Genomic DNA, 144,179 nt, shown 5'->3' on the forward strand with positions numbered 1-144,179 from the left:
GGCCGGGATGTTTCTTACAGCTCTGAATACAACGGTTCTGGTCACACGACTATATCACTGACTGCAACCCACCACCAAACGTCCATGGCACTCTCATGAGCCCCCCCTCACCCTCAACCCCGCACCCTCAACCCCGCACCCTCAACCCCGCACCCTCAACCCCTCACCCTCACCCTCAACCCCTCACCCTCAACCCCTCACCCTCAACCCCGCACCCTCAACCCCGCACCCTCAACCCCGCACCCTCAACCCCGCACCCTCAACCCCTCACCCTCAACCCCTCACCCTCAACCTCTCACCCTCAACCCCTCACCCTCAACCCCTCACCCTCAACCCCGCACCCTCAACCCCGCACCCTCAACCCCGCACCCTCAACCACGCACCCTCAACCCCTCACCCTCAACCACTCACCCTCACCCACCCTCAACCCCTCACCCTCAACCCCTCACCCTCACTCACCCTCAACCCCTCACCCTCACTCACCCTCAACCCCTCACCCTCACTCACCCTCAACCCCTCACCCTCACTCACCCTCAACCCCTCACCCTCACTCACCCTCACAACACATATTGTGTTACAATAGGTGTCACATTTGCGAAAGATAAAACTATTGGCATTGTAAATAACAAAGCTATTAATTTCGCTATTTTCAAAACAAGCACATAAATAAAAAATGTGTCCTTTACAATACCAATAGCTCAAACTTTCCTAATGCGAGACCGATTGCATTGCTGTGCTTCTCTCCCCTGCTGCACTCTCCTGCTCTCTAGAGATGTGGCCTAACGACCAGAGCTGCCATCTAAGTCACGTAAATACAAAACATGTTGCATTCCAAATGCTATAGGTGTCACATTCGCGAAAGTTATAACTATTGCCATTGTAAATGACAAAGCGATCAATTTAGCAATTTTAAAAACCAACAAATAAATAAAATATGTCATTTACAAGACCAATAACTCCAACTTTTCTAATGCAAGACCTATTGCATTTCCAATGCTTGTTTTACAAAGTGCTCTCGCTGAATTCCCCACACCTCCCTCGGATCTGAAGCCCGGGATGTTTCTCTACTTTTTGTGAGTGCTTGCTGTCTTCCGCTGTCTGTGTGCCCGTTCCAGCACCCCCCCCTCCGCTGTCCGTGTACCCTGTTTTCGTGCCTCTGTTGCCTGCTTGTGACTCTGTTGCCTGCTTGTGACCCTGTTTTCGTGCCTCTGTTGGGGGCTTTGTGTGGCTGCGTTTGTGGGGGGCTCTGTGTGGGTGTGTGTGTGAGGGGCTCTGTGTGGGTGTGTGTGTGGGGGGAGCTCTGTGTGTGTGGGGGGGCTCTCTGTGGGTGTTTGTGTGTGTCATTTGCGAGAGACAAAGCTAGTGGCATTGTAAATGACAATACCATTTATTTATGTTAAAAAAAAAACATAAAAAAAATTATGTCAAGAGCAATGCCAATAGCTCTAACTTTAACAAAGGCAAAACCATTGCATTGTAAATGCTTGTTTTGGTTAACTGATCGCAAAGCAGATTTCACAGCACTTTTAAATGGGCAGGACACGCTTCCACACGCCATGTTATTGCCTTACACGCATATTCTAGCCCCGGTTTTTAATTCACTTAAGTCTGAAATTCCTTTAATTCCTTTAAATTTTGGGTAAGGTGACACGGCAGCCATGGGGTTGTAGATTTGGAGGGAACGTTTGTGTGTGTTACCCATAGGTAGGGACCAGATCCTCGGTTGGAGGAGACCATGCATCATCAGGCGGAAGCGGAACGAATGGACCTCATGGTGCCAGCAGCGAGAGAGACAGAGTGGCCTACAGGCGTGCGGCCGGTGGTGTGGTTGCCTGGGTGGGGTCATGCTCACCGATGGGCCCCTAGTGAGTGAGTGAACAAAAGCCTCAGGTACGTGCCAGGGGCTGCGGTGTAGGAGTGGCCCAAGGCAGTATACGAACAGGAAAAAAGGGGCAGGGCACCACACGGCGTCCTGCTCTTAAGTTCAAAGGTGGGAAGGGCGGGGTCGCACTGGGCAGGCAACGGGATGAGGGGGAGTAGCTGGGGGAGCCTCGCGAGAGGGAGAGATTGAGGGGAGCTTAAACCTGTGTTGCTCGGGAAGGAGAGGGCTAAGATGCCTCACGGGGGTGGGGCTGAGAAGGGTGGTGATATCAGTGGACAAGGTAGCAGGTGCCCCAGCGGTATGGCAGCGTTGGGAGCAGTCTTGGGTTGAGGGGCAGGGATGCTCCCTAGTGTAGAAAGAGGACCAGGTGAGGGAGGTTTTGTTCTCGGTGGAGGGTCATCAGCAGGCATCGGGAAGGAGGGCCTAGGGTGGGGAGGGAAGCAAGATAAAGGGGGTAGACAGGTTGACCCAAGGTGGGATGCCCCAGCTTAACTGAAGCTGGGGGGGGGGGTTGGACAGGGCACCTTGGGGGCTCAGGTCACGTTGGTCAGAGAAAGGGGGTGGTAACAGGAGGTGCAGCGGAGGCAAAAGAGGTGCCAGTTATAAGAGAAGTGGAGAGAGTGGGGACTAGGTGAAGGGTCTGGACAGGGTCCAGCATGTGCCAGAGTGGTGGCAATGCTGGAATGGAGTGTAGGGGAGAGACAGGAGGGGTAGTATGGGGGATAGGCAAAGGGCAGTAAGTGTGCCAACAGCCATGGTATACACGCGCCGGGGGTCAGGGCAATGCGGGGGCCCAATGCGGAGGGGGGCCCACGGCGGGGGTAGGAATGACAGGGATGGTGCGGCCTGGGTTGGAAGGAGGTGAAGGTGGCGTATGGGGAGCGTGGGTACCCCAGGGGAGGTGCAGGGTAGAGGGGGATATTGGCAGTGGTGCCTAGTCCCAGTACAGGCAGGAGCAGGCAGGGACACTAACCCCTATTTGCTGGATCTTACTTTTTCCTTACAGGATCAGCGAGTACAGGATGAGGCAGTCTCGGGTGACTCACATGCGGCTTGGCAATACTGAGGTGAAGAGATGGAGTGAGTCAAGGGTTGGTAGGAACACTGCTGCACCAAGGTCAGAGGTGGTCTCGGCAGTGCACATGGCTGGAGCTGAAGGGCATCAAGCGGTCCAGCAGCACCCGGTTATTGATTGAGAGAAGCTCATTCGCATTAGGTGTCGGAGTGCGGAGGCATGTATGGGAGATCAGACAGGTCGGAGAGAGTAAGAGATGGGTGTCACAAAATTGGATTACGACAAGAATAGCATAGAGGAGGGGAAGATCATTGAGGATGAAACAGGGGGGCACAGAAGGGATGGGGGTCCCAGTAATAATGTGCCTAGTATGTTACAGATACAAGAGAAAGGAGATACTCGGCCCAGGTCAACACCATTCGACCCCTGCATGACTGGTTAGGCAGCAGGATCATGTGCAGACACCGACTTTAACACCAGGTAAGGTCGATGGGGGTATGGTCATCATGTTCCTCCAAAGCACAGGGAGTTAATAGGGATTGACAAAGGTGGAGAGGAGGTGGATGGGAAAGTCAGTCTCCACAAAGGGCTGCATATGAGAGATACTGGTGTAGGCAAGGCTGCACAGAAGACGGAGGGGGAGGCATTTAAAGCAGGGGCAACAGAAGTCAACGCAAGAACATACAGGGGACAGCATTAGGCACGAATGCCACAGGTGGGGGAGGATACAACAGTAATAAATCACATGTAGAGGGTGCCAAGGAAAGTCATGAGATTAAGCTGTAGAAACCGCCAAACATGGGTGTGACGAAGCCACTGGGGGCCCAACTCATGCTGATCACAAAAGAAAAAATATGGAAGGGAGAGTATGTAGAAATGCTCGTGTTACTACACACGGAATTGAGGTCAAAAGAGGGATCGAAGGAGAAGGAGCATGAGTTGTCAAAGAGGCCTAAGGTGACCATGATAATAGAAAACTGGACAGTGGCTTTCCTGATATTTGCGAGCAATTTTTGTGAAAATTACCCGGAGAGGTGCCTGTCCTTCTTTAAATACATGGACGTGATTAGGAAGGCACAGGTGTCTTACGGGGGATATGCGTGGTCACACTATGATGAAGAGTTCAGAGCCAGGCTTGCATGGGACCCAGAGGCAAAATGAGGTGAGATTGATACGGATCTGTATCAACAAATTGTGGGGTCAGTGAAGTATGGGAAGACCACATACACGGCCAGTGGGCTCCCTTTAGTCTACCGCCCATTTCAGAATCGTCACACCAAAGGGGGTGGGGTACACACCAAGGACTTCAGAGGGCCTTTTGGGACTTTAGTAAGGAGCCTGCACCAGAGAATATTGAAGATTTAGGCATGAGTGTGCAACATGAGCAGAGCAACACCCATTGGTGCAATGTTTTGGAGCAGGATACAACGATCAAGGGCACCAGGCTGGCCAGGGTTTCCAATGAAAGAGTGTGTATAACGGGCAGCAAAGACAGCAGGTGGATGGGGGCAGGGGAGGGAGGGGTGCACAGGGTTACATGGAAAAAGGCTCATACACCCATTAGACAAGAGTGTCTGGATGTTTGGCTGACATACTATTTATGCAGGGAGGATACATTGCTATTGAATCTTGGATTCAAAGAAAGGTTCAGGCTAGGTTATGAGGGGCCTCGGTCCTCCAGATGGGCTGAACATTTGAGGTCAGTGGATTCATATAAAGCGATTGTGTGGGAAAAATTGTTCTAAGAGATTAACAAGGGGCGCATGGAGAGCCGATCAAGAACTTGATAATCTCCCCTATTGGGGTGGTGCCGAAGAAAGAACCAGGCCAGTATAGATTGATACAGCACCTGTCCTGGCTGGAGGGAGTTTCAGTGAATAATTTTATATCAGAAGAACTGACATCCATTCCCTATTCTTCAGTGGGGGCGTAGCCAGGGACTCATGGAAAAGGTGGGCATGGATGCAGAGATGGCAAAATGCGACATAAAGTCAGCCTTTTGGCTACTGTCGGTGCACCCTGATGATTTTCAGCTGTTAAGTAATATAGTTTGACGGGCAAATCTTTGTGGACGAGCCATTGCCCATGGGATGTTCTATCTTATGCACTTTCTTGGAGGGTTTTAGTTCCTTCCTGAAATGAGTCTTCTTATGGCAAACCGGTAAAGAGACAGTGACACACTACCTTGATGACTTCTTCCTGGTAAACCAGCCCAGTTTAGCAGCTGACAAGGTTTCAGGAGCTCATGGGGGTTCTGGGGATGACACTGGTGCCAGAGAAGACACAAGGTCCAAGCACGGTGGTGTCATTTCTTGGTATTGAGTTGGGCTCGGTCGATCCTCCAAGAAGATCGATGGCACTTGCACTTTAGGTCTGTTTATGAAAAAGAGACTATGGCGCTAGAAGGTATGACTGCTTTCCCTCAATCCCCTTATACCTCAATCGTGAATGAGGAGGAGGTGGCAGTGGCCATCGGTATGATGACCAGCAATAAAGCTCCCGGACCAGATGGCGTTCCCTCTGATCTTTTTAAAGTCGATATTTTATTTTGGTCCAAAGTTTTAGCTAATGTTTTTAACAGAGTTTCTAAGACAGGCATTCCTGAGTCATGGACACAGTCGGTCATTGTACCCATTTACAAAAAAGGGGACCGGGGGGATCCTGGCAATTACCGACCCATATCCCTCATTGACTCTGCAGTCAAGGTTTTAGGGAGAGTGGTTTTCGGTAAATTGACTAACTGGTTAGAGGAGACTAATACACTTTCCCCTCTACAGTATGGTTTTCGAAAGGGGCGCCATACTATTGACCAAAGTCTAAACCTACAATTGCTTATCGGGAAGTACACCTTAGCTAAGCAAGGGTCATTGTTTATTGCTTTTATGGATCTGTCCTCGGCATTCGACCGAGTAAACAGATCCAAATTGTGGGGCCAGCTCCTTAACATCGGAATAGACCCTAACATAGTGTATTTCCTAGCAGATCTCCATAGGGACCTTACAGCAACGGTCCGTTATGATAGAAAGGGGAACTGCACGGAAAAAATTAGCATCATTAATGGCGTGAGGCAGGGTTGCATTCTTGCTCCCCTGCTCTTTACACTATATATTAATGACCTAGGTAAAGTTTTGGGCGCTGCTTGCAAGGATATCCCGAAGGCAGGGAAATATTTACTGCCAGCCCTACTGTGCGCGGATGACGCTGCCCTCCTAGCTAGAACTGCAGTAGGACTCCAATCCCTGTTGAACTCTTTTTATGTTTTTATGAATAATCTTGATTTAAGTGTTAATTTTGGCAAATCTCATGTTATGGTAGAGGGCCACAAAGCGAAGACTAAAAAAAATGTGATGTCATTATTTTGTAATAGACACAAGCTATCACGAATTCCCAGATTTCCCTACTTGGGGGTTGTCTTTGATGAAGGCTCCACGTGGTTTCCTCAAATGGTAGAGAAAAAAACAGCTTTGGCACGCTCGATCTCGGCGGTGCTGAGCTTCTCCCGTAAATTAGGGGTGAAGCCCATCGAGGCAGTATTAAAAGTATATGCTGCCAAATGTACCGCCATTGCCATGTATGGGGCCGATTTGTGGGGCTTTAGGCCAGTTACCTCGCTTCAGGTCACAGAGGACAATTTTTTAAAAACACTTCTTTCCCTCCCAAGATCCACTGCAAGCTTCATAGTTCATCAGGAATGCGGCGTGGGTTATTTGGAGGATAAAATTGCCATGGCCCCCCTACTAAAATGGTTGGCAGTCTGGTTAAACCCAGAGCTTGAAGTGAACCATGACATTTTAAAAGATTGTTTATTGCTAGATCACTGGGAAAAGATTCCCTGGTTGAAATATGTGCAACAAATGTGCGAAAAGCTGGGCCGGCCCGAATTGTTCAATAAACCCTCTAGCTTGGTGAAAGGAGACTTGAAATGGGCAAAAAACACCTATTTGCTGAATAGAGGAATGGACAGAGAGGGCAGGGAGCTGTTAAAGCCCTCTGTCAGGACCCATCAGCTGATCGTTTCCTCTGGCTCTGAACCGGAACTGTACCTTAAAGTTGTAAATGATGCCAACCATAGGTACTTGCTAACGAGGTTCCGATTGAATAAAATTCACCTTCTAATTTCTGGCCGCCCTGTCTGGACCAGGAGCACGGACCTAGATTTATGCAAATGCGACGGTTGTTCAATTATGGACACTGCTCACTTTTTGTTTTTCTGTGATCACTTCAAGGGTATTAGATCAAAATTTATTATACCATTGTTAAAAGGAAAAGGTTTTAGGCAAGTGAAGCCAGCTTTGTTGTACCTTCAACTTTTGACAGAAATATGGGAAATCTTTAACGTGGCAAAATTTTTAACCATAGCAGTGAGACTTGGCAAAAAGATCGCTTGGTCCTAGTTGAGCTTCCATAAATGTTAACCACTGTATGAATTTTTCAAATAGGTGATCAATGTTTATGTTGTTGTTTTTAAACTTTTGCCACCATGTACTGCATATTTTATTGGGCATTCCCTGTTTTTTATATATGTTGTATTTTATCATATATTATGCAGCCTGGTGACCTATGGACCTTTTTAATGCTTGTACACTTTTATGGTTTTTGTGATTTAAACCGAATAAAGTATCTTTTGACTTGAGTTGGGCTCGGTGGCTATGGAGGCACGCCTACTGACGGATAAAAAGCTGCATATGCGAATGTTGATAGATGACATGTTGGCCAGACAGAAAGTGACTGAGGGATGTGCAAGTTCTACTACGGCATCTGAATTTCGCATGCCTGATGGTCAGGGCAGGAAGAACATTTTGTTGGAGACTGAGCAGGTCATTAGCAGGGCTTACATTGCCGCCTCATCACATGCACTTGTCCACAGGGACAAAAGAAGAATTATGCGTGTGATGAAGGTTTTTGAAAGATTTCAATGGCATCCCCATGACAGCACCTAAGGAATGGGAATGGAATGTCCAAATATATTCAGATGCAGATGGTGCTGGTGGATTTGGGCTGTACTGACAGGGAAGGTAGTGTGCCAAGGAGTGGCCAAGACATTGGAAGAATGGGGACAGGAGTATCGCCTTTTAGAACTCTTTCTCCTAGTGGTACCTGTTACAGTGTGGGGACAGAGTTTAGATGGCAAGAGGATCATCTTCAGAGTGGGCAACATGGCTGTGGTACATGTTGTCAATAAGCAGTCTGCTAGGGACGAGCAGCTCTTTAAGTTGCTGAGAGTCTTCATCCTTAGTTGTTCGAAGCATGATATGCTGTTTCAAGCCAGACACGTGCCAGAGGTGGACAATGACATTGAGGATGCTTTGTCTCTTTCACAAAGGGAGAGGTTCCATGGGCTGGCCACGGAAGCGGATATTTGCAAGACACCGGTGCCTGCAAGAATGTGGTCCATAGGAGACAAAGAATGCTGCAATTGGTGGTAGGGTCCTTGGCCATTCCCACTAGGCGTGCGTAAAGTCAATCATGTCAGGAGATTTTAGAGGGAGGGGGTGCAGAAGAGGGTAGAAGCATGGACAAGAAAGGATGATGTTCAGTTTATTTTGTTTTTGATTGAAAGAGGGCTGTCTAAGGCCATAAGTTGCAGGCGAGCTGGCAGGGATTGCATTTATGGGTAAGCTGTGGTGAGGTTATGCCCCTTCTGCAGGAGAGTTTGGCAGACGTATTCTTGAGGAATGGGCCCGAGAGATGGGTCTCGGGCCCAGGGTTAGGAGGTCAGTGTCAAGGGAACATTTGGCTAGGCTCTGAAAGGTTATACCAAAGATCTGCAAGAATGCTGAAGAACCATTATTTTCCACATTTATATCATGGATGTATTTTGGAGCATTAAGACTTTCTGAGTTATTGGGGAGGAAAGGGGTTGCAGGGCTCCATTGGAAGGAGGTAGGAGTTGGTGGTGCATAGGTGTGGCAACGATCATGCTCGAACACTCTAAGATGTACCAAAGGGAAGTAGAAAAAGTGGTAGTAATGGGGGCCAGTGATGAGACATTTGTATGCCCTGTACATTTGTGGGCATGCATTGAAGGGGCTGACTTCCGGTGGGCCTGGGTAAGCTTTTTGCCTGGTGTCTGGGCAGGTGGTAACTGCTGCGCAGCTATTGTGGGTGATGCAGAGATCCTTGCTACAGCTGGGGGAGGCACCAGAAGATTTTGACACTCACTCATTCAGGATCGCAGTAGCCACTGATGCAACGAGGCAGGACTGGGATAGGGACAGAATAATGCATTTGGGGTGCTAGACTTCAGATATGTTTTAAGAGATCTGTCAAGCTAGTGGAGCCTGGAGATTCCAACATGTAGTTTTCTATGTACTCACACATGTGTCTTTTCAGGTGCAGTAGCTGGGCCGGAGTCGATGGTGCTGTCCATTTGGATAGTCAGCCGTTCCTTTGTGCAATGAGTGGGACAGCATGAACTTCAGAAGGAGAAATGTTTGAACGTTGGGTTGGATTCTTCGTGTTTAAGATATTTTGGCACGGAAAAGGTGGTATTAGATAGCACAAACTCATGCCCTGCTTGAATAATTCAATACAATACCACATTTGCCCGGACATTTTAATTGGACATCTAGGGAAGAATGATCTAGTGGTATGCAAAAGAGTAGCTTTACTGAAGCAGATGAAAAGTAACTTGTTGGAGATCAGACGGCAATGGTCAGGGTGCTTCGTCATTTGGATGGAATTTATCCTTAGAAGACAAATACAGGAGGGGTGGGGGGGCGAAAGACCCGCCACTATTGATAAGGCAGGGAGAAATATAAATAGAGACATGAGAGTATTTTGTAGGGATGAAGGTTTCGGTAGAATAGAGCATCCTGAATTGAAGTCTGCAGTGGTATAGTTTTTCAGGGGGGATGGAGTGCACTTGTTTCGCTTCTGGATAGAGCTCTACCTGATCCAGATAAAAGGATGTTTTAGACAAGGTCTTAGATATTCAAAGGTATCCTAGAGCTTCTTAGGTTGGGGGTCAGAACAGTCGTAAGGACTTTTCTGAGTGGCGTTTGGTAGCTACTTTTTACATGTTTACAGCTTAACTTTATGGTTGGTAGCAAGTTACTCCGGAAGGAGGCACTGTGGTTAAGATAGGAGATACTTAGTTAGGTAGATATAGAAAGAAGTAGAGAAGAGGTTACAGGGTTAAAGTTCAAGAGTTAATGACTGAGTAGGGGGTTTTAATAAGTTGCAAAGAACGGAAAAGGGTGGGGAAACCTTAGGAGTGGGGAGGAGGCTATATAGGTGAATTAATGTATAGTGAGGTGTAGTTTTGTGTGGCAAAGGCCAAGGTTAATGTTGTGAGGTGTACCTGTTTTCATTAAAGCAGCCTTTTCCCACATATTAGAGCGTGATGGTGGTCTGTGCTGCACCCTTTTGGCCCAATATGTAAAGACATTAACTCAAATGCACTGAGTAAACTGCGCATGAGAAAATTTGAAGCAACCATCTATAATGTATTGGGGGAGTAGAGGAAGAAACAGCATATGGCAAGAGAAAGATAAACGGCATAGAGAAGAAAAAAAAATCAGATCATCTGATCCACTCAGAGCACAAGAGAGAAACCTCGAGATCTGTCAAGACAGCTCAAAGAGCATGTGTGCACTGTTGCCAGCAGCGCTGACAACTCAAGCCCTGCTTTCGATGTTATGTAAGCTCAGGTAAAGTGGCCACTTTCAGCACACAGGAGAGGAAGGCTGACCCAGGGAGCATCTACTTTGCAATGTCCACAGGCACAGGCCTTCTCTGCAAACCTTCTTTGTTTCCATTAGACAGTGAACAGCGACTGCTGTACCCAGCGGCGATTTTTGCCTTAGGACATTGGGGCGTTGCCCCACTTATATTTCGCCGTCTCTGGCCCCTTAATAACGTTAGGTTTTTTGTGTGCAGAAAAAAACGGAAGCTTTCCATTTTATTAAAAACCAGACCGCAAGTCTGACTCTGAGTAATCTTTCAGACGGCTGCTGCTCTGAAGGGGGTAGGCGGGGCTTACATTTGTTGATTGATGCTGGCCTGTTATAGTGACTAGTGTAGGGCATCTGAGCCACAAAGTGCCCATGTCGAGTTGGCCGGCAAATTTCCTCGGCAAGCCCGACATGCGCACTACATTCTTCTCTCTACTGCCCATTAGTGAGTGGGGATTGCTCAAAACCACAGACCCCCAGTCACTTAATGAGCAGTGAGTTTGCCCACTCAAACCAATCCTAGCGCTGCTCTCTGTAAATGAGCAGCATCTGGATTGGCTGAGTGTCTCGTTTGCCTGGCCTAGTATAGGCCTGGTGCTGACAGTTTTGCACATTGGCACCTCGGGTGGGAGGATTGTCCCCCTGAGGAGATTGGCCAGTCACTGTAATGGCTTTGTGAAGCCATGAAGTGATTGACCATTTCTGCCGTAGCTGGGCTAATGGCAAGTCTGTCTGTAGTGTCTCTCCCTCCTGGGTGAGTGAGAGGAAATCAGCCCACACCCCTGACCTCACCTCATGCTTCTGCTGTGGTCAGGCAGACTCGGGTCAGAAAGATCCGGATTTGAGGAACAACAGACACTACTTTAGTCATGACAGACTAAGCCAGAGCCAGACACTTCTGAGCTAAAAAAGTAGATCACCATGGCAAAATAATGATTGGTGATTTCTGAATTTTATGAATAATGTTACTGATCGGAACTGGGTAAAGGAAGGCCCCAGGGTCAGTTTAGTGGGCCTGGGGTTATAGCAAAAGACTGCCCCCGAAGGGGGCTGCAAGGGCCGCCGCCTTAACGGCCGCCTGAGCCCAAAAGGAACAAATCCAGTTTGCGCAGGTTAGAACCACCAGAAATTCCCGCGAGGCGAAAAGCGCCGGGGCCCTCCCCCTCCCCAAGAACAAAGGGAATATGGTAGGGAAGGGGGATATAAGGCAACGCTCCCCCCGGGCAGCTCACCCTTTTTCATCAGGGAGCTTTGGGAGCGGCACCAACAATTTTGAGTCCCACCCACCCACACCTACATCAGCAGCGTCGCAGTGCTGACGGACAAAAAGAACTAGGGGTGCACGATTGGTGATGGAGACACACCGGGCAGTGTGTGGAAGCAAGGCCCCTCACTTTTGGATGCCTCACGGCTGAGTGAAGCAGTCTAGCGAGAAGGGGTAGAAAATGAAGACGGCACTCGCAGCCCAGCCCCCGCCGGACGGCAGGGCACAAAAGAGTCCAACATGGTAGCGAGCTGAGGCCTAAATCCAGGAAGAGGCTACCCTCATGCGATGAGACCGCAAATCTAACCAAAAAAGGTCGAAACAAAAGGTGTATTAGTTTGGTTATAGAAACACACCAACAGGGCGGTGCGTAAAAGGAGGGCGACTCACTCTCAGATGCCTCACGGCTGGGTGAGTACGTCTGATGAAAAATCGGGGAAGCAAACGGAGACGGCACTCGCAGCCCAGCCCCCACTAGAGGGCAGGGCGCAGGAGAGACTAGCAAGGTAGCGAGTTGGACCTGGCTCCGGGAAAAGGCTACCCCCCACACCCAAAGGGGCGTGGAAAACAACAAAGAACAATCCACAAGCTGTCAGGGTGATTTACGACCCTAGGATATGCAAATTAGCAAAAGACAAACCAGTGATTTATGGTCAGCCGATGATTTATGGCTGATGATTTATGATGTCCATACAGAATGATTTGTGATAACAAAATGATGACAGATTTGTGACCAAATGATTTATGACAGCCCGATGATTTATGCTAGCAGAATCCTGCGCGATCACGCCACTCTGGATGAAATACGTTCCGGCTACAGAGATAGAGAAGTGTCTATTCTATTTTCTTACCTGAAAGGAGAACTAGATCCTTCAACCCAAAGCCTATGTGACTTTGAAAATACCAGGCATTTTATCGTGAAGATTGTGGCAGAAACTCAAATATTAAATACTTCAGTTCAAGAATTTGAGAAGAACTGTGCAGGGGGTCTCGCCTTTATTTTTAAGATTGGTTGTCCTGAAGATGGTCTTAAGGAGTCAACAAACATAAGACTGAAACGTCGACTTTACTGTCCATATGTTTTCTGTTCTGATTTAATTTGAACAGCGACATCTCTTTTTGTTTGATCATTGGAGTCGCTGCCGCATATCTGTAATAGATTGGACTTCAATACAGATGGATTAATGGAGTGATTCATTTAATTCCTGTTCATTTGTATGGCTTTGTATAATTGTTTTTATGCTGAACAGTATCCTAATTTCAACAATATAAAAATAATTATCTTTCTATGAAACAAATATTCTGTGTAGTTTTTTGTACTTATTGTGATTAATCTCTTAGTATTAAATATTGAGACACAAGGATTTATAAACAGATGCCAATTAAGTTGGATAGACCACGATCCATAACAACTAATTATAGGTCTATAATCTGTGATTGGTTTCTAACAAACAAATCCCCTTGCAGGCGCATTTGTCTTTATCACATGGATGGGGGAATAGATGCTGGTGACCTCTAGTTTTTTTTGCGAGTGGTTACTTAACTTTTAAGCCAAAGGATGTTTTTGGGCCTAGTTTCTGGACGCAAAATCGGCGCGAATTGAGGCCTCCTGGCCTTGTTGCCTCGTGAAGTATTGCATGTTTTGTTTTTGCGATCAAAATTAGGGGTTTTTCCCCTGGCTGGTTGGAGTGAGTTCTAGGGGTCAGGAACTATGATGGAAATGTCTGAATAATTTAATGAAAGTGGAGTTTGGACTCTGGGTGGAGGAAAAGGTGGCATTATCATTTGGTCCTGTTTTGAGAATGCACTTTTTAGTGAGGCTAACATGAGGCCGAATGCGGTCATGGGCCACGTGGTGCCGTGGAACTTGTGGCTGCCTGTTGCCACACATTTAAGTCACTTTCGAAATTGAAACTACTTGTGGGTGTACTGGGTGCAGCGATTATAAAATGCAGTCTGGCGGCAGTAAACATTGGTTACTGCTGCCAGTCTGCATTTTATAATCGCTGCTACCCCCACCCCCACAAATAGTTTCAATTTCGAAAGTGACTCCATTGTGGTCATCGCAAATGCACTCTAATCCGGAATCAGGGTTGGATTGGGGTTAAAAATCATCCCGGGCACGCTTAAAAAAGTGGCTCTCATTTGCATATTGCCTTTCCGCAAAACACTGCTTCGGTGAAATTTTATTAAAACAAGGAGGGGGGTAAAAAAAATACATGGATTAGTTTACACTGGTTAAACACACCTGAAAACAAGTGAGGCCACTTTTGCTCAGGCCCCCTACCCCTGCTCAATATGCATATATTAACGGGCTGGCCGAGCGAGAGAAAGGGAGTGACACCTCTGCCCCTTGAAAGGGAGGTAATGGGTGCCCATCTGCCTCCCGAAAGGCCACTCAGGCACCCACTGGGGCGCTGGCGGCATCCAAAAAACAAAAACACAGACACCCCCCAAATCAGCCCCCCAGACTGCCCAAAAAAGCAGCTCACAGCTGGAGTTCGGATACCGGTCTCTCGGGCATTGCCAAAGTGCCCGCGTTACCAATCCGTCCCTGTCAGGAATCCCACAAAGCGGCAGGATGGACTTGGCCGCAGCGTGTATGTTGTTTGTTGCAGCTTTTGTTGGACTGGAGACTGACTTGCAAAGGATGTTTCTGTTGTTTATGCTGCAAAACGAGTCTCAATTCATTAGTGGTAGAGCACAGAATGTTTTGCCCGTGACTGTGCCAATATGTCATTTGGCTACAAATTGCATGATGGATTTATTACAGCAAAGAAGGCCAGTATCCATTTTTCCAGGTGATGTTGATGTTGAAATTAGAATATTAATTAGATTGCCCATTGTCACTACTAGTGGCAATGCACAATCGAATAAATATTTTGCAGCACTTTCACTGAATGTGATAAGTAGGAATGCAGCCTGCATTGGCAGAATCATCCTAAAGAATCTTTTGTTTATACCATCAAACACTGTTGCCCTCCAGTAATGCTCACTTCTGGGGGATCCTTGTTAAGAAAACAAACACCAGCAAAGAAAACAAACACCGCACGTTCACCCAGACAGGCTGTTGGTCAGTGCCTCTCTGAAGGCGCCTTTCAGAACCGTCACCTCTTACACAAAAACATTGTCTGCTTTGTTGCTCTCAATGAGCCTTGTAGGGTGCCCTACTATCTTTAAATGTTTATTCCTTGTTGTCTCACAGTTTGCAGTCCAACAAATCACAATAGCTTGTATTTCATCAGTAGATGTCATTTCTGTTGGCATATCAATATAATAAATAAAGAAATCTGTGAGGTACTCAGCATTGTTATCTCCAACTTTGCAATGAAGTTCTGTGGTTATACTGAATAAGCAGCTATCTACGTTATTATCATATGAAATCTCTTTATTGATGTCATAACTACACTTTCATAATTGCTTTATTAACTTCCTTCCTTTCTCAAACTTTTTTGGAAATACACCATTTGCCAACTCTTTTTTCAAAATTTTCTCGGGGAGACCCCATTCTCCCCTCCCCCCAAGCCGCCCTTAAGCCGATTGGGCTCGCCACGGTCCACCCAGCCACAACTTTTATGCTTCACGCTTTCAAATTTCTCCAGCCGCCACTGGCTGTACCCCTTAGGCTACAGCCAGTATAGAAACTTCAGTAAGGCCTTTGCTGAGACCGCAAGTGCTCAGACCCAGCAGTAGTTAAAAACCTGATATCCAGTTGACCCTACTTTTAAGTGTAAAACAATGACTGATTTCCCAACAGGGAGTGTAGAAGCCTTTTCCATGTCAGTGATGCCTTAATGTAATCCTTCCTTGCTTACGCGTATTTGTTTTCTCCAATGGTTGTGCATCCCTAGTTTTTTAGGTCTCGGCCTGACGTAAGCAGCGCATGCACTGTCTTGTCATACAAGGCTTCTTGGAATCAATACGATTCTAGTAGCCTCGTCCCAGCTCCGCCTTAAGTTTCGATTCGTGCGCGTTGTTTTGCGTCACAAATTATGCCAAAGGCAGTGCAATCATAGCACTGAAGGCATGTCACTCCCTCATTGTTGCCACTCTGTCTCCTTTTATCTACGCCCTACAGATTGAAGAAGTGTGGCTCACTGGTTAGTGGAGAAGTGTGGCTCACTGGTTAGAAACGGCAGACCCTGAAGCAGAGGTTGGCCCGGGACCAGGGTTCAATTCCCGACGCAGCAGGGTCTTGGGTCAATGTCCGCGGACTCGATAATTCTCGCTTAGGTGCCTACGCTAACCATGGGTCCCACTCTGCAACTCTGGGCAATAGCTTGCTTAATCTCCACAATGGCCCTAGCAGCGCCGGGGATGCCTGGCTTCACCTTGGGGGTGCCCTCTCACAGGGAAAGCCAGGACGGGTTCCCCAGTGGTATACAGCGCCAGGACGCCACGTAACGAGGTAACAGTGCGCTTTACAAGTATACATACATTACATTACATACATTACATTCCAAGGGCCTTGACGTGCACCTGTTAGACCTGTCAGCCCTTTGGGTGGTCCCTCCTTATTTTTCTCCCCTTTTTGCTTCTATTTTTGTGTCCACCGTAATTTTGGGTGTTGACCATAGGTCCCTGGGTGCCTCATTATTGCCAATTAACAATGTGGCGCAGGTACTCCTCTAAAATGGAGCGAGAGTAGGTGAAACACAGAATGGTGGCCTGTCCAGATCACCTCATAGCCTGGGGCCATAGGGTTGCACCGAGGGGTACCAGAACCTTCTGGTCCACTCTGGGCTCTCCTGGCCCAGGCTATAAAAGGTGGAATGTTGGGCGGCCATTTTGTGGGGGCATTGTGTGAGGAGTAAGGTCAGTCAGGAGCTGAGGCTTTGGGAAGGAAGAGGCTGGCGCATTAAGGAGGGAATTGACTGTCTTCTGGCCTGCTACCCTTTTCTAATGACGTTCCCTCCTGTCTGATGACCTAGCCCTGCCTTTATCCTTGACCCCGAGGAAAAGTTCTCCCTTTTGGTACCCCCCCTGGGAAGAGAACCCTGGTTCAGACCAGTGAGCCGAGTTGGAGGGTGGAGGCATCTACCACAAACAAGGGTACCCAAGTCCGTTGACCTAATTCTCCTCACCTTGGTTGCTGTCCTAAAATCTCAAAGGAACTGCCCCTTTTAGGCTATTCCCCCCAAGCCCGCTGCGGAATTGATTTCACAAGAGGTTCGTTATACAAGAAAACGGACCCTGGGCAGCATAGCACTTTTCACGCTTTCCTTCACTCACCGCTTCTGACCTGAAGTCCGCTGCGGAGAGGGAGTGTGCAGCCTGAGTTTCCCCGCGCTCTGAAGCAGCCGGGTTCTGCGTGAGGTAGAAGAGCTGCTTCTTCGTGAGTTGCCCAGCAACAGAGGCCCAGCGGAGCCCCGCCCGGCGAGTAAACAGGAGGCGAGGTGCCAGAAGGTGAGGGGCGGGCTGGGAAGAGGCCGGGCCAGAACAGATCTCTTCCCCGTGTGGAAGGCGGTGAATGCGAGGGTCCTGGGAGCAAGCAAAACGCCAGAATCGACCCCCCCCTCTTCTTTCTCCCCTTTCTTCCGGAAGGACTGCGGTGTGAGAGCAGTCACCGGAGTTCTACAAACAGCGGAGAGGTTCGTTCAAGTAAACTACAAGATCCGGGTTATTCAACAGACTTGCCATTGATAAAGTAAGCCGGGACCTTCTTAGGTGGAGGGAGGAGACTCAGCTATCGAAACCTTTGCTGGGAGGTATCCTCGAACAGAATAGCTTCAAGGGGGACATGGTAACAGTGGGGGCTTGCTGATTAAAGAAACCCAGCCCAGTTCTGACACGTTTTCCGCACCAATAGGAGTGCATAATTGTAAAAGTTAATAACAAGGAGTGTACTGATTATTTACAGCCATCTTACACAGAGTTAAGCCAGTAACTGATGGGGAATGAGTACTGCTTCAAGGGGAAATGAATACATCCAATGTAAAGCCGGTTGACTCTAGAGAATGATCCTGACTTCTTGAGATGTTTGTAGAACACATTCAATGCTTCTATGATAATTTTGCTTGACTCACCTTTGACATTCTAGGCAAACGACTGTATGATTCTGCTTAGAAGTGTAAGTACTGCAGAGCTGCTTCTAGACGTGTATTTCACTCGTAAATTCAATATGTCCATAATGGTAATGTAACTCCTTCACCTTTTTGCTCAAGATTATTGCCGATAGGCAAAGTCTGCAAATGAAATTAGTTTCTATGCTATACTTTGGGAATTTACAGAAACATGCGAATAAATAGTGATGTTTAAAGTGCAGATTTAACCAATTGTGTGGTAACTAAAAGAAATAGTTACAAGGAAAGATAAAGCTTTTCTATCTTTTTCTAAATATGGTGTGGTGTCATTTTTGAGTGGAGGTACGCTGGGGTGCTGAAAGAGTGTGACGCAAGTACAGCACAAAAGCCTTGGAGTTCAGTCTTTCCCTCTTGTGCCAAGCTACCCTAGTCGGACCGGTGTTCCCGGGTCCAACAGCACCCACACCCACGGCGGGGCCACCTGACTTTACACACGTCCGTCAATATTCACTCTTCATGTTCATTTTTTTTAACTCTGGCTGAAATTAATAAGTAAGTGGCCTGTTCTATCTACAGCCCCATCCCGCGTCTCTGTTGACTGTATTGACACGTCCAAAGTGTGCAGATTTTAATTATTTTGAAATGCAGACTTATACTTTCCGCATTGTACTGTAGCTGAATTAATAAAGTGCGTCATGTCCCTGGCAAGCTACGAAGCGCTTTAGGTAAAGGGTATTAATAAAACAGTGTCGGTTTATTGTATGGCTTATGAGGGACGTGTTCCAGTGTTGACTAAAGTCTTTTAGTGGTTAACACACAAAACCGTACTCATAAACCCCTCTTGCTACCCTGCTTGAACTTTCACTCCCGCCCTTCTTCACCTGTTTTTTTCAGCAGGTTTCTTCGCACCAGGCCCCTCTGATTCTCTTTCATCCTGACCTTTATCTGTGGTCCTTGGGTGTCTCTGAACACGTCCTGTTCTCTGCCTGTATCTTTCACTTTCAGCGCAACACTGCCCCAGGTCTGTCAAAACAAGTTCCTCCAGTTTAGAAAAACTTCACTTCAGCGCTTCTCTCTTCTTCTTGCATATCAACACGGTGGTGTGAGGGTGTCTGCTGGTGGGGTGGGGGTTAGGCGGGGGGAGGGGAGAGGAGAGGTGTGCTTGTGACAACTACCATAGCTATCCACTAATGCCAAACAGCAACCGCCCCTCCACCCCCCAAGGTTGCATAGCAGTTAAAAAAAAAAAGATACGTTGGAAAATGCACTTTGACGCCCGGTGGATCACTAAAAGCTGGAATTCTTTTTGCCACTGTGAGTTTCCCACACTGCCCGCCAGTAGGATACAAATCATTTTTGAATGGCGAGAACGTGTGCAGAAACAATTCCATTAGGCTAACTGCACTATACCAGACACTGGTAAGCACAGTGCAATTGCCACTTCGAAAACAGTGTAGAAGAAAATTTTGAGTCCAGTTGTGATTTGTTTGGTGTGACATGTTTGCAATATCATTTGAAATACAAAAAAATTGTAGAAAGTTCAGACACAATGGTGAATGTTTTGTCAGAAGGGAGATAAAGGCATCTAAAAACAAGCATTAATAATGCAATAGGGTTCGCCTTTCATTAAGTTAAAGCCATTTGCTTTGCTTTACAATACCATTAGCAAAGCAAATTGCTTTAACTTAATCACCTTGAGACACGCCCACCGCCTGACCAGCTGAAAAGGCGCGTGTCTGCACTAGCCGTTGGGACCCACCTGGACATTGTCAAGGGGTTGCTGTTGGCCCTGCGCTTGGAGTCGGACCTGTTGCCGGGTTGTGCCTGCGCTGCTTGTTCTGCCGCTACCCCTCGCCGCACCCGCTCCGCGGGTGCCGCTTCGCGGCTTGGAGGCTTGGAGGAGGGAGAGGTGAAGGCGGCACGCTATACTGGGAGGCGCCTGGAAGGAACAAACTCGCCGGCGCTAGCAGGGACTCAGAAGACCAGGAGTCCCTGCTTCCCCAGCCCTGAGAGCGGACGCGCCCACCTTGAGACACGCCCACCGCCTGACCAGCTGAAAAGGCGCGTGTCTGCACTAGCCGTTGGGACCCACCTGGACATTGTCAAGGGGTTGCTGTTGGCCCTGCGCTTGGAGTCGGACCTGTTGCCGGGTTGTGCCTGCGCTGCTTGTTCTGCCGCTACCCCTCGCCGCACCCGCTCCGCGGGTGCCGCTTCGCGGCTTGGAGGCTTGGAGGAGGGAGAGGTGAAGGCGGCACGCTATACTGGGAGGCGCCTGGAAGGAACAAACTCGCCGGCGCTAGCAGGGACTCAGAAGACCAGGAGTCCCTGCTTCCCCAGCCCTGAGAGCGGACGCGCCCACCTTGAGACACGCCCACCGCCTGACCAGCTGAAAAGGCGCGTGTCTGCACTAGCCGTTGGGACCCACCTGGACATTGTCAAGGGGTTGCTGTTGGCCCTGCGCTTGGAGTCGGACCTGTTGCCGGGTTGTGCCTGCGCTGCTTGTTCTGCCGCTACCCCTCGCCGCACCCGCTCCGCGGGTGCCGCTTCGCGGCTTGGAGGCTTGGAGGAGGTAGAGGTGAAGGCGGCACGCTATACTGGGAGGCGCCTGGAAGGAACAAACTCGCCGGCGCTAGCAGGGACTCAGAAGACCAGGAGTCCCTGCTTCCCCAGCCCTGAGAGCGGACGCGCCCACCTTGAGACACGCCCACCGCCTGCAACGCCCATTATAAACAAACTGCCGGTCGCTCAGCGGGACGCGAGCGGGACGCCGAGCGAAGCCCGGGCAAAGGGCGGGCCGTCTGTGGCCGTCCGGGGCAGGAGGAGGCAGGGCGGTGCCACCCCCCTTACATCCACTGTATAGGTCTCAGTTCGTGGTGCTTCACTATTGGCCCGGATTCCAGCATGTCAACTCGTTCCGGTAAGGCCCTGAGGGGTGGCGGTGAAAGTGCCCCTGGGGGCACTATGTTCGGCTCTATGGACAAATTCCTCACTAGGGTGGCGGCTGTCATCGACAATGAACTCGCCATATCCGAACGGCGTCTTTCTTTTGATTTTCCTCCTTCCAAAAGCCCATCTCCAGCAATAGTGTTGTCCTCACCAAACTCCATTTCCCCTGCACTCTTGCCTGGGGACCTACCTGGGGATTCTTACATTGTACCATTAGAGGTTGGTATAGATGGGGCAGAAAGCTCGCCGACTGGTAATCACTCCATCAGCCCTTGTCCCGTGCTTATAGAGTCCTGCCCCGACTCTTCCATAGCATGTCCTCCTGGCACCCAGTCCTATCATTGCTCTGATGCTCCTGCTCTTGACCCACAACCTCCGCCTAAGATTCGATCTACCCAGGGGCTTATGAAAAGGAAAGGGAAAAGGGCAATTAACATTCGAAAGGGCTGTCCATCCACGCTTACTAAGCACGCCAGGTACCCGTCCCAGAGGGGTCCTACCCCCCGGGTGCCGGAGGACCTGTATCTTCAGGGATTCCTATTACCGCTCCAATTGTAGCTGACACAGTACTACCTTCCCTGCTGGTCCCATCAGCGCCTGACCTAGCTAATGTGGGTCCCTCTCTGGAGTCGATCGAGAAGCTGGTCAGGTCTCTTTTGGCACCACTTACTGACCAAGTCAAGAGGTTGGGGGATAGGCTTGACTGCTTTGAACAGGTAACCAGGGACAATTTTTTTTCCCTGAAAACCCTGTTCAAACTTCAGCCAAAGCTCAGTGAGGATAAGACAGACAGGATAGACAAGAACACTGGGATAGAGGTTTCAGCGAGACCCCCTTCAGGAGAACAGTTGACGCAGCCGCCCAAGCGACCAGTCTCTGGGAATACTACCTTGGTTGCCCCCCAGGATGGCCCTAGGCAGACAAGGTCGAATGTCTCCACCCATGCTGCCCAAGTGCATGCTATCCCTCCCCCAGTAGTAACAACCTCTGTGCCTATTCAAGGCCAAAGGAAACATCAGAAGGGAGGGATGGGTCCAGCTTCGCAACCTGGGGCCGCTTCACACGTTACAACTGGCGGCATAGCATCAACTCCCAAGGCTATACCCACTCCTGTCCCGCCCACAAACCCTCCTCCTTCAGGTTTTCCTCAGAAAATCACACGAAAGTGTCCCCCAGTTAACCTCCCCCCTGAGTGCCACCCGTTTGTTGTCATTCTCACCAAAGTCCCCCCTATCAGGAGTACCCAGCAGGAAAACCATCAGGCACTTAAGAATAAGGTCATCCACTGGCTGAAAGCCAACAGGCCCTTGCCTCCGGGAGTGGATGGTATAATTCTTGGTGTACGCAGGGTGGGATGGATTGGAAACGGGAAAAAATCTCTTGAAGGGGATTGCGTGGTGGTAAATTTCCAAGACGCTAGGGTTGCCCATTTGATATGCTCCCAAGGACAACCCACGGTTGGAACGGGTATCGACGTAGTCGATTTAACATTCTTTTACCCCCGGTCCATTACGACCACTTCCACCTTTCACCTTGGACAACCCACCTACATTAGCAGTCCTGGGGGCCAATTTCCTGTGGAGAATACCGTCCATGGCCACTCTTCCCCGGGAGTTTTCCCACAGCGGCTATTCCTAGCTCCAGTGATACCGAACTGGGGATCCTGGGGTTGCTGACTCTGTGATGTTCCCGGGGAGGTCCCTGTGGCTTTGAGTCCTGCTGTTGAGCCAACACCTTACCTTAAAACCTATAGCTCCTCGACCTCATCGCAAATTCAGGCTACTGCCGAGCTTGTAAAAGAGCAAGGGGAGACCAGGGCATCTTTTGACCTTCTGGCTAGCCTCCCTGGTGTGGGTGTTATGGACTTACCGCTCCCTGTCGAGGATTGTAGCATTACGGCTGTGACGGACCCCCCGATTAGGGTTTTCAGCTGGAATGTGGCGGGCCTCGAGAGGAAGCTAGCGCTGCCGGACTGGAACGCGCTCGTGGAGCAATACTCCATATGCCTGTTCCAGGAAACCTGGAGTCGGGTGCCCCTACATAAGGCAGGATATTCCACCCACTTTTTGCCGGCAGTACAGAGTGCAACTGGTAGGGGCCGCCCTTCGGGTGGCCTATTAATCTGGGTGGCCTCAGAACTCAACTGCAGGGTGGTGGAGCGGGATACCAATTGCCCGGATCTCCTTAATATATTGCTGAGAAATTCCCAGGGCCGAGTCATCGTAAACATTTTTAACATCTACGCCCGAGGCACAAAGGGGGGTAGAGAATCCCCAGTAATAGCCTGTCTGGAAGCCCAGCTCCGCTCGTCTCCTCATAGGTCTTGTATCTTGTTGGCGGGCGACCTGAACTGTACTTTTGAGCCCCTGGACCTTGAAATCCTAACAGACCAAGAGGAATATGATAGTAGGTGGGGGATTCCGCCCCTCGAGCTTAGTCCTATCAAAAAGTGGACAGAAGTGGCCCTCCAGATCAACTCACTAGCTATGGAGTTTGGTCTTAGGGCCGCCAACGGCAGGACTAGGTCCGACAAAGTAGGGGCCCACACCTACAACAGGCCAGGGCATATGTCACGGATTGACTATTTTCTCCTTGACATACACCTGTGGAGCATGGTGGAGGACATGGTGATTGTACCATCGGTTGAGAGTGATCACAATCTCCTGTCCCTCACCTTGTCCTACAGGTGGCTTACTAGCACCGCGGGTAGATTTTCTCGTAACCCCGCCCCGGACCTGTCAGTAGTTACAAACTGTGGACGGCGGCTAAAGTGGGCGAAGTTGGCACTTTCAGAGGAGAAAACTTCTGCCATTAGGCAGCTCCTTGCCTCAGCCCTAGTCAATCTTGACCCCCAAGAGGAAGGGCTGATGGAGGTGGCTCCCAGGTTCTGTGTTATAACCCAGGCTATTAGTGACCTCTTTGTAGTTCCAGCTAATTCGAGCAGAAGGAAACCAAGCTCACGATCAGGACAGGGCTGGTACAATCAGAAGTGTAGGGAGGCAAAGTCACTTCTCATTGAGGCAGTCAAGTCCAAATTACCGTCCAGGACTAGGGAGGCCAGGAGTCACTATGCACTCTGCCAAAAAAATGCTAGGATGGAGTGGGAGGATAATTTCTGGCAGGACCTCCTGGCTGCCAGTCGTGGGAAAGACGCCAAAGGTTTTTGGGACATGGTGGGCAAAAGGAACCGTCCTGATGACACCCGGAGGACCTGTACCATCAATGCCCAGACTTGGTTCTCCCACTTCCAAAAACTTTATTCTGCCGCTGAAGGCCCACTTAACGACTCTTTTATCCTCCCGCCCTTTACCCTAGTTCATGACCTGGAACTTTTTTCTGTTTTGGATGTAACAAAGCAGATTAAAACCTTGGTTCCATTGAAAGCAGCTGGTCCGTATGGCCTACCAGGCGACATCCTCCGCGCTTATCCGGAAGAATGGGGGGTACTAATCTCTGCACTCCTCAACGCAATTATTGGGGGAGGCCCCGTGCCAGACTCCTGGAGAGGTGCGGAGGTGGTCCCCATCTACAAAAAGGGCAGTCGGGATTTACCCGGGAATTACAGGCCTATAAGCCTAATAGACTCGAGCCAGAAATTGGCGGGGAAAGCCATTTTGGGGAGGATCTCCCAATGGGTGGACGATAATCACATCCTGTCCGATATGCAAGCTGGGTTCCGTTCAGGTACAGGAACTATCGAACAGGTCTTCAGGCTCTTGTTATTATACTGGAAGGTGGTGGTACTGGGCAAAGGCAGTCTTTATTTGGCCTTCATTGACCTTAAGACTGCCTTTGACCTGGTAGCTAGGGAGGAACTCTGGAGGGTGCTTCACGGTTTAGGGATGCCCCCGTATATACTAAATCTCCTTATCAACCTGCACACCAACACCTATGCTCGGGTTAGATGGGGGCTGAACGGGGAAAAGACCGATAAGATCAGGGTCGAGAGGGGAGTAAGGCAGGGCTGCGTCCTGGCCCCTACCCTATTCTCCCTCTATATTAACGGGGTGGTAGACCACCTACTGGGCGAACCAGCAGACGCTCCCACCCTGGGAGGAGAAAAAATTCCAACTTTGTTGTTCGCCGACGACACCCTCCTCATCTCTAAAACCCCCCAAGGTCTCCAGACACTGCTGAACCGCTTTCAGGACTTCTGTACCACTAAGGGCCTTGTCATCAACGTGGATAAGACTAAGTACCTAGTTATGCATCCACCTCGCAAACTTGGCCGCCCTCCCATTCTGAACTCCATACCTCTAGAAAGAGTGGCAGAATTTGATTACCTGGGAATTCGACTGAACGACGTGATGAGCTGGACTGCCCACATCAACAAAATGACAATGGCCCACAAAAGGGTGGGGGGGCACTTCTCAAGGAGTTTAACAACTCATCAAAACATTGTGTTGCCCCTCTACTTGAGATATACAAAGCACGTGCGGTCCCTGCATCACTTTATGGAGCCGAACTGTGGGGCTTGGGCAAAGTTGACTCACTGAGCAAGGCCGAAAATAAATTCATCAAAGATCTCCTTGCCATTCCATCGAGTAGCCCGACCATCCCAGTGCTCATGGACACTGGCTGCAAAGCCATAAGGGACCAGGCTCGGCTTCGACCCCTTTTGCTCTGGGCACGTTTGTGGAGGGTCCCGGAGCTAAAATCCTATGCCAATGGTCTAGCAGAGGTGATGCACTCTGACGGTTGGCATAGCATCAAATGGCTGAAGGACATTAAACACCTTTTAGGGGACCTAGGCCTGGACTCTTGCTGGCATAGCCACTCCGCTCCTTCGAAGGAGACCTTAAAAAAACTTTTTTGGGAGTGGGTTTGTGTGAAGCGCTTGAGAAGCCAGCAGCACTGCAAAACCACCGCAGCTTTTCTGCTGTTAAAAGACGTTGTCATCTACGAGCCGTACATGGACATAATATCAGTTGCTATGGATAGGTCCTTGTACATCAAATTTCGGTTAGGAACCCTACCGTTGGCTGACTTTTGCTCGAGGTGGAATAAATCCCAGCCTATATCATGCTTCTGTGCTCTTTGTCGTGATAAGCCAGAGACGGTGCCACATTTTCTTTTTGAATGCCCGGACTATGGTCGCCCCAGATCACGCTGGCTTGGTCCCATCTGCAGAGAACTGGGTACTCGTCAGCACTCCGTTGCACTCCGGATTCTTTTAACTAACACAGCCCCTCCCATTGTTTGTGCTGTTGCTAAGTTTTTGAAATGGGCTTGGTTGATTAGACTTAGAAGACTGTCCATATCAATTTAATTCTTCTTTTATCTAATTTATGCTGACCTAACGTGTTTTATTCTTATACTAAATGTACAGTCTTACTTTTTTTCGACATGCTGTTTTTATCTTTTGTATTGCTTTTATGATATGTGCATATCGAAATAAAGCATCAATCAATCAAAGGTGAGACCTATTGCATTTTCAATGCTTGTTCTTTCATGCAACATATGAGGCTTGTGAAGCACATACTGTGAATTGAGTCACCTCCATTTGATTTTGTGAGTTCAGGGTGAGTATGACTGTCCATGAATGGGCACGATTGAGAGCCTTGGAGTTGAGGCAGAAGACAGTGCAATTTATTGACAATGCCTTTCTGAGGTTCTAAAAGTTGTTCAGATTTAATGCCCATGCAATCTTTGGCCTCTCTGCAGAGCACATAGACTGATAGTCACATATGTGCTTATTGTAACTGCCATTTTATGTGCAAGTATGTGAGTAGGGGGTATACACAGTTGTAAATACTCATAGCTCCAATGGAAAAGAAAATTCTGTGTTTATAGGTAAAGAACAAGAGAAAGAGCGGGCATGGTGAATGCCGGGTGAAACTAGAAATTATATGCAGAAGGACAGACTGAAAAGGCAGCAATGAAGAGGAAAGAGATGTGAGAGATATGGAGATGGTAGTTTTCAGAAAGACGGTGAGAAGAAAAGGACGTAAAAGTTTACCTCAGTGAACAATTGCACAGGAAAGCAGTGCTAAGGGGACAAGAAGAGTGACTGAGACACTCCAGAGACCACTACCTCATCCGCAGACCTTAGTAGTTACTCATGGAATAGTCATTGTTGCACATGTTTAGGTCTCGCCTGACCCAGCGCAGCGCCCCTTTGATGTTTTCATTCAAAGAACATCAAACATCAAACATGAAAGAACATGTTGTTGTGTTAATGCTTTGCTGCGACTGTTTGACTTACAATGTGCTTTCTCTTTCCACAAACTCGAGGTTTGTGTTCCTTTATTTTGAGATGCTTTTAGTATTAGTGTCACACACACAACCAAACAAAACCACACAAACAACCATACGCACAACTACACACACAACCACACACACAACCACAGACACACAACCACACACACACACACAACCACACAAATACACACAACCAAACACACAGACACAGCCACACACAATAACCACACAACACACACACAACCACACACACAACCACAACCACACACCCACAACCACATACACAACCAGACCCACAACCACACACACACAACCACACCCACAACCACACACACACACACAACCACACACACACAACCAAACACACACAACCACACACACAACCACACACTACCAAACACACAACCACATACATAACCCCACACAACCACAACCACACACACATAACCACAAACAACCACACACACAACCACACACATACAACCACAACCAGCCACACACAACCACACATACAACCACACACACACACAGCCACACACACACAGCCACACACACACACACACACACAACAACCACACAACCCCACACACAACCACACACACAACCCCACACACAACTACACACACAACCACACACACAATCACACACACACAACCACACACACAACCACACACACAACCCCACCCACAACCACAGACACAACCACATCCACAACCACACACAGACATAGCCACACCCAACCACACAACCACACACACAACCACAACCACACACAACCACACACACACAACCACAACCACAACCACACACACATAAACACACACAACCACACACACCTAACCACACCCATACACACAACCACACACACAACCACACACACACACAACCACACACACAACCACACACACAACCACACACAACCACACACAAAACCACACGCAACCACACACACAACCACACACAACCACACAGACAGAACCACAAGCACACACGACCACACTAACAACCACAAACACACCACACACAACCACACACAACCACACACTCAACCACACACACAACCACAAACATAACCACACACACAACCACACACACACAACCACACACACAACCACACACACAACCACACACACACAGAATCACACACATACAACCACACACACCCAAACACACCCAAACACACACACACAACCACACACACATCCACACATACAACCACACACACAACCACACACACAACACCACACACACAACCACACACGAACAACCACACACAAACATATACACAGCCACACACAAACACAACCACACCCACAACCACACACACAACCACACCCACACACACACAATCACACATACACACAACCACAAACACAAACCACACACAACCACACACCAACCACACACACAACCACACATACAGCCACACACACACAACCACACACACAGAACCACCCACAACCACACAAAAACAAAATCACACACACAACCACACACACAACCACAACCACACACACAACCACATACACAACCACACACACAACCATACACAACCACAACCACACATATAACCACACACACAACCACACACACACACACAATCACACGCACAACCACAAGCACAACCACACAACCACACACAATCACATACACAACCACACACACACTCAACCACACAACCACACACACAGAAGCACACACAACCACACACGCAACCACACATACCTAACCACACCCATACACACCACCACACACACAACTACACACAACCACACACAACCATACACACACAACCACACACACAACCACACACACAACCACACACACAACACACACACAATCACAGACACAACGAAATATACAACCACACACACAACCACACACAACCACACACACACAACCAAACACACCTAACCACACCCATACACACAACCACACACACACAACCACCCACACACACAACCACACATACAACCACACACACAACCACACACAACCACACACACAACCACACACACAGAACTACAAGCACACACAACTACACAAACAACCACAAACACAAACATACCACACACAACCATACACACAACCACACACACACAACTACACACACAACCACACACACAACTACAAACATAACCACACACACACAACCACACACACACACAACCACACACACAACCACACACACAACCACAACTACACACACAACCACACATACAACCACACACACACAGAACCACACACATACAACCACGCACACCCAAACACACCCAAACACACACACACACAACCACACATACAACCACACACATAACCACACATACAACACACACAACCACACACAAACAACCACATACAAACATATACACAACCACACACACAACCACACACAAACACACCCACAACCACACACACAACCACACCCACATACACAATCACAAATACACACAACCACACACACAAACACACACAACCATACACACAACCACACTGTTGGACCAGGCCTCGTGGCGTGGTCCCCCTCCTCCCACATGGCGGGCCCTGGACGACATCGACCCCTGTCCTCCCCCCTGAAGCTACTCTCTCCAGCCTTCAACGAGAGCTGCCACTCCTGGCGACCCCCGGCTCTCCCCCTCAGGAACACAGCGACTCCTACTCACCCACTCTGCTGGTCCGGCCCTACCCCTGGCCGCCATCTCAGGCCCCGACTCCATCTTGGGCCCTACATGTCCGGACCACGTGGCATCGGCCCAACCTCGGCCGCGGCCCCAGCGAAGCCCCGACATCGAGGCACCAAGATCCGACCAGGTGGTAAAGCGGCCACTTGACGGATCAAGGAGGAGGGGAGTTTCGATGGCCCTCCAGCCGTCCCCGGACGCCTGGTTTTGATCGCCCTCCGGCCTCCCTGGGCACGGGCTCCACCCCCCTGGCTGGGTGTCTGGACGCTCTCATCCCGGCCCCTCCGACCCCCAGGCGTGAGGGTCCGGGCATCAAAGGACTCCAGACCTATATCTGGGGCATCTCTGGAATGGGTCAGGAGTTGTATCCTGGAGTCGATAGCCCTGCTGATCGAATCGCGGCTGACCCTGAGAAGACCTTGTCACTTTGAACCCTGAAACCATCTTCGGAGCCCTGCTGGTGCTGCCGCGGCCCGACCTCGCTGAAACCATCTTTGGAGCCCTGCTGGCGCTGCCGCGGCCCGACCTTGCTGAAACCATCTTCGAAGCCCTGCTGACGACGTCGTGGCTCGACCTTGCGGAATCCCCCGGCTCGAGGATTGAGAGCTGCGCGTAGGGTATTCCGGTGCCAGGCTGGTACTAAGGCTGTCCCGCTACCCTATTCCCCTAATTACCGAGACATTAAGGATCCCTCGATCGGTTTTTATATATAGTATATATAGTGCTGAGAGAACCTGCCTTGATTGCTGATAAAGTCTTTAAGTGTCCATCCTCTGGTATGGTGTCCATTTGTAGTGGTGGGATTGCTCGGCTGTACGATTCTAGGAGAGGAGCCTCATCCAGGAGGCCTCTCGACGGCGCTCGGCCAACTCCAGAAGGAGAGGTGGGTCTCGGGGTGGTCAGTCAAACATCTTCTGCCTCCCCTGGGATCGCCTTTCTAACATTGGTGGCAGGCGGTGCGATCCGAGCCGACGCAAATCGTACAGAGAGTAACTCACCCACTACTGACAGAAACACACCACAACCATGAGTATCGAAGAAACCAGACCGCCCGCAGAGTTCCAGAAGGAACGGTTGGAAGAATATACCCACAAAGAATTGAAACAATTCTGCAAGGACCTGGGCATCGCTACCACTGGACTAAGCACCAAGGACGATTTCAAGCAGGCCCTACAAACCTGGGAGGAGGCAGGAGCGACACCACCCTAGACCGGAGATGACACGGTCTCAGACATACACCTGGAAAACCTCGCAACCTCAGCGGAGGAAAGACATACCAACGTAAACACGGGCCTCTCCCATGAAGACGCCCGAGAGCGAGAAAGGAGCCGACTCCAAGAATTGGAGCTCGCCCGACTCCGTCTAGACAGAGAACTACAGCTGGCCGAGAAAAGAATAGCCCTCGAGCAACTACGGCTGCAAGGAGACCTGGAAGAGAAACGGAGACAGAGGGATTTAGAGGAGAAGAAGCTCACGTTCGAGCACGAGCGGGGCTTAAAAGAGCTTGAGATCAAGACCAAAAATGGTGAGACCAGCACCTCCGAGAACCGGAGCCCCCCTCCTCCTGCGGACACGAAGGTCCACATCCCCAAGTATGTCGTCAAAGAATACTATAAAAACAACGACATCCAACAATGGTTTAAGGCCTACGAAGTAGCTATGGCCTCTCATCGAGTACCCCAAAAAGACTGGGGTGCCGGCTTATGGGGGAAGTTCGTCAGCGAAGGGAGAGACGCCCTGCTAGAGCTCCCAGATGCCGAGATGACCTCTTACGAACATATGAAAGCCGCCCTCCTTACTTGTTATGGGCTCACCCCCGAGATGTACCGGCAGCGATTCCGAGACTGTAAAAAAATCCCCGGTACTACATGGGTGGAGTACGTGAACTTCTATAGTAGAGCCCTAGAGGGGTGGATCAAAGGCAGCCAGGTCACCACCTACGAGCAGCCGTTCAACCTCATCGTATGGGAGCACCTCGCCAACAACTGTTTTGTCGAACTCAGACAGCATCTCCTCGACAGCAAGCTGACCGAGCCCCGTAAGCTCGCCGTCGAGGCCGATCGATGGGTGAGCACCTGGGTCCCCCGGAACTCGATGGGTGACTACGGCCGAGCTCCCCAGGGGTCCCACCACCCACGAGGCGGCGGAGGGGGCCAGAACAGGAACCGAGACTTCCCCATGGTGCCGCCCCGGAGTCCGCCCCGGGGGCCGCCCCCGACCCACACTTCGCCATTCCTGGCCAGAAGAGGGGGCCCCCCAGCACGGCCGGGGCCCCGCGCGAACGTTACCTGCCACAGATGCCAGTGGCCCGGTCACTATGCAGGTGACCCCCACTGCCCGATGAACCAACGACCCGGCACCACCGTTCCTCCAAACTGCTAGATCGCTGCCGCCGCCCTGGGAGAAGAGAGGGGCGAAGAAGAGAACTATGACGAAGACCAGGCCGAGTGGGAGCCCGCCGCCATGTCCCTGGTATGTCTAGGCGAAAGAGACATGGTCCCCCGGGCCCCGATTCCCGGCAACACTCAGAAATACCGCCAGTGGGTCACCATTAATGGGCGCCGGGCCGAAGCCCTCCGCGACACCGGAGCCAGCGTGACGGCTGTCCGTTGCCACTTGGTGACCCCGGCCCAGATCCTGCCCAATGTGCTGTGCTCAGTATGGTCAGCGGACAATTCAGAGAGCCTATGCCAGATGGCCCGAATCCCCTTCGAATGGGGGGGAGTGTCGGGCATGCTGAAAGTGACCGTCCGGGACGATGCCCCCGTGGACTGCCTCCTCGGGAACGTCCTAGAAAGTTCCCCCATGGCCGACGTCGAGCGGAGAGAGCATCTGGGGATGCTAGGCCTCCCTGAGTGGGTCTGTGCGACCACCTGATCCATGACCACCCGGGCCACCATCCCGACTGAATCCACCCCGACCGAAGAACCGGAGTGGCCCGCGCCACCACCGCCCTCCGACCCCGAAGACGCCGACCCCGAGCCCGGTCCACTGAGGCCCAATGGTGAAGCAATTGCCGAGCTTGGCGACCTCCCGGAACTAGCCCAATGGTGCCAAGAAGGTGGCCCCACACGAGAACAGTTCCGTCAAGAACAGAAAGCGTGTCCCTTCCTCGAGGGGACCCAACAGCAAGCCGCCGCTCAGGCCGCCGGAGACCCATCGGGGTCCCACTGGGTCTATTGGGACAACGATCTCCTCTACAGCGAACAGAAGATTGCCGAACTGGGGGCCAGCCGGGTGCTGGTAGTCCCCCTCCGGTTCAAAGACTTCCTCCTGAACCTGGCACACGATGTGCCCCTTGCCGGGCACCTGGGGCAGGACAAAACCTACAGCCGCCTGGTGACCCATTTCTACTGGCCAAAAATGAAGAATGATGTGAACAATCACTGCCGGACTTGCCCAACCTGCCAAGCCAGCGGGAAGAGCGGAGGGAAGCACAAGGCCCCCCTTCAACCCTTTCCAGTCGTCAACACCCCATTCGAGCGGGTGAGGATCGACATTGTGGGGCCTCTGGAGCCCCGAACATCTCAAGGGCACCGTTTTATTCTCGTCCTGGTGGACCATGCCACCCGCTATCCCGAAGCCATCCCTCTCCGGACCGTGACGGCCCCTGTGGTGGTCCGGGCGCTGATGGGGATCTTCTCCCGGGTGGGCTTCCCCCGAGAGGTCGTCAGTGACCGGGGTACGAACTTCATTTCCAGATACATGAAGTCCCTGTGGCAACAGTGCGGGGTCACGTACAAGTTTACGACCCCTTACCACCCCCAAGGGAATGGACTGGTGGAACGTTTCACCCGAACCCTCAAGGGGATGATCATGGGCCTGGAAGAGCCATTGCGACGCCAGTGGGACGTGTTGCTGCCCTGCCTACTCTTCGCCTATCGGGAGGTCCCTCAGAAGTCTCTGGGGTTCAGCCCCTTCGAACTATTGTACGGGCACCCCGTCCGGGGTCCCCTCAGCCTGGTCAAAGAAGGCTGGGAGGCCGGCGGCCGCAGTCAAAGATGCTCCCCCCGACGTCTACCGGTACCTCCTGATCCTCCGAAACCAGACTCGGCGGTTCCGGGAACTTGCCAAAGACAACTTCGAGGCCAGCCAAGAGGAGATGAAACGCTGGTATGACCAAAACACCTCGTCCCTTGAGTTCGAGCCGGGCCAACAGGTCTGGGTCATGTCCCCGGTCGAACCATGTGCCCTCCAGGACAAGTGGACTAGGCCCTTCAAAGTGGTGGAGCGCAAGAGCCCTGTCACCTACCTGGTGGACATGGAGTCCCCCAGAAACCCCCTCCGGGTCCTCCACACAAACAGGCTCAAGCCTCACTTTGTCCGAACAGAACTTAGCCTGCTGATGGCTACTGATGGCAGGGCCGAAGACGACTCCAAGCCCCTCCCGGACCTCCTGAGCACCTCCGAGAAAGACGGCTCCGTAGAGGGGGTCACCCTCTCCTCCGCCCTGACCCCAGAACAGCACCAGGACTGCCAAAAGCTGTTGGGTCAATTCACAGACTTGTTCTCTCTCACCCCCGGAGTCACCCAGTGGTGCGTCCACGATGTCGACACCGGGGGCAGCCCGCCTGTGCGACACCGGGCCTACCGAGTTCCCGACCGAGTTCGGACCTGCATTCAATCGGAGGTCTCCAAGATGCTGGCCCTGGGGGTAATCGAACCCTCTGACAGTCCTTGGGCCAGTCCCGTCGTCCTGGTCCCAAAAGCCGCCGCCGCCACTCCCGAACTGCGATTTTGTGTAGACTACCGGGGGCTGAACGCCATCACCCGGAACGATGCCCACCCCATTCCCCGGGCCGATGAACTGATCGACCGCCTGGGGGCGGCCCGCTACCTAAGTACATTCGACCTAACCTCCGGCTACTGGCAGATCGGACTCACCCCGGGCGCCCAGGAGCGCTCCGCCTTCTCAACCCCGATGGCCATTACCACTTCAGAGTGATGCCCTTCGGGATGAAAAACGCCCCCGCAACCTTCCAGAGGCTGGTGAATAAGGTGCTGGCAGGGCTAGAAGAGTTCAGCGCCGCATATCTGGACGATATTGCGGTGTACAGCCTCCACTGGGCCGAGCACCTCAAGCACCTCTGGGAGGTCCTGACGGCCCTCCGACGGGCCGGACTGACCATCAAAGCAAGCAAATGCCAGATAGGCCAAGGTTCCGTGACCTATCTGGGACACCTTCAACCCAAGATCGACGCCATCCTGGCATGGGAGCCCCCGGTCACCCAGACAGCCGTCAGAGCCTTTCTGGGGCTCACTGGGTATTACCGGCGCTTCGTGAAGAATTATGGGAGCATTGTGGGCCCCCTCACCGAACTCACTTCCAAGAAGCAACCACAGAAGGTGCTCTGGACCCCCGAGTGTCAGGCCGCCTTCGAGACTCTGAAGACAGCGATGTGTACCGCCCCCGTGCTCCAAGCTCCCGACTACAGCCGGGAATTCGTAGTCCAAACAGACGCCTCAGAGCACGGGGTCGGGCGGTCCTTTCCCAAAACAACCCCGAAGGAGTTGATCAACCGGTGGCCTTCATCAACCGACGTCTGCTGGCCCGAGAGCAACGCTGGAGCACCATTGAATGAGAGGCCTTCGCAGTGGTGTGGGCCCTCAAGAAACTCTGACCCTATCTCTTCGGCAACCACTTCAGGGTGCAGACTGACCACCGGCCCTTGTGGTGGCTGATGCAGATGCGGGGAGAGAATCCAAAATTGCTGAGATGGTCCATCTCTCTACAAGGGATGGATTTCACTGTGGAACATCGCCCCGGCAACGACCACGCCAACGCCGACGGCCTGTCCCGCTTCTTCCGCCTCGGCGAGGAGAACCCCCAAGAGGATGGGTGACTCTCCCTGCCTTCAGCTGGGGGGGACGTGTGTTGGACCCGGTCTCGTGGCGTGGTCCCCTTCCTCCCTTCATGGCGGGCCCTGGACGACATCGACCCCTGTCCTCCCCCCTGAAGCTACCTTCTCCAGCATTCAACGAGAGCCGCCACTCCTGGCGACCCCCGGCTCTCCCCCTCAGGAACACGGCGACTCCTACTCGCCCACTCTGCTGGTCCGGCCCTACCCCGGGCCGCCATCTCAGGCCCGACTCCATCTTGGGCCCTCCACGTCCGGACCATGTGGCATCGGCCCGACCTAGGCCACGGCCCCAGCGAAGCCCCGACATCGAGGCACCAAGATCCGACCAGGTGGTAAAGCGGCCACTTGACGGATCAAGGAGTAGGGGAGTTTCTATGGCCCTCCAGCCGTCCCCGGACGCCTGGTTTCGATCGCCTTCCGGCCTCCCTGGGCGTGGGCTCCACCCCCCTGCTGGGTGTCTGGACACTCTCATCCCGGCCCCTCAGACCCCCAGGCGCGAGGGTCCGGGCATCAAAGGACTCCAGACCTATATCTGGGGCAGCTCTGGAATGGGTCAGGAGTTGTATCCTGGAGTCTAGAGCCCTGCTGATCGAATCGCGGCTGACCCTGAGAAGACCTCGTGACTCTGAACCCTGAAACCATCTTCTGAGCCCTGCTGGCGCTGCCGCGGCCCGACCTCGCTGAAACCATCTTCGGAGCCCTGCTGGCGCTGCCGCGGCCCGACCTCGCTGAAACCATCTTCGAAGCCCTGCTGACGACGTCGCGGCTCGACCTTGCGGAACCCCCCAGCTCGAGGATTGAGAGCTGCGCGTAGGGTATTCCGGTGCCAGGCTGGTACTAAGGCTGTCCCGCTACCCTATTCCCCTAATTACCGAGACATTAAGGATCCCTCGATCCGTTTGTATATATAGTGCTGAGAGAACCTGCCTTGATTGCTGATAAAGTCTTTAAGTGTCCATCCTCTGGTGTGGTGTCCATTTGTAGTGGTGGGATTGCTCGGCTGTACGATTCTAGGAGAGGAGCCTCACCCAGGAGGCCTCTCGACGGTGCTCGGCCAACTCCAGAAGGAGAGGTGGGTCTCGGGGTGGTCAGTCAGACATCTTCTGCCTCCCCTGGGATCGCCTTTCTAACACACACATACAGCCACACACACACAACCACACACACACAGAACCACCCACAACCACACAAACACAACACCACAATCACACACACAACCACACACACAACCACACACACAACCACACACAACCACAACCACACATATAACCACTCACACACACAACCACACACACAATCACACGCACAACCACAAGCATAACCACACAACCACACACAACCACATACACAACCACACACACAACCACACACACACAACCACACACACACTCAACCACACACACACAACCACATACAACCACACACACAACCACACACACCTAACGAAGCCCATACCCACAACCACACACACAACTACACACACAACCACACACAACCACGCACACAACCTAACACACAACCACACACACAGCCACACACACAACCACTCACACACAACCACACACACACACAACCATACACACAATCACAGACACAACCAAATATACAACCACACACACAACCACACACACACAACCAAACACACACACACAGAACCACACACACAAACCACATACCTAACCACACCCATACACCAAACCACACACACAACCACACACACAAACACACAACCACACACACACAACTATATACACAACTTCACACACACTTAGTCACACAACCACACACACAGACCCACAAGCAAACACAACCACACACAAAACACACACAACCACACCACACACACAACCACAAACACAACCACACACACAAAACTACACACAACCACATGCACACAACCACACACACACAGCCACACACACAACTACACACACAACCACAACTACACACACAACCACACATACAACCACACACACACAGAACCACACACACACACAACCACACACATCCACATGCACACAACCACACATACAACCACACACACAACCACACATAAAACCGCACACACAACCACACACACAACCACACACACAACCACACACAACCACAACTAAACAACCACACACACACACAACCACACACACAACCACACACAACCACACACACACAACCACACACACAACCACATACACAACCATACACACAACCACACACACACACACCCACAACCACACCCATACCCACAACCGCACCCACACACAACCACACACAACCACACTCTCACAACTACACACAACCACACACACACACACACACACACACACACACACACACAACCACACACACACAACCAAACCCACACAACCACACATACAACCACACACACAACCACTCTAAGCATTGGCATAGCCAATAGGTCTTGCCTTTGGGACCTTGTAAGTGTTTAGCCACACAACAGTTGATGTGGTTGCACCAAGGATATTGTGCTGCATAACTAAATACTTAGAAGGTCCCAAAAGCTATACCTATTGGCTATGCCAATGCTTGTTTGATACTGCTAACAAGGATTGGAAAAGCCAATAGGATTAACTCGTTTTAGGCAGATGATTTTTGTTGTGCGATATATCTGTATACAGAGCTGGAATTAAGGGGTATCCAGACGAATCTCACATCTTGAGGTTATTATTGACCTCTATTTGTGGCGACTCAGGTGAAATATGCTGAATTTGTTCCGGTGTAACTTACCCACACTGGGACAAATTTAGCAGCGTCTGCAAGTTATCTGCTTTCAGTTTAGAGCAGCAACAGGCGAAGGACTGAAGAGGAGTTCTTATTTCTATTTCAATCTGGGCCCAATACAAGGGCCTCACTTAAACCACCAACAAACCCCAGTTGTTGGAGTCTCATCCAAGGCAAAGAAGACAATAAAATGGAATGAAACATAGGAAACTTTATCACTTCACAAGTGTTTAAGAGAAACAATGATTTGGAAGGAGGTTTTTACTTTGTTCAACTTCTGTATATGAAATATGCATACACTGTAAGGATGTCAGATGTATCTGTCGAAGTAATAACACTAATAATAATTTAAATAGCACTTACTAATTGAATGTTTATATTTCACTTCTTTTGGTGTGCTGTGCATCCCAATTTAGGATGTCAGGACACTTAACACCACAAATATATAGAGACAATGAATCACACAAATGCGTAAATCAATTAATAGGAAATTTGCATAAGACAATGAGGGTTACAAGGTGCACAAGTCACATACTCATACTGGTAGGTGTTATATGTTAAGAGTACTTAATACAGTAGAAAAGAAAGTAAGGATTTAAAATGTAATGCAGTGTTCCTAGGTGTTGTCTATATACTTTACTATAGCTCAAAGAATCCCTTTTTAGCAACCTTAGAGTTTCGTAAGATTCTAAACCTGTGCCTTACTTTTTGTATGCAGCTTCTTGATGCCGTTTACTAGCTCACTGTGCTATATTAGAAGGATTGTAATTTATGAACTGCAAGTGACAAAATGATATGTTACATAAGTAGTACCTAGTGAGCTACCTCCATAAAATACAATTGTGTGATGCTTATGTTTGTTTTGCTGTGCAGCAGACACTTTAAACATCTATGCTATAACTGGGATTAGACAAAACACAAATGCCTCTATCAAGTGAATTAACCACCAGAGTTATCTTATCATGTTATCCCCTCAAATCTGCTGGGGAAACAAAGATCTCTGTAGCAGTTTATTTTATTTATTTTATTCACTGTCTGGATGCAATCGTGGAGTGCATGCCACTAAGTTTGATTTCACCACAATATATAGTAATTATTTTACCCTGGTTTAAATGTGCCTCTATGGTCTTGGGGCTTTTACTACTCCTGGGCCATTGTACAAAGAGGTCTACTTGTGGTGTAACAGGGCCTCTATAAAGTGATTTACTTATGGTCTAACAATACCATCAGGGGTTTGGCTAATTTTGTGCCAGGGCCGATTCCAACCATTTCCCCTGCAGGGGGTACCTTCTCTTGTCCTGTCAGGCAAAGAATTATTAATGTCAAACCCAATGGTATGCAGATCATGAGCAAAGACTTGTACACTTCTGAAAAGAGACACAGTTGGCACTCAATGACACTCATTTTTGTTTCATGTTTACATGCTGCTGTTGCAAATTTTAAGGACTTTCTAATGGCCCTCATGCAAAACATGAAAACTCTACAATTCAGATGACAACACAATAAATCCATCCAGACCCATGCTCTTTAAGACTGGGTCCAACTAGTAGGCTACTTGGAAAGTGTTTTTAAGCCTCAATAAGAGGTGTAGAAAACATTATACAAATGCTAAATTTCTAATTGTTTATTAATGGTAATGGCGGAGAGTAATTTTAACACCATTATTACACATCATAAGTACGCAATATATACGTGCAATTAGCACTACATACTTCTGTGTCTAATTTTAATGTAAAGTGTTGTGCTTGACTAATGAAGTGTATTCACTGTAGAATTCGAGACTCATACATACATTGTGTGCTTTAACCGTATTAAATGATATATACTTCTTAGAAATTTGATGAAAACTATCCTCACTCAATTAAATTGTATTTACTTTAGAAACAAAAATAATTATGTAATGTGTCCCCTAATGTTTCATATTTGCCTTTATAATGTAGTTCTTAGTCACATCCACATAAGTGCACACAGGTTATTTCAACTATATGCAACGTAAAAATGAATCTAATGTACTGACAGTTTTTATTCATTTGTGGTTGAATGTGCACATATATATTAAATGTGAACCATTGATTTAATACTCTAACTTGTCATAACTAGTCCGGTATTTCTTTATGAGTGAAATTCTGGTTTCCTATTTTCTAGTTGCGTTTCTTTTCCTTATAGGTACTTTCACATGGTTTGTTCGTTTTAGAATAGATGTAAACTGTACTAGCGATAGAGAGAGCCTGAGAAGAAGACTTTGACAAGGAACATGGAGAGCCAGAGAGTTAACTGAAAGTTTCCATTCAGCACTGTTGCAAAGGCTAACAGGTGATCGAGGACAATACCATTCCCATGTCTGGCATTGAAAACATTGTTCATGTTTCAGCTCATAACGTGAGAATGGAAAGGACAATGGAGCCCCTGATAATGCAACAGATAGGTCTTTCCCGGATTCTGATGGAAATAACTGGAGTTCACACAGCCTGAGGTTACTGCCACTTTCCTTTGGACTTTGAGAGGTTTAGAGCTCTATGCTCATCACTTTGACTCTTGCTGACAGAGGCTTAGCCTAGGCGAACACTCAAGTCCCTGTCCCAAGAAGACTCTTGGCCAAGTTTCTGAAATGCTGACACCTTCCTGCGCTTTCCCTATTTTCAAAGTTTTCTCCATTTCCTTGATATTTTAGATCCTTTTAGGGTTATAAACTATCCTCTTAGTTTGTACTCAGTCTAGATGACTTTAGACTTCACCCATGTATAGAGAACTAGACATTCTTCTCTGAGCATCCAATTGTTATTGATCTTTTGTATTGCTGTGACTGAACCTGTTGTCTGTCTTGTTCTGGTACACCTGAACTTCTTTAGGAGTTTGGGGTACCCAGTTGTTATTCTGCACCTGTACATGATGCTCGTCTTAACTAATCACGTATTCCTGGTTCTTATTGTGTACTAAGCTCCCAATCCCTACTCCGTCACACCACAAGCTTAAATCCATCTCCACCCGACCTCCCCCCTCCTCAAGCTCTCTCAGGCCTGCACTACTCTAACACCTCAGCCCATTGCACCACCCACCTGGCCTCCTAACCAAACCCACAACCACCAGTTCCCACACCTCGTTAGAATCCAGACTTGTCAAAAATGCACAAGATTGATAACAACTTGGCAGCGCCATTTTTGTTTGCGCGCTAGCTGCACAGGCAGCTATTTAGGGCGGGCAAACCAGGAAGCCAATCTTGATCAGGTAGGACACCTAACAACTCGAGCAGCGCTCATGTGGATCGCGCTTTAGTGCTGGTGGGCAACTACGATTTTCAAAATACCTGTTTTGCTATTTGATTTATTGTAAGTTAATTTCTCCCCTGTTTTTAAACTGTGCAAAACCCAACTACTTGCATCTTAATTGGTAAATACACCGCATTTTAGCGGATCCCTGCATCCCTTCATTACCGGCGGCAGACACATTGGGGGGAAAACGGGACGCTTGGCGGCGCCATTTTTGTTTGCCCGCTAGCTGCACAGAGGCAGCTATTTAAGACGGCCATGCTGACGCGCACGCCTGAGTCACGCCAGAGTCAAGCACATCTGTGCCCATCCGTGACCAAACGGGACCCGGGGCCACGACCCCTGGTCCGCGTCGTACCTACAGCAAAGGTAAGTTGTGGGAAGCCAACCTTGGCAATATTTCTATCAGTCAGGGGTGTGCTGCCACACTCGGCCAGGAAGGACTATTGAAAGTACCCAGGATAAATCCTGGTCGGGATCATGTGCACAAGGCTCGTGGTCTGCACTACGGTCTCCTTAACACGCGTTCCCTTCAGAAACACAATTTGGAGATTTTCACTCTACTGGAGGATAGGGAACTGGATATTTTAGGAGTAACGGAAACGTGGTTAGAGGACTCCTCCATGCCAGATCTTGTAGCGTCTCTGCCAGCTCACTTCTCGGCGTTGTGCCACAATAGAGCGGATGCTAAGAGAGGGGGTGGGGTGGCCCTTCTCTATAGCTCTCGCCTACGGGGTGAAATACTTCTGGCTGAAAAGCATGCGAGGTGCCGAGGTGTTGGGTGTTAGGCTGAAGTTGGGGACAGACTGTATGATTATTCTTTTAGTTTATCGCCCCCCGTGGGCATTGCCGGATTTCTCTGATCTGTTCCTGAGACTAGTCCAGGATATACGCTCAAGATATGACAAAGTGGTCATCATAGGTGATTTCAACTATCATTGGGAGAAAGTCCCGAAAGAAGGACAAGCTCTCCAGATTGATGAGGCATTGACATCACTGGAGTTTGTCCAACAAGTGAAGGGCCCGACACATGTCAAGGGTCATACCCTTGACTTGGTTTGGATGACATCTCCAGCGCAGAGTGCGGTAGTTGTCCAGCCGTGCGTCTGGTCCGATCACTTTTTGATGAGGGGCGAGATCCTGATGGATGAACAAAAAATGAAGTCTAGGGAAGGGTGGAAGGCGGTTAGAAAGTGGAAAAACATCAATGGAGATAAAATGTTAGAATATCTCCGAACTTATCCATCTCCTAACAACTGGAAAGAGAATTCAGATGTCCTCTGTAAGGAATTATTGGACAAACTTAGGAAGGCTATGGACTGTGTGGCACCAATACGCAGGATGAATATAGTGAACAGAGGATCTGGGGCCCCATGGTACAACAAATCAATTAGGGAGAAGCAACGGGGGTTACGGAAACTGGAAAGAGCTTGGCGGAAGGATTATGACTCCAATTCTCGGAGTCGGTATATACAGGCACTCGCTAGCTACAAGCAGGCGATTATAGCTAGGAAAGCCGAGTTCTTTGAGGAGAGGATTGTAACGGCTAGGAACCCCCAGAAAGAACTCTTCAGAGTCCTTACGGAACTTAGGAAAAACAAGGAGCAGACCACACAGAGTTCTTGCAGGAGGACTGCCAAAAATTTCAAGACTTCTTTGCTAACAAGATTTCGGATCTTGTATCTGAAATTGTTGCGACCCCCAAGATTGACTGCCCTCCGCAGACTATGCCTGCTAGAATGCCAGTGACTACCCCATTAACTACCTTACCCTTGATTACGAAGGAGAGGTTGACAGTTCTCATGGGGCGGGTCAAATCGGGCTCCCAGGCAGATCCGTGCCCACCAGAAGTGTTCAAACTGGCACTGCCTGGTATAGAGGAAGACGTGTTGAGCCTTCTGAATACATCTTTACAAATAGGACAAGTACCGTCTTCCTTTAAGGAGGCCCGGCTGATTCCCCTGCTGAAAAAAACGGGGGCGGACGTGAAATGTCTGAAAATTTTCAGGCCTATATCTCAGCTACCGTTTTTGGCGAAGGTGGTGGAGCAACACGTACTCACCATCCTGTCGGAACATCTGGAAAGTAACGTCCTGCTTGAGCCGAATCAGGCTGGGTTCCGTGCGAATCACAGCACGGAGCTCGTTATGCTGTCTATTCTGGACGAATTGAGGAACAGGGCAGATAAGAAAATTCCAGGTGCCCTGGTGCTGTTGGACCTCTCCGCGGCATTTGACACCGTTTGTCATAAACAACTATTGTCGCGGTTGATGGACTTTGGCATTCAGGGCACAGCACATGCCTCGTTCTCCTCTTTCCTCCAAGGGAGGTCACAGAGAGTGCAGCTTGGTGACCTTCTTTCCACCTCAACATCGATCACCTGCGGAGTGCCGCAAGGGTCTGCCCTGTCGCCCCTTTTATTCAACATCTATCTACAGCCTTTGATTAGACTGCTCAACCAGATGGATTGCCTGGTGTACAATTATGCGGATGACACCCAGATCGTCATCCAATTGGATGATGGTCCGGGTGCTTTCGCAAGATTGCAAAACATCTTGAAGTACACAGCCAATTGGATGTCCATGAACTCACTAAAGATCAACCCGGACAAGACCGAGGTGTTGCCTATCACCATCGCGGGCAACCCATGGAACAATCAATTCTGGCCAAGAGAATTAGTGTCACCTCCGGAACCTGCGGCCGTGGTTAAAAGCTTGGGCATCCATGTGGACGACAAGCTGTCCATGCAGAAACAAGTTATGGCTGTTGTGGGGACTTGTGTCGGCCTCCTTCGACAACTTAGGAAAGTTTCCCCGCTGTTGTCTTTTTCCACCTTGAGGCAGGCGATCTCTGCCACGATCCTAGCCAGGCTGGACTACGGCAATTCGTTATACATAGGGCTGCCGCAAAAACTCTTGAACAAGATGCAGGTTATCATGAATGAGGCTGCTAGACTTATTTTTAAAAAGTCGAGGAACACGCATGCATCCCCCCTCCTGCGAGAACTGCATTGGCTGCCAATTAAGCAGAGGGTAATGTTTAAAGGGCTTTGCATTGTGCACAAAGCCCTTTATGGTAAGGCGCCAAGCTACATGAAATCCCGCCTGACTCCCTACAGGCCGGATAGGGTGCTTCGATCTGCAGAAGCTACCCTTTCTACTCAACCACGCTGTAGATTGGCCACTGTGGGTGGTCGTGCCTTTTCCTATACTCTCCCAGCATTTTGGAACAAGTTGCCAATGGAACTGTGGAAAGAAACCAATTTGTTGTCCTTCCGAAAGAAATTTAAAACAGTGCTCTTTCAGCAAGCGTGGGGTGGCCTGTAATCTATGACCAGCTGCTTTTTTTGTTCTGTACTCGGTGTGTTGATCCTGACAAAGCGCTTAGAGACCCCTGGGTTATAACGCGCTATATAAATAAAATAAATAAATAAAATAAATAAATAAACAACTCAAGACAGACTTACAGAACATAAAAAAATACCCTCAGTTTTGGCTCTCAACATGTGGCCCAACAGAACTCCCGAAAATAATAGACACAACCACTCCCTACTTACTAACTACCACTCATGACTGACATCATACACCCCTGCCAATAGATCCTCAACAATCTTGCCGCCCCCCTACCAGTGCTGGTGAACTATACCGTACCCCAATGCCCCAATGGGGCCCATGAGACTGAAGTATATACCATCAGACAGTGACATTCACTCCCTTCTCCTCACATATAAGCCTACACACTACGATAACCCAGACAAGTTGGCTCTCATCCAAACAATTCCCTCAAACCAACACAGAGAACCTAGGCACAACTCTAGAGACATAAGCAAGGCTAACCGTACAAGAGTTCCCATCAAACAGAATACGTTAGCAGACACCAAACCACAGCTGAAATTCATGCTACTCAATTGTAGATCGGCTATGAAACACACAGTGAACATTGCTGACATCATCCTGGCACACAAGCTTGACCTAGTACTCTTGTCTGAAACTTGGTTAAAAAACTCTTCCACGCCAATCCATCCCACCTAGCTATAACATCACAAGATCAGACAGACCTGGCAGACCAGGTTGAGGCATCGGCTGCATACAACGCAATAACCTCACGGTGATACAGTTACAAACCATTCCGTCATCACTCCGTGAATATCTATACATAAACATTGCAAGTAACAACAAGCCTATATGCAATTTGCATGTAAATTACCACCCACCAGGAGACAACCTTTCATTCATCGGACAAATTAATGGAAATCATCACCTCCAACATGGGGCAACATTGCACCCAGATCTTCCTCGGAGATTTCAACCCCAATAGGAATGGCACAAATGATAACTCTGCAGACAGCCTAAAAACCTTCCTAGCGGACCTCAACCTGACTCAAATCTGTGACAGCTCTACACACAACCTGGGTGTGACCTTGGATCTAATCATTGCTAAGGCCAATTCCATTCAACTTGAATCTATTGTCCCCTGCGACTAGACTGACCACTGCTGCATTACTCATCACTGAATCATTTAGTACTCCCAAAGCTCAATAAAAGAATCCATATATTGGATAAGGAACACTCAAACCTAAACCTTAATGAACTGACATCCCTCAGCAATAACATTCGGTCCCCTCCTGTGGACATGTCTCATGTCCATGACCGTACACACCACTACAACAACGCCATGATGAACATGCTTGACACAATTGCTCCCTTACAGCTAAAAAGAATATCCACTAAATACTCCAAACCACGGTACAATGGTAACCAGAAAAAGAAATACGCAATTTGAGACAAGCTGAAAGAGTATGGAGATTCTTACTATCCCGCAAACACCTTTAGCACTTGAGACCTCTGAGGAGCATCTACAACAAATACATCAGAGATGTAAAAGCAAACTTCTTTAGAAACCAACTAGACAAAGCCAGAAATAGTCCCAATATTGATTTGAGATTGTTAACCGTTTCCGTGCTGATGACGGAACCGCTCCATCATCAGCCGCGGTGGCGCTGTGCTGATGACGGAGCGGTTCCGTCATGGCCCGCCCGACGCGCCTGCGTGGCGCATTCTATTGAGCGGGCGGGGCCATAACGGAACCGCTTCGTCATGAGCACAGCGCCACCGCGCCTGATGACGGAGCGGTTCCGTCATCAGCATGGGCGCGCTGCGCGACCCCCCCGCCCCCTTAGCGCTGCGGCGGAATAGTCGCCGCAGCGAAGGTGTTATACTACAATTGACTGGACATTCCAACCCTTCCACTATTGGATCTAACTTGCAGCCAAACTGCGAGGAATTTGTCTCCTTCTTCCTGGAAAAAAACAAAAAAGATTTAAAAGGCTCTTCAAGCGTCAAAAGAGCACCTTCTGGACATCCTGTTAAACAGGCCCCTTCCGCCACTGCTGGCTCAGCCCCCACATCTACCTGGACACACCCCTAATAAACAATGCTGGGTGCCGTGCTCACTACGCCACTGGAGTCAAGCTATCCTGGCTGAAGACGGCTGATAGCCAGAAATGGGAAACATCCTTTACAACGGAACCGCTACAACGTGGTACCGTTACGACACAGTTTTAACAACGAAAGTCGTTACAACGACTTTCGCTGGAGGGCGCTCTAGGATAGGGGATAGTTTAATTTACTATCCAACACTTTCCCTACTATCCACGGGGACTGGTGTTGGAATAGTAAACTAAACTATTCACTATCAGCACCCCCCCAACGCAAGTCGTTGTAATGACTTGCGTTGTTAAAACTGTGTCGTAAAGGGACGCGTTGTAACGGTACGCGTTGTACCGTCCTACATCCGCCAGAAACCGGTCCTAGGATGCTTGATTCCGGTCCAGGGAAGACATGGCTTGGCAGTTCGGTCTGGACTGTTCCCATGAGGCACAGGGTCAAGACTGATTTGCATATGGCCATGTCTGAACTGGGGTGGCTTGCTGAGCAAAATAACGATGGATTAAACCCAGATCTGTGACTGGGGGTGAATGTTTTGCCATTGTGCAACATTCCGTCCATCATCTTGTGTGTTTTGCTGTTCTTCCATTGACTTATACCTTGCACAGTGAGCATATAGGTTTGCATTAAAATGAAGTATGCCATGCAGACATGGTTATATAGAAAAAGATTTTAATTGTATTCTTCAAGTTACTTCTTCAGTTACAGGAAGGTGATAAGTTCCATGTAATGCCCAACCAGGAGCAGCCTCCTTGCTGCTCAGCCCATACACTGAACCTTCTTCAAACACAGTCTAATGACCTGTGGAGAAGTGTGGCTCAATGGTTAGAGCGGCAGACCCTTATGCAGAGGTCCAGCCCGGGACCAGGGTTCAATTCCCCGCCTCGTCAGGTCTTGGGCTCAAAATTCCACAGACCTGATAATTCTCGCCTCGGTGCCTATTCCAATCATGGAGTCCCACTCTGCAACTCTGGGCAATAGCTTGCTTAATCTCCACAACGCTAAAGGATGCCTGGCCTCCACCTTGGGGGTGCCCAGGAGTGGACAGCGGTATTCGTACAAGCGCCTTGAGACCCTTGCGGGTGAGTAGTGCGCTATACAAGTATCAATTTACATTTTTACCTCCCCACTGGCTGAGCAGCAAGGCAGAGATGAACAATGGGGAGGATGCATTTATATTTTCAAATGGATTACAACACATCTCCCCCTATAAAGAGAATAGAAAATCTAATGAATGCAAGATGATAAAACGTACAAACAACACGTTCAGTAACATTTATCAAAACCACACGCCCATAACCAACTAGTAAGGACACTAATATAAAAGTTTCAACCCTTACACAGTCGGTATCACACAAACAACCTCACCACACATTCAGGGCAACTGTCACAGGGTATCTTCCAACCCTCAAACAGTAGATATCTCATACTACCTCACCTCACACTCAAGTCACAACTCTAACAGCAGGACCAGGGACTACAAACCCTTTACTGTACTTACACAACTCATGGCAGGACCAGGTCTCACCTCAAGACTCATTCCCATGCACAGTGAAACTTCACAGTGTATACTTTATGCAATATGCACACCTCAGAGTTTAAGACACATTTACCAAACAGGATTGAAGCACTTACCCACACCATGCACAAGCAAAAACATACATGTAGCAAATCCAGATCTCCATAAACAAAATACTCTCAGCAGATATTTATGCTAAGCAAACATAAGAACACCACAGCAAATTGAGAGGAGGACTAAGGAATGAACTGGCAAGCTCAATGATGATACACCAAACATTCCAGCACAAACAAAGTTCCTGGTCTTCACACTTCACAACGTCACTCAACCAACACGGTCACATTCCAGGACCAACACGTCACAACACGCCACAACATGGTCACACTCTAGGACCGCCATATCACTGTACACACACTTCCTCTTCTACATACCCCAACATGACTCGGAAGAGACTTAAGCATGGCATTAAAAATAAACTGAGGTAACAGGTCGAGAAACCCCCACTCCGGTGAGCAACGTCTCACCCGACATCGAACCCTGAATTCTAACAATAAGACCAACAGGAACAGTTCAATTCCTCCTGCCCACATGCCACAAGAGGATAAGCAGTTGCAGTTCAGCGCCTTCAAAACAGCTCCGGTATGTGCTCCATGCATGTTGTAACCTCCCTCCTCAGCTTCAAATGCATGGGCCTCCACTACCCCAAAGTGAGGTAGTTGTGGTGCGATAATCATTCTTCCTCAAAATGTGAAAGTCATTCAGCACTTGTAAAGATCCCAGAGAAAATTCAACAAAATCTCACCAGCATAACAGCGAGCCGCTGTAATCTTGTCTGGTTCGAATAAAGTTGAGCGGCAATTTTCACTGATGCCAATATTCACTCACAGCTCGAGCCAGCGTCTGCACACAGGTAAAACTCCACCATACTACTTTTGCAGTAGAAAACCTTCCTTAGTGATCTCCACAAAGGTTAATTTCATGCTGCCAATTTGCTCACTACACAACTTGCTGCATTATTTGTAACTCAGCGCAGCCTGTTTACTCCCTTTCGGCATGACTAGCACAACTGTGAACTCTTCTTGTACGTTCCAACTTTAATCTTATAGATAACAAAGGCCTTTCAACTCAGCAGCCACACCCTCTAGATCTGCTGCACACAGTATGCTGGCCAGTTCAATTGCCCCGGACTGTAGGCTGTTGTAACATGCTGTCAATGCTTTACCTTTGCCTTTGTCCCTTTCCCGCTCCCGTCCCACCTATTGTTCCTGTGCGCGTGGGTCCCGGCGCGCAGTTAAAATGTGCGTGTGGGAGCGGGAGGGAGCCATTGGTCAATGGCATTCAGACTTTACTCACCAATAAAGACAGTTGCATCCTCTGCTTGTCTCCTCATTACTACACTGTCTGATGTACATAGACACTGGTGGTGCTACCAAGCTCAATTCTTCATTACAGGCTTCAAACTCTTGTTCTTTGTAATAATCTAGGGGCATATTACCAAGCAATAGCGATAATTATCGCTATTGCTTGGTTAGAGACAAAATTTTACCGCTGAGCTGCGGCGATTTTTATCGCAGATAAACCTTGGTATTACCAAGGTTTATCGCAAATGCGATAAAAAATGGCCGCAATGCATGAATATTGCTGAAAAGTCAGCGATATTCATGCATTACCAAGCTAATGCTCTTAGCCATGTTATCCACTTCCCATTGGATAACATGGCTAAGAACTGCTCAGGGCAGGTGTTAGCTTTTGGAGATATTCGCGCTTAGCGCGAATATCTGTTTCCAGTCGCTAACATCTTGGCACGCCCACTTTGCATGTCATTAGTGATAAATATCACTGACATGCAAAGTGGGGCCCAAGATGGTCGCTATCTCCTACTAGCTGTCGCTAACTGGTGTTAGCGACAGCTAGGTAATAGGGAGATAATTTTATCTCCGCTTTCTTGGCTTTTAAAGCCAAAAAAGCGGAGATAAACCCTCTTGATAATATGCCCCTTAGTTTATTAATAGTTTCTTTAATTTCCTCTTAATTTCTTGTCCCTCATGCGCAATTGCTTTTTTGCTCATCACCAGTGTTAAGATGAGGTATGCCACGTAGACATGGTTATGTAGAAAAAAATTATAAGTTTATTCTTCAAGTTACTTCTTCAATTACAGGTTAAAAGAAAGTGATAAGTTCCATGTAATGCCCCACCAGGAGAAACCTCATTCCTGCTCAGCCCATACACTCCAACTGAACTTCTTCAAGCAGAAACACTCTCAACATTCTAATGACCTCACCACTGGCTGAGCAGCAAGGCAGAGATCAACAAATTGGAGGATATTAGCAAATAGATTACAACAGTTTGTTGGTTGTTCTACCTGTTTCTTCTTTGCCTAAACATATTTAAAGCGCTCTGATACCCTCTAGGGTCAAGTTTGCGCTATATAAAGCTTTATAAATAAATACATTGATTGAAGGAAATGTTACTCCGTATACTCCTCAATCGGCGAAAAAAGGTCCTTCAGAAAGTATGGTAAGAGGGTTGGCACAGAGCTAAATCAGTAAGGATGTGTTGCACGTGGTGTCTGAAAACTAATAGAGCTGGGTCAGAATCAATCACATATTGGGAAACACTTCGATTATAGTCGCTCAACATGTGGCTGAATCATTCTGAGCTCTTCCTCTTTTTCATTGATACCATCCTGTTATAAAAATCCCCCTCTTTTCTAAGCTCATTTGAAAATCATTCTCTTTTGTGCCTTTTCTTCATACTATAACATGTAGCGGTCACTGCCAATGCTCCAAGCACTTCAAATGTACCATGCTTTTCCTTTAGATAATTATTGGAGCGCAGCTACAAGTCCCATGGAAAATGTTGTTTACATCCTATTGTATTTTAAGCAATGGACTGACTCGGTATGCATTATATTGTAACATTAACCAGATTTGTCCAAAGTCCATGAGAGGAACCTGTCTTCCCATTACTATAAAAACATATTTGAATTAGATCATTGTTACTTTCCCACACTGGTTTAAAAAGTTTCATTTGTATTCATGCTTCTAAATCTACCAAAACACAATTCTTAACCCTGTATAAAATGTATTTAAATGCTCTCAACTTTTGACGAGTAGCACCTTAATATCTATTAAAACGAACCATGCTATGAATGTTCAACAAAATGTTGAAAGAGTACTAAGAATAGGATTCTTCAAGTACTTTTTCACCACTACCCAATGAAACCCTATGAATAGCCTTTTGTGAGGATAGATACGAGGTCAGTGAAGAGGAAGTTTTAGGTCATCACATCATCCATCAGCAAATTAACAGCTGGGTATGCCACAATATTCCACTGCAACTAATGAAGAGAATGCAAGCTCCCATTACAAGGTAGCTTAAAGTCAAAGACAGAAAAAAAGTGCAGTGAGCACAGTCATCAGTTGTATCCACTAGATCCAGCATTACAAAAAAAATATTACTTTAACTTCATAGACATGTTAAACAGAGCCCTAACACAGCCCTGACCTCCTGACTTTTAGGAAAAGTCTTAAAACGTGGGTCTTCCAGCTGTGAGCCGTTCGGCAATGGTCTGTTGTGCTCTATGTTACGTGACGTATGGTTGTTTTCAGCGCCGGGACACTGCAGGGAGTAGCTGTGCGCTAACATAACCTAACATCACATATCTATATTCAATAGATGTTGTCAGAGTCTACACAGATCTCTAAAAATCCTGATTTTTACCCACTTCCCCCATTCATGGCCCACCCAGGCTTCTTCATAGCCCTCCCAGATCCACAATCCTGTAACCAGGCCTGGTCTCATTAACTCTGTTAATCCTGTGGCTGCAGGCAGCATCGGATTGGGAAGGCGGGCAGTTGGGTTATGGGACGGGTTTTGTGAGGAGCTCTGTCAACTGGCCCACAGAGACAGACTCCTACATTCTCACTCAACATGTAATGGAGTTGGATCGTCCCTTGGGGGGATTTTCGGCTCCACGCATACACAGTCAAGGTACACTTAGAGTATGATTTGCATAGTAGGAGTACACTCGATTACTGCCTTGTTTTATTTGCCTGCATATAAACATTGTTTAGCACCATGGTGGAACTATATCTACTATTTACGCTTTTGGTGCTTGTAATCACTTTCGTGTGCTTCTGTCTATTAATCATGCAGCACACATATTTTATACAAAAATAACGTTGGTTCAGTAAACATATTGAAAAACATTCCACTGTGTATTCGCTGTATACTTCTCTGAGAATAGGTGAGCACAAGTGATTGAGCGAAAGGCTTTGTACTGGTTCCACGATCCCTGAGGCTTCAGGGTATGTCTTATTCAGTGGTTGCCAGAAACAATTTGCTCTCAGGTAAAGATAAGGGGGCTTACGGTGGCACTGTGAGCTAGTTGGTCTCTATGCCAACATATCCTGCGGGGGTCTCCGAAATCAGTCTAGACACCAAGCCCTTAGCTTATGTTGTGCAACAAATGCGAAGATCTAACAGATTAGAAGAAACTACATGACAAAAGTACATATTGACCAGAGGAGATAATGCCATAGTGATTTTCTTCATTTCGTACAGGCCAGGACATCAAAATAATGGCAATGCCGGTAAAAAAAAGGCAGATGGCAAATATAGCCACATCAGGAGTTGTGGATTTTGGGCGACTTTATTTCACCTTGCTCGCCCGGCCAAATGTAGTGCTTCTAGTTTTCGCCAATGTTTGTAGCTCTAAGAGCTTTAAAAGACATAACTTCTCAAACATTACCCAAATGGGTTTTGGGGGTGGCCGATGAGAGGGAGGTCTGTCCCGCTGGTCCACCCCCTCTGCCTGGGATGACTCCTAATGGCACACAGCACTTGGAACCCCCCCCACACGCATGGACCACACACAAAATCTCAGCATCATCCAGGACTCCTCGCTCACCATGAACCGCCAGATCAATGTCATCTCATCATCCTGCTTCCACATGCTATGCATACTCCAGAAGACTTTCAAGTGAATCCCCACATAGGTCAGAAAGACAGTCACCCACTCGCTCATCAGCAGCAGATAGACTACGGCAACACACTCTATGCCAGCATCAGCCAGAAACTCCTAAAAAAACTACAGAACCATCAGAACTCCTCAGCCAAACTCATCCTCAATATACCACCACCACAGTCATATCTCCACTGGCTTCCAGTCACCAAAAGAATCACCTTCAAGCTCCTCATCCAAACCTAAAAAGCCCTACACGACGAAGGACCTGCGTACCATAACCTTATCCACCACCTTGCATTCCATATACACACCAGACTCGTTTATGGAATTTAGTTGGGAAATGAGGACTGACTGACCCACCAGAAACCTCCACTCCGCCCAGCTCCACGCATATGCAAGACCAGGGCTGGAGGAAGCACCTTCTCCTACCTCGCTGCAAAGACCTGGAACACACTGCCGCTCCACCTCAGGCAATCATCGTCACTGCCTCAATTCAGGAAGGACCTCAAGACCTGGCTCTTCGACAGGATCTGCTAACCCCCCCCCCCCCCGCTCGCCCCCTTCCCCAGCACCGTGAGACCCTTCGGTGAGTAGTTGTGCTCTATAAGAATCTGATTGATTGATTGTGGGAATGGTTCAGCACAGGCTTCAGTTAAGCTATTTTGTCTGGCGACTTCTTCCTCTTCATTTTGAGAGGTGTCCCAGTGGACGGAGCAGGAAATTATTTGGACATTCTTTGGTGTTAGTTTGTCAGTCAGTTATTCTACCTCGCTATGGAGGACAACCGAGAACGGCAGGTAATGCGGTTTATGGAGGATGCTGGCTGGCTGAATTTGGTCGCACGGGGGTCCGAATCTCTGTGTGATTGACTCGATGTGCTGCTAAAGGAGCTGCCGCAGCCGTATGGGCATGTGCTCGCAACCGCGGGGCACCCAGAGGGCCCAGATACAGCAGGTAGGAAGCAGGGGCCGTTCTCAAGTACAAAGAGCGGTCTCCAGCTCAGTGCAAGGCACGCGTAGCACCCGCCGTGCGGCGAGGAGGCCCACTTTGTCAGTTGTGGATCAGCGGAAGGGTGGGGAAAAGAGAGAGGCAGCCACGCTCATTCAGCAGTCCGTGGTTCCGTACAAAGGCCACAGGGGTCAATCTGAATGAAGCACAAGCTAGACAGTCAGAGGGTGAGGGTGCCACGGTTGGAAATAAGACTGTTCGCAGGCCGGTGGGCCCATTACCAGCAGGCAAAGAAACCTGCACAGCAGGGGAACTGAAGAGGGTACACAATCACCCCAGTGGGCAGGGGCATTCAGGTAAAGTGTTAGGCCTTAGCGAGGAGCCAGACCACTGTGCAGTGGAGGGCCGCAGTGAGACAGAGAGCACCTCAGAGCAAAGGAGGTAGGTGGTGGGGAGTCTTACAGCAGATGTCAATGAACACAGTAGGGCACACCTAAGTCCCAGTTGAAGTTGGAAGAGGGGTGGGTGCCCCTTTCAGTGTGTGTTGGAAGGATAACCTGATACAAGACAAGGGCCTGGCATGGGGTGCCGGGCTGGGAGAGCATAGCAGGGAATTGGCGCCATGGACATTGCCACCAGTATCTTTGGACAAGAGGGGGTGGTTGGACAGGGCCCAGCACAGCATCAGGGCATTCTGGTCAAAGGACTCTGATTAGGGTGAGAGAGTCTGGCGGGCATGCCTTGGGGGCCTTGGAGGGGACTGGGAAGGAGGGGTGTGGCATGGGAGACACCAGCAGAGCCCGCTAGGGGCCCAGCTTTGGCCTTGGTCACAGATATGCTGGAATGGAGTGTGGGAGAGGTGGAGGAAAGGGGGGTTGACAGCACCACCTAGTTGGGGGTAATGGGTCATGGGCGCATGAAGGAGAGAGAGCGGGGAATACTCATGCTCTTCTATGGGTGGAGGTGTGGGACTGGCTCATCTGGGGGGACACACAGCAGCAGGCACCAGGGGGGTTGAGAAGGAAGCTGCATCAATAGGAATGTTATGAACCCCATTGCGGCCAAGGGAGGGAGATGGTAGGGAACAGAGGTTGTGGATGCCTAAGGCAGCAGAGAATGCGGAAGATATGACTAACTCCGACACTCTAGTCGTCTCATTTCTTTTGTAGGATCAGCAGGTGCGCCGCCTAATGGACTTGGTAAAGCTTGGTATGGCTCAATGGCCTAAGGGGAAAGGATGGCAGGGTCCTCTGCGGCCAGCCAGACAGCATCGGACAACATCCACGATACTGCCAAAGTAGGTCTGGGGTGGCCTCGGCAATGCATCAACATAGACGGTACGAGCTCTGGGACGTGCAAGTGTGAAGCATTTCAGGACACAGAGGAGCAGCCAGGAGGGCGGACTGTGGTCCAGTGGTGAATTGCTGATGGCTCACACGTGTGGCTGCGTGAGAATATTCTAATGGAACGAAGCAGGGACTACGGTTCACAAGGGTTGCTTAAACTGGGTGAGAACACACTGTTGGACTATTATGAAATGATCCTGGAGGAAGCCAAATTGGTGGATGATAATATTCCCACAGCAGGGAAGAACACGGGTGGTGGCATAGCGGGGATTGCAGCGCAAGCAGGGGGGGGCAGATAATGTGGTTGTTAATAGTGTTTTACAAGAGGTACCTGCCCCTCGGACGATGCATGTCATGGATGGTGATCATGGTGGTTTTTCGCAACTGGTTAAGTGGCCATATCCAGAGAGGAGGCAAACCTTGATGCCAGGTTGTGCTACCGGGGCTGCAGGGGCAGCATGGCTATGGTGTATACTGGGGTAGATGCGGGGGTGACTTGGGCAACGGGGAGAACACAGGGGTGGGCACAGAGGAGCCCGGACATGCAGGGAAAGGCTGGCGAGTTAAACTAGACGCAGCAGAGGTGACGGGCAGAGGCCCACACCCGGGTCCGTGGGTGATCACACAGAGCCTGCAGGGAAGGGCACTGTAGTGACAGATCTTGGGAAAGAAGAGCAGGACTGCAGCCCCAGGGAGAGTAAGGAGTTGAAAATAAAGAAGTTGCCCTAAATGGGGGTGAGAAAACTCCTTGGAGTACCTTTGATGTTATTTATTTATTTATTTGTTGTTTTCTATAGCGCAAACATAACCCTTGTGTATCAAGAGTTCTTTACAATTACATGTCATCAACTGTTGCGAACACAACAGAGTGAGAAGGCATCAAATACAGTAAAATGAGTACATTGCATATCTGAGTAAGACAATTCAATCCAAATATAACAGGACGACCAATTGAGTTCAGGAATGTAACGCATATGTGCACTCGTAGAGAACTAGTAAGGTCTGCCAATATACACATTTCTGTCATACTGGGGCATACCCATCTGTCTGATTACTTTGTCAATAACTCCCTGATCAGTGGGGAGGTCTGTTATGGTACATCTTTGGATCTTTCTGGAGAAAGCTGAATCCCTTCCCAAAAGGACTAGGCAACACTTTAGCGACTGACAGCGATGTATTTGATCATTAGTTGGTTATGGAAGCAATTTGCTCATTAGGAGGATCTTTGCTTTCCTCTTGAAGATTGACGTGGCTGGGATTCTTCTAATGTTTGGAGGAAGCGAGTTCCGGATTCTGGGGGCAGCTCCAGAGAAAGCTCTGTCAAACGTTTTCTTCTTCTAAAGGGGTCTGGGGGTCTAGACATACTACCACTTTCTGCACAGGGTATGAGAGGCCCCTTTAAGAAAAGCCCAGAAGGTCGAGAAGAGGAGTGCCCGGAGACAACGTCAGCAGGACAAACCACCCTATCACGGGGCAAGCCGGAGGTTAAGGCGGAAGACGCCGAATACGCGGTGGCGCTTGCCGGTATTCCAGCATGGAGCCCAGAGAGCCTGCTGAGGACACCGGACAAGACGGAGGAAAGCAGCCATCCTGTGGAAGGGTCCAAAGAGTCTGCGAAGGTGCCTACCGACCCAGAGACTTCAAGACACCAGATACACCAAGCGACATCCCGCCACACTCCAGGAGGAGCGTGGCTAGCACAGGTACGTCGCCGCAAACGAGAGCTGGTGTTTTCACAGGGAGGGAACGGATAAAGGGTGGAGGGTGGTTGTACTCTCTTACTCTCTCACATGGTGGTGGAGCTCGGTGCGTCCCTCACACCCCCGTCCCTGTTTACCGTCTTGAAGAAGGTTCTCCCATACTCACCCTTGGCTTTCGTTTTTTTGTTCTTGTTGTTTTTTCCTTTGCAACGCTGATCCTCCAGAGGGAGAAAGGAAGTCCCCAGCATCCCATTTGAAGTCCCATAAACGAGGACAAGACAGCAAGAGAGACTGTTCAGGATTACTTACATCGCTATTGATTACGTATTTTTTGGGCATGATAAAATAAAAATCAAAGCCCTAATATACAGTAGTCCTGCCATATTCTTTAAAAAGGGTAAATTCAGAGAATACATTACCCCCTCCAGATCTACCGGGACAAAAGGATAGGCGGTTTCAACACCATATCGCTGGCACTCCAGGAAGGTATGCCTCCTCCAGATATCTCAATTCTCTGAGCTAGCTACATCGGTTTTTTGTAGTGGAGTGCTTTGTGTGTAATAAAGGCCATCTTAAGCTGAATTCTGGCTTCATATGTCAGCCAGTTTAGAGCCTTCAAGTGTGGAAAAACGTGATTGCATTTTCTACAATCAAAAACACACTTAGGATCTATAAATGTGATCTTAATAAGCCAGGAGTGTACCGATCCCCAAGATACTATTCTCACACAGAAGTACCTCTGGCTAAATGTCAAGGACAAGGAAGAAGAAGTGAGAAAAGAGCACAGCGTGAGTACTACCAGAGAGAGGGGAGGATTCCCTCAGGACAAGAACCTTCACTTACTGTTAGGTGACATGCTTCATCATATGGGTTCCCTCCTCACACGAGGTGGGGGCTACAACTCCCCCAAGGGGGAGGAGCAGAGGTGTTTTGGTTGGCAAGATGAGTGAAAAATGTATATAGGTGAGGAGAGGGGCAGAGTGCAGATAGTGTGATAAAGTGTGATTTAAAAATGTCTGACTGTGATCACTGAAAGTTTATTAGACGGTCACAGTGACATGGTTAAAAGACAAGAGAATATTGAGGGTTTTCAGCAGATATGCCCTCATTCAAGTGGTCAACATGTTTCTGCCAACAGGCATTCATCAGGACCTATACTCTGTTACTCTGCAAAAGTGTCTTAGTGAAAAAAAGGAAAAAAAATATATACAGGCCACCACTGGAGCTGTGTGGTCTGTCGTTCAACGTCCCTCTCCTTAGTAAAGGGTACGTACACTGAAAAGAGAAGGTCATGTCAATATCATAAGACCTCATCATGCTTAAGACATAGCACACCCAGTGCTCTAATACAAATAAAAATCAATGCTTACCTAAAGTACAATAAAGTCATATATATTCTCTCCATGCTCTGTAACATCTTGTGGTGCCCAGCTGTAAGAACATATAACAACATGCAATGTGGACAACTCGTGAGGTGCATCAAACTTCTTAATCAACATACATGATATAAGTTAGGTACACAGAAACAACTTATTGCTTCAGCAGGGGTGAAAAATGTGTTGACATACATAATTTCATTATGTCTATTCCTTCTTTCAAAAATCAGGCCAGTGCACTAACCTAAAATGCAATCCTGTGCAATGCAAAGGACCAAACCGTTCCCAAGACCGTATAACTCACATGTATCTAGTGGTGCCCCCCGGATCTGCTAATATACCCCGGCGGGGGCAGCAAAGTTAAAGGACGATCCAAGCTGACACTGTAGAAGAGTGAAAGTTCCAAAAGGGAATACCACATGCCAGCCCAGTCAGCCATCGGGATCGAAGTGTTGTACTTTACGATCCCTATGTCATGCCGAGGAGGCGGAGTGCTCATTAATGCATACCTCTTTATAACGAGGGCATGATACTGCCGCAGGGGCTAGTCGGAGTGGTGTCTAAAAGAGGAAAGCCTGATCCCTAATAAGTATGAGGGCCCGGCAGGGTGAGGTGCCACAATTCATTACCAGACCCTGATTTAACAAGAGAGGCGGGCAAATAGAATAACTCCCGCACCGGAGTAAGTCCCAGTCTCGCATTCACCTCAAACGCCATGGTCACAAACCTAAAGATGTCTGGCGAGAGTGGGAGACGCTGCCTTCGCATCTCAGAAATACGATTACATTGCCGGCGGGTCCTGAGGGAATCCTCCCCTTCCCCTCTCTCTGTTAGTACTCACGCTGTGCTCTTTTCTCACTTTCTTGTCCTTGACATTTAGCCAGAGGTAATTCTGTGTGAGAATTGCCTTTTCTAGAACCTGTTGCGAGTCTCACTGCTGCACTGAGATAAGCTTTTAGTGGAGCCTTGGAGATCTTGGGTAATCCTGTTAATGTCTTACAGCCATATTCGATCCTTGAGATGACTAACAACTCAACTGCCAATTTGAGGTCTGAGGTTACAATGATTGGTTACAATTTTCTAATGTAGCTCAGGTGAAAGCAGGCCCTTTTTGCCATTGAGTTGATGTGGGCTTGCATGTTTAGATTCCTATCGAATGGGATACCTAGAGATTTTTTCGAGTCAGCTAGGACTGGGGTGCAATTTAGAGCTGTGATCAGTTTGGTCCATTCCTTAATATCTGAGGAGCTTTGGGGGGGATATTGTTGGAATTCCGTTTTTTGCATGTTTTGTTTAAAGATGATTGCTATTTAACCCCTTTGTTGCGGGGGTAATTCCCCCCACGGTGAGGTGGGGGCGGGGGTGAGCACTGCACCACGGTGCTCGTGACGGGACCAGCTCGTCATGAGTCACGGTGGAGCTGTGCTCATGACGAGCTGGTCTCGTCACAACCCCGCTCACTGATTAATTCGCCCGCACAGGCGGGAAATGAATAGTGCGTGGGCGGCACGGATCCGCTATGATGAGACCAGCTCGTCATAAGCACAGCTCCACCGTGACTCATGACGAGCTGGTCTCGTCAAGAGCACCGGAGGTGCTAATCATTGTAAGGACACCTTTAAGGCATCATTTATTCTCTTGATCTCCTCCAGTGAAGAGATATTGATATAAATGTGGGTGTCATTTACATATATGTGAGAGGAGACGTTAGTGTACTGGAGAATTTCTGTTAGTGGTTCGACATAGGTTTAATAGTGATGAAGACAGTGTTGAGCCTTCCGGAACTCCAATCGAATTAGGGGATGGCAATGATAAATCCTGGTTAACCACGAATCTTTGCGTTCTGTTCTGTACAAAGGATTTAAATCAGTCTAGCACAGTTCCTGATAACCCCATCCTCATTTCTAGATGGACTAGTAATTTTTCATGATTGACCGTGTCAAAAGCAGAAGACATATGTAAGCTGTGATAGAGTGTGTAGGTTGGAGATAACAAGAGTTATGATTCCCTTTTAAAGGTTTTCTTGATGTCTGAACATCAATAAAATGCTATTAAAAAAGAATTCCTTGGTGTTATGCCCTCGGGCTCTGTCTCTTACCTCGCAGAACTTCCGCCCCGGTTTGCCTTCAAGATTGAGTAATGCACTCTCAGGAGCCCAGTGGCCCCAGTAAAATATGATGCATTTGTTCTAAGGTAACCTGTCGACACCAGGACACATTCAGCGGTGACCGCACAAGTTGTCTGCTTTCCTTTGGGAGTCACAACCTCCAGGGACCAGAGTTTTTTCTCATTTTCACTTCCAGCTGGGTCCAAAACAAAGGCTTCACTCAAAGGGACATCAGCCCATCTTTTTTTGAAGTCTCATCCTGGCAGGGGAGCTATTTGGAGCCTAACACCTAGATGTCATTGCAGAGGAGGGGAACAAAGACAGCCAGTTTCTAGTATACGCATGTGAAGTGATAGCAAGCTATGATTTGGAGGCAGGGTTTTGGCTTTGTTCAACTACAGTACGGAAGAAATATGCATGCACTGTAAGAATGTCAAATATATGTGCCCGCATGAGTAATTACACTAATAACGATTTAAACAGTGCATATATAATATATTATTTATCTCCATTCATAGGGCTACTCATTCCAAAGTATGGTATCAGGGCACTTTACATTACAGACATTATAAAGAGACAATCACAGACGTGTGTAGATCAATGTACTGCACACACTGCAGAAGACAATGAGGGTTATGAGGTGTAGGAGTCACAAATCACCCATACTGGTAGGCATTATATGTTGAGTGCTTGGTTTGGAACAAAGGCAAAATTCGGAGTTAGGAAGTAACACGTGGTTGGGGCTGTCTGTATCAATAAGACTGTATTACTACCCAAAGGAACTCTTTTTTAGTAAACTCAGAATTCCAAAGAATGGAAAAAAAGCAATAAGCTTCTATATCTATTCATTGCAGTTTGCATGCAGCTCCATATTGCCAGTTCATAGCTCATTGTGCTATTCTAGAATGCCACAAATGATGAACTGCAAGTAACAAAGGAGCTCTGTAATAAAAGCAGTAACCCACCAAACTATCTACCACCAGGCTACTTTGTGATAGGTCAAAACTACCAATAGACAAAACACAGATCCTCCAGTAAGCGCATTACCCATCAGCATTAAGTTACTGCCATTATTATCCCCTGGAAATTGCTGGGTACTACAACATCTCTGCACCAAGTGCTTTAACTCGATAATGTATTTTAAAACAGATTCAGTCTGTGTCTGTTAAGTAAACTAGGACTGTCACACGTCCTTGCTGCTAATGTCTTTGCTGCAGAGTTTTAAAAAAAAGCATAAATGTATAAGTTGACTGCCAGACTCCGCTTTTCATGACTCGGACTCTAGTGTCTCGACCCCATTTCTGATGCCACACCTTGACCCCAAATTTATGGAAGTAATTTTAGTTTTCCATTTTCAAGACCATTTGGGACATTCTAATGGTGTGGTATGGGGTCATTTTGAGGATAGGATACAGTTCTGCCACCATCCAATCCCAGTCTTTGAAATCGATTTGCATTGAAACACCCTTTCCTAAGAGCCAGCTTGAGCTGCAGAAGAGACTGCATAGCTCAGAAGTCTGAGTCCTGGCAGGGTTGGATATTTACCCTGCTCTGCAGCCAGGGTCTAGGGACCCGCTGCTCACCTTAATACGTCTGGTCCGGGGAATCCACTATCTTGGAGCCTAAAATGGATGCTCATCAGTGAAGGAACTGGTCAGTGGAGCATTATAACCAATATTTTTATGTGTTCTGTTCTGAGCCACTCACCCCACCACCCTCATTTCAGCCAGCTTAGTTCTTCCCAGATGATGGGATGTTGGTGATGAGGGTCCTAAGGCATTAGAAGAAGGAAAGAGCTGCTTATATGTTTCTGAATAAAGCTACCACATATCTCTCTCTGAGGTGTCATCATTATAGTACTTTGGACGTACCCGATTATGTATGGTATACGTCAGCATTCAAGGACCATAATGAGCAATGCTTTAAGTGGGGTAGGAAAAGCGTAGGATCACTTCATGGGCATAGGGGCAGAACTAGGAATCCTTTAAATGTGGTGTGACACTTGTAATTTAAGACATGGCTTGAAACAGGCCAACTAAAATCCTGTGCTTAACCCGTGCTTGACCAATATCTGAGTTCTTTTCCGAGAGTTTTCCAATATTGTACCTAGACATATCACACAATGAACATATGTCTAAAACAAGCCATACAGCTTGGGTTTCCCAATGCTTGTTAGAAGTGTCTGATAAATAACTATTACCTCGTCCGTCCTCCCGTCCCATTCCTTAACAGTGAGCAACAGTGGTTTTGCTGTGACCAGAACTGACAATATTTAAGTTCTGAAAATGATGCTGTGAATTAAACATTACTACGGTCTGTGGAAGGAGTGGTCTTCCGAGTGTCTCCATCACGCGTGTTCTCCACTTCGAAACACTTCACTCTGCAGGCGCTCCCACTCTGTTAGTCACTCATGCCCTTTTCCTCTGCATATGTTCTGGAAATCACCCATCTGCACTTATTACTAGTCATCTTCCTTCTTTTCATCACAGGCTGTTCTCTCAGCTCTTCTGCATATGCTTCGTTGCATCACCTCCACTTCACCATGCCTTATCTCGCACTTACATCGGCATGTATGTGTCCATCACTCGATATGTATGTGTCCATCACCCTGTATGCTCTGCAGAGAAGCCAGGGATTGGATGAGCATGTAGCCTGAACACCTTTAAGACCTACTGTAAGCTCTGTGAGAAACTTTAAGGGGAAGATTCTCTAAGATTTTGTGCCGTGTTTGTGACACAAGAGTGAACAGAAATCGGCACCATTTTTCCCCAATTTACTTTCCAGCGCTAAACTTATTTAGCGCTGTAAATAACTGAAAAGTAATGAGATGCAGCGCATAGCACTGCTTTGCATTACTTTACGCCATGGTGGCGTACCTACGGTAGTGCATGGGCGTTCCCATGCAACCACCTAAAGTTTTGCACATTAAGCGCAATCTATATATATAAAAACTAATGTATGTCTGTCAGTCTGTCTGTCTGTTTGTCCTTTATGCATTACTACACCATTCATCCGATCGCCATGAAACTTTTTATGAAGTTGTTGAGTACACTCCCGCAAAGGTTTCTGGCATATGCATTACTACACCATTCATCTGATCACCATGAAACTTTGGGAAGTTGTTGAGTACACTCCCGCGAAGGTTTCTGGCATATGCATTACTACACCATTCATCCGATCGCCATGAAACTTTGGGAAGTTGTTGAGTACACTCGCGCGAAGGTTTCTGGAATATTTTTTTTTTAAATATCGGCCCCCCCAGGGCCCTCATAATCTTTCGAATACTAAATTTTTCCATTTATGTATCCACAAGTACTCGAATAAATAAATAGAATTAAAATGATACTTTGAAATGTTTTCCATATTAAAATGAATAAGTTTCAACAAAAATGACACAATGTAAATTGAATGTTATTATAACAAGTTTCCTTGAATATCCTTTCTTCTGAGATCGCAGCAACGTGCGACGGGTAAGCTAGTTTACTAAATAAAGTAGATTGGGTTTAATGTGAGAAAACTGCGCCCCTTTTCAAGTAGGTGCAAGCAACGAGAAATGCTTTAATCTCTCCTTTTTCTGACTTTGTACGTGTGCTGCACTTTAAAGCACACATACAAAGTGGGAAAATGGTTAAAGTGAGTCTGTGCATAGTATTTTGTACTGGAAGGGTGCCCTTCCAGTACAAAACCTATGCTAGACTCACTGAGATACCCTTGCCCCATGGCACAAAAGTGACTCTGTGGCACACGACAGCTGATTTTAGCGCTGGTGCTACTGAGAGGGGAGTGCCTTATTTTAGTAAATAGGGCACTCTCCTCCTCTCTCCTTTTCACGTACCGCAGCGTAGAATGTGCAGCTGCTTCAGTGCGCTATGTGAAACAATAGTAAATCTGCCCCTAACTCTTTTCCACATCAACTCCAAAGCTCTCAATGGAGCCCAACCAAGAGCAGCCATCCCCAAACTGAGCTCACCCAGATGCCTAAATAGGAAACAACTCAGTTTGCATTTTGCGCTATACAGCAGTCCCATGTTGCATGGGAAAAAGCGATAGAAACATATGTGGAAAAGTAAAACGTGAAATTTTACAGGGACTGCTTCACTGCCATGTATCAACTGAGTGGCTTTTACTTTTACCACCATTGATCAACATTTTTGCCTGTGAATTTGAGGACATGATTACAAGATCTGATAGTGACCTACTTCAATGCCAGTTTTTGATTACTGGCAGGAATGGGACCACGCAGGAGCCACCCCGCTTAAAGTCCTCTTAATGAGTTTTGCTATGCTTTCACAAAAGGAGGAAGTTTTTTTTTTTTTTTAATCTTTTTATTAACCAAAAAGGGGGAATTTTTGTGCTCAGCAGCGTGGTTCGCTACGTTTCGGATCTCTGCTTATGTCCATACAAATGTGCCAACACTGTGTCTGGCTGTATTTTGGAATGTGTCACGTTCCATGGATGTTGTATGGGAACACCCACATAAACACCCATGGAACGCCCCTTTCACGCAGACTTATATGTGAAAAGGAAACATATTTGCAAGGCCATGGAAAGTCACACAGGGTGACTTTGCATGGCCTTGTAAATATTTGGAAGCCCACTGCGCTGCCGGTGCATCAATAAAAAAGGCACAGCGGCGACGCAATGGGCTTGTAGATAAGTCCCACAGGGCCTAATTTCCAAGGTTTTGGCACAGGGAGCACCACGAGGAATCTTGGTGCTCTGCCCTGCATCAAAAGAGGAAAGAACTAGGAGGAACGAAAACATTTCTCCTCGTTGCCCCTCCATAATACCACTCCTGAGGTGACGTTAGAATCTGACGCATTCCCTAGTTCACGATTCCTCGTAAATGTGGAATGCTTCAGATTCCATGGTTGGCGCGTGGGAGCACCAACGGCAACACCCATGCAACATCCCTTTTACGCAGGGTTCTGGCGTCTTTACAAGGCCATTAAAAGCCACATAAAGTGTGGCCTTGTAAATATGCTGCAGCACATTGTGTCAAAAAAGTGATGCTCTGGTGGCGCAAAAGTGCCACAAAAGGCTATCTGCATGAGGCATATAGGGGCGTATTAACAAGCTCCTTGCACCACCGGCATGTCACTTTTTTCCATATTTAAAATGAACACACCTGAGGCGCAAGGGGCTTCTAAATAACCCCATCGTTTTTAATTTATCACTCCCTAAGCCCTTCTTTACTCCAGAATAAAACCCTTAAATCGGTTCCCTCCTCCTTTTTCCCAGTGTTAGTAGTTTTCCTCATATCTCATTGTCTGGCATATTTCCATGTAATCGATATATTCAAAGAGTCAAGCAAGCGAAAGGGGCGGGCCTTCCTTCCAGGGCGAACTGTGTAAACAATGAGAGTGCTGCGAAGCTGTCTTAAGGTGACAACCAGAGGTTTACAAAAAACTCAAAGTAAATACAAGCGGCACAGATGACTTAATGGCGAAGAAACCCGAATTCATGGACATCCCTTTTATCTGCATAGGTACTACAGGTCCCAGAATGCACTTTGTGGTAACAGAAAACTAACACATTTTTGAGCGGTGGCTGCACCGTGCGGGCATGTAGGCAAGGCACCTGCAAACATCTCATTTCCGACGTTTTTCCAATACGTTTGTCATACAATCTTGTCTGATAAAGCAAACGAGTAGAACGAATAGCTGTAAAGACATTCAATGAAAAGCAGTGAGCGAACGCGCGTCAAAAAATGTGAAGCAACCATCTATAATGTGGTGGTGGGGGGGGGTAGAGATAAACAACATACGGAGAGAGAAACATAAACGGCAGATGAAAGAAAAAAGAAAGATATTCGATCCACTCAGGGCAGAAGAGAAAAACCTCGCGGTCTGTCGAGACTGGTCAGGTTTTAAAAAAGAGCGCTTTGGCGCCGCCAACTCAAGCCCCGCTTTCGATGTTTGGGAGGGAGGGCGAGGGGTGGGAGAAAAGTAGACCAAAAGTTGTTTGTGTGTGTAAAAGGCCGCTTTATTAAGACACAGGTGCACATTACAAATACAAACCTTGGCAACGCCTTACAAAACTAAACCTCACTAAATAAATAAATAACTACAAACTCAGCCCCCCGAACCCTCCCCCACCCCTAAAACATTTGAGCCCTCCCGCTCCCAACAATACATCAATAAACAATATAACAGCATTATAACATTACGTCATCAACAAAACATTACATCATCAATAAAACATTTCGTCATTGAACAAAACATACGTCATCGTTAAAACTTTATTCGTCAAACCACAATTGCAATAACAACGGTCAGGTCCTCCATAACCATAAACCCTGCCTGACCCTGCACTCCTGCAGATACCCCCCTCACAAAACTGAACGGTCAACCATGACCAACATACCCCAGCACTTGTCAAAGAAATACTCGAACTAATACTCAACCAGCAATCTGCCTAAAACCGTAATGATACCCGAAAACACCGCACAGCACCTGTGTCTAGCGACAGATACAAATATAAGATAAAAACCCCTGCACACCGATGGCCCACAAAACAGCCTTTTACTTAAAAAGAAAATTAGAGCAAAAAACACCAAAAATTGGAAAAAACTGAGCAGCGAGGGGAAAAAAGGAACATTTAATGCAAAAAAGAGAGGGAGGGGGGGTGGGACAAAAATTCTACAAGCCCTCCTAGCCACCAGGTCACCAAACCTAAAATGGTGGCTGGGAGGCAGAGGGAGGGGAGTTTATAATTACTGGTCCTACTAGACCAGCCCAAATCTAGAAACTTCTGTCACTTCTTAAAGTGAAACCCCTCGCAGCCCTCCCAAACCGCCCGGGGGAGGAGACCTCCCGGCGGTCGGCTCCCTCCCCCAAGCCCCCCTTCCCGAGCGCAGGGGAAGGGATCACCTCCAGCCCACAGGAGATGAGGCCGCCCGAGGGCGCATCTACATTGCAATGTCCACATTACCTCGGTTAATCCCGCGGCTGCGAGTCCAGGAGCTGCAGGTGTCCCTTGCAAACGGCAGCGGTGCTCAAGCGTCCTGTGCACCGGAGGAAAGCTATGCAGTATGTACCAGTACGCCTCAGTCCCAGCCAGAAATGCTCAATAGGTTCACCTGCTGCCGGTACGATGCCGCTAAACCAGCACTGCCCAGTACAGCTGAGATTAACTCAGCAGTGCCCTTGGCTCAGCAGAAGCCAGAACAGGTCAGTAGACGTCAGTACACAAGCCAGCAGTTCCTAGTATAGAAGTGCCCCTAGCCCTGCGGATGCAGTAGTGTCCTCAGCCCAGCAGGCTCCAGTGTAGCAGTGCCTGGTACAGCAGTGCCTGTCACGTGAAGCTACAGTAGAGCAGCGCCCATGCAGAATGCTTCAATCCTGTCGATGTCCCTGTGGTGTTCGGAGGACCAGATACCAAGTCACGTGACCCAGCGGAGGCGTTCATCCTTTTGACACCCCAGGGACGGGATGGGTCTGTTCATCTCCACCTGTTGGACAGCCTCTCGCCAGGGTAACCGGTCTGCCCTCAGAGCTTGGGGGCACTTCACGTTGACGTCTTTTATTACACTAGGCCCTAGGGCACCCAGTCCTATGCATTTCTGCGAATTGTAGTCTTGTTCAGTTGATTCCATTGGACCAAACAAGCTTGACAAGCTGATCTGCAATCCGAGGTGGGCGCAGCTGCACGAAATCCCCCTACACACGGCCGCCAAAGACTTTTGTTCCCCTTCCCTGACACAAAATGAACTGCAAATGCGTCGTGTTTGCCTTTGGATAGGGAACAACAGCAGAAAACAAACATGAATAACAGCAAGTTTGACTGCTGAAAACTAAACACAATACATATCTTGTTTATTCTCCAAACGCTGTTTAAAGATGTAATACAAAGTTCCTTACGTCTGTTTCAAATTAAAAATAAAGTCCCTTTCCGGCATTTCTGAGCTCCATTTCACATTGAAATGTGCAAAGCCTACGTGATTTATAAAAAGTTAAATAAAACCAAAATATTCCTTTCACCGTTGTGTGGGAACATGCTAAATGTGCGTTTTTGTCAAACAGGCAGGTTCATTTAAACTGGGATATCTTATCAGGTTTTATTTAACATTACTTACTATGACGTCACTGAGAAATATGCCAGTCACCCCGGTATATGTGCCCTGCCTGTAATGGGATGGAAGGTTGTGTGAGGCATTCGAGGACCGTAACCTCGAACTTCCTTACCACGCCCTGGCTTTCCAATACCTAAAGGCAGCATGTGATTCGGAGCCTTGATCGTGATGGGGTGCAGGCAGCGCCCACCATAAGCAACGACCCACAGTAGCAGTGAAGATTTGACAAGGACACACCACACCACAGGGAAGTTGCTGCAGGAAGAGCGCCCTGACGCCACCAGCGGTATTGCTGTCCTGGAAACGTAAAAATACCACACGAATCTACAAATTGAGAGTAGAGAGGTGATGCTAGGAATGGGGCGGAGTCAGTGGCAGTCGTCGTAGCCATTATTTGGTTCATTTTTACAAGCTCTAAATACAAAGTAATGAGCGGGTGGAGCCTACACATAGACAGTGGTGTAAATACACCACGTTCCTGCAACTCCTACACAGCACATATTATGTACATACAATTTCAATCAAAACGCTTTAAAATCTAAATATATTCTCTCGGACACCTATACAGTAAAGCAAAGAAAACATTGTTGCTGTATTTTGAGGCAAGATTAAATGTCTACCCATTTGACCTCAAACCGCTTCAAGCAGGGCACACAGCTTGGACAAAACAAATTAGCCAGCAAGAGAACCATTTACTGCAGAGCAGGGCCGGCTTTAGCACCAGTGGCGCCCGGTGCCACAATGTTTGTTTACGCCCTACTGACCACCTCTGCCACGGATTCCTTCACCACCACCCTTTAACCGTGCTCCTTAGTCTCCATAAGCACTCTCTCTCAGATGCATTTGATTAGTATTGTAGCGCCACGCATACCAGTGTAGGGTGTCAGAGCACTTTACATCACACACTGTTACACAGAGACAACCATACGTGTGTCATGTCTAATTTTAATATTTTTGGTGCTGTATTTTCTGTTTGCACTTCATTTGCTGTCTTTTTTTTTTTATTTTTTTTTTTTATTGACAAATTCATAGTTAATACATAAAATTCAAAATGAAACAGAAGTAGGTACAACAGTTGATCACATAGCTTAATTAACAGAACAATTTATACAATATCAAGTGGGATAATAACACCAGAGAGGAAAGAGAAAAGAAAAAAAATGAAAAAGAAAAATAAAAAAATGACAACAGAAAAATATAAGCATATTAAGCGATCAGAAATCTGAGAAACAAAAGAGATGTCCATTAATCATTGGTTGAACCTAATTGGCGAACCTCATTTGTGTACCATCTTGTAATCGGGTCCCAAATCTGTGCTCCTATTGCTTTCACTTTTCTCCCCCTAGTAGCATATATTGCGATTTCTTGTTTATAGATTGCAAGAAAGCGGCTAAGCCACATATGAAAAGTAGGGGGGTCTACGTCTTTCCAGCGAGCTGCCAAAATGATACGAAGTACGGCATACCCCAGAAAAACTACCGCTTGCTCCTCTTTATTATGACCCAGTGAGTCATCGTGGCCTAGTATACAGAGAGTTAGTGAGTCCCTTATCTGACGTCCAAAGACCTGAGCCCAGAACTCCAACATCATGGTCTTTAACCGCCTCAGTTCCGAGCATTCTGAGAACATGTGAAGTAGATTGGCCAGTGGTTGTTTGCATCTTGGGCAGTTGTCGTCGGCCCGAAGACCCCAAACAAATAATTTTGCGGGTGTATAGTATAGGTTGTATACTGTTTTATAATATTGTGCTCTTAAATTTGAGGCTATAAAGTATTTTGCAGATAGCGCTAGTGAAAGATCGATATCAACATTAGGATTTGCCAGTTTTACAGCCCAAGATTGTTCTGTTTTTTCGATATCATCAGGGAGATTACCCATAAGAATCTGATACAGAGTCCCTATTCTTGTCGTTTTCTTACCAATAGCTTCAAGAAGTGGGAGTTTGTCTCGTATTATTATTGGTACAGCATTGCGGATACATGACAGTATTTGAAAATATTTAAGAAAATCTTGCGTAGGGACACGATATCTTTCTTGAAAATATTCAAAAGATATAGGGATATTATGTCCTAATATGTCGCCAACTGTATTGATACCTAGATGTTCCCACCTCTGCGAGGTAGCATCATTAAGGGATGGGGGGATGATCTTACTATGCCAAAGAGGTGTATATCTTGTAAAATTGGGAATTGATAGGTATTTAGAGATTGCTTTCCAACCCACCCATGCGTCTAAGACTGTCTTCAATTTGGTTTTTTTATAGTATGAAGGCTCTACCTGTCTTAAAAAAAGCCCTTTACACTTATCACCGAGACTAAGTTCATAGATCGATGGAATATATAAGTCTGGGGGCGTATAGGTATTAGTTTTTTTATCCGTAAGCAGGGGATCCATAGATTGCATCAGTGTTGCCCAGAGATATAATTTTAGATTGGGGATAGCTAGTCCCCCCCTATCCTGTGGAAGCGACATTAAGCGGAGGGATCTTCTTATCTTTCCGTAGCTCCATATAAATTTAGATATAGCAGACTCAATAGTCTTGATGAAGTTATCTCCAGCTAACAACGGGATCGCTCTAAAAAGGTAGAGGACCCTCGGGAAGATATTCATTTTAATATAGTTAGCCCTCCCAATTATAGATAGATGTAAGTTGTCTATTCTTTTGAGATCTATTTTAATTTTATCAGTGAGGGGAGTGTAGTTCAAATGGATAATTCTCTCCACTTTGGTAGTAAGGCGTATGCCTAAGTATGTAGCTTCTTCAACTTTGAGAGCACTTTCATAATGGATATTATCAGTAGCTAACACCATGGTTTTGTCCCTATTTAACGAATATCCTGAATATGTGCCAAAGGCCTGGGTAATTGATTCGATTTCCAGGATGGCCACCGTGGGGTTGTTAGTTACAACGGCAATGTCATCCGCATATGCCATGACTTTGGTGGAATATGGCCCTGTTTTAATAGGCTGTATTAAAGGGGTCAAAAGTAGTTTCTGAATAAGGGGGTCTATGTATAGTGCGAACAGGATCGGGGAGCATGGGCATCCCTGTCTTGTACCTCTATGTACCTTGATAAGCTCTGACTCATTGCCACATATAGAAATTTTAGCACTAGGATCGATATATAAGGCTTTGATGGCTCTGATGAATTTGTATCCAAAATTCTTTCGTTCTAATATGTTCCAGAGAAACTGCCATGCTACTCGATCAAAAGCCTTTTCGGCATCAAGGAGGATCATCGCCATCTCGCCCCCCGTGGTTCCCATGATATCAAAAAGGGTAGTGGCTCTCCGGGTATGATCTGTAGTGCCCTTTCCGGGTATAAATCCGTGCTGCCAGGGGGATACGAGATGTTTGATAACCCCGTTCAGTCGGTTGGCTAGTATTTTTGAGTAGAGCTTTGAGTCAGAGTTTATCAGGGATATCGGTCTGTAAGATGATGGAAGCTGAGATGGTTTACCTTTTTTGTGAAAAATTATAATATTCGTTAGTTTCCAGGAGTCTGGTGGGGTGGAATGATACTGCACTCCGAGAAAGAGATCTAACAATAGCGGGATTATTTGTTTACCTAGAATTTTATACAGTTCTAGGGGGATTTTGTCGGGGCCTGCCGCCTTACCATTGGAAAGTTCGGATAAGGCAATCTCTACCTCAGTATAGGTAATTTCTCTCTCGAGTATTATTTTCATCCTGTCATCTATCCTAGTATTTATGTCTTGGTCTGGGAGCCAGTTGTTCAAAAATGACGTGATGTCCGAATCCGAATTTGTCAGACCGCTATGATACAATTTCTTATAATATTTTTGAAATATGTTTAGGATATCCTGCTTAGATGTATATTCCTTGGCTTCATATTCAATCATCTTTATGTTGCCTTGTGATTGTTTTTGGCGTGTACGTAATGCTAGGTGTTTGCCTACATTCTCCCCTGATTCATAAAGCTTATTTTTATTAGCTTGATAGGTTTCGGCTGCTTTTTGGATCAAGGTGTTATTAATTTCATTTTTTAATATCAGTATTTTTTTAGAGGTTTCAGATGTTGGGAGCCCCTGGCCTATCTGAGTGGCATGGAGTGTCTCAAGATCAGAAAGTTCCTCCATGAGCTGTGTATTAATATTGTCTTCCCGCTTCTTTTTATTGGCGACAAATGAGATAGTTTCTCCCCTTATTGCCGCTTTAAAACAGTCCCAGACCGTTACTCGTGACGCGCTAAAGCGGTTACAATCGAAAAAGCCCTGTGCCCAATTTTTCATATGTGTTATGAATTCCTGATTAATCAAGAGTCTTCTGTCAAAAGTCCAATTACACTTTGGTTTAACCAATTCGGGGAGATCAAAGACAAAGGTGAGCGCATTGTGGTCCGAAATTGTTTTAGGGGACTTGATCATATCAATCATTACCAAGCCCTCTAACGATGACATGATGTAGTCGATCCGAGAATATATATTGTGGGGGTAAGAAAAGAATGTATGACCGTCCGTCTTTTTGCCTGACTGAACCCACATATCTAGTAAGTTATGGGTTTCCATTAATTGCCTAAGTGCGCTAAATACCTTTGGTTTGCGTCCTTTATAATTCAAAGTGAAACTGTTATTGATGAATACGCCTATATCTATGTTGAAATCCCCACAAAAAATTAGGGAGCCTGTCCAGGAGGCCAGTTCTATCTCTAACTCTTGAAAGATGGTGGGATCATCCATATTTGAGCCATAGATTGCGCATATTGTAAGACCGCATTTTAGTTGAGCTATCGCCCATCTACCATTCTTATCCGCTAATCTGCGAGTCGGGGGGCCCATAATAGGTTTAGCTAAAATAGCTATCCCTCTAGTTTTAGAGGATTGGGTTGTGGCTACCAGCAGATTATATCCAGGTAATTTAAGTAATTCCCTATCAGCAGTTACAATATGAGTTTCTTGAAGGCAGAGTATGTCTACTGGACTCTGGCGTGTTAGTTGGAATAGTTGAGCCCTTTTACTTTTATCGTTTAAGCCTGCCACATTCCATGAACATAGACTCACTCTCCCCATTTAAAAAAAAATACGTTCAACCTGGTTTTCATACATCGACCAATTGTGCTGTAACTAGCGTCAAAAATTATAATGTCTCTTGTTTCTCTGCCATATTTGTTGTAATCCACAAATAATATTTGCATATGCTTTACTTTGCGAATGAATTTGCGCACAAATTTGTACATTTTTTTGCATTTTCCACCACCCACTTTCCCCCCCCCCCCCCTCCCCCCCTCCCACCCTTTGAATGCCCTCCCCCATCCCCCCCGCATCTCCCCCAGTGAGGCATTTAGACTCTAGCTAGAGTCTGTTGTGATGGAGAGACATCCCTACCCAGTGCCACCCATATACACTTATATCTTATAATGTCCTTTTAGAGGGCATAAGATAGGAGAAAATACATGATGAGAATAGAATAGAGAAAAGAAAAAAGAGAGAAAGAGAGAAGAAAAAAAAAAAAAGGCAGTAGTGAGTAAGATAGAGCCAGAGAACTAAGAGAGCAAACAGTGTGACTCATTATAGAACTTTTATGTAGAGAACTAAAAAAAAATCCTGTCTGGAGAGTGCGATAAACATCAGTTCTATGTATATTTTGGTTATCGTTTAGTTGGAGGAATTAGATAGTCCAAATGCTAGCACCCTAGGGATTTCCCTTTCTCCCCACCTTTTTTTTTTTTATTTTTTTTTTTAAAGAATATTTAGTAACTAATTAGTGGCTATCTCACAAAAGACATTATCTAATTCAAAGCCTTGACTAGGTGTGCTGTTTCCCTCTTGTTCCCTCTAGTCCCCTCTAGTGCCCCCTCTCTTTAAGGCAGTAAGGCCTAACGTTATAGTGAAAAAGTACATCTCTAGTTCATGCTGTCAAGAAAGTCTTTTGCTTTGATTTCTGAAGTGAAAAACTTAGCGTGGCCCTTATAGATGACTTTCAGAGTTGCCGGGTTATTCAGGTACACCTGGGCCTTTTTCTCCAAGAAAGGCTTAATCAGTTGACGAAGCCGCCACCTCCGCTCCACCGTGGTGTGGCAGAAGTCGGGTCTAACAAAATAGGAAATTTCACCTCTTGTCCGATGAGCATCTGGTCTTGCTTTCTCGGCAATAGCTTGGCGGAGGAGGAAATTTCCAAAGTACACTAAAATAGCCCTTGGATACTTAGACTGTTCCTTTGCGGCCCTTAAAGTAAATGGGGTTCTGTGGGCGCGTTGCACCTCTAGCTCCCAGTTCCAGGTGGAAAGTTCGGGGAACGTATCCTTGAAGAGCTGGATTACAAACATACGCACATTTTCACCCTCAATTTTTTCTGGAACACCAAGTACTCGGAGGTTATTGCGTCGCATGCGATTTTCCATTTCCTCCAGTTTCCACCTGACGTCTTTTAATTCAGCATCATGAGCATCAACTTGTTCCTTTACAGCAGTGGCTTCAGCCTCATTTACCACTATGCGGTCCTCCATGTCGGTCATTCTTGCATTTGATGCAGCCACTGACTTAGAGAGTGTGCGTACAACTCCCTGGACTTTATGAAGTGCTTGTTGAGCCCTGCGCCCATCTTTTGACGTCTGTTCCCTATGGGAGGCAATTGCCTGAAGCACTGTGTCCATGACAGATGTCAGGGTGGCATTTTGCTGATCAAAAAAAGGGGAACTATCGCTATGGGGTCTGGAGGGAGGATCCTGCAAGCTAGCATGAGGAGATTGGGCCCTAGGGTGACCACTAGGACCAAGGTGGCCTTTTTTCTTTTTTAGCACTGTGTGCCTCCTGTGTCTGCCCATAACTATGTCCGGATCACTATCTTGTGAGCTTGCATCCGTGTTTGTATAGATTTCTGTGTCAGATTGGGGATCAGAGAGAGAGTAGGAGTCTGAGTCAATGTCCTGGTCCTGAAGCACTCCGCACCTTCAGAGATGGTAAAAAACTCTGATGGTTCCTTGTCTGTATCTGACGCCAAGCCTGACCCCAATTTGGAATCGGTTGCACACTGCCCATCATCTAGATGCTGCCGAGCGATGGTAATCTCCTTACCCAAGCTGGACGTGACTGTCTCGAGGGTGGTTGTGTGTGCCTGGGGATGCACTGGAACTGATTCAAGAGGGTTAGGCTCGACAGGCTTGACAGAAGAAACAGAAGGAACATCACTGTGGAGGGTGTGGAGGGTGTGCATAGCCTGTGTTGGTTGAGTTACTGGTGTGGATGCAGGCCTTACCTCCTTATGAGTCGGTGCTGACCCTTGCTGAGAAGATACCAGCCCCGCTGATGTAGGTGCCGATGTAGGTGCTATTTGCATTGTGGATTTTAATGGTATTGGTGGCATTGTCTCTATGCCTAGAGGCCCCCCATCCATTTGGGCCTGTGTATCTGATTGTTGCTGTGCGGCGGTATCGGCAGCCTCTTCAGCCTCAGTCGCTTCAGTAGGGGTCGGATCTGCCGATTTTCTGGCCTCTGCTGCCTCTGCTGCCTCTGCTGCCTCCGTCGGTCTCGAGCGTTGTGAAGCCTCAGGGACTTCAATGGGAACCACTGTACCGGGCTCCGAAGCAAGCACTGCCTGAGGAGAGAGCAGCGAATCAGGGCCGGCGGGAACTGCGGGAGCGGCAGCAATCACCGTCCCGCTTGTTGTGCGGTGAACAGGGGAGGAAGAAACAGCTGCTCCGGCGGGTAATTTTCGCAATAGGTCCACCACAGACGGCCCTGGACCGGGCCCCGGTGTAACGGGAGTCTTTGCCAACTTGGACTGACCTTGCTCTCTCTTGTGCGGTTGCTGTTCAGGGCAGGCCCCTTCCTCCGATACAGAGCCGCAGGCGCGCCTTGCTGCAAGCTTCTGTTCCCGAATAGCCTGTTTAGCCGCTCGGGCTTTGGAGGCAGCAGTACCCGATGCGGCATTTTTTGGTGCCATCTTTGCAGGGATACAGGCGCCGGTCCGGATGGAGGGATTCTCTGTACCTCTCAGTACCTCACTGCCTTCGCTCAGAGCACTCAGAGCACTCAGAGCATTTGGAGACGGTGCCAGGAGAAAAGTCTCAACAACGCATAGCCGAGCACCGAGGCCACCAGGTGCAGAGATGGAAGGGGCCGGTCTGTTGTAGAAGGAGAATCAGATGCCAGGTAAGCTCCACGCATATTACTTCTCTCCTCCCGGATGTATGAGTTTCTTGATTATATCTTTCTACCGCCAACGCCAACGCGGATACAGGTCATTCTCATGTCATTCTCATAAAAAGAAGAAGATAGCCCTTTTTGGTTTTCCAGGCACTGGGCAGAGGGTGTCTCACAGCGGTCTAGGGAGCCGCCGCCATCTTAGATTAAATGTCTACCCATTTGACCTCAAACCGCTTCAAGCAGGGCACACAGCTTGGACAAAACAAATTAGTCAGCAAGAGAACCATTTACTGCAGAGCAGGGCCGGCTTTAGCACCAGTGGCGCCCGGTGCCACAATGTTTGTTTACGCCCTACTGACCACCTCTGCCACGGATTCCTTCACCACCACCCTTTAACCGTGCTCCTTAGTCTCCATAAGCACTCTCTCTCAGATGCATTTGATTAGTATTGTAGCGCCACGCATACCAGTGTAGGGTGTCAGAGCACTTTACATCACACACTGTTACACAGAGACAACCATACGTGTGTCATGTCATGTCAAAACTTTTTTTCGCGTTAAGATAAAATGCATAAAAGTACAGAGATAAAACAATTAAATGCATGCAGAGAACAACCTGCAAGGCTCTAATTACAGTAAAAATACAATTATAAAAATATGAGTGGAAAAATGTATTTTAAGATTAAAAATCAAGTTATGGGAAACACATTAAAAGCGACCAAGATTATCAAGATTTCAAAGAATAATAGTTACAGATTTTCGTAAGCGGGATACACCCTCATCATGCGTAATTATAATCAATATCATTGATTTACAGATAAACAGAAATGAGGTCTTCGAACTATCCGCTTTTAAAACTAAAATATTGAACAAATAAAACAATTGTGTGACAAAGTACGCTATATAAAATAATGCTGAATACAATCGACCTGAGCAATAGCACACCAACCAACAGTAAGAACAAAGACTACTGGCCAAGTAGGGAGTAAGATGGTCACATAAGATAGTATCCCTAGGATGGAACAGATATCGCACCAACAGCCTTGTGGGTTTTTATAGCGGCGGGGAGGAAAGAGGCAAGTGCGTAGCAAACGAACAGGGTTTCTAGTTGATAAAAAAAGAGATACAGCTAGTGCTGGAGGGGACAAGGTAAATTTTTTCAGCAATGAAATGATAAACTGTTTCCTCTCCTTTGCGTAAAAAATGCAGAAATATGCTGGGCGTGTCCAAGATGGCGGACGAGTGAGACGCACTTTTCGTCCCTCCGACACAGCACTTGCCTTAGTCTTGGCGAGCACCTGTCCGAGCCCTCCCTAGACTGATCCGTCCAGTGGCGTTGGCTCCGGGGTTCACGGGGAGCTTCTCTGACGCTGCCTGCGGGGTCTCACGGCTCCACCAGAGGAGAGATCGGCACCTGCGCACTTCTGGTCCTACAGCGTGGTAGGACTGCTGAAGCCGGGGCCTGGCGTGGATAGCGGTGGAGACTGCGGGCCCCCACGGCCACTACAGCGGCGGCTGCTGCCGGTAGCACCGGGGCCCTCCGGGAGGCGCGGCTGGTCTTCCTGCTCCCTGCGTTCGCCGAGACGGCTCCGCTGCTGTTCCTGAGCGGGCCTGACGGTCCGGTGGTCTCGGCTGGCCGGCGCTGACTTCCACCCGAGGCCGGGGATTGACGGGCAGACCGGGCCCAGCTTTGCTGCCACACACCGCCTCTGAGTCCGCCTCCCAGCCGGCACACGGGGGTCTTGCTGCTGAGGCCTGAGCCTCCCCCTGACACCCCCTGTGGACTTTCGGGTGCCCGGGACGTGGGAGCGGAGCACGCGCTCCGTCCAGGGCGGCCCAGTGGAGCCGGGCGTGGAGTGAGGAGCTACGTGCCGGCGCGGGCCGCTGGTGCCGCCGGGGACTCGGACAGACCACCCTCTGGGAGGTGAGACTGAGCGCTATACCGGGGATCCAGCGCCCTCCGGGTTCCGGAGTAACTACGCCCGGAGGTCCGGCGTGCTACGGTACTTGAGGCTGGGGTTCCTGGGCCTACTGCCCCCTCCTCTGCCTGGTGCCAGCGCTGTTTCTGTGTTCCCTCCTCGAGGCCTCTGCATTTACCGTGGGCCCTGCAGACAGACTTTATCCCCCCTCGGCACACTCTCCCCGGGGCACCGATAGGTTGGCCTGCTGTGGCGCCGTCCCTGGCGATCTCTCCCTGCGGAGCTCCACCGAGCGGGGCTGTCGGCCTTCTGTGACGCCGGCAGTGGTAGTACAGCGGAGCTGGATTGGGGACCCCTTCCTTCGAGCTTGCGGCCTGCAGATCCACGCGGGGCCTATCATCTTGTCACTGGGGCCTGCTCATGATTGCTTAGCCTGCGGAGCCTGGGAGTAGCTGCTGCAGGACCCGTTAGACGCCTGGGTTTTGCCCTGACGCCCCCGCTGGGGTGGTGGACCTGTCGAATTGGAGCCGGGCAAAGATGGCCCGTCCAGGAGCTCCCAACCGCCGGCGTCGCCCGGTCCCAGCGCTTCGCCCAAGCCCAGGGACGATGAGGCACCGCCATTAAAGCATTCATGCTGGAGCTGTTCCCCGCTATTAAAGAGGACATCTTGGAGCTCCGCTTTCAACTTACCTCGGATCTTCGCGAGATGGGGAGAGATGTCGATGATATCGGTGAGCGAGTGGCCACGTTGGAGGACCATGACTTGGGGATGGCTGACGAGGTGCACCAGCTCCAGCAAGACGTGATCCGCCTTACAGAACAGAACTTAGATCTCCAGGCCCATGCGGAGGACCTGGAGAATAGGTCCCGACGAAATAACATTTGCATTCGTGCAGTGCCCTGGGATGGTGAGGCTGGAGACCTGCGGGGCTACGTGGAGGCCCTTTTCCTGCAGATTTTGGGAGAGGAGGATCTTCACGAAATCCGGATGGACAGAGTCCATAGGGTGGGCCTACCTAGAAGCAGTGGAGCTCCCTCTCCGGACATCCTCGTTTGCGTCCACGACTTCCAACTGAAAGAACGCATACTCCGGAAAGCGCAGGGGCTTCCAGCGTTACAGTTTCGGAACCATCATCCTCAGCTCTATCAGGACTTAGCGGCCTCGACGCTTCAGAAGCGGCGGGAATTCCGGCCAGTTACCTCCTTCCTGCACGATCACAATGTGGCCTACTCCTGGGGACATCCCTTCCGCCTCATCTTCCGATGGCAGAATAGGCTGGTTCAGCTTCGATCCCTGCAGGCTGCCAAAGACCTCCTGGGTTTGGACGACACGGCTCCCTCCCCGAGAGGGGGGAGCTCCCCTTCAAGGCGGAGACGGCGCTCTCCCTCCTGGCAACGAGTGGGTGCTGCGGCCGCGGTGGGGGGGCTGGACCCCTCTGCCAGCCAGCTTGAACGGGGAGCAGCAGTTGCATCCATGACCACGGTCACGGTGACTTCGTCACAAGGTAGCTCCAAAGCGGCCTAAGCTCTGGATGACTGAACAGCTCGTGTCGGAGGGACGTCTCCAACTCAGGTACCGTGGGTTCTTATGTACTTTGTGGGAAGACACCCCGGACCGGACCTCTGGGGAATCGCTGACTATTTCCCAGGCCCCCCTTCTTTACGAATGCCTGATCCTGTTCATCCTTTGGACTTGTTGTTTCCTCTGAACTGTTTGGAGATATCTTCCCTTGCTCCCTCCCACTGCTCCCATCTGTTCTGTTGTTCTGTGGGGGGGGTTTGGGGTTGGGAGGGGGGATGCTTTGTGGGTGGGCCCTAGTGGGGGGGGATGTTGGGACTTGGGGGGACTGTGGTGGTGACCTGAAAGTGTGCCTGCGGACGGATGCCTGTTGTGGGAATGTTGTGTTTCTTAGGGGAATGCTACCCTGCCATGATTCTTTGCTGTTTGGAGTGAGGGGAGTTGTGAGATTCCCAGTAGAGTGCACGCAGAGAGAGGGGAGGTATTTCCTATACTATGCCGCTTAATGTAGGTATGTGGAATGTGAAAGGTCTAAACTCCCTGCAAAAACGCCAGAAACTCTGGAAGTATGTGCAAGACCATCAGCTGGATGTGGTAGGCCTCCAGGAGACCCACCTAGCGCTCAAAGATGAGCTACGCCTTAAACATAAACATTTTCCCCTTATTTACAGGTCTTCGGCCCTCACGAAGCACAGAGGGGTGGCCCTTCTCTTCTGGTCCGCTCTTCACTTCCAGCCCCTGGGTGTGTGTAGCGATAAGGAGGGACGCTGACTGATGGTCAAGGGGATGCTGTATGAGAGGCAATGCACGTTTGTGGTTACGTATGCTCCGAATGCGGGCCAGAATAGCTATCTACAGGACCTACTACGGAGGGTGGATGACTTTGTGGAGGGTGTCCTGTTTGTGATGAGTGACTTTAACTTGGTTTGGAATAAGGAAGTAGACAGTTCCCATGGTCACCGTTCAGATACTGGGGTGTTCTCCACTGAATCACAACGCCTGATAGGTGACCTAGGGCTAGTGGATGGGTGGCGTGATTTTCACCCCCTAGCTCGAGACTACACTTTCTTCTCCCATGTTCATCATACCTACTCTCGCCTGGACCACATCTTTTTAAGCCAATCCCTTAGGGGGGATGTCCGCGATGCCCATATATTTCCACTCTCGGTCTCTGACCACAGCTTGCTAGTGCTGGGCCTACGCTGGTCAGCAAGGGGAGACGGCCTCCGTAAATGGTATTTCCCGGCCTCCCTTGTCCGGGACAACACTTCGTGCAAAGACCTGCGCAAGGCCATACGAGAATTTTTCGACCTTAATCCCGTCTCTGACACTTCGATTTTTACCACCTGGGACGCCTTTAAGGCGTCACTTAGGGGCACGTGCTTGGCCCTCAATACCCAAATTAACAGGCTGCGGCGAGAGGAATTGTAAAAGGAACTCGCCACTCTTGAACAGGAACATAAGCAGAACCCCTCTAGGCTGACCCTTCGCCCATTGACAGCGGTTAGGGGGAAACTTAGGGCCCACTATAACAACAGATCGGAGTTCACGCTCCTGAAACTCCGACACCTTTCCTATGCCCAGGGGAACAAGGTGGGGAGACACCTGGCACGCCAACTCCGGGATAAGCGGGAACGGGAGTATGTAGGAGGCATTCGGGATGCGGCGGGGACACTGCACCACAGAGATGAGGCCAAGGCCGATCTCTTTGGACGTTTCTACGCGGCGCTCTATAGAGGGGAGACCTCTGATCCTGTGCTTCAGCAGGCCTATTTGGATGGTCTTCCGCTGCCCCGGGTTTCCAGGGAGTGGAATGAGCTATTGGAGGCCCCATTAACTAGAGAGGAGGTCCTGGCTGCTATTCACAACCTGAAACCTCATAAGGCTCCCGGGCCTGATGGCTATACCGCTCTCTTCTATCAAACCTTCGCATCGGAGGTGAGCGACTTTCTAGTCTCTCTCTTCAATGCCAAGGCAGAAGCCGGGGAAACGACGGCCTCGATGGCCGAGGCAGTGGTTTCCATTATTCCCAAAGCGGGGAAAGACCCGTCTCAATGCTCCTCTTACCGGCCGATAGCCCTCCTCAATATAGATGCCAAACTGTATTCCTCCATTATCGCGGGCCGACTCCAGGACTTGATGCCGGCACTCATCCATCCCGATCAATCTGGCTTTATTAAGGGGCGCCAGACCCATGATACTACAAGGAGGGTCATCCACTTGATTGAGAAGGCCCACAGGTTTAGGATTCCGGCTGTCCTGGTGGGACTTGATGCCGAAAAGGCCTTTGAACGGGTGGACTGGGGCTTTTTATTCCGCACCCTGACAGCCTTCGTTTTTTCGGCTAAATTCCTTGCTATGGTACGAGCGAACTACAGCAGCCCCCGCTCGAGGGTGGCGGTGAATGGTCACCTCTCTGTCCCCTTCTCGCACTCGCGCGGCACTAGGCAGGGTTGTCCCCTCTCCCCCCTGCTCTTCGCCTTGAGTATTGAGCCACTGGCGATTGCGGTTCGTGAGCACGAGGGGATACGGGGCCTTCCTTTTTCCGGAGAGCAGCATAAAATCACCTTGTTTGCCGATGATGTCCTCCTCTCTCTTGGGGACCCAGCTCACTCCCTCCCGCACGTCCAGGACGTTTTGTCGCGCTTCAAGGATGTGGCCGGCTTCAAAGTCAACTACGAGAAGTCCTTTGAACTCAATCTCACGCTTTCCTCGGCAGCAGTGGAGCGACTGCGACCAATAATGGCCCTCTCATGGGCCCCCCGCTCCATTCTATACCTGGGAATTCGGTTGACTCCCTCCCTTGGGCAGCTGTATGCCGCGAACTTCACCCCGCTGTTGGCACAAACTCGGGCGGACCTAGAGCTCTGGAGACAGAAATACATCTCGTGGCTGGGCAGAATCCACGCCCTCAAAATGGTCCTTCTCCCCAAATTCTTATATCTTTTCCAGGCGCTCCCAATACCCCTTGAGGCTGACTTTTTTCGACGTCTTAAGACCCAGATGCTGCGATTTGTCTGGCAAGGGGGACAGGCACGCTTCTCTTTCGCTACTCTCCACCGGCCGCGGAGGGAAGGAGGGGTGGGCCTCCCTGATATGCACCTATATTACAAGGCCGCGCAACTACGGGTCTTAGTAGAGTGGTCCCAACAACTCTCGGAGAAGCATTGGCTGCATATGGACCGGAGTGTAGCCGGTCGGTCAATCTGGGACATGGCATGGAAGCCTAAACATGACAGGCCCAAGAATGCATACATTAGTACTCCCACTAGCACTACTCCAAAGGTCTGGGACACGGTGGCTGGGGGTGAGCGATGGACTACGTTCCCCTCTCCCTTTACACCCATCCATTTTAACCCGGCCTTTCTGCCGGCGCTACATGATGGGCCCTGATCCAGCGGCCTATAGAAAATATATCATAAACAACACTACCCAATTTCATAACCTATAAACAAAATTATATACTAAATTATGGACCCATTTATAAACCTGACATATTTTGGGCCTACTGAATCAGGTGGTCAGATTAAATCTATATACACATTATTTACAAAATATATACAATTTTATACATTTGCGGAAAGAATATTGTCATTAGAATAAATCCTAACCATTTAAACGACCACCATTGGCGACGTGATCTAGCTAATAGTAACCTACACTTCTGAATAACCAAGACCAGCTTGTTTGTCAAAAGTAAGATTTTATTTACTAAATTATGGTATTTTAATTGATAGTTTTATAAAAGTTATTTATTAGCATTGAAGCAAGCATGATTGTAAAGAAACGTGAAAAATACAAATTAAGCAATTGAATTGAAGTTAAAGTAAATATTTAAAGTTTAGCATTTCTAAAACCTAAGTCCCTAACTGAGCTAAATAGATAGAAATTAAAGTAAAGTTCTTTGAGGATTCTTACGTGCTCCACGCAATGTCCGACAGCACTTCACCCTCATCGGAAAGTCAGAAAGCAGCAGCCAGCCCATCCCTAGGGGCATGACTTTTTATACCTTTCTACACTAACTAAACTACGCAAAGGAAAGTTTTCAGAAATCTTCGACGTCCCATTGGCTGAGAGTGACAAGTGACATGTCACCCATATTTCAAAAGTTCCATTAGGTCACGTTTCTCAAAGACCATTGTCTTTTCCAAATGCAACCAGGAGCTTCCTAGGTTTGCAACAAATGTACATTAATGTTCTCACTGCTTCCAATTGACTTCCGCGGATGCCAAGTTAAGGGCTGACAAAATGTTCTTTTTCGACCTTGGCCATGTCCGACAGAATGATGATAGCACGTCAGTTTTTGCTTTGTGAATGCAGCTTTTGACGAACACTTTATTTCAGAATGGGCGTCTCGTGACTTTTGCAGAAGTAAAATTCAGCCTTTTTGTAACTCGAGCAAACTAGGCCCAAAAGCAGGCAACTTATGCTTTCTAGTATAAAACAAACACAAGAAAAGTATTAATGTAAGAAATAATGTAGATTCTGTATCCACCCCAGGATTTACTAATTAATTAACCCACCCGATTAATCAAATGTTACCTAGCAAATGCAAACAAATAAAGCAGCGTTTATATCTACCAGTCTTCATTAATCCATGAGACTTATGTGCACCTAGAATAGTAGAAATGACATCACACAGACAAGGAAAAGCAAAACAAGCACATGCTTCTTTTAAGTTTGCAGCAGTTAGTAGTGACAAAAACGAAAACAATAAATTATTTTATTATTTTGCACGAACAAAAAGATGCAACAATTATGCACGTTTATGAGCACACATGTTAGTCCCCCCATGTGTAAAGTTTAATCTAAGTTGTATTAGCACGACATATCACAAATCATTAATATTATTATTCATGTTATGGAAATGTGACTTCACGAGTTTAAACAAAATTTTGTTTTCTATCTCGCTCCATCAACTCCCTCATCTGGTGATTAACAAATCACCACACCAGCACTCAAAATTTTGGTAATTTAAACTTCCAAGAAATCGATTCAAATTCATTTGTATCAGTAATCCTAAAAGTCAGTTTCTGCATAATCTTTGGAATTAGCATAACGCTCTCTATGTAACTCCTGTAATTCGATTTCCCTTTCTTCTTCTTTTCTAAGTTTATAGATTCTTTTTTCTTTCAACTGCTTCTTTCTTTTATGTAACAAACAACCTATTTTGGTCAAAATAAAAATGAATATTATTATAATCAAAGGTGCCAAAATCTTGCCAAGAATTGAACTTCCAATATCGTGAAACCAGTTTTTAATTGCTTGGAACCTTTTTGAAAGTTTCCCAGTAAAATCATCTTCTTCTAAAGGAATTATCTCTGAATGCATTTGTGTAATATTCTTGATGTACATTTCAATATTCTTACTTTCGTCAGGTATATATGTGCAACAATGTTGTACATGTAAAATGCCATAGACTCCTCCCTCTTTTGCTAGGAGTATGTCTAAAGCAAGGCGGTCTTGAATTACCATGGATCTAATTGCAATAACTTCAACATTCACTAATTGAAACCCATCAGCTGTGTCAGTTGATAATCTATCAACTATAGTGGATAATTTTCTGATTCTCCCTGCATTTAAAGTTATACCAACAAAAGGTATTACTGCTTGAAAAATATCTCCCAGAACTTCAGTAAAAGTTTCTCTTTTAACTCTATTTACATAATTATGAATTTTAAACAATCCTTCTGAATCTCTGTCAACATGAAACACTTTAGGAAAAACAATTCCCACATAACAAGTTCCATACCAGTGGTCTGGAAGGTTGTAGTAGGCTTTGTCACCACAAACAAAATAAATCCCAGGAAAGATTGGATCCTTTCCATCTTTGAATCCCCAACCTCCCAAAATCTGATAAGTATCTTCACAGTTACTTGCACCTACAAAATAATTATCAAAAAGTGTGTTATCTCTCCTAATGCAAAGTTTTCCACTAACTGGTTTGTCTATGTGAATTGCAATATTTTCAAGCATTTTGCCATTTAACTTCTCATCCTCTTTCTGCCAGAAATTAGACTTAGTCTGCTTGACTAATTCATTCCTCTTATAAATTGCTCTTCTCTCCTCAACCATATTCAAAAATGTCTTTCCTTCAGCACTTAATTTGCAAGTTAGATTATTTTTATAAGCATACTCATAAGTAAGTTCGTTAGTAACAAGGAAAAATTCTCTCATTTGCTTTGCTTTCTTGTGCTTATTTAAAGCATTTTCAATCTTAATATTTGCAAAAATTTCATCATAATTTGAATAGTAATATTCTAAACGTCCAGTTTGATAAAATAAGCTAGTTAATACACTACATGTTACAGCATAAGTGAGAGGAAGCATATTATATGTTACTCCCTCAGAAACAGAAGCAGGTAACTTAACGCAGACGTAGCAGTCTTTTGCATCCATTACCTTAACATATTCACTCAATAGCTTTGTGAATGTATTACTTGAAAAATCACTAATTGATTTATCTTGATGAATGTTAGGCTGATGATCAATAACTTTTGCAGACGCACTATGTTTGGTTTGGCTAACTAGAGCTTTGCTTGTTATGTTAACTTTGTGTAATTCTCTATTCATCTCCAAAGGGATAATCACAGCTAAAACCAACCAGAGCAGAATTAAAATGAGCAGACACACCAGAGTCATCTTACAGCATCTTTTAAAAACAGAACACTTTGAAGTGCTCTCCTTAACATAAGGCATTTTTGGTTAGTTTAGCCTCAAAATAAAATAAAATACAATTTTTAAAATCTAAATTTATATTTACACCCCCCTTTTAAAATATATATATATTTTTTTTTATTTTATTTTTTTAAAACCCTAAACAAGATTTCTTCGACCTTATGTCATACATAAGTTTTTCTTCAACTAAACAGTTTTTCTTCGACCTTGTGTCAACTAACAAATTTTCTTCAGCCTTTTGCCTATTTAATATTTTTGTATTTCAATCATTGTCACTAATTTCTTGGATTTCGTTTTCTTCTTCACTACTATCATATATGTCAATAACAGGTGGAATTACTAAGTAAGTCCACTCAGGAGACTTGTGTTTTTGGTTTGGTCTTACTATTCTTTTTCCTTTTCTCGATATCACTTCAATTTTCCTTCCAACTCCAACTTCTTTTCCAGGACTCTTTTGACTACTGATTTCTTCAACTTGTTCTTTTGGTTTCTTGATTAATCTGACTCTCAATCTTCCACCAGGCCAGTAGTCTGCTTTTCTCACGTACTTCTTCTTTGGTTCAGAATTATTTGATTCTGACTTCCAAGTCCTTTTCTTTCTGTTTTCACTTTCACCTTCCACGTCACTTTCTTCAGTTTCGTAGTCTGAAATTTCAATTGACTCAGGAACTTCTCTATTCGGCAATTTCACTCCTTCAGGAACTTCACTTTGTTTTCCATTACTGGTACTCGGTAATTCTTCTTCCTCCTCTTCTTCAATTACCCCCAACTTCCCAGATTTCGGATTTCTGTTCCTTACTTCAGAGTTTGTTCTCTGCCTTTCGATACTCTCCTGGTCTGAAACTTCTTTTTGTTCTGCTTCTTTGTCTTCAATAGAGACAACCGAATCCTCAGTTATCTTTCCTTTTAACAGATTCTCTTCACCTTCGGAATCTATTTCAATGATTTCCAAGTCTTTTCTTGTCAAATTTCCATTCACTGGCACAGTTTCTAGATGTCGACTTTCTTGTCGATCTTCAGAATCTGGATTTATTTCACCTTCTGTTTCGCCTTCTGCTTCAGAATCAGAATCATCTGTGGTATCACTTTCAACATCAGAACTCTCAGGAGTTGGTACTGGAATAGTATGACTAGGATGAATCCAGCGTTTCAATCCTCTGCACTTTACAGCATTAGTAGTGATCAAAATTATCTGCCTAGGCTTCTGCCATCTAGGAGCTAGACAATTCCTTCTCCGATGTACTTTCGTTCTGACCCAATCGCCAGGTCTCAGATCATGTGTCAAAACCTTTTCATTTGATTGTGCTTCAGTTCCCACCTGATTAGACACAGAAGTTACCATATCAGATAACCTTTTACAGTAATCCAAAATAGCACTGTCATTTATGCTCAACAGTTTACCTACAGGTACAAAAGCTTGCCTCATAACTCTTCCCATTAAAATTTCATGAGGACTCAAACCTGTCTTTTTATCTGGTGTACTTCTTAATGACATCAAAACAAGTGGAAGAGCATCAGTCCACTTTACACCTGTTTCAAGACACATTTTTCCAATTCTGTTTTTAATTGTTCCATTAATTTGTTCAACCACCCCTGATGCCTCTGGTCTGTATGCACAGTGTATTTTCTGCTCAATGCTCAAAGCTTCGCAAATTAACTTCATCAGTTTGTTATCAAAATGGCTTCCTCCATCACTCTCAATAGTGACTGGAAAACCGTACCTTGGGATGATTTCTCTGAGCATTAGTTTTGCTACTGTAATTGAATCACAATGTCGTGTAGGGAAAGCCTCTACCCATCTTGAAAACAAGCAAACAATTACAAGCACATATTTCAAACAATTGTGTAAGGGCATTTCAATGAAATCCATTTGTAACCTGGTAAAGGGACCACCCTCTCGACCAATTATTCCTGTCCCCACCACTGATTTTCTGTTTGGATTCATTTGTTGGCATGACAAACACCTTTGACAAAAAGATTCTGCAATAGTTCTAAACTTAGTATTGAACCATGTTTCTCTGAAAAGTCTAACCATAGAATCTCTTCCTAGATGTGCTGGACCATGATATAATCTGGCCATGTCAGCAATCAAGCAATTTGGTAAGACTACTCTGCCATCTTTGTAAACCCACACTCCATCTTCTTCACGTGGTCTACAATCTGATCTTAACCACAAGTCTTTTTCTTCATCATCTGCTTCATTTTGTAAATCTCTAATCTCATGCCATGTTTCTACAACTGTTGTTAGCATTAATGAATTTGAATCAGTTTCTTTACTCCTCTCCCGATTGTATGCATAATTTTTCCTTGCGCAATATTTAGCTGTTTCGTCTGCGAAGGCATTTCCCTTGGAAATATAATCAATTCCTCTAGTGTGCGCTGCACACTTAACAATGGCGATTTCTTTCGGCAATTGTATTGCTTCAATTAATCTCCTAATGAAAACTGCATTTTTAATTGGTGATCCTGCTGATGTCATGTATCCTCTCTGTGACCAGAGTTGTCCATAATCATGCACAACTCCATACCCATACTGACTATCAGTAATGATGGTAACTCTTATATCTTTTGATATTTCACATGCACGAATCAAAGCAATTAATTCAGCCACTTGTGCTGAACGAACTCCTTCAAGACATGATGCTTCTTCGACATCTTTGACTGTACAAACTGAATATGAAGCTTTTAAGACACCTCCTTCGGATCTTAAGCATGAGCCATCTACAAAGTAGACAAAATCCGATTCAGACAAAGGTCTGTCTTTGATGTCTTTTCTTGGTTTAGTGCAGAATTCCATGACATCTAAACATTCATGTTCTGTTTCAATGTCATCAACAATTTCAGAATCAGGCAGTAATGTAGAAGGATTCAGATTCAAACATCTTGAAATTGAAACATTATCTGCTCCTAGTATGATTTTCTCATACTTTGTCAATCTGCTACTTGTTAAGTGCTGAGTCTTACCTCTTGTCAGTAATATTTCTACTGAATGAGGCACAAAAACTTTCACAGGAAATCCCATAATGATCCCCTCACTTTGTTCGAGACTAATACTTGTAGCTGCAACTGCTTTTAAGCAACCTGGTAATGCTTTTGCAATTGGATCAAGAACTGCAGAGAAGTATGCAATAGGTTTCTTTAGATTTCCATGTCTCTGAATCAACACAGATAATGCACATCCTTCTCTCTCACTGCAATACAGTTCAAAATCTTTCTCATAATTTGGCATACCTAAAGCAGGAGCTTGACATAAGCTCTTTTTCAGGTTTTCAAAAGAATCCATCTCAGCATTATTGAGAATAATTGGATCTTTTACATCTGACTTTGTCAGTCTTTGTAGTGGTTTTGCAATTACTGAAAATCCACTTATCCATTGACGACAGTAACCAACCATTCCCAAGAACATTCTGACCTGTCTTTGTGTTCTTGGTGGTAACATTGCTTGAATCATTTTTATTCTCTCTATTGTTACTTGTCTTTTTCCTTTTGCAATTCTGTGACCAAGATATTTTACTTCTTGTTTGCAAAACTGTAGTTTTGCTGGGGACACTTTATGTCCTTCTTCTGCAAGGCGATTTAACAGAATTATTGTGTCTGTCACACAATTTTCTCTTGTCTTTGCAGCTATTAACAGATCATCAATATACTGCACTAACGTTGACCTACCAGGTAAGTCTAGGTCTTCTAATGATCTTTTTAACAGTTCATTAAAGATTGAAGGACTTTCTGTATAGCCCTGAGGGATTCTTGACCATCCGAGGGTCTTACCTTGGAATCTGAAAGCAAAGATTTCATAACTGTCTGGATGTAAGGGGACAGTAAAGAATGCGTTGCAAAGGTCAATGACTGTATACCATTCAGCATTATGTGGAATCTGGAATAGAATTACTGCTGGATTTGGAACCACAGGACAACATGGAACGACAATTTGATTAACCTTTCTCAAATCTTGTACGATTCTAAATGTTCCGTTAGACTTTTTAACTCCCATAATTGGTGAATTACAAGGACTACTCTCCATTTCTTTTAATACACCTTGTTTGATTAATTTTTTAATTATAGGTGTAATACCTTCAATTGTTTCTGTTTTCATTTTATACTGTGGAATGTTTGGAAATTCTATTCCCTGTTTCAATGTAATTTTTACTGGATCTACGTTTTTCATCAGACCCATCTCATTTCCAGTAAAATCCCATATATCAGATTTCACTGTTTCCTTGAGCTCTTCAGGTAAATCCTTTTCTTCAAATGCAGGAAACAATTTTGTTTCTTCTGCTTCCATCATCATCATTGTCATTCTGTATAAACCATCTTCCTCCATTGTTTGTAACTCAACTCCATCAGGAGAACAATATATTCTGCAATTCATTTTACATAGGATGTCTCTGCCCAATAGATTCACTGGACTACTATTACAAACCACAAATCTGTGTTTGTCTCTGTAATTTCCAATTTCAACTGGAACTGGATCAGTTAAGTCAGTTTTAATTTGCTGATTACTTACTCCGACAACTTGGATGGTATCCCCAGAGAGAGGTAGGTTTTCAATTTCCACTGATCTAACAGTAGAACGGGTAGCACCAGTGTCCACTAGAAAAGTGATGTCTACATCATTAACTTTCCCGTTTACAAAAGGACCAGACTGGTCAACCTCAAGAGTGGCTCCAACAACACACTCTTCCTCCTCTCTCGGGCATCGTCAGCAATAATCATCAGAATCGCTATCTTGACTTTCTGCTAATAAAAACTGTTGTGAAGCATTTTGCATTTGAACTCTTTGTTGCTTTTGCTGTTTTTGCGTTTTTATTACCTGTTCACTTCCCTGAAATCCCACGTTTGGATTATATTTTTGAACTCCCCCACAATTCGGAAAAGGTGGTTGTGGCAATTGATCTTGACGATTATTCACCTGTTGCTGTTGCTGTTGCTGCAACTGTCGCTGAATATTTAATTCGTTTAACCCCTGTTGCATCTGTAGCTGTCGCTGCAGGTCAACACCATTCTGCATCTGTGGATTCAATAAGGGATTCTTTAAGTTTTTAGGAGGATGAGGACACTCGTCTCTCCAATGTCCAATTTCGCCACAATTAAAACAAGGTAATCTTTGTTTCAACTCCTCAATCTTTGGGCTAAATTTCTTTGGGAAATTATTACTTTTAAACTTTCCTTGTATCTGGTTTGTATTTCCAGTTTGAACAAAATTAGTGTTTTTATTACCCATGCTGGCAATCTGTTGCTCAGCCACTTTTACCTGAGCCCACATGGCTTTCTCCTTGAGCTTCTTTTGTCTCACTTCTATTTCATCACTGCAATATTTAGCCTTTCTTAGAATATCATCTACAGAAAGTGATTGCCATCCTACAATGCTATTTCTGATCATTTCTCCAATTTCAAGTTTTAGTCCATAAACAAATCTATAGACAAAATGGCTCATATCCTTTTCATCTAGTTTTTCATAACCCCTGTATTGTTTAAAGATTAACAGTAGTCTTTCATAAAAAAGAATGAACTGATTCTTTTGTTTCCTGTTCTGTCCTTTCTATTTTAACCCAATCGACTTCTTTGGGTGGAATTTTGTTTTTCATCCAAACAATCACTTTTTCATAAAAATCCATTACAAGTGGATTTGGAGCACCTGTTTCTTTGATTCGCTCAGGTTCTATTTTTGGCCAACTAATCGATATTTTGCATTCTGTCCAAAGATCTGATGGAACGACAATGTCAAAAAATCCATCTAAATCAATCCACAGAACTTTTGACACTTTGATAAATCTATCTACTTGTCTGTACCACTCAACTGGTTTTTCCCTCAATTTTGGAAAGTCATTCGTAAACAACAAAATGTCCTGTCTCGACCAAGGGACATGAACATATCCTCCACCTGCAATTTCTCTCATTGGAAATTGTTTTGACAATTTTTCCAATCTTTCATCTTCCTTCTTTTTCGTCCATTTTACTCTCCATTTATTCAGTTCTCCTAGCTTTTTGATATAAACAATCAAATCTTTTATATGTACTATTCTTCCCATTGAGTTCAAACTCTCAATGTCACTTTCTGAAAAGTCTAATCTGTAATGTTTCGCAAAATTCTTTTGTTTGCTCACATCGATTTCAAGTTCCGCTGCTAGATCCTCTAGTTGATCATATTTATTTTTTGTTTTCCACTGAATGCTTTTGCAAATGAACAGTAGTTCATCATCTCGATAGTAATTTAAACTATCTGGACCGATTGTTCCGATTATTAATTCTTCGATATTTGCTTTTAATTTGGCCACATCAAGTTTTGGTGTGGTTACCCTGACTTCAGGACTCCCTATATCTGATATAGCACCCATTGGTGTTTTTGGAGATAAATCCTCATTAAAGGTTAAATCAGGCATTCTCGATTTAGAAGAGTTTATTTCAGATAAGTCTGAATAAAATTTTTCGGCAACCTTTTGAATTTCTGCATTCAAAGGAATAGTTAATCCTGTCTTGTTTGTTTCTTTTTGGTCAAATACAGGCTGAACAGGACCAATCGTTACTGGAACTGTCACAGCTTCCATGCCTTTTGTCATTCTTTTTATTAATTCTTCTTTAGATCTTAAATATTCATTATAATCGACATCTTCAACATTTCTTGCCTCTCTTGTATAATCTTTTGGAGCTTCTCTTGCCCTTGGAGCCATTGTAAAATGTCTACCTTCATTTCGAGCATTATCAAATTCTGGTCTTCTAGGTGTTTCAATGATTTCACAATTATTTGGATAAAGTTTAGGAGTTTCATTAATTGGAGGTGCACTCGGTGAAGTTTCAGTAGAAACCACCGGAGTAGACCATGATCTAGGAGGTCTCAAATGCTGATTCTTTCTAGCTGTTGTATATATTTCTTCCATAACTGCATCCTCAGATTCACTTTCCATAGATTTCCCTGTAGGAGTACCCATTACCATTTCTTGTATTAAATACAATCCTTCACTCATGTTTCCCTGTCTCCACATTCGCAATCTATCTTCATGAGTTTCTCTTCTCCAAGGTGGATTTTTAGAAGGTCTTTTAATTCCACTAGCTTCTCTTTGTAACTGATACATCTCATCTTCCCACTCAACTAAAGCTTCAAATTGAGTTGGTCTCGGTTTCGGAACAAGAGCATTCATTTTCTCTCGTAAATTTCTCAAGACTTTTACATTAAATGAACCATCATCAGGCCAAGTTAAAACACCGTCGTTCTTAGTATACCGTTTCCAACTATCGAACCATAAGACAGTATGATATCCATATTCACCTTCCATATACGCTGCAGGTGTTTTATACTTATGAAGTAGTTTACCACCTCGCGTTTCAATTTTCTTATCAGGTGAAAATAAATTCTTAAACTTCTGAAATAATGTTGGCTTTTTCTCAACATGTTTAAAATGATAACTCATTTTTAAGAGTTAAATCTAATTCACAAAATCGTTCGTAAAATATTTCCGGGATGTTCCGCAAAACAACCAATCCGTGCGCGAAACACACCAACAAGCCAATGACAGTTGAGCTACGTCACTTTTCTGCTCAACCAATAAAATGGAGTTTTTCTGAAGGACCAATCAGCTTACAGGTCGTCAGAGACTCAAGAGCCAATCAGAATATAGCTTGTGACGTAAGTCACCCAATCCCAGCGCGGCTCTGTGACGTACACAGCAGCTGCGGTTTCTCGTTTCTCACTCCTGGCGCTTACCCCTCCTTCACAAAATCTTTTCACAGCGCCATTTTAAGAACACTTTTCAGTGTAAATTAATTCTTAACAATGACTATAAGGACATCATCTGTTCGTTTCACTATTTAGGATAGTTTACATACATTCAAGTATCCACACTTCGGAATAGACGGCGCTATTCACACTAAGGATAATATCCAATTGTCAGTAGAGTAACCCTTACCCCACCCTTCTAACACGTATAATTATGAACTCGCTTTGCTCTGAACGCACCGCGAAGTGACAGTTCTAAGAGTTCCACTTGAACATAAAATACAAATCAAACTCGCACTTTCACACTGAAAATTCCCTAATTTCAAACACACATGAAATCCGTACAGGACTCTCACCTGTTTATAGAGATCATGCACCGTTAGCGAAATAACGACGTTATCCGTACAGGGCTCTCACCTGTTTATAGATATGAAACATGTACCCGTACAGGACTCTAACCTGTTTATAGATAATCATGTACCGACGCTACTTTACCCTTCATTCAAGCTCGGATATAACTAATACTCTTATCACAGTGAGTTTTATGGAAGGCGCTTTGTCCCTATTCTCATGCTGCTCTAATTTCTTAGAAAACCCTCACTATACAAGATTCACACCTAGCCCTAAAACTGTGCTGCTCGGCGACAACACTATGGTACACGGCGATACCTCTTGTGATACTCGGCGATATCACTACAAACGGAACAGATGGCTTGCGTGACTAATTTCTCGCCACACAATCTATACCGGTATAGCTTACAGATAGCACGAAAAACGAACTCAACATGTGTTAAAACATCGATCCTATTTCCATACCATAACACTTTAGTAACCCTTAGCAACCAACATATTACCTTGGTTACCCTTAGCAACCATCAATTTCTGCTACCAGAGAATTGATCCAGCGGCCTATAGAAAATATATCATAAACAACACTACCCAATTTCATAACCTATAAACAAAATTATATACTAAATTATGGACCCATTTATAAACCTGACATATTTTGGGCCTACTGAATCAGGTGGTCAGATTAAATCTATATACACATTATTTACAAAATATATACAATTTTATACATTTGCGGAAAGAATATTGTCATTAGAATAAATCCTAACCATTTAAACGACCACCATTGGCGACGTGATCTAGCTAATAGTAACCTACACTTCTGAATAACCAAGACCAGCTTGTTTGTCAAAAGTAAGATTTTATTTACTAAATTATGGTATTTTAATTGATAGTTTTATAAAAGTTATTTATTAGCATTGAAACAAGCATGATTGTAAAGAAACGTGAAAAATACAAATTAAGCAATTGAATTGAAGTTAAAGTAAATATTTAAAGTTTAGCATTTCTAAAACCTAAGTCCCTAACTGAGCTAAATAGATAGAAATTAAAGTAAAGTTCTTTGAGGATTCTTACGTGCTCCACGCAATGTCCGACAGCACTTCACCCTCATCGGAAAGTCAGAAAGCAGCAGCCAGCCCATCCCTAGGGGCATGACTTTTTATACCTTTCTACACTAACTAAACTACGCAAAGGAAAGTTTTCAGAAATCTTCGACGTCCCATTGGCTGAGAGTGACAAGTGACATGTCACCCATATTTCAAAAGTTCCATTAGGTCACGTTTCTCAAAGACCATTGTCTTTTCCAAATGCAACCAGGAGCTTCCTAGGTTTGCAACAAATGTACATTAATGTTCTCACTGCTTCCAATTGACTTCCGCGGATGCCAAGTTAAGGGCTGACAAAATGTTCTTTTTCGACCTTGGCCATGTCCGACAGAATGATGATAGCACGTCAGTTTTTGCTTTGTGAATGCAGCTTTTGACGAACACTTTATTTCAGAATGGGCGTCTCGTGACTTTTGCAGAAGTAAAATTCAGCCTTTTTGTAACTCGAGCAAACTAGGCCCAAAAGCAGGCAACTTATGCTTTCTAGTATAAAACAAACACAAGAAAAGTATTAATGTAAGAAATAATGTAGATTCTGTATCCACCCCAGGATTTACTAATTAATTAACCCACCCGATTAATCAAATGTTACCTAGCAAATGCAAACAAATAAAGCAGCGTTTATATCTACCAGTCTTCATTATTCCATGAGACTTATGTGCACCTAGAATAGTAGAAATGACATCACACAGACAAGGAAAAGCAAAACAAGCACATGCTTCTTTTAAGTTTGCAGCAGTTAGTAGTGACAAAAACGAAAACAATAAATTATTTTATTATTTTGCACGAACAAAAAGATGCAACAATTATGCACGTTTATGAGCACACATGTTAGTCCCCCCATGTGTAAAGTTTAATCTAAGTTGTATTAGCACGACATATCACAAATCATTAATATTATTATTCATGTTATGGAAATGTGACTTCACGAGTTTAAACAAAATTTTGTTTTCTATCTCGCTCCATCAGCCCTTTGATACTTGGCGAGAGGGAGGTTGCCGCGCTCTCACGCATTTGTTCCATGGTCATGCTCCTCTCATCTTTGATTACTGTATGCGGGACTACGGAGTGTCGCGCTCCAAGCGTTTCCACCATATCCAGATGCTTCATTGGGCCACGTCCCCTGCAGTCAATGCTGCAGCCACGAGACCCCCTTCCGCCTTTGAGGCCTTCCTCTTGCGCACCTCCTCCATGAAGGGCGTTATCTCCTTCCTCTATAACCTTCTGCTTACCTCAGCGGTGGCACCTCGCCCCCGCTACATGAGTACATGGGAGGATCTCCTCGGTCGGGACATCTCCGACGGGGAATGGTCGAGTCTGTGGCGAGACATCACCATGCACAACCACTCGGTGGAGCTTAGAGAGGCCCACCTCAAAACTCTTATGGACTGGTATCTGCACCCCGCCCGCTTACATCGCATCTTCCCATCCTCCTCTGACAGGTGCTGAAGAGGATGCGGACTGCTTGGGGATTTCCGCCACATCTGGTGGGATTGCCCGGTCATCCGCCCGTGCTGGGAAGAGATTTTGTCTCATATTAGTGAGATTCTAATGTACCCGATCGCCGACTCGTTGGCATATGTCCTGCTGGGTCTTAGAGACCCAGCACTCGAACACTAAACACGAGCAGTTTATGTGGCTATGTCTCGGAGCTGCTAAACTCACTCTGGCGGCCGCCTGCAAGAAAGCGGAGGCACCGTCGATCTCCCTGTGGCACGCGCGGTTGTGGAAACTACTGAGCATGGAGCGGGTGGCGGACATCTTCCTGGGCAACTTCAAAAACTTCATGTTTCGCTGGGGACCCTTAGTACGCTTCCTCTCCAGGGGACTACCGTCTGCTGTATGTCCGGCCACAGTCCGAGCTCTCCATCTATTCCAGGTATGAATAGTGTCCTCGGTATGTCTGTTAGTATGAATGTTGTCTCCACCACTGGGGGGAGGGGGAGGGAGGGAGGGGTTTGTTTTTCCTTCCCTGTTTTCTTGCGACACTCCTCATGGCTTCGGAAGCGGTTTTGGAGACTACGCAACTGGGGACACTCTTCAATGTTATTGTCTTCCCTACCTGCGCGTTCTCCCCGAGGCGCCCTTGGATCCCGCCTTGTTTCGGACATTGCTGTGACTGCCTAGAGACCTTCTGATCTGCTCCTTTAATTGCATAATGTCCGCTCTTCGGTCCTCAGAGCACTAACGTCTAGCCGCTTGTTTGCCCCCTGTGTGGGGCGCTGTACGGAATTGTCGCCTGTTATTTGTGTTTTCTTCTCTTCCTTCTATGTCCGCCTTTCTTAAACCAAAAATAAAGGTTTTACAAAAAAAAAATAAAAAAATGCAGAAATATAAGATGTGCGAGGTCGATTGGATCGATTTCTTCTCACAAGGACAGAAAGGTAAGTGACTTATTGAAAATAAATTCAATTGGTGGCACATCATGAGCGGAATATAATTTAAGCAAAATCTGGTTAGGATGTATCAATGCTTTGCGTTCTCTACAAAAGTGAGATAAGAGCAGGGCCTTGGGGCAACTGAGGTATCCTTTGATAAGCTGATACAATTTTTTTCCCGCTACATCTTCCCCATCTATCTGAGGTCATCTTTTTGTTAAAAAGATCTTTTAATCTTGATTTGGGGAAATGTAAGCTAAGAGTCGGTGTATCATATAAGTGTGCTAACCCCAACGATATGAGTGTTTGTCGAACATAGGATAACCATGGAATATTGTGAACATGCTCTAAAGTCAGGACATCATTTAGGATCTTTTGGGTCAGGTCAACGGTGCTTCGTTTCCACACTGACAGCAGAAACAAAGGGTCTCCCCTGAGCAGTCATTAGAGTAATATTGAATCCAATATGAATGAGAAAGTCTTTGTATAATAGTCCAAGTTCAATTTTTTTTCCCGGGTACCCAGTGTCCAAAATTCAGTCAGATAATATTCCCAAGACACAGCTTCATGCAGTGGTACAATAAAATAATTACAGCTAACACGTGTTTCATCATGTGTCGCAACATACATGTGACTTCTTCAGGGCTGTAAACCCCCCCCAAAAAAACAATTACTTCACCATTTTGACATAGGCGCAATATGCCCAGCACCTGTGAGTAATGCCTGTAAAGTGTCCATCGCCCAAGATGAATAGGAGAGGTAAATTCAAAAGAGTTTCTCGAGAACCATCCATATTTAACCGAAACAAAACAGAGGAAGAAAATCTCGTATTAATAATCGCACCGAATTTGTGATAAATAGAGAAAAAGAAAAAAATAGAACATGTGTAATTAAAAGTCCAGAAGGAAAACAGAAACAATGTAAGAGTACCAAAGTCTTAGAGCCCATTAGCAATCACTACTTCATCACCTGATAATGTTGCAAGCTCATTACACAATACAATCCGGATAATACGCCGTATTAAGAATGTGAAGTCCTGAAAGTGTAAATGCAACCCGTTATCCAGTTCCAAAGCAGCATATATGAATTCATATGAATATTATCAAACAAAAAGATTCACCTTCGAACTTGCTAAATTGTTCCTGGCAAGTAAGATAGCTATACAGCGTTCCTGAAACAATATTTCTTTGTAAATGGTCTTCCACTTACTACAATTAAAAGAGAAAGAAATAACCAACAGGGCTAACATTAGTACGGGAGCCAATTCAAAGTATCATAAATCGATAAGTCATTGCGTTAGGAATATTACTAAAAATCCGGGATGCTCACCTTAAGATATGAAAAGCACAGCACTGAGTATGATGGCGCACAAATATAAGCATAGGAGTAAAGGTTGAGTATATGTTGTAATAGGGAAGATCATGAGTCCATGACCTATAAAGCAAGAAGTAATATCCAAAATCAAAATAGTAAGTTATAAGTATGCTATAAACACTGCTCCGCCTCATGGTAACCTCCATACAACTAGGATCTTTAGGAGAGACCCCATCATTGCTTAAATAGATGAAACAACACTTTTATTGAGATAGTACTGGTCTTAGGTCAAGACAAAGTACCTCCCATCAGTATTAACGTTAATACTTGTAATAGAACTAATAATCATTAATCATATAATGCCACAGTAACTCAGTTCACACTCAGGGATCTGTAAAAAAACATAAGTATATGTAAAATCTGGGCATGAGTCTCTACAGGTAACTATTGACCAGATCAATTATGCCCCATGGAGAAATATGACATTACGTGTAGTAGCGCCTTGGTTAGATCTAAACCCTCCGTTCAATCACTTAACTCCATCCGCTTTTCTAAATCTAAAATTGTGCAGCTAGTGAACGCAGTGATTGCTAGTAGTTACGAGGTAGCATAGTTTATTCGAAAATATTTTTGCACGCATGCATCCTGGGGGCCACCTATTGTATATATTACGTGGTCTATTCTAGGGGAGAACAATTGGGGAAAGTGATTTTGGAATGTGGATGGAAAAAATTAGCAAATCGGGAAAATGTTGAATTGCACAGGTAAGCTCACAAGAAGAACTATCACTGGGGTTCTACAGCTTATAAATTTCAGACAATTCATTAAGTCCTCTAACTGCTTCATTTCGAAGGGGCATTGGCAGTAAGAAGGACGCTTGGCAGCTTGTTTAAGCGTGCAGCGCTTTTAGTGCTATTTACTTGCAGTAAAATCGCGATAAATTTTAAAAACGCCCGTTTTTTAATATTTAATTGTGCTTGTGTTCTACATTTCCCCTGTTTTTAATTCCCACTTACTAGCACTCTAATCGGTAAACCCACCGCTCTTTGCGGGTCCTTGTCCCTTTGACTGACTTTCTGAATTCGATTTTGGCGGCCATCTTGGGGGGAAGTGGGACGCGATTTCTCACACGGTCTAGTCGTCACAAGGACGCTAGACATCCTACTTAAGGCAGACAAACTAGGTGTCTTGCCTTGTTCATTTCGAAGGGGCATTGGCAGTAAGAAGGACGCTTGGCAGCTTGTTTAAGCGTGCAGCGCTTTTAGTGCTATTTACTTGCAGTAAAATCGCGATAAATTTTAAAAACGCCCGTTTTTTATATTTAATTGTGCTTGTGTTCTACATTTCCCCTGTTTTTAATTCCCACTTACTAGCACTCTAATCGGTAAACCCACCGCTCTTTGCGGGTCCTTGTCCCTTTGACTGACTTTCTGAATTCGATTTTGGCGGCCATCTTGGGGGAAGTGGGACGCGATTTCTCACACGGTCTAGTCGTCACAAGGAGGCTAGACATCCTACTTAAGGCAGACAAACTAGGTGTCTTGCCTTGTTCATTTCGAAGGGGCATTGGCAGTAAGAAGGACGCTTGGCAGCTTGTTTAAGCGTGCAGCGCTTTTAGTGCTATTTACTTGCAGTAAAATCGTGATAAATTTTAAAAACGCCCGTTTTTTATATTTAATTGTGCTTGTGTTCTACATTTCCCCTGTTTTTAATTCCCACTTACTAGCACTCTAATCGGTAAACCCACCGCTCTTTGCGGGTCCTTGTCCCTTTGACTGACTTTCTGAATTCGATTTTGGCGGCCATCTTGGGGGGAAGTGGGACGCGATTTCTCACACGGTCTAGTCGTCACAAGGACGCTAGACATCCTACTTAAGGCAGCCATGCTAACGCGCAGCGGGTACGCGCAGCGGGACCGCCGTTTTGCCGCCGGAGTTACGCCAGAGTTCAGCCCGTCTGTGCCCGTCCGGGCCCAGTCGGGCTTAGGGCCAGACACGTTGTTTTTTTTTCCTAAGGTCAGTATTACCTACACAAGAAATGATCTGATATCATTACGCCCTGCGGCTGATCTGCCCTGTAATGCTATCCATAACAGTGATTTACCTTTTGTAACATATAATCGATGTAGGAAGGCCCAGAGAGTTATAGGAAAGAAGTCTTTATTAATGGCATTACTGAACTGTAGGTCTCTCCCTAGCCACTCTGTTGAAATTAATTCTCTAGTCATAGATTATGAGTTAGATATCCTATTTTTATCAGAAACCTGGATCACGTTGTATTCGGGCCCGGATATGGTGCAAGCCCTCCCCCCTGGCTATCTAATCTACCATCTAGACAGACCTATTGGACGAGGAGGTGGTCTTGCTATCATATATAGGGACACGTTGGCCTGCAGAGCGCAGGACGGAGGAGTGCATGACTGTGAGAGCTGTCAATTCTCATTACGGGTATCACCTACAACTTCCATCTCTGGCCTTCTAGTATACCGCCCCCCGGGGTGTGTTGGCAACTTTGCCAGTTCGTTGATTGAAACTATCACGCTTCTGGCATAGTCATCCGCCAATTTCGTGGCACTTGGAGATTTCAATCTCCACTTTGAGGACCCTGCGGACACACTTGCTACCGACCTGCTAGGTGATCTGAAAGCCTTTGACATGAGTCTAATTAATTCAGGGGCCACGCATTGTAAGGGCCACCTATTGGATCCAGTCTTTTCAAATATGGACAAGATTGAAGCCTCAACTCCTTTAGCCTTACCGTGGTCAGACCATTTTTTGGTTCCTTTTAAGTGGCAATTTGATCTAACGAACGCAACTATTCCTAGGATCTATTTGGCTGACAGGGCTTGGTCCAGGCTCCCAGTTGAGCGCTGGATTGCCAATCTAGATGGGACTTGCCCTTGTCCGGTGCAGGACCCTTTAACGGCTGATATAAACTTGGAAAATTAGCTAAACAGATCTTTAGATGCTATTCTTCCCATCAAGAAAATGCCAAAGAGGGAAAAAAGAGTGGGTTCAGCCCCTTGGTATTCCCAGACGTTGAGAACTCTCAGGAAAGGCTGCAAAAGGCTAGAGAGGATTTGGAGAAAGCATTGGGGAGAGGCAACCCGGACTGAATATCGTAAGGCAATAAGAGGATATAAAACCGCTCTCCGGGATGCCAAAGCCAAGTTCTTCGAGGAGAGAATTGTCAACTCGGCTAACTCCTCTAGAGAATCGTTCAAGGTCTTCAGAGATCTTCTGAAAACTCCGGACCCACCACTGACCCACGAGAGCCTTCAAAAGAAATGTATGGAACTAGCCAACTACTTTCATATGAAAGTAGAAAACATCGTTAATTCCTTACCACCATCTCAGGAATTAGATATAGGCATACAGCGAGCTGAAGTTCAGATTAAGCTCGATGTCTTTGGTCCAGTGACCTCTGACGAAGTCCTCAGGGTTCTAGGGGCCATGAAGAGTGGTTCACCAAGGGACCCGGTCCCGATGAGATATCTTAAGCAGATACCAACTACCATCGTGGAACCAGTAACAGATCTTATCAATGCATCCTTGGCACAGGGGTCGGTTCCACCTAGTTGGAAAAAAGCGGTCGTAAAAGCCCTTTTGAAAAAGCCTGGTCTAGATCCATCAGACCTGGCTAATTTCAGACCGATCTCTTTGCTGCCTGGGTTCGCTAAGATAGCGGAGAAACTGGTGAACAGGCAACTGTCACTCTTCTTGGAGTCTAATGGCCTGTTGCGGAATTCCCAAACGGGATTCAGGCCAGGCCAAGGCACAGACACCGCCCTTCTGGCAGTCGTGGAGGAAGCCAGGAGCATTCTGGATTCAGGAGGATCAGTGGCAGTGATCCTCCTGGACCTCAGTGCGGCTTTTGATACCGTAAACCATCAGGTACTGCTCCAACGACTGTCTGACGTGGGTCTGACTGGAACGGCCTTGAAGTGGCTCGCGTCGTTCCTTCACCAACGAACTTTTCAAGTCTGGGAAGGTAGTGCTCAATCTGTCCCCATTCCCCTTCAATGTGGTGTGCCTCAGGGCTCCTCCCTGAGCCCCACATTGTTTAATGTCTATATGGCTCCGTTAGAGGATGTGGTGGCACCACTGGGCATCAAAATAATCAGCTATGCTGATGATACCCAGTTGGTGGTGGCTCTCTCCCAATTGGGGGACCACCCTGACCCTTTGCACTCCTGCCTGTCCAAGGTGTATACTTGGATGGGCAACTCAGCATTAAAATTGAACGGCGCTAAAACAGAGCTGATGTTGCTGGGACAGGCGGGGCCTTTGTTACCGCCTGGTAGCTGGCCGACTTGCCTTGGCGATCCTCCAACTCCCAAAAAAGAGATTACAAGTTTGGGTGTGTGGCTGGAACAAAATTTGTCATTTAAAACCCATGCAAAGAAAACTGCCGGAGTCTGCTTTTCCTTGCTTCGATCGGCCCGCAAGATCTTACCCCTTCTCCCTTCGACCTCCAGGAAACTCCTTATTCAGGGGCTGATAGTCTCGAGGCTGGACTACAGCAATGCGCTCTTTTTGGGTGCCCCGGAGGCAACGCTCACTAAACTTCAACAAGTGCAGAACGCGGCAGCAAGACTGTTGTTGAATATTCCTAGGAGACAATCTGCAAAACCAGCATTAAGAGCGCTGCATTGGCTCCCAGTACGGGAGAGGATAAAATTCAAATCGCTCTGCACGGCTCATAAAATTCTAAGAGGGGAAGGCCCTCCCATCCTGCACAATATGGTTCTCCCCTACAAGGCTACTAGAGCACTTCGCTCGGACCATAAATCCCTGGTAAAAGTGGCCAGAGTTAAAAGAGCCCGGACGGGCGGGAGAAGATTCTCGGTGAATGTGGCCAAGTTATGGAACGCTTTGCCCTTGAATCTGCGGACAGAGACCGGTATCATTCGGTTCCGAAAGCTGCTAAAAACTCACCTATTCCCCGCCTAATGATGTCTTTCTCTCAGCTCCATCCCTCTGAGCTATGAACGAGCGCTGGGATGCCCGAGGGTAACCACGCGCTATATAAGATTCCAAATAATAATAATAATAATAAAAGATAAGGGCCAAGCAGGGCATAAGGTTTCCGGGACATGTAATACATTATCCAACAAAGTACGTGTAATCTGATGCTAACTTTGCACTTAATATGAATACCCAACTTCCAATATGAACCACAATCTCTCCCAACTATCTATAAACAAAACATCTGTATAGTTGACAGGGGCTATTGTGGAAAACAGACGTGTCTACATAACATACCTGTAAGGGTGCCCCCATAGTGGAAATCCCTCCGGTTGGCGTTCACCGTGGGCGACATCTTGGAGTGGTTTTATATACACACTCCTGAATCATGTGATAGAACGTCACACGAAATGTACGTTCGTCGTCATGGAGTGGTGTAATATACACACAACTCCTGTGATAGCTGATATTCAAATTACAAAATTAATGCGATGAAATGATTGAACACTATTGTGGGTAACATGATCAGACCTACTGCATTCTGGTGAACTACAGAGTTAACACAACTTTTGATTTCTGATTATGTCAACTTGTAAAATATTTTTGCTATAATGTTAATGTAATTGTAACTATGGAAAAACTGTTATCACTTATTACAAACTTGGGACTTCCCCGCTAATCTTGGTGCCTTACCCTGGTCTCACATATATATATTTTTCTATTCGCTCTACCTATCACTAGTAACCTGTCCTCCAATCCCTACAGTCGAAATTTATTTTGGTGTTGTTATGACATGATCTTGGCATTCCTGTAATATCAAACTGCATTTGGCTATTGTTTTTGTACATATTGCACCATTTAAAGGAGGCAGACGTACGTTTTGATGAACATGTGATGTTCTGTCACAAGTCCCCGGAGTTATGTGTATATTACCCCACTCCAAGATGGCGAACATACGTTTCTATTAATGAGTGGCATTCTATCACATTATTCAGGAGTGTGTGTATATAACACCACTCCAAGATGGAGCCCACGGTGCACGCCAACTGGAGGAATTTCCACTACGGCGGAACCCTTACAGGTACGTTATGTAGGCACGTTTGTTTTCCGCAGTAGCCCCTGTCAACCTTACAGAGGTTTTGTTTATAGATAGTTGGGAGAGACTGTGGTTCGTATTGGAAGTTGGGTATTTATATAAAGTGCAAATTTAGTATCAGATTACACGCACTTAGATGGATATTGTATTGCATGTCCCGGAAACGGTATGGCCTTGTTGACTCTTATCTATTATGTTCAATAGCAGCACAATTTTAGATTTAGAAAAGCGGATGGAGTTAAGTGATTGAACCGAGGGTTTAGATTTAACTGAGACGCTACTACACGTAATGTCATATTTCTCAACAGGGCATAATGGATCTGGTTAGTAGTTATCTGTAGTGACCAATGTCCAGATTTTACATATACTTACAGTTTTTTACAGATCCCTCAGTGTGGACTGAGTTACTGTGACATTATATGATAAATGATTATTAGTTATATTACAAGTGAGCGCCATGAAACCGTTTGGTGACCGTGCGCGGTAAAAGTGATTTTAACATAACATAACATAACAGTGTTAATGTTAATACTGATCGGAGGTACTTTGTCTTGACCTAAGACCAGTACTATCTCAATAAAAGTGTTGTTTCGTCTTTTCAAGCAATGCTGGGGTCCCTCCTAAGGATCCTAGTTGTATGGAGGTTACTATGAGGCGGAGCATTGATTATAGCACGTTTATAACTTACTATTTTGATATTGGATATTACTTCCTGCTTTTGTAGGTCATGGACTCGTGATCTTCCCCACTACAACATACACTCAACCTTTACTCCTACGCTTATATTTGTGCTGCATCATACTCAGTGCTGTGCTTTTTATATCTGAAGGTGAGCATCCTGGCTTTTTCAGTTGTATTCCTAACGCAATGACTTATTGATTGATGATACTTTGAATTGGCTCCCGTACTAATGTTAGCCCTGTTGGCTATTTCTTTCTCTTTTAATTATAGTAAGTGAAAGACAATTTACAATGAAATATTGTTTCAGGAACGCCGTATATCTATATTAATTGCCAGGAACAATTTAGCAAGTTACAAGGTGATTCTTTTTGTTTGATATTATTCATATGAATTCATATGACACTCGTATATAGTGCTATATTTTAATGGTTCGTTTTGTGTATTTCTGCAATTTGTTAGTTAGAGCGGCTAACAAGTGGCATTGCTTTTAAACTTTTCACTTACTCTGTTCCTGCTTGAGTGCCTCTAACTGCCCGGTCCACCACGAGCACTGCTCGATTGTTGTGGAAGGAGTCTCTTTGTTTGTTCCACCTCTTACCAGCTGAATTTTTTATACACTTCCGGTAGGAAGAGGTGAGCGTTCTAGCGCTCTAACATCCTCCCTTTAAAACCGGAGGCTGGGGGCGACGCACGTTGGACGCTCTGACACTCGTATATAGTGCTACATTTTAATGGTTCGTTTTGTGTATTTCTGCAATTTGTTAGTTAGAGCGGGTAACAAGTGGCATTGCTTTTAAACTTTTCCCTTATTCTGTTCCTGCTTGAGTGCCTCTAACTCCCCGGTCCACCACAAGCACTGCTTGATTGTTGTGGAGGGAGTCTCTTTGTTTGTTCCACCTCTTGCCAGCGGAATTTTTTATACACTTCCGGTAGGAAGAGGTGAGCAATCTAGCGCTCTAACATCCTCCCTTTAAAACCAGAGGCTGGGGGCGACGCGCATTGGACGCTCTGACACTCGTATGTAGTGCTACATTTTAATGGTTCATTTTATGTATTTCTCCAATTTGTTAGTTAGAGCGGGTAACAAGTGGCATTGCTTTTAAACTTTTCCCTTACTCTGTTCCTGCTTGAGTGCCTCTAACTCCCCGGTCCACCACAAGCACTGCTTGATTGTTGTGGAGGGAGTCTCTTTGTTTGTTCCACCTCTTGCCAGCTGAATTTAATACACTTCCGGTAGGAAGAGGTGAGCGTTCTAGCGCTCTAACCTCCACCCTTTAAAACCGGATACTGAGGGCGACGCGCAGCGGGTGCCGGCGGCGCGCCAAAAGCAAGCACGTCTGCGCCCGTCCGCGCCAGTCCGTCACCTGGAGCCAAGACCGGTGCCGGATCCCTGACAGACCAAACAGTATATCCCAGTGTGATCACCACCTACTCTAGGCAGGAGCTGGTAACCATTAGAGACGGTATCTCGTCTCCTGTTGCCGGTAATGGGATTTATCTGTGCAATCACCAATTCCCCCCCTCCGTTGAAGGCCCGCTGTCTTGCCTTTTTTGTGGGTATCATAGCCTGCCTCTATCTTTGGTTAATGTCTCCTCCCATACTGCTGATACTAATAATACACCCATAGCCAATTGGGATTGTTTTTTGGCTTACGTTCGGTCCCTCACCAAACATGCCACCAATATATGGGACCTATTCTCTTCTTCTGCCTCAGACATTGGGTTTCTAACAAAAACCTGGATAAAATCATCTTCCGCCCCGGACATTGCTATTGCGGTACCGGACGGATATCGCATTCTAAAACTAGTTAGGCCACATAAAACTGGTGGTGGGGTTACAATTATATATAAAGATCCGATAACAGCTATATTATTAGACCAATATTGTAGCGACAATATAGGAATTCTTATATTCAGACTCGATCTTCACTCACAATTAAGTTGGAAGGGAGCTCTTGTCTATCGTCCCCCTGGACCTCTTGCCAATTCTATTTCACTTCCTCAGGATTTGATTGCTCCTCTTGTGATATCAACAAATAAGTTCTTACTTTTGGGCGACTTTAATGTTCCTAGTGATAACTTTGATGACCCGGAGGCCACCATTTTCCTGAGGGAAATGTCTGCCCTCGGCCTCACAAAAAGAAACAATGCCCCGACACACATTGCTGGTCATATTTTAGATCAAACCCTCTCTAATTCGTCTGATTTATCTTATAAAGCCACTAATCCCTTAACATGGTCGGACCACTCGTGTATATCATTTGACCTGGCTGGCATCCGTGAATATGTAGCTAAAAAGGCCCCAAAAACTTACATTTATAGACAGTGGCACAAACTCACCCCCATTCAATTTCGGGATGCATACACCCCTGATTACTCATCCGCATTGGATATAGTCGACAATCACTTGTCGGCCTTTCAAAACACAATTAAGTCTACTCTAGATGTCCTAATTCCTGAAAAAAATCTTACGTGGCCCCCACTCGTACCCAGACACCCTGGTACATAGCGATTCTGCATTCAGAAAAAAGTAAATGTAAAAGGCTAGAACGGCAATGGTGCCGAAATAAAGATCCTATAGCTAAGGAACAGTATAAAGCGGCCCTAGATATTTATCACAACATTTTAAAATCCGCACGGAAAAATCATATAGCTATTCAACTTGAGTAAGCAGGGAATACCTCTAAAACGCATTTCATATTCTTAATTCTCTCATCAATCCTAAAGCTTGCAACTCAGAAGAGGAACCCACCCAACTACCGTGTGACAATATAGCTACTAACTTCTCACAAAAAATAGAGAACATTTATAATAAGATAATAGCCTCCTCCACAAAAATCAATCACAATCCGTCGAATGACTATGCTCTAGATCTTAAAAATCAGTCCACTTTAAAAGAATTCCCTCTGCTTACCACTCAGGACACTGAATCATTATTAAATTCCGCCAAATTGGGCTCGCCCAAAGATCTATTACCCATTAAAGGAGCGAAAGAACTTGCAGCCGAACTAGCAGAGCCTCTTTGCTCTATCTTTAACTGCTCCATCATACAGGGCTGTCTCCCTAAAGAATGGAAGGATGTGCAGATTATGGCCATTAGGAAAAATCTTAAATTGCCCCCAAATGATTTGTCTATTTACCGCCCCATCTCTTTGCTCCCCCTGTATAGTAAACTATAGGAAAGGCATATTAATACCCACCTCTCTGCCTTCATAGAGGCCTCCAACTACTTGGACCAATCTCAGTCAGGATTTCGTCCCAGGCATAGTACTGAGCTAGCCTTGGTGAATGTAATTGACGATATCCGTACGCTGGCGGACGATGGTCAAGCAGGGATTCTTATACTGCTTGACCTGTTCACCACTTTTGATACCATCTCTCATCAAATCCTGCTGGATAGATTGCGCTCTATAGGCATTCAGAAGTCTGCTCTGGACTGGCTCCAGGACTTCCTGAATGACAGGATCCTAACAGTGAATCTGGGACCTTTTGTGTCCAAGACTACCCCAGTTACCAAAGGGGTACCGCAGGGGTCCTGCCTGAGCCCATCCTTGTTTAACCTGTACATCGCCCCTCTTTCCACATTGTTTAGGAAGATCGGGTTTATCCCGATCTCCTATGCGGATGATACACAACTTATTTTATCCTACAAGAATGATACTCCCTTCATCCAAAATATGTTTAAGGAAGGTATGAGAGCCAAAACATCTTGGATGAGTAGTAACTTCTTGCAGTTGAATGCTGGAAAGACAGAAGTAATACTCTTTAAGGATGCGATAACCAGCTGGTCCCCTAGTTGGTGGCCAGATGACTTAGGGCCAGCACCTCTGCCAAAAACAGTTGCTAAAATCTTAGTCGTGCTATGGACAAAGATCTAAACATGGAAGAACACATAGCTGCAACAAAAAGAGCTTGCTTTCACGCTCTTAGCCTCCTACGCAAGGTTTTTCATTTTTTACCCGTATCCACACGTAAAACTCTGGTTCACGCATTGGTACCTAGCCGTTTGGATTTCAGCAATGCTCTGCTGATTTCTGCTAAGGAAGCACCCTTGCAAGGTCTTCAGGTGGTCCAGAATACTGCTGCTCGCCTGGTAACAAACGCCCCTTACCGTGCCCCATCACTTCCTCTGTTGTGTAAACTGCACTGGCTGCCTATCCGCAAAAGAATACATTTCAAAATCTGTTGTATTGTTTTTAAAAGCATAAACCAGATGGGTACTGCCTATCTAGCGGATAAGCTAGTGAAATAATACCCCCTCGCTCCCTTCGCTCTGAAGGGAAAGGCCTGCTCATCATTCCTTGCATAAGGCAAGCCCGGTTGGGAGGAAAATCTTTCTCCTACCTGGCCCCCAAACTGTGGAATCAACTACCTCTTGAGATTCAACTCACCACTAAATATTTAGGTTTCAGAAAGAAACACAAAACGTTACTTTTCTAATTCTGTCACTCATACTAACAGTTGTCTTTAGCGCGGAGATACCCCATCTGGGGTGATTCAGGCGCTTTACAAATGACATAAAAATAAAAAAATTAAAATATATACACTGCTTAGGAACTGGATAACGGGTTGCATTTACATTTTCAGGACTTCGCATTTTTTATCCTGTTTATTATCCGGATTGTATAGCGTAATGAGCTCGCAACATTATCAGGTGATAAATTAATGATTGCTAATAGGCTCTGAGACTTTGGTAGTCTTATATTGTTTTTGTTTTTCTTCTGGACTTTCACTTACAGATTTTGTTCTATTTTTCTTTTTTTTCTTTTTCTCTATTTATCACAAATTCGGTGCGATTATTGAAATGCGATTTTCTTCCTCTGTTCTGTTTCAGTTAAATATGGATGGTTCTGCGAGAAACTCCTTTGAATTTACCTCTCCTATTCACTTTGGGAGATGGACATTTTACAGGCATTACCCACGGGTGCTGGGCATATTGTGCCTATGTCAAAATGGTGAAGTAATTGTTTGTATTTTTTGGGGGATTTACAGCCTTGAAGAAGTCACACGTGTGTTACAACACACGACGAAACACGTGTTGGCTGTAATTATTTAATTGTACCACTGCATGAAGCTGTGTCTTGGAAATATTATCTGACTGGATTTCTGACACTGGATACCCGAATAAAGAATTGGAACTCGGACTAATATACAAAGACTTTCTCATTTATATTGGATTAAATATTACTCTATTGAGTGCTCGAGGAAGACCCTTTGTTTCTGCTGTATCCCCTCTGCTGTGGGGATTTACATGGTTGAATTGGTAGCCAACCCCTCTCCCCTTGTAGCACCAACCTATACCAATTTTGTATTTCACACTGCCCTACACAATTTTTGAGTGCCCGGTCCCTTGGTTTCTTGCCTGGTTACCAATCAGTATCTTCTATTTTTGAGTCAGGCCCTGGGCTTTCACAAGGGCTTTGGTAATATGAATCGTGATAAAGAAGCAGCTGCTCTTTTAAAAAATCTTAGTTCAGTAGGCACAGCTGTTGAGAATACTAGGAGTAATAAGAAAGAAGGCCTAAACAATACATTTGTGCATTTAGAGAATCTTAAGAGAGCAGAACTATCAAATGGTGAGACGCAGCAACTCTGAAATCGGTACTTAACTTTAAACGGAATACCACGTGGTCTGCAATCACAAATAATACCGACGTACAATGATTTAGAACAGGATTTTCTAGCGCAATGGGAAAAGGAACTTACTAATAGCTCTAGAAGCTTGATCAATATCTTGATTGAGAATGCAGACAGGAAGATTATGAAATTACTGCAGGAGATCCAGACCTTGGAAGATGAAATAAAATCATTAAATCTTCCATAACCTACGGAGAAAAACTATGCTATCTTAGAGGAGGTACTGACAAAGTTACAAGATGAAATAAAGAGTAGAAAGGCTAGAAAGCTGAAACATGATGAGATTGACTATAAAAATGGCCGTATTTTCCCATTTGCAAAACGCTTTGACTAGTGAATAAAGATTTATCATCTAAGAAAAAGGGAGAATCTACATTGAAGTACTGGGTTTTTCAGAACCGGTACTGAACCGGTAACCCAGCGGTGCCAGGGACAACACCCTATGACTTCGGGTCCTTCCTGTTTCAGACTACAGAAACACAGAGTCTTCTAGGTGAAGTCAAAGATCGAATTTATTGGCTGCAACCAAGTAACAGGTATCCTAGAAGTACAACACGGTGTATATTCTCAGGAGACTGCTCAATCTTACAAAGCCAACCTTCTCTTTTTATACAAAATATTATGCTTCAGGCAAACATTCTTTAGTTTACAGTTGACCATTCACATATTTTCACTACAAAGGAAAAGCAGAGTCATGATGACAATCCCACATTTCAGTTTGTTCAGCCCACAATCAATTACCCGGCAAGGCCCAGTATTTCATCAGATATCGACGGACCCCCAATAAAAACGGGCACCTCCTCCTCGTAAAGCAAGTCATAAAGGAAGAAACAGAAACAGGTGTGTGTAAGATTAGGAAAGGTTTGTGTGCGATGAAAGGTTTATGGCACGTTGTGCCTTGATGCTATCTCGACCGGCCACTGGGAGAGGAACTGTCCAAACAGGTTTGGCCTGGGGCAGTGGAGTCAGCTTGCCCAGGTCGCAGAGAAGTCAGGAAAGGTGTACGTGTCCTTCAGGACCGTGTTTGGCCTTTATCATTGACCTATGTGAGGGCAACTCACAAAATGGCTGCCGTACACAAAATGGAACCCAAGGGTTCAGGACGAAAATGACGATTTCAGGGTGAAATCGTCACTCGAATATGACGAAAATGCTTGTGCATAGTATACTGGCCATTTTCGGTCTGCTGATATCAAAATCGTCATGATACGACGATGTTTATGACACAGGTCCAACATTTTCAGTACCACAGACCCTCCTTTTGCCCTTACATAGGCAATAACCTATACTCATGCTAATCTGAGTCCAGGTCTATATTCGTAAAGTCATTGAGATGTTGCTGTAGCATCATCCTATTACTTAGCTCGTCCCTTGATACAGGTTTCCTTACACACAATGTAGCACAGAGGCCACATATAGCAGGAGCACACTGTACGCACAGACAGAACAGGAAAAGAATGGCTAAGATCATCCCAATGACCATCAGAATTTTCCATCCCCAGCCGGATACCAGTTCCCAGAACCATCCCATTAACGACCAATCTCCTTTGTCTACATGAATAGATTCGGAAATCTTATGTAGTTTGGAGATGGCCTGGTACACTGTTGGAGCGTTATCTGGAATGAAAACACAGCAACTCGATTGGATCAATTTACATACCCCACCTCGGTCTGCAAGTATGACGTCTAACGCGACCCTGTTCTGAAGGGTCATAAGACGATCCGACTGGAGCTCAGCAGTCAAGTTACTAAGGGCACCAGCAGTTTCAACCACGGTGGATTCAACCACCCTTGTTAATTGCCTTATGTTCCTGCTGTTAACCATGGGTCCCCAGAACGGCAGAAAACCCCTCACGAAGTCTCCAAATTCTTGTTCTGCAGTGTCCTCTTCACTGAAGACACCTCTAACTATCCTTGTCTTATGGTAATCTGCCGCCGCTGTGTAGGTGGGAGGCAACAGGAACGAAACAAACCATGTGCCCGAAAAGTCAGGGGGCAACCATGTATAGGCTCTATCATGGCAGATGAAATAGGTACCCTTAGCTGCTAAGAACGGAGGGGAAGTCTGAGACGCAAAAACATATGTCTCAGTGCAGGTACTCTTCCCTAACTGAGCTCTGGGATTCTTGCCAATACCTTGCAGACATAAGTGACCCTGATGGGGTACTATCCAAATCGGGGAAGATCTCTTAGCTTGCTGTTTCTCACCCAGAGTAACTCCATATCCGGTCACGTTCCATCCTATATATACTAGTGTCTCATCTCTCGGGATAGTCTCATAGGAGATATCTTCCTTAACCATGTCTACTATACCCTTAACTAGAGCACTATTCTTAGGATTATCTTCCACAGAACTTAGGGGGTAGGTCTCATGTGCGTAGATGAACATTGTTCTGTATGCCCACACAGAACCATTATGGCTGAAAGGCAGGACCAGATAAGGGATACCTTTATCCGTTGTGTGAGGCATAAGACCACACACCCAACAGTTAGTCGTGTTCATTACTAGTTGGTGTTGATGTAAAAGCTGAACGAAGGAGTTATTAATAAACTCTAATCTCCTAGCGGATTCATGTTCAGGAAGAGGTTGGAATGAATATGAGGAAACAGTAGGAGGAGGTATGGGCGATGTAGTGGGTGCAAATGTCACTCGAAAAGAGAATAAAACATATCCTACTAAAAACATCATAACACTGAACAACATGAAAATAAATAATATCAAAAAACGTTTCTTGGTCATCATTCTGCAAATTGTAGTCTTAAAGTTCATTTGTTTGGCAGGTCTCTCCATCTCGAAAAACTCCATCCTCTCTAAAATGCTGCTCGCGATGGTAGGGTGTTCTATGCTAAAGGATGCTTCTGTCAGTCCAGGGCAACTCCCTTAGACCAACCAGAACCGTCGACCTAACGTCTTCGGCTGCACCCCAAAGACTTTGGGCATCCGCGACCCTACAGCTGAACCCGGATGGTGGTTCGAAAAACAAAAATAAAAAAGTTTCTCAGATGAGAGAGCTGCACTTTCAAAAATAGCAAAGAAAAAGGAATATTTATTTGTCCATAGTTCTCGGCCTCAGATTATAGCGTTGCTTCCCAGATACTGTCTGGTCTTTAAACAGGAGTTCAGGCTCTGTGGTGTCCAATCGATTTGATGGTGGCACAGCTTCTTGCAAAAGATTTTCACTTTCTTCTACAGAAACCGCTCCTTTCACACGTGCATCACTGAAAGGCAGAAATCGAGGCACAGTCTCAGTCTCAGAGTCAGCAACACCCTCCTGGACCCACCAGTCATACGGCAGAGGCAACGGTACCCTCTTGCAGTGTACACCGTGGATCCAGTGCTTCTTCCCTTCCACTCGAACAGCTGATCTTGTTGATAGCAGGACTAGGTAGGGGCCTGTCCAGCGGGGCTGATCATTCTTTGTCCGCTGGAAATTCTTCACCAAAACCCAGGATCCAGGAGTAATCGGATGTCCTGGAGCTTCAGAGACCTGAGGCAGAGTATCGTGAACCTGTTGGTGTAAAACACGCAATTTAGCCGTCAATTCGTACAAATAGTCAAGCAGTACTGGGTGTTCGATCTCACTGAATTTTTTCGGCCTTGGCACTCCCCATATGTTGGCCGGACGGCCGAACACAATTTCATAGGGACTAAGTCCCACTCGCGAATGCACAGACATTCTGGTTGATAGGAGTGCCAAAGACAGAGCGTCAGGCCATTTAAGACCAGAACTTGCTTGAATTTTGGCCAATTTTAGCTTTAACGTGCCATTGTAGCACTCTACTAGTCCAGCTGATTGGGGGTGATTTGCAGCGTGGAATTTCTGTTGGATGCCTAGCCCTTCACATACTTTCTTCATCATTCGACCCACAAATTCCCTCCCATTGTCACTCCAGATCATTCTCGGCATTCCGAACCTAGGGAAGAACTCTTTGGCAAGGGCTTTAGCTGTGGACAAGGCAGTGTTGTCCTTTAAGGGATATGCTTCTATCCATCTTGAAAAGGCACAAACAACAACGAGTACGTATTTCAGATTGTTGCACCTTTCCATGTGGATGAAATCTAGCTGCAAAACCTCGAACGGATACGTTGGAGGCGCAAAATGACCAGCTGGAGTTGGGGTTCCCCTACCAGGATTGTATTTCAGACACACCATACAATTTTTGACCACGTTCTCTGCGCACTTCGGAATTCCAGCGTTTTGCCATACTGGAGCCAACAACTTACAAATCCCTTTCACACTGATGTGAGCCATTCCATGAGCCATTGTAACAACTGCAGGCACATACGCATCGGGTAACAACCATCTCTGATGCTCTGACAATTCAACCCAACAACCATTTGCATCCAATTTACACATACTTTCTCTCCACACACTCAACTCTTTCTCTGTAGCTTCAGCTTGGATGGACTTTACACTTTCTATCGTGTCTTCACACATTCCTACGTCACCAATCCATCTTGCAGGGCCTGCAACATACATTCGACTCATCACATCCCTTGCTGTTTCTTTTGCGACTTCGTCAGCAAATGCATTTCCACGACCAACATCATCAGTCACCTTCTTGTGTGCACTGCATTTTACAATCGCGACTTGCAACGGCAAAGTAAGTGATTCAAGGAGCTCATTCACCAATTTGACCATGCTGAATCTTAGTTCCATGCGAGGTCAGGAACCCAAGTTCTTTCCACAATCGTCCAAAACTGTGAGCCACACCAAATGCATACTGGATGTCGGTATATATGGTCACTTTCATTCCTTTCAACAACACACACGCTCTCGTAAGTGCAATCAATTCTGCTGCTTGAGCTGAATTATGTGGGATACATGCAGCTTCAACAATCGTATGCAAAGTCGTAACAGCATAGGCTGCAGTCGTATCTCCATTCGGAAGCTTGAAACATGAACCATCCACCCATAAGTTACCATCACACTTTGCAAGAGGAGTGTCGCTAAGATCTATTCTCCCTTTCGTTTCTTCTTCTGTTCTGAGAAAACAATCATGCTGTTCAGAAGTATCTAACTCAGTTTCAATCGGCAACAACGTAGCTGGGTTAAGCGTGTTGCATCTTTTTATGTGCACATGACTCGCTAACAGTGTCAACTCGTAACCTGACAACCGAGCACTAGTTAAGTGCTGAGTCTTGGTCCTGTTTAACAACGTGTCCACTGCATGTGGAACCATCACAACCAATGTATTATTCATCACTAAACCAGCAGACTGTCGAATAGAAACAGCTGCTGCCGCTGTGGCTCTTAAGCAACTCGGCAACGCTTTAGCTACCGGGTCTAAAGTCGACGAAAAATACGCGCATGGACGCTGCCTGTTCCCAAACAACTGTGTCAACACTGACAATGCACAACCTTCTTTCTCATGGACATACAATGTGAAGGGCTTACTGTAGTCGGGGGTACCCAACACAGGAGCCGAACATAATGCATTGCGCAATTCGGAAAAACTTTTCTGACACTCTTCAGACCATGGGAGGAGATTCGGTGTATCTTTACAAGTTAATGCCACCAAAGGTTTGGCCAACAACGAAAAATTTGGTATCCATTGTCTGCAATATGATGTAATACCCAAGAAAGCACGCACTTCTCTCTGTGTCTTTGGCACACTCAATTTCGCTATTGCCTGAATTCTCTCTGGGATCAGTTTCCTTCCCTCCTTCGATAAGAGATGACCTATGCTTCGAATTCACAAGGTCCAACAGAAAGGGACATAGGACTAGAAATTGGGTTCCTAACCGGGGCGCCAGAAAAACCTACTGAAACACTCATTTCGCCAGACAAAGGTGCGCCAGGGAGTTTAGAGTGCATAATAGAACTCTTTGTAGCACCAGTATCCAACAGAAAAGGTTCTGACACACCTGATGTAATCACCTCAACGTAAGGTCCACTCTGATCTACTGGAACTGAAACAACTCCCTCTCTTTGTCTATGGCTGTCCTAGCAATCATTACCTTCCATATTCTCATCTTCTGCATAGTAGTCATCAGCATAGTACTGAGCTGTCCTATTAGATGCGTTATTCTGCTGATCAAACCTATTCATTGAATTCTGAGGCGGAAAAGACCGCCCGTTCTGTAGGAAATTTCCACGTCCTCTACCTCTAGGCGCTTGTGAAATACCTTGACCTCTTGCGCTAGAGGCACCATTCATACGCTGTAATAAAGCAGGGCAGCTACTTTTAAAATGGCCCTCTTCCTTACAATATGCACACTGATTAGGGCCCACAGGAAAACGTTGTTGAGGATATTCGGTCCTTTGCATGTTTTTCTGAAACTGCTGAGGCTGCTGATAGTTACATTGGCCACCACGAGGCGGGTAGGCCTGTTGTAATAGGACCTTCGTTTTTAACTCTTTCGTTTTCTTTTCTACTCTATCTTTCTCGTCCTTGTCTCTATTTTCGTAATACTGCGCAGTAGCCAATATCTGTGCTGAAGAGGAAACGGCCCACGAACTTTCTGAATCTTTTAACTTTTGACATAACTCAGGAAGCAAATTATGCACAAACTTGTCAACGAACAACCGTTGACCACCTTCTGTACTCATATCTTGACCACTGTGGTCGACAAACGTTTCTTCAAACCTGGTGAAGAAATCAGACACAGTTTCATCTTTCTTCTGCTTACACGCAGACAACTTGTCCCAATTCACACACATCGCAGGCATTAAAGTCTTCATGTAATTAGTGATCCTACCAGGGAGCTCTGCTACTAAAGGCTCGGGTTTAGCACCACCAACTTGTCGGTCATCTGCAGCACTAATATTAGCCCATGTGTCACCTAACTCTTGATCATGATCCGCATGACGAATCTTTCCCCATAAAGGCTGTGGAACAACATTTCCAAACAACATGTCTATATCCGCTAAATTCATAATGCAAGAGCCTGCAGTCTGTGTCAATTCCTTGTAATACCCTGCAGGATTTTTACGGGGATCAGGCAATGTCTGTTTAAGGGCCAAAACTTCAGCGCGCTTCCAAGGAACATGTACCCAAACACGCTGAAAGTGCGCTGGAACAGCTGGGGGAACATTATTCAGACCAGCCACTACTGCTTCCTTCCATACTGGGGGAACCTCTCTCATGGGGTATTGTCTCGCTCTCCTTTTAACGGACAAATCAGACTCGAACAACTGCTGGGAAATAGCTTCGCTCCTAAATGATAACAAGGTCGCGACTGCTTTCTCAACATCTGAACCCACAATCGTACCCTTCGCAAAATCGAACCCTACACGGCACAACTCAGGCGGATTAGATTCCAAATCATTATCCTCCAATTCCTCACAAAGAAAAGCACACATTTTCTCAAAAACATATCTCTGCTTCGGTGCTTCCCATTGTCGGAAGACATCCATAACAGATTCTAACTCATATCTTGTCGGGTCGGTAACCCATTTACGCGCCATACGGTCAAACATTTCTCTTTCTTGAGAATCAGGCAGTTGACTACGCAACTGTTTACGCTCCGAATCAGGGGTCATGCCAGATGACCCAAAGAGAGGAAATATAAGACTGGCAACGGTGTCAGTCATCCTCTTTCGAACAGAAGGAGAAGTCGACAGGACGGGAGATAAAGCTGATTGAGAATAGGTCAATGTAGGAACAGTAGCAGAGGTAATAAGAACAGGTGGAGAAGTTACATAAGGTGAAGGCGGAGCAGGTAGCGAAGTCAGTGGCCCTTGAGAAGGTTGGGCCAGAAGAGTAGTAGCCAACTGAAGGGGTGCTGGCGGTTGTGGAGGAGCAGGAGGCACAACAACCGGGGGTTGCGCGACTAAAGGTTGCGGAGGTGCTGTAGCACTCTGCGCATAAGGGGGTGGTGAACTCAATAAATGCGACATTAGGGGATCTTTTTCAATGTCTTTTGCTGCATCTTGCTGAAGGGGCGGCAAAACAGGGTAACATTTATCGATAACCATTTTACGTTGCCTGTGCAACTGCTCACTCATCTGTTCTTCTTCGTCATCTTTAAACTGCATAGCAGCTTGCATTATCGAGATACCCCTTTCTTTCTTATTTTTCTTCGCTAATTTAATTTCCTTCTGTTTGGCTTCCTTTCGCCATAGGCGGAAAGAGTCAAACATCGCCGGCCGGGCTTTCTTCTTAAAAAGTTTCACCTCGAGATTATCTAAAACCTCCGTGTCAAAGCTACCATATTGGGGCCATTTTAAAACACCATCCTTTCTGGTGTATTTGATCCATACTTCATTGTAAGTGATGGGGCCTACTCCATGTTTCACATATAATTCATAAGTTGGAGTTCCAATCGGAGGAACCGGACACAAGTCCTCCAATCGGGAATCCTTATTACAACCAAGACAAAACAAATTTCCAAGTCTGCTAAGACCAGGCATCTTCGCTCTCTAGTCTAGCTTCAAACTTCAAAGGATTATCGATTACGATAGTCTCGTGAATACACGAGTCCCTCGGCTTTGGTACTTGCAAGTTCCAAATCAAAGTTCCCGAAGGGGATACCCAAACTAAGAACTGGGAGACGCTCCACTTATACTTAACTGAGGTATCGATGACTTCACCAGAAGACTCGTCTATCGTTTCGCTCTGCCAATCATCAAGGGTCCAAAACAGGGCGATAGTCAGGGCAGCAGTCCTTCATAGCCGTCGGGAAGCGGGGAACCTCGCAGCAAAGACTTTTGGACCACGTCGACATGCAGGGATCGATGAAGTGGCGGCCTTCCTCCAGAATTTTCACACGAAGCTCCTCACGAACCTCTGGCTTGGACCGGTACCGCTGATATCGCCCTACGTTGGGCGCCAACTGAAGTACTGGGTTTTTCAGAACCGGTACTGAACCGGTAACCCAGCGGTGCCAGGGACAACACCCTATGACTTCGGGTCCTTCCTGTTTCAGACTACAGAAACACAGAGTCTTCTAGGTGAAGTCAAAGATCGAATTTATTGGCTGCAACCAAGTAACAGGTATCCTAGAAGTACAACACGGTGTATATTCTCAGGAGACTGCTCAATCTTACAAAGCCAGCCTTCTCTTTTTATACAAAATATTATGCTTAAGGCAAACATTCTTTAGTTTACAGTTGACCATTCACATATTTTCACTACAAAGGAAAAGCAGAGTCATGATGACAATCCCACATTTCAGTTTGTTCAGCCCACAATCAATTACCCGGCAAGGCCCAGTATTTCATCAGATATCGACGGACACCTCCTCCTCGAAAAGCAAGTCATAAAGGAAGAAACAGAAACAGGTGTGTGTAAGATTAGGAAAGGTTTGTGTGCGATGAAAGGTTTATGGCACGTTGTGCCTTGATGCTATCTCGACCGGCCACTGGGAGAGGAACTGCCCAAACAGGTTTGGCCTGGGGCAGTGGAGTCAGCTTGCCCAGGTCGCAGAGAAGTCAGGAAAGGTGTACGTGTCCTTCAGGACCGTGTTTGGCCTTTATCATTGACCTATGTGAGGGCAACTCACAAAATGGCTGCCGTACACAAAATGGAACCTAAGGGTTCAGGACGAAAATGACAATTTCAGGGTGAAATCGTCACTAAAATATGACGAAAATGCTTGTGCATAGTACACTGGCCATTTTCGGTCTGCTGATATCAAAATCGTCATGATACGACGATGTTTATGACACAGGTCCAACATTTTCAGTACCACAACATAAGCGAGTGAGGTTAGTACCACATCTAGCAATATCTCAAGTAGTGAGAGTGATGACCCAGGTGAGGGCACCTCTAATTTAACAACTGAGAATAGTTATTTAAAAGAGGTCCGCCGGAAAAGGATGGGCAATCGAGATAAGGGTACAATACGCCAAGATACAGAGGCGCAAGGACAAGGAGAGGAGCCAAGGGAAAAAGAACATCCAAACGAAAAACGGTTAATGAGGGCTCGCTCATGGAAAAATCAATAGATAGTGGAACTATGCAGATTTCCAAACAGATTGATATGATTAATTTGTCTGACTTTGTATTAACAACAGATATGTTTTCAGTTTTGAAAAGAGGCCTAGGATTTTGTCCTGTGATAGAAAGTGATTGGTATGCAACTAACGTCGATTTGTATAAATTTGTGAGACCTTTGAAATAAAAAACGTTGGGGCATATTACCAACAACTAGCTATAATTATCGCTATGTTGGCTTAGCGGCAATATTTTTATCGCCGAGCTGCGGCGATTTTTATCACTTAGGAACCTTGCTATTATCAAGGTTTATCTCCTAAGCGATAAAAATCGGCCGTAATGCATGAATATCGCTGAAAAGTCCGCGATATTCATGCATTACCGAGCTAATGCTCTTAGCCATGTTATCCACCTACCCTTGGATAACATGGCTAAGAACTGCTCAGGGGCAGGTGTTAGCTTTTGGAGATAATCGCGCTTAGCGCGAATATCTCCAAAAGTTGGTTATAGGAGATAGCGATGTTAGCGACTGTTTCCAGTCGCTTACATCTTAGCACGCCCACTTTGCATGTCATTAGTGATACATTTCACTGACATGCAAAGCGGGGCCCAGGATGGTCGCTATCTCCTACTAGCTGTCGCTAACTGGTGTTAGCGACAGCTAGGTAACAGGGAGATAATTTTATCTCCGCTTTCTTGGCTTTTAAAGCCAAAAAAGCGGAGATAAACCCCCTTGGTAATATGCCCCGTTCTTCTCTACAAATCCCACCTAGACAACTCGTTGTGGTGTTATAGCAGAGCTAAGTAACTTAACCATACAAGATGTGTATGATACAAAAACCTTGCTATCCTTAACTGAGAATGAAGATGAACCACTGACTATGACCAAACTCCTGGAGGTCTTAGAATTAAGTACAGATTTGTGTTCTGAGATTGGGAAAAAAATAATCTAAATGGACTCCCCAATTAACATTTGGGAATAACATGGTGTTTTCTTTAAAGCCATGAACTATGAAATAGATAAGATGACCACAAGTGGCAACATGCTCCATGGGAGGGGAACATGGTGGCAGCTAGTTGAGCGGCCGCTGCACTCGGGCTCCCACTTTAGCCCTATGCTCCCTGCCCGGCAATGAGAATTCGAAAAATGTTCGTTTTTTTTTAAATGTGATCGCGGATGCCATTGTTTGATCCTCTGGCTGCGATTTAGAACCCGCCCGAGGGTGTTCTTTCGGTAAAGTCTGTGTTCGGAGGTTTTTTCTCTTTCACTGACCTGAGATTTCTGTGCCTGGATGTGCCAGCAGGATATCGCGGTTTTCCTTCTGCCTGACGTGTCTTGGTGGAGCGCGTCAGCACTGGAGCTCCGGAGAGGTCGCAGGGTTCGGAGCCTCCTCCTCCGGGGCACCCGAAGCAGCGGCAGCACTGCCTTCCAGGTGGCCGGGTCGGAGAGTGCTCTCGGCGGCGTGCAGCAGTTGGGAGAGTGTGCAGATGATGGATTGAGTATTGTAAGTAAACACATAAGCCCGACTGATCCGAAACAGACACAGGAAAGGAGGGAATCCTGCGGGGCTGCTCAGGCTCAGGTGAGATCAGTTCCTCCGGTTCTTAGGGGGACAAAGAAGGGCAGGAAGCGTGGTGGGAGATCTCAGACCCCCCGAGAGGCAACAAGTGAGGTGGGTCAACGCTTGCCTGAGGCTAACAAGGTGTTGAAGACTCAGGGGGTCCCTTCTAACCTTACTAGGGAGGGTAATACCTCTATTTTGTTGTGTGGAGAGGTAAAGGCGAAGCGTACAAAAACACGCAAATCCACAAAGGCCCCCCGGATCTCCAGTATTAAAATAACACCTTCATTGAGGTCATACTTTAAAGTGCTGCCGCAGGTTTTAGACTTGGTGAACTAGGGGGCTGCCTATAAGGCAGTGTCTGAGTGTATAAAGGCCCCCATCCTCCCTGAAGTTCTGGATATGGAGGAGTTGACAGGGTCCCAAATAGTTGTTGATACCTTGCTCCCCAACAGTGAGGTTCTAGCCATCACCTCAGGGGAAGTGAGCCATACGGTTGAAGGGGGCGAGGAGGTTCCGCGGTTGGAGCAGCAAATTGGGTCAACAGCTTTGTCACAAGGTGATGCAAAGGGTCCAGGTACAACTTAAGGAAATGTGAACTCTCAGGGCAGGGCAGGCCCCTCAGTGGCCTCCTTGGAGGCCATGCTTACAGCTCTTTCTTTGGACATTAAAAAAGGGTTTGAAGTTTCAACTGTGAATCAAACCGAGATTAGAAGCTTCTGCGAGTCGTTGGAGAGTAAAATTGATGTACTGAATACTAGAACTGTGGCCTTGGAAGATATGGTGGCCGGCCTCTCAGTCCATCTTGGGAAAGCTGAATCAGACATTACTTCTTTCAAAAAAGATGAGTTAGCCCTTTCAGAAAGGCTAGAAGTATTGGAAAATAACGCATGACGGAACAATCTTCGTATTCTTAATGTTCCTGAGGGGAGTGAAGGAGCTGACATCAAGCAGTTTGTAATTGGTCTCTTAAAGGAGTCTCTGGACTTGGAGCAATCAGCGGACGATTTGGGAATGGACATCCAAAGAATACACAGGGACCCCTTCAGGAGGAATCCACAGAGATCCAAGCCCAGGAAGATCCTGGTTAATTTCCATACTTACTCTCTGAAAGATCATATTCTCAATCAATCCCTGAAAAAAAAGACCCTGAGCGCTAAAGGTGTCTCATTTCAGATAAGATCAGACTTGTCCAGGGCAACTTTGGACAGGCAGTGGGAGTTGGGCCAGAGGCTGGAGGATTTTAGGAAACTGTTGCACAACTTAAGTTTCCGGCTGCCCTAAAAATCATGTTAAAAAATAAAATGTATAATGTCAGAACTATACAGGCGGCCGACGAGCTGCTGTTAGACTTGGGCAAAGATGGAGGCCAGGTGGGGTAAATTCTAGTTTCTTAGCGGCTCTTTAAAAATCCTTTTGTCGATGCCCTGAGCGAATTTGATTGATACCCCGAGTGAATGCAGCTCTTTTGGTTAGGCAAGGGTTGTGATCCGTAGATAGTAAGGGGTCTTTACCTTTAACAGATCCTTTCCCTCCTTCACCCACGGTCTCTTAGAGCTGGAGGTCTAATAATGTGCATGTAATTTGCATCCAGTTTATGATGTCTTTTAAATGTAATGATAAGTTGGTATTCTCTTTCACATTTTTATTATTCTTTCTTTTTTTTCTTTACACTGTAGGGAGCGAGGGCAGGCGGGAGTCCTCGGGTGCAATTCTCTGGACTTTGTCCAGATAATTGGGGCAAGGGTTCCCCGGGGGGATGGGATGGGCAGGTTAGGGCACGGGGTACAGGGGTGGGTGTTGCAAGGAAACATTTCTAAAAAAAATCCTCATTCTCTTTTCAGTTATCCTCTATTTTTCAGAATAAATTATGGTGTTAACATGTCTGGACTGGATAGGCTGATGTAGATTCATAGCCAAAATTTGATACGATGGAGTGTAGGCTACCCTGGTTATGACTAGTCTGCCGAATCTCTCCTGGAACATAAATGGCCTGCTAACTAGACCTAGAAGCGACAAGATTTTACAATATTTGCTGGATTCTAGTGTGCAGGTCATTGTCCTCCAGGAGACTCATTTACTGGAATCAGAGATGATCTCTCTTGCTGGGAAGAACAAATGGATTGATTTCATAGTCAGTACAACTCAGACTGTAAATGTTAGGGGGGTCGCGATCCTTTTTAAGAGAACAGCAAAGGCTCGGATCTTATCACAGGTGGTGGATCCAGGTGGCAGATGGGTCATTGTGAATGTGAACATCTTGGGGGCACAGACTACCATTGTTGGATATTATGGTCCTAACCAAGATGAACCTTCTTCTCGTAAAACTATTTTTTCTCACTTACTAGAGTTTCCAGAACCAACCATTCTGGCAGGGGATTTCAATATTGTCTTGGATCCACTTTAAGATAAATTACCTAATAGCTGTGCTTTTGTCCCCTCTAAAACCAGGGCTTTTCTACTAGAAGCCACGAGGCAATATGCCTATTCTGATATTTGGAGGTTAAGATCAGCTCTACAATTAGGATTTTCGTTTCGTAACTATAAATATCGGCATCAGTCAAGGATCGATTTTATATTGGTTAGTCATTCATTGAAAGACATAGTTAAGGACATTTCATATCTCCCCTCTCATTTATCCGATCATTCTGCAGCCTAGCTGGAAGTAGAGGGCACAGTTCCTAGTTTTTCTAGGTCATGGTCCTTTGATCGCTCCCTCTTGTTGGAGGATGAAGTGATTTTATCTTTGATTTTGGAGACAGAATGGTTCATGAAAATGAACATAGCCTCTGCCTCCATAGTGTGTGTTTGGGACGCCTATAAAGCTTTTCTAGGTGGCCAAATTACCAGCAGGGTTAGCTATAGGAAAAAATGATATAGAGAGGAGGTCTCTACTATTGAGGCTGGAATGAAAAGGTTGCAATTGGAATTATATTGATCCAACAGTACCTCCCCTGAAACATCTCAAGAGCTACAAAACAAATTGATGAGTTTGAAAGGACAGCTGGAAACAGTGTTAAATACACAGCTACTTCGTAGGTGGAAGGCTAGCAAAATTGCTCACTTTGAGTATGGCGAAGGAGCAAGCAAGCTCCTCGCCTGGAAAGCAAAGTGTAGTAACTCGAAGACAAGATAATTATTCCAGAAGTTGTATTTATTTAAGTTCCCACAGGAGCACAGAGGTGCGACCTACAGCTCACAGGAAAGTCATCTCAACTGTCATTCTACAACTGTCTCTACAACGCCTAACGTCCGCGCGCAGGCGGCGCGAGGCAAACACAATGCAGTGACATCACGCGGGGCACGCGATGGGGAAACCATTACATATATCTCCTTTCCTCAACAGATAAGAACCAGGGAAAAGGTGAGGGGATAAAGAGATAGAGAGAGGAAGAATGAGAGAGAGAGAGAGAGAGAGAGAGAGATTGAGAGAGAGAGAGAGAGAGAGAGAAAAAGGAAAAGAGAAACAGGGAACAAATGGAGGGAGGACGAGGAAGCAGGCCAGTGAGGAGATAAGCTAAAAATAAAAGAAAGAAGAAACTCTAACGCCTATATCTGGCCTCTCTTGAGCTCCTCCTAAGTACAGCAGGAGGATTGCGTGAATCAAGTACATTATCGTGACCTGGTACAACATTAAATGAACCATCTGAATCACAATTCATGTTGCGCACTTCACTATTCACATCTTTGGCTTTTACAATCGTATTCATGTTCCACCAATTGCGTCCCATGACGCGGACAGCACTACCACACACCTTGTCTACCATAACAGGTTTGCTGAACTTGGACTCACCTTTTTTTACAAAGCCCTGTTTCTTTATTTGAACAAGATCACCCACTGCAAATTCTCTGCTGACAACCCTCTTCCTTTCATCGAAATATTCTTTTTGCTTGGACTGCGTTTCACCAACCTTTTGTCTGACTCTTTCATCCAGATCTCGGGGAGTACTGTTGGATCTAAACCAGTTTGACATCCAACCAGGCCTAAATTCTGTGCAAGGTTTCCTGCCTCTGAGAAGTTCAAAAGGAGAAATACCTGTGGATGAGTGGGGGGTTGTCCTGTAAAACCATAACATGGTCCTCACTGTTGGGGGTATCATCCTGTTGTGTTGAATGGCCCATTTTACACAATCTCCTACAACCCTATTAAGCCTTTCAACTAACCAATTGGTTTGGGGATGGTACAGGGAGCTTCTGAGGTGGGTGACAGAAGATTCTCTAAGGAATTCTTCCACATCAACAGAGACAAATTGAACCCCATTATCCGAAACGATGGATTTGGGAAAACCTTCTCTCATAAATACTTCTTTCAAGAAGTCCAAAATTTCTTGTGAGCCAGCTCTGACTACAAACCTTACTTCCGGACATTTTGTGTAGTAATCGATCATTACTATGGCAAATTTGCATTGATGCGGCAAGGAATGGAAGGGTCCAAGAATATCAATGCCTAATTTTTCCCAAGGGGCTTCAGGGAAAGGTATGGGGGTGAGAGGAGGAACAGATGTACGGAGGCACTTGTCACTGGTTGCACATATAGGGCACTCCAACACAAGGGCCTCAATGTGCCTGTCCATATGTGGCCACCAAAAGTATTCTCGCACTGTGCGTTTTGTGAGAGTGGCTCCCAAGTGTCCCTCATGTGCTTTATTAAGAATGGAGGCTCTAATGCTTTCAGGTGGTATTAACTTGTCTGATCTGAACACTAGCCCATCCTCGTCGCCAATATCGAGTGTAGTAACTCGAAGACAAGATAATTATTCCAGCAGCTGTATTTATTTAAGTTCCCACAGGAGCACAGAGGTGCGACCTACAGCTCACAGGAAAGTCATCTCAACTGTCATTCTACAACTGTCTCTACAACGCCTAACGTCTGCGCGCAGACGGCGCGAAGCAAACACAATGCAGTGACATCACGCGGGGCACGCGATGGGGAAACCATTACACAGAGTTTAATCAAGTCAGAAACAACATTGGGTCAATCATGCAAGGCAGTCAAACGCTAACATCAGATGAAGATATTCGTAGGGCTTTTCAGTCTTTTTTTCAAGACATATACAATGAGGATAAATGTATTGACTACTCTAGCATTGAGACCTGGCTGAATGAGGTCACATTACCTTCATTAACCACAGACCAACAAGGTTATCTCGATCAACCTATTACACAGGAAGAGGTTAATGAAGCTATTGTGAGGTGTAAAAAAGGGAAGGCGCCAGATCCTGACTGCCTCCCCTCGAAAATTTATAGAGTCCTGGGTAAGGAAATTGTTCCTATCTTGACCATTCTTTTCAATCAGATACTTCAGGAAGTGGTAGCCCCCCAACCTCGTGGGATAATGCATCCATAACTCTGATTTTAAAACCTGGTAAAACTGCATCTAGTTGTGGGTCTTACAGGCCAATATCTATCCTGAATTCTGATTATAAAATATTTGCCTCAGTTATGGCGGCAAGACTGGGGCGAGTAGCTGGAGACATCTTGCATCAGGATCAGAGGGGCTTTGTTAGGGATCAACAGCTCTCACACCTGACATATCGGGGCAATAGACATTGCATCCACTCAATCTCTCCCTTTGGCAGTATTGACTCTTGATGCCACCAAGGCTTCGACAGGGTAAATTGGTTATACCTGTCGGGGGTCTTGGATAAGTTTAAAATTGTGAAAATGTTTCGCCGTGGTGTTGGGTAGATTTACCAGAATCCTTCTGCGAGCCTTCTGGTGAATGCCACTCTGTCTAACCCCTTCAAGATTACAAGGGGCACTCGTCAGGGCTGCTCTCTCTCCCCTCTCCTATTCGATTTTTATATTGAGCCCTTTGCCCAACGGTTGAGGAATGATTGTAACATCAGGCCCTTTAGGTATGGCGAGTGGGAGAGGAAGGTAGGCCTGCATGCAGATGACATTTTGATTTTTTCTTCCGATCTGCATACAGCTCTTCCCTAGGTTGTCAAATTAGCCCAGGAATTCGGAGCGGTCTCTGGGTATGAAATTAATGCCTCCAAAACAGAAATCATGGCTTGGAATATGGGTGAGATTCAGCAAGGGCTGCAGCTTAGTTTTAAAATGAGATATCTTGGGATTAGCATTAGTTACATCAAGTGATAGGATAACATTACTAGAGCAGGGACAGGACGTTTTACCCATGGCAACACCTGGAACTTCCACGACTACACTAACTCAGACTTCAACCTTAGCTCCCGTGTATGACCCCAGTAAGATCGATAATTACAATGTAATCTCATGGAATGTAGCAGGGCTCGCTGATAAGATTATTGACCCTATTTGGACCCAGTTTATTAGAAATTTCTTGATTATATGCTTACAGGAGACTTTGTCAGTTGACTGTAACTTCTACCTAGAAGGGTATAAAGCTTTTCATGCCCCTGCAGTCCCGGCAGTTAGAGGGAGAGCTAGGGGAGGGCTGGTCATATTTACCTCCCTGGCATTAACCTGCAAAATTAAGACCATTCCCTCTTCGAACAACGACATACAGGCTATTGTTCTTGAAAGGGGTAACCTCAGCCTATGTCTAATAAACTTTTATAATGCTGTTAACAGGGAAAAAGGTTGTAAGATCGCAGAGTTGGATACATTTATTAGGTTGCATTGTGGCCTACAAAGAAAGAATCTGATGATTATGGGGGATTTCAATACACACCCATGTGGAAAACCCGGGCTAACTAAAATGAATGAAATGGGTTGCCCGAGGGTGACGGGTTTACACTTCGAGCACTCATTACAAGGTGATGCTTTAAACGATTTGTTAGATGATTTTGATCTCTTTCTAGCAACCAGTGTGTTACCCCCACTAAGTATACAAATGGTACCCACCTTTAAAGGAGGTCACAGCGGGTCTTTTATTGATCACATATTAGTATCCACCAACTTCCACACCTCGATTATGGGCTATACAACCCTGGAAAGCCCTTTTAGTGATCACAACCCTGTCTGTGCTAAAATAAGTACTAATCTCTTGTATAGAAAGGAGCTTGTGCAGGCGGTGGGTATCCTTAAAACAACTAGTTGTAGGCGACGTCTCAAGTGGACCCAAGTAACTCCCCTATTATTTTACGAAAACCTGCAAGAATTATGTAAGGCAGAATTCTTGCACTGCATGGACCCAGAGTCCTCTGCCACAGGTACAATAACTGCCTTTGAAGGTATAATTAGCAAAGTAGGGACTTTACTAACCGTTGGCTGCCAGAATAAAAGAACTGATGATCCAAAATGGTTTGACCATAGCTGCTCAAAAGCTGCCAGGGACTTAAAAGACGCACTAAGGAGCACTCCTAGGGACTATGTGTTAATTTGTGCGGCCCGAGCCATATATAAAAAACAGCTAGGTCTACGCAAGAGGGAGGTGAAGGAGGGCATTTGGCGGGAACTCCTAGAACTCCAGACTCTAAAAAGTAGCTCTAGATTCTGGAATATAATTAATAGCCCGCTTTTTCCATCTAAAAAATCAGATGATATGGGAACTAATATAACCAAGGAGGAATGGATAAACCATTTTAGGGCTATCTTTAAATGCACAACATCTGTCCCTCGGCCTCAAATAATAAACCCAGAGCATGGGAAGGAAATTATATTTACAGCCCGTGAGGTGGAAAATAGCATCAACAATCTAACCTGTAAAAAGGCCCCAGGCCCTGATGGCGCCCCACCTGACCTCTATAAATCCAATTTATCATTGTGGGCACCTATCTTGGTGGCAGTTCTGAACGCAGCAGTAAAGGCTGGATGCCCTGAATCTTGGGGACTGTCTACAATAGTTCCTGTGTTCAAAAAGGGGGACAGGAACTGTACAATAAATTATAGACCTATCTCCCTGATCGATTCGATTGTTAAAGTTGTAGGGGGAATAGTGTTGAATAGATTGAGGACTTGGGCCGAAGAAAATAGTATTATATCAGAAGTGCAGTATGGGTTCTGCCCGGGAAGATCTACTGTGGCCCAATGTGTCAATTTACATCTCATATTGGGAAAATACACTGTAGCTCGAGGGGGGTCGATATACATGGCGTTCATGGATCTATCCTCAGCCTTCGACTGTGTAAATCTGGAGGGGCTGTGGGGTCCATGGGCGCCATGGGGGTTGATGCTAATTTGGTGGCTTTCCTGAGAGATCTCCATAAACAGACCAAGACAAACATCAGGTACTCGCAGGACTTAAGGGTCTCGAGGGTTTTTAGCATAGAAAGGGGGGTACGTCAGGGTTGATCCTAGCCCCCTTTCTTTCTAATCTTTATATAAATGATCTGGACCGAACTCTGCAGGCAACTGGTGTGGATTATCCTTATGCGGGTGATAGGGGGATGCCCGTCTTGCTATATGCAGACGATGCGGTTCTCCTAGCACGCACACCCAAAAGTCTACAAGTCTTGTTCAACACATTTCGGGGGTTCATGGCAGAAAGAGACTTGGCCATAAACAACGCAAAATCCTTTATAATGCAGGTAGGGCCAAGATCTAAGCGGCAATATCCATTAATGGTAAATGGAATGAGAGTGCCCACAACCTCCACTTTCCCATATCTAGGCGTTCTCCTAGATGAGAGACAAAACTGGGCCCCTCTGACTAAGAAGAAGCGGGGGGAAGTGACCAGGAGTAATGCAGCAATTCTCAACTTTGCGAGCAAGATGGGCAATCGCCCAGTGGCCGCAATGTTGAAAATCTATAAAGCTAGGAGCGTAGCTATAGCTACATATGGGAGCGAATTGTGGGGGCACACCAAGGTGGAAGGGATTCAGGTGGCCGAAAATACCTTCCTAAAACATCTGCTGGGGGTCCCCCAAGGGACATCAAACTTCTCCGTACACGAAGAAACTGGTGTTCAATACATCAGCGACACCCTCAGTTTGCGCCCCTTGCTTTTTTGGCTAAAAAGCTGGTTAAATAAAGATCTTACTCTCACACACAAAATTTACAGGAATGTGCTGAAATTGGACCATATGTCTGTAATACCATGGTTCAAATACTTAATGAATTCCTTCTCCGAGCTAGGTCGCCCGGATCTCTTCCTAACCCCAGAGTGTATAACAAGGGAAGATGTGGCCTTTGTAAAGGAATCACATTTAGACCGCCAACAGTTTAAGCGTGAGTAGCAGGAACTCCAGAAATCCGGAGTACGTAGACATTTTGGGCTAGATGTAGGTAAATGGTATTTACCGATTCATAAATACCAAATTTTACCGATTTGGTATTTATGAATCGGTAAATATGAAGGGGGGAGATGTAGGTATTTCCAGATGTGGAAATACCGATTCGGTAATATTCGGTATTTACCGAATCGGTAAATACCGAATCAGTATTTCCTATTGATTCCTATGGGCTGTGAAGCCCATAGGAATCAATGGGAAATACCGAATCGGTAATTACCGATTAGGTAAATACCGAATTCTGCAAGGGTGCAGGGGGTGTCACTTTGACACCCTCTGGCACCCCAAAAATAGGCATGTGCGCCATGTGGCACACAGACATGCCCTAAGGGCATGTCTGTCTGTCACATGGCTAGGTGTGCATGCACACATGTGCATGCACACCTGAATTCGGTATTTTAACACCCAATTGGATTGGGTGGTAAAATACCGAATTTGTGGGGCCTTTGGGACTCTGAAGAGTCCCACCTACATCTGAAAGTTTCCGAATCGGTAAAAATACCGATTCGGTATTTTACCAATTCGGTAAATTTACCAATTCGGTAAATTTACCGAATCGGTAAAATATGCCCCCTACATGCCAAATCTTAAATACAGGTCGGTAACGGCCGAAATCGGCCGTTACCGACCGGTATTTAGGCTCCTACATCTGGCCCTTAATGCTTAAAACCTGGCCAGGAATGGAGCTCTATCTTGCATGGCCCCTCTCTATGCATGAAAGATTCCTGCTAGTTATGTTTAGATTGGATTATTTTCATCTCTTGCTGGCAGTACCAACGGGGAGCCATAAAGGACAGGTGTTAGCACCCTGTGGCTGCAACAATCTGTCCCCACAGGATCTGCTACACTTTGTCCTTTTTTGTGATTTTTATGTGGCCCCCCGCAGATTGTTCTTAAAATCTCTTTTAAAAAAATTAAAATTTTCACAGGCACGTCCAGCTCTGTTTTATTTGCAATTGTTAAAACCCGACTGCATACCGCTGATTTTAGGATTTTTAAAATGCTCTTTAAGATACAGAAAAAGTCTGGACTGTAATTGACTTGGACAAAACTGTATTATTATGATTTGTTTTAAAATCGGTTTTTTATGGTTTTTAAAGTGTAGTGACCCTTTCATGAATTTATGTAACCTGACCTGTGATGCCTATTTTTTAAACCAGCGTTTCTATTTGTGTAAATGTAACTTTTATGGTTTTCATCTTGAAGCCGAATAAAGTTTAATTGAAATTGAAATTGGATTAGCATCCTTTAGGATGTTTCTAAGATTGTTGAAACCAACTTCTCAGATGTGGCGAGGGAATGCTGGAAACGAATGCGAGCATGGGCTTTATTACCTCTGTCTATTTTGGGAAGAGTAAATTTAGTGAAAATGTCAATTCTTCCTAAAATTACGTTTCTTTTCAATACCATTCCCCTTTACTTTGAGAACGCTTTGCTAGCTAAGCTGCAGAGTGACATTAATTCATTTATTTGGGCTTATCATTTGCCTTGGATCACCTGGAAAAAACTAAGGCGGAGGATCTCCAGTTGTATGCCTGGGCTTTCCAATTCTCTCATTCTCGTATGCTTTTGAAAACGCCAACATCGGGGCGGGTGGCATGTTCTTAGCTATGCTTAGAGGCGCCAGGTTACCAGAGGAGGGTTTTTTGTTAGAATTCGGTGATCCCAAATAAAAAAAAAATTAAGTTAAAGGTTTTACAGGGCTTAGCTAAAACATGGGCTAAGTTGCGATGCTCCGTAGTGCTAGGATATTTTTCTGGCTTGGCCACTCTGTGGGATACGCCGGGTGGTCCGGGATGTCTTAAAGATCGACTGGTCTTACCCATGAGAGAAGCCGGGATTGAGGTTTGGGGTGACCTGTTTGTGGAATTGATCTTAGTTTCATGGGAGTCTCTTAGAAGTAGAGTGGGCATAGGCATTTCTAGGTTTAAATACCTACAGATGGTCAGTTGAGGGAAGTCACAGAGGTCTACCCAGAGTAAATACCAAATTGGTGGGGGGAACTATTTAGAACATCAGCTTGTTAATAATGTTCCAGGTAGGAAGGAAGTCTCTTTCTACTATCAAGCTATATCAGAAGAGGTAGATGGCGAATTTCAACTAGACAGTAATCTCTGGGACAGATCCCTTCTGGATCATGACACTGAACACCTGTGGATTAATTCCTGTGAGACACTGTGGGAGGTAGTCAAACCAGCATGGCTTCGGAGGAACCACCTGTTTACTATACACAGTGCCTATTATTCACCTCAGAGACTATCAAGAATCTCAAAGGACCCCTCTGTGTGCTGTAAGAGGTGTGGGACTATAACTGCCTCTGATATTCACATGTTTTTTGAATGCCCTGCCCTCTCTTCCTATTGGGACTCCATTGGGTGTCCTGTCACTATCAATCTACCATTGGTTATTTTTGGCCTGGAGGAGGGCATGACAGGCCCCGCTAAACAACTTCGTTTTTATACATCCTACTGGCCAGAAGAGAAATCTGTAAAAAATTGACAGAACCTTTACCACCCTCCTTTTTGGATTGGTAATCATCAGTGCTAAAAGTCTCCAAACTAGATCTTAGGAGAACAGGCAATCAAAACAAGCATGCTTTCTAGAACCTTTTGAAATGGGGGTTGATCCAGAGCTAGTGGCGACAGGTTTTTTTTTTTTTTTACCTGTCCCATGATTATGCTTCCCTGGTACTCTGTAGACACTCCTGGTGCCTTTAGGATCTTGTGGTAGTGCATTGTTGAGTATGACTAGACTTGGCAAGCCTGGTAAAGAGGCCTCCCATAATGCTCCATATTGGCCCTCGAGTATCCTTATATACTGGTAGGCAAGGGCTACACTTCCAGACGCCTACATATCCAGCATGCTGAGGCAGTGTGTGGATGTCTCTTGGGTAGAGTGAAGTTAGTTGGGTAGAGAATGAGGACAAAAAGAAAAAAAAACAACCAAAATAGATTACTACAAGTAAAACGACTAGGGGGATGTATCCGGGATGTGAAAATCTTATTATAGAAGAGAGACAGGCACTGAAGAAGTTAGAAGAGATTCAAGACCTGATAGTATGAATGGCAGACAAAGGTGGGAACATCGTGTTGATGAATAGAACTGATTACAATGATGAAGTCCTATCTCAATTGAATGACTGACAGTACTATGAACGATTAGACAGTAATCCAATTTGAGGACTGATGGGTAGGATGAACAAGGAACTTAAGATATGGTTTGACAGAAGATTGGTTAATTATGACGAATACCACTATTTGCTGGTTGACCACCCTAGGTTCCCCTGTTTATATATCCTACCGAATATTCACAAGAACCCTACTAGACCACCAGGTAGACCGATAATATCGGGAATAGGGGGCCCTACAGAAAAACTGTCACAATTCATAGATACATTCCTGAGACCGTATGTTACTAACATACCACCACACATACAGGATACAAAACACATCTTAAATTTGATGAATGATGTTACTTGGGAACCCGGGATGATCTTGGTAACTTTAGACGTTATCTCACTGTACACCAACATACACCATTTTTAGGAATCATGGCCTTTTGGTCATTTTTTAACAAATGCCCTGTTGAATATTTTGAGCATACTGAGATAATACTTGATATGACGAAACTGGTACTTGAAAATAAAGTTTTCCTTTTAGATAACAAGTGGTATAGGCAGATACTTGGGACCGCTGTGGGTTCCAGATTCGCTCCATCCTTTGTCAATCTCTTTATGGGCTGGTTTCAGGTGGAGTGGATCTGGGGCCCAAGAGGAGGATGCTGGATCAACAACATCTATTATTGGGGAAGGTATATCGACGATTGCCTACTGCTATGGACTGGTACCATTGGTGAACTTGAGAAATTCTTCATTTATCTTCATGATAATGATTACAATTTCAGATTTACAACACATTATGACACACAATGAATTGTATTTCTTGAGGCTAAATTATACATTGTGCTGGACAAGATATGTAGTAAAATGTATAGTAAGAGCACAAGCTGTAATGCTGTACTCCATGCAGAAAGTTGTCATCCCAAATGTCAAATTAATTCCATCCCATATGGGGAAATGGTAAGGGCCCCTAGAAATGGCTTTGAACAAATCAAATTTGGTGAGACTATAAGCGACATAAAGACTAGATTTGAAATGAGGGGCTATGACCGTAATCTTGTAGAGAATGCTGCTAATGAGGCATATAAATTGCACAGGAAAAACACGCTGAAACTAATTAGCAAAAAGAATCATTCATATGGGACTAACAAAATCAGACTGGTGACTAATTATAACATTGAGAGTAACAAACTATATAGGGCATTTAAGAAACATTGGTATATACCAAGGTCAGACAATGTTCTATTGCCATACCTTACGGTGACACCTAGCATGACATTTAGGGAAGGGCTAACACCTGCTAATATGGTTGGTCCTAGTTACCCGCGAACACCACTTCGGGGGATCTGGTTGAATGACCAACTGAAAGGCTTTCACAAATGTGGAAGATGTAGCACATGCAGATGGGCCGTTGACAGGGTGACCCAGCGTAACTTCAACAATACTGCAGACTATACAATAAGGATGTTTATCAACTGTGACACAAAGTTTGTGAATTATGTAATTATATGTATGTGCAGAAAAATTTACATTGGAAGCATAATAAGAAGCCTACGTGAGAGAATTGCTGAACATTTTAGGGCGCTGAAGAATGGTGATACCAGATACCCCATTGTCTCCCATATTGCGCAGAATGAGCGAACTCAACAGAATCACAAATTCAGTTTCCATGGAATTGATCATGTGAAAAAGGAGCCCACGAGGTGGTAATAGGGAATTACAGTTTAGACGCAGGGAAGCGCTGTGGATTATGAAATTGAGAGCAGTTGAACTTGGTATGAATGTAGATAGTGAATCACAGTACTTTCTTGGACAATGAGTTCACTGTTTATGTATTTGCTACTGTCCGAATTATCGCTGAGATGACTTATATTATGAGTACACTATAAATAGTAACTTGTTACTGTTGTGATAGTTGATATTCAAATTAGAATATTAATGTGATGAAATAATTTAACACTATTATGGGTTACATGCTCAGACCTACTGCATTCTGGTGAAATACAGAGCTAACGCAAGTCTTGATTACTGATTATGTCAACTTGTAAGACACTTTTGCTATAATATTAATGTAATTGCAACTATGGACAAACTGTTATCACTTATTACCGACTTGGGACTTTGGGATCTTAGTGCCCTACCCTGGTCTCACATATATCTTTTCCTATTCGCTCTACCTATCACCACTAACCTGTCCTCCGATCCCTAGATTTTTCTTCCCCTTTTTTACTGAGATAGGTAACTTTACAGAGAGATTACTCTGGCACAAGGTGTACTTTTTGACCACTTGGCCGCATAAGAGACGGGCTCAAGCCTTGTATACATATTTGGTTCAGAGATGGGTTTCTTTAACACTGGGTGCATTTTGGATGCTAGGCCACGGTAATGACAGGCCCAAGCTTAGGATGTAATGAGGGAAAACAGGAGTTTTTATATTTTATTGCCCTCTCTAGGATGGCTAGTTTTCTTTTTTATTCAGATGTAACACTTCACGGTAATAGTTACTGGTACAGGAGCATTATAACATAGTTCTGCCCACTCAACCTAAATATAGGTGATTATCGGTCTATTATTTATCTGGCATTTACTACTGTTGAAATTTATTTTGTTGTTGTTCTGACACAAAGTTGGCATTCCTGTGTTATCCTACTGTATTTGGCTTTCGTTTTTGTACGTATTGCACCCTTTAAAGGTAGGGGACGTACGTTTTGATGAACAAGTGACGTTCTGTCACAAGTCTCCAGAGCTGTGTATATATTACACCACTCCAAGATGGCATTCGTACGTTTTGATTAACGTGTGTAGTTCTATCACATGATTCAGGAGTGTGCGTAACGAACATCACTCCAAGATGGCGCCCACGGTGCACGCCAACTGGAGGGATTTCCACTACGTTGGAACCCATACCAGTACGTTATGTAGGCACATCTGTTTTCCGCAGTAGCACCTGTCAACCTTACAGAGGTTTTGTTTATAAATAGTTGGGAGATATTGTGGTTCGTATTGGAAGTTCGGTATTTATATTAAGTTAAAAGTTAGCATCAGATTGCACATACTTTGTTGGATAATTTATTAAATGTCCCGGAAACGTTATGCCCTACTTGACTCTTATCGTTTATGTTCACCAGCCATACAATTTTAGATTTAGAAAAGCAGATGGAGTTAGAGGTTTTAACGGAGGGTTTAGATTTAACCGAGACGCTACTACACGTAATGTCATATTTCTCCATGGGGCATAATTGATCTGGCCAGTAGTTACCTGTAGGGACTCACGTGCAGATTTTACATATACTTACCTTTTTTTACAGATCCCTGAGTGTGAACTGAGTTACTGTGATATTATATGATAAATGATTATTAGTTCTATTACAAGTGTTAACGTTAATACTGATTGAAGGTACTTTGTCTTGATCTAAGACCAGTACTATCTCAAAAAAAGTGTTGTTTCATCTTTTTAAGCAATGATGGGGTCTCTCCTAAGGATCCTAGTTGTATGGAGGTCACCATGAGGTGGAGCAGTGACTATAGCATGCTTATAACTTACTATTTTGATATTGGATATTACTTCCTACTTTATAGGTCATGGACTCGTGATCTTCCCTACTACAACATAAACTCAACCTTTACTCCTACACTTATATTTGTGCGCTATCCTACTCAGTGCTGTGCTTTTTATATCTTAAGGTGTGCATTCTGGCTTTTTCAGTACTATTCCTTACGCAATGGCTTATCAATAGATGATACTTTGAATTGGCTCCCGTACTAATGGTAGCCCTGTTGGTTATTTCTTTCTCTTTTAATTGTAGTAAGTGGAAGACGATTTACAATTAAATATTGTTTCAGGAACACCATATATCTATTTTACTTGCCGGGAACAATTTAGCAAGTTAAAAGGTGATTCTTTCTGTTTGATATTATTCATATGAATTCAGATATGCTGCTTAGGAACTGGATAATGGGCTGCATTTACACTTTCAGGACTTCACATTCTTAATACGGCGTATTATCTGGATTGTATTGCGTAATGACCTCGCAACATTATTAGGTGATGAAATAATGATTGCTAATGGGCTCTGAGACTTTGGTACTCTTACATTGTTTCTGTTTTCCTTTTGGACTTTCACTTACACATCTTGTTTTATTTTGTTTTTTTCTTTTTCTTTTTCTCTATTTATCACAAATTTGGTGTGATTATTAATGCGAGTATTTTTTTCCTCTGTTCTGTTTCAGTTAAATATGGATGGTTCAGCGAGAAACTATTTTGAATTTACCACTCATATTCACCTTGGGTGATGGACACTTTACAGGCATTACTCACAGGTGCTGGGCATATTGTGCCTATGTCAAAATGGTGATTTAATTGTTTGTATCTTTTTGGGTTTTACAGTTTTGAAGAAGTCACATGTGTGTTCCGACACACGACAAAACAAGTGTTGGCTGTAATTATTTGATTGTACCACTGCATCAAGCTGTGTCTTGGAAATATTGTGTGACTGAATATCGGACACTGGCTACCCGAATAAAGAATTGGAACTTGGACTAACATACAAAGACTTTCTCATTTATATTGGAATAAATATTACTCTATTGAGTGCTCGGAGGAGACCCTTTGTTTCTGGTGTATCCCTTCTGCTGTGGGGATTTACGTGGATGAATTGGTAGCCAACCCCTCTCCCCTTAGGGCACCAACCTATACTAATTCTGTATTTTCACACTGCCCAACACAATTTTTGAGCGCCCGGTCCCTTGGTATCTTGCCTGGTTACCAATCAGCATCTTCCACACTTACAGCCACAAGGATAAGGGGGGCAATTTAATACTGTCAGTGATGAAGGGCAGGCATGCTTCCTTATGTCCATTAAAGTTGTTACATGCTGTGGGGAAGGACACTAGTCTTTTGATAAATTTGTGCTTTATGACTTGGAGTGCCTTGTCGCCCGTTATTCCCAAGATTGCAGCCCCTTAAGTAGCAATTGCTGACAATTTGACCGGATACATTTTAATAATTTCCTGTTTAGGCTTGCAGCCCAGTTTTTTGGAGAATCTAGAAATTCCGGCAATGCTTTTGGCCACGTGATTCCCTCTAGTCTGTACCATCTCCTTCCAGTTTAGTTTAAAATTGAAAACCACACCTAGATAATTAAAGCTAAGGACTTGACCTATTTTTTCCTCAGCAAGGTGCAATCTCCTTGTGCCTTTTTTTTGCACTCCCCATCACCATATTAAAGGTTTTACTTGTGTTAACTTGGAGGTCGAATTCGGACATAAAGGCCGAAAATTGAATAATACGATTTTGGATTGCCAGGGGGGTCCTTGCCAATAACACTGCATCATCCGCATAAACAAAATTGGAAAGGTAGTCGACTGTACCTTGGGAGTGTCTTTCGAATTTTTAATCAATGCTTCATTTAGTTTGTTGGTATAAAGGGCGAATAAGAATGGGGCCAGGATGCACTCTTGTCTGATGCCCCTCTAGATTTTGAATGATGTTGTGTGTTCACCTTGCCTCCCATAACGGACCATTGCTGTGGCGTTGGTATAAAGCTGTCTAACAAAATGAATAATCAACATGTCCCCTCCCATTTCCACCATGATATTCCACAGTTTGCTGTGAATCACACAATCGAAGGCTTTGGACAAGGCCATGAAGGCCATATATAGTTGGCCTTTTTTAACCAAAGAATACTTTCCCACTATTAGTGTCAAGTTAAGGCACTGATCAGTGGTGCCCCTACCCTGCCTGAACCCGTACTGTACTTCAGCAAGAATCTTCTGTTCCGCTGCACAGGATTCAATTTTATTTAGCAGGAGCCTTCCCATTAGTTTAGCGGTGCTGTCTAATAATGAATTGGGGCGATAATTTGCTGGAATAGACACGTCCCCTTTTTTATAAATCGGGATGATCAAAGATTGTTTCCAAGAAGGTAGGGGCCCTGACTTAGCTATTAAATTGAAAACCACCATCAGCAAGGGGGACCAGAGTGATTTGTTTGTGAGAAAAATATCCATTGGGACCCCATCTGGCCCGCTGCCTTCAAAATTGATGACTGAGACAAGGCAAGTTCCATTTCCTCTAGATCAAAGGAAAAGTGGGTTTTATCCGTAGTATAAGGGCAAGCTTCTAAAATGTGTGACTCTTTTGGTTTTGGAAAATGTCCTGAAAATGCCTTATCCAGGAGACTTCATCAATGTGAACATCCAGCGAGGGCGCGCCACTGCCTGTCAAAAAAGGCAAATTGATCACCGACCAAAAAGCTTTGCTGTCGTGGAGGACAGATGCTTGCTTTAAATTTTCCCATGCCTCAGATTTAAGCTGTCTCTGCCTATTTTCCCTTGCCAGTTCATATAGGTATCTCAGAGTGCGGATGTTATTAGTATCTCTAGGGTGTATTTTTAACACTTTCCTTAAAGTTGATGAGGCTAGCGAACAGTTCTTATCGAACCAGCGATGCTGTGGTGTGTCTTTTACAAGTATCAGATGTGTTAACTGTAGTGTAATGTTAATTAAGATATTACCAAATGAGTCGATCACCTGCGTGTTGTTTAGCTGTGGGTCTAAACACAGTAGGATCTCCTCATATTTGGACATTATGAGATTTGTTACGACTGTGCTGTCATCTTGTCATCTATTTATCCCATTTTCATACAAAGCCATTTTTCCTGGCTAGAATCGGCTTAGGCAACACTATGCCACTGCTTTTCCTATATATGTTCAGGAGTAATGTGCATGATAACATGGTATGATCGCTAAATTAAGTAAATCTAGCCTTGGATTTAGAGATACTAGCACTGAGAGTAACTGAGGAGATTGTATAGTCAATATCGTGGAGGAGCGTTCTGTGCTTTGAAAGATAGGGGCTAGGTGCCCTGTATCTGAGTCAATTCTGTTACAGAGCTTGAGTTGCCATGTGGTTAGTAAGCTCTAAAGGGCATTTCCATGGGGGTCTTTATTAAAATGAGTAATAGGGGCCTCCCCATGATCTGCAAGCCCACGTAAGTTTGTTTCTCATCTTGGGCATGCTTTTGAATTAAAACCTCCAGCCCAAATGAATTGTACTGGATTTCGGTGGTTCTCAACTAAGTTCTCTATAGTATTACCTCAATGCTCAACTACCACCTCAGGATTGGAAAAGTTATTGTTATAGTAGTTTAAGAGCAGTACACCCCATTTGTTGAAGCCTTTGATTAAAAGGATGTGAACATACGGTGAATCATTAACAAATTTTAATATGTTAAGCGCAACTGTGTTAGATACCAGTGGGAGTAGGCCCCCCTAGGCTCTACCCCCTTTAGAAGGTACCGCCAAAGTTTAAAATGATCAATAACCATTAACAAATAGTGGGGCAGTCTCCCAGGTTTCTTGGGCACAAATAAGGTGAAATTCGGGCAAAACTTTAAACCACTACTCATTACATCGGTTGCTATTGTAGCCAGCTATATTCCAGGAGAGTCGGTGTAAGTGGTATTATTTACTCCGGTGATGGGTACCCTACTGTTGTTATGCGATCATTCTAAAGGGTGGACCTCATTGCTCCTATCCCGCCTGCCTCCCCTGCATCGTATTTTCTTCGATCCCAAAGAGCTCTTGATAAGTTGATATCTGGGAACCCTCATTGTTGTTCTCCAGTCAATCACAAGAGTCTAAGTGTGATAATGGAGGTAATCTATTAGAGGAGAGAAAGCCCGTAGTTTCGCGCATCAGTGGCCTGCTATTAACTGTTGGAGATTCTGTAACTGTGTGTTTTATCTTGTTACCTATGGAACTGGGTGGTTTATAGAAAGACCCCAGCAGTGCCGGGAAGATCTGATTCGCTGTGCTGGAAGGAAGTGGGTGTTGGAATATTAAGTCTCCCACAACACGTGGGCTATCAAAACTTATTGCAATACAATCCCCTCGTAAGCCTTTGCCGTTGGTCCTACCCATGGCGTTCTCCTATAATGAGAAGTTTCTGGGAT

The sequence above is a fragment of the Lissotriton helveticus genome, chromosome 3_1 (genome assembly GCF_964261635.1).
Source record: "Lissotriton helveticus chromosome 3_1, aLisHel1.1, whole genome shotgun sequence".
Classification (NCBI taxonomy): domain Eukaryota; kingdom Metazoa; phylum Chordata; class Amphibia; order Caudata; family Salamandridae; genus Lissotriton; species Lissotriton helveticus.